The sequence below is a fragment of the Callorhinchus milii genome, unplaced genomic scaffold (assembly GCF_018977255.1).
Source record: "Callorhinchus milii isolate IMCB2004 unplaced genomic scaffold, IMCB_Cmil_1.0 Scaffold21, whole genome shotgun sequence".
Classification (NCBI taxonomy): Eukaryota; Metazoa; Chordata; class Chondrichthyes; order Chimaeriformes; family Callorhinchidae; genus Callorhinchus; species Callorhinchus milii.
In genome coordinates, this window is record NW_024704762.1 from 8,593,761 (window position 1) to 8,695,991 (window position 102,231).

Below are 102,231 nucleotides of genomic sequence, written 5' to 3' on the forward strand. Positions count from 1 at the left end.
TATACAGTCAATTCACTTTACAATGTATTCTGTGAAGCGCTTTGAGACGTCTCGGAAGACGTGATAAGGCGCTGTTATCAAACGCAAGGATTATTATATATGGATATATACACATATATATAGAGAGAGAGAAACATTTCTTATCAGTGTCTTAAAAGATCCCCCAACCAAACTCTTAATGATCCTGTTGGACGTGTGTCTGATCAACGCAGTCCTGCAGATTGCATCTGTTTTAATTCTACTTCAGTAATGTTGCAATCAACCCAAAGCGAATTTCGCGAATATTGTACAATAATTGAGTGTGGCCACATTTCGCTGCAAGTGCCACTGTGTCATTCATTGAGGGGTGATACACACTAATGCAGGTTCTATTCTGCACCTCTGTGTGCGTGTGTGTGTGTGTGTGATTGCTACCTGAAAGCATATTGAAGTCCAAAGACAAGTTCTGCAAAAAAAAAACCGCTTGGGAGTGTGTGAGATTAGCTAACGTTTATTTAAATGGTTATGCTATGCGCTAATAGAGAGAGAGAGACCGCTATTAGCAGCTTTATATATTAGCTGTCTGCCCCCCACTGTACTCGAACGCGTATTTTTGCATCCTGTATTTATAGTTAAACAAGTCTACAGGACTTGTGTGATATATGACACCGAGTTCGACGGTTTTTCAGATTGAATTTATAGCCTAGAGCTCCACCGAGTATAGAGTTAAACCAAATCCAAATTGCAGTCGAAATTCCCCCATGTTAATATGTAGAGTTACGGTGTATAACAGCCAAGTTCTCTCACATAGCGCTATATTTGAAATATTTTAGCGTCCTGGAAGGCTTTTGTGGGGATAAATAGGGAAACATTACGCCCCCCACTGATTGGTAAGTCGGTAAGTAGAGGGTATAAAATTCGAAATTTTCCCAAGATGAATTAATAATAATAATCCTTACATTGCATACAGAGCCTTATCATGTCTTCAAGACGCCTCAAAGCGCTTCGCAGAGACACTGGAAAGTGAATTGATTGTATTTTGTGGGCAAATTAAAAGGGAGATTAGGCATTTCTTTCAAATGGAGGCGGGTGATTCGTGTGGGGCGGTGGTGGGGGGGGAGGCTATTACAGAATGGAATGATTTATCCTCAATGGCTATTAGAGTATGATATTTCCAAGGTAATCGGATAAATATTTGAAGAGGAAGAGTTATAAAAAGCTACGGTGAAGGAATAGGAATAGATAGCTTCAGTAGAGGTGCGAGCACCAGCAAGGGCTCGATGGGCTGAATGGCCTCTTTCTGCGTTGGAATTTATAGTGCACAATGAAACTCCATACAATGTATTGCTGTTTATATTGCACTTATCCTCGTCCACGTTGGGCACCTCAAACTGTACGTTGTGTTCGTTCGTCGTATGGATTCTACCATCTTGTTTCAGCAATGACCGTTTTTCAGTCAGTTTCACTGCTCACAAGCCATTTTGCTTGATATTATGTATGGTCGTCTTACAGAACGGAAGAAGCCAATTGTCATTATCGCGCATATTAAAAATTAAATATTAAAAATGCGGGCCACTCAATCCACGGCTGTTTCTGGGGCACTGCTGTGCGCAATGGGCTGCTGCGTATCGCCGACAAAATACACAGTCGATTCACTTTACAGTATATCCTGTGAAGCGCTTTAAGACGTCTCAAGGACACGATGAGGTGCTATATCAAATGCAAGGATTGTCACAACAACACTAGCAACAGCAACTTGCATTTATATAGCATCCTTCACCCGGGGCAGCGTCTCGGAGCGCTTATGTTATTATTGTTAATAATAGGATTATTATTATATTTCGGTTTCAAGTCCTTATTCAAGCTAATCACACAATTTGTCACATCATAGAATCATGGAAATTACAGCACAGAAGGAGGTCAGTCAGCCCATTGAGCCTGTGGTTGTGTTAAGTCCTTCAGTGCAGATTGGAATACACAATCTGTGCTACATGACAATCCATCATCCATATAACCATTTACACAACACAATTCCCAGACTATATTGCCCACGGTACAATCTATATTTCATTATAAACGCTGTCTGTAATTCATCTAAAACACTGTCTGTATTTCATAGAATATAGTTTATATCCCATCACAGTCTGCATTGCGTGACACCCATTAGACTTTGCATTTAGAAGTAACTTTATTTTAAGCTCATTTGCAATTATTAGCGCACAGGCACTCTGGAACGTTAACCTTCGTGAGGGGCGCTCTATAAAAGCAAGTTGTTGTAAACAAGAAATTTATATTGTACATTGAGAAAATGATCACGCAGATTCAAATAACTGTTTCATGCATTTTATCCAATTGGAAGGCGCAGGTTCCATCGGTCAAATGATCTCTTGCCCTCTGCTATTGTATGATACCAACTGGAGGAATATCTAGTCTATGGCAGGAGTTGTAGGTTAAACAGTTAAGCTTAACTTCTGTGCGCAATTGACTGCTGCGTTTCACCCCCAAAATACACAATCAATCCACTTTACAATATATTCTGTGAAGCGCTGTGAGACATCTCAACGACGTGATAAGGCTGTGTATCAGATGCAAGGATTATTATTGTTATTATAAAGTGATCACTTTATTGTTCAAGTGATTTATTGCGGGTATCACGTGGGGACTGGCTGGTGTTGTATGATGTGGGTTAGAATATGCCCTGAGATTGTGGCAGAAATGTATTTGGGAAGAAGACTCGTGGAGTTTTTCCTCGTTCTGGCCATTTTACCTGTAATTTTTCAGTCATGAGTTCTATCCAATCCAATCCATCACCAAATAGAAAGTTAGGAACATAACAGCAACGACAACTTGTATTTATTACAGCGTCCTTCAAGCGGGGCAGTGTCTCAGAGCCCTGAGAAGAGAGGAGAGAGCAAGCAGGCCATCTCCACTGTTTAACCCTAGCCTTGTCGTCAGCCAAACATAACCATCCTTCTCTCCTCTCCTCCCAACTCCAGTTTTAAAGGAGCTTTTGTGTCAATCAGAATCTTTTGATTATTCTTGCCCAAACTGTACGGTACTTTGTTATATACTCTTACACATGCAGCATGACTTAATGTAAGTGAATGTAATATGTGTAACAGAATGGAATACAATTGAGTATTATGCTGGGCATTGCAATACACTTGATATATATGTGCGTGTGTGTGTTATACATGCAGAACTATATTATATTGTGCATTACAGACTTTTCAGTCAGAGAGCTGGGTAGTCACAGATAAAGGTGTGACTGATGGATATTGTAAGAATAAATAGACAAAAGAGAGTGAGGTCAGCTGGATACATATACAGATATACCAAGATGTCGGAAGGATGGGGTGTTGTAGGAATGAATGTATGGGATAGATGGGTTTGATATAATAGAGGAGAAAAGCCCAAATGATTTGTACGCTGCCTCTGTGGAAGCCGAAGCCAGGAGATGGACTCAAGTCATTTAATAACCGATCTGGTTCCTCATCAGTTTGTGAAATTCACTCGTCATCTTTTTTATATTGTGTATAATAGAGATCACGTGTAGTGGGCATTACAGTTTGTGTGCGTGAGAGTATGAGAGTCTGAGATGTTTACAGGAATGTGCAGCTGGGCATTTGACACCAGAGTCTCTATGCACGGCTTATGTATTGTGCAATTGGCTGCTGCGTTTCGCCCACAGAATAACACAGTCACTACACTTTACAGTATGTTCTGTGCAGCACTTTGAGACTTCCTAAAGACGTGATAAGGCGCTGAATCAAATGCAAGGATTATTATTATTATTATTACAGCCAATGCGTTGGTATATAACACATATTGTGTGTGTGTGTGCGCACAGGACAGTGAGTGTCAGAATATTTACCACTTGTGTGTGTGTGTGTGTGAATCTAACCACATTTACAGTTGTAGTAGGTTTTTGTGTCTGTATATAATATCCGTATCCCCCAGTTTATGTGTTGTTCAGCACCTACGACAGACAGAGGGCCCTGTGATGGTGCCGGATGCACTGCATTTCAGAACGTACTGACTGCCCAGAAAAAGGCCGTCCAGCTAACTCCTTCCATAGACAACACATAACCTTCTCCCTGTTGAACTTCCAACCCACCCTGAGGCGGACGAGCAAACACAGAGTCAAACTTAACAAGAAGATGCCACTGAATATTTCACTCTGACCCGTCTCAAAAGTTAATCGAGCAAAAAGCCATTAATGTGACATGATGTTATTTAACTCCGAACCGGTTTGATTTCGCAGAAGAACGTTTGAATAGGCCTGAGCGAGGCTCCAGGCACACCATGTGCCTCAGAGAGGCTTTGATGGTGCGTTCTAACCTTCAATTCAATCAAACACTTTCAATCCCGTTGTTGACCAGCCAGCTATTCCCTTAGCTCCTTTTAAAGGGGACGGTGCTTTAAGTGCTTTTGATGGAAGGGCCTTGGCTTGTTGATGTCACACTCAAGTCTCTCCATTCTGCGATCGCACTTCAAGTTAAATAAACTGCTGGTACCCACATTAGCCACGCCATTCAGCTCCAGCGAAGAAGTGAATTTTGTGCCCACTTCAACCATAATGCATTCAATTCCGCTCGCCTCTTGTGCTGACTTAAAGAGATCTAATTGGTGGTGTTTCTTTGTTAGCATTCCAATGGACACCCCATCTCTCTGCTTTGGAAGTAAATTGTGCGACTTTGCAGATTGATCTGACATACTTCTGGTTGCCAGCACATTACCCATTGTATCTGTGTTTTACTTGAGCTGAAAATGCTAGGTGGGAGAGTTCAGAAGGAACTTTACTCTATAATAATAATAATCCTTGCATTTGATATAGCGCCTTCTATCTCTAACCTCTGCCGAGCCTAACCTCGGAGTGCATAGAGGGAGCTATGCTCCTTTGTCTAATCCATGCTCAACCTGAGTTGGAGCTTTGAAACGTCTCAAAGACGTGATAAGGCGCTATATCAAATGCAAGCATTATTATTATTACTGTTGGACGGAACAGTGGAGAGGGAGTTTCACTCTGCCTCTTAACCCGTGCGGCGCCTGACTTGGTATTGCTGGGTACTGACATTGGTCGCAGTAAGAAAGGTTAAACCCTTGTTTTGATAAGTGCAACATCTTACAAAATCAGATCCTTATAAACTTGCAACCCCCACCCCCTCGCATTTGATATAGCGCCTTATCAGGTCATTGAGGCGTTTCGAAGCGCTTCACCAAATATATTGTAAAGTGGTTTGACTGTATATTTTGTGGGCGAAACGCGGCAGCCAATTGCATACAGCAGTTTCCCACAGTCATGTATTGAGTAACCCAAATTTTTCTTTGAAGGGATTATTGCCTCCAGAAAGCGATCCTCCAATCGACTAACGACCGGATTCCTACTTACTGTTAGGAAAATAGAGGCGTGTGGAGTAAGGAAACTTGCCTAAGGTTTCGCCCTGCCCGGGAAGCAAACCCGGGTCCTCTCGCTTGCTAATCACTACGCTATGGGACTCCACTAAACAAAAAACTTAGTGATGGCCCTGCCTGGTGCAGCGAGCTTGTGAGACATGGTATTAACCAGGCTAATATGTCTCTTGGTTCAGTGGAGTGTTGGATAGCAAGGTGAGTGTGTTGGCCATTGTAAGTCTTGTTGTCTCAGCAGCAGGAGTTGTCCAAGCTCCCCCTCCCTCTCCCCCTCTCTCTCTCTCTCCTTGTATTATTTTCTGCTCACTGCCAGATTGATTGCCAGCAGGCATTTCATTATTATCACTGGCATCTCAGCCGCGTCATTGTAGATTGCGGAGTCAACAGGATCGACTCTTGATACTATCACCTGCGTTCCACAGATGCCTCGGTACAATTTGCCTTCAAGGCAAATCTTTGAGGAACAATGGAGTTGAGCGTTGTATGGTATACAGCGCAGGAAAGTGCCGCATAGACTACAGTGCACAATGGCGTGTGTGTTATGCAGCCCAATATTCTGCTGGAGATTATATTTAATGGGACGATAGCGTAACGCAACACTTTAGTGAAATTTGCGGTGTTTCGTATTGCATTGCCTGCGATAACCATTTCTACTTCTTGTGATAACTCGCAAAAGGAATGCCTTAAGAAATGCTGCAAATTTCACCCCACTGCTTACATATGCTCTGATAGTGAAACAATCTGTCCTATTGTGATACTGTATTATTATTCTGGACTGAACAAACCCATTACCTAACTCTATGCAGGTCTGATATGGTTCAGCGTTGCACTATTAATAACAATGATAATCCTTGCATCTGATACAGTGCCTCGTCGCGCCTTCGAGACGTCTCAAAGCGCTGCGCAGAACATACTGTAAAGTGTAAAGTGGGATTGACTGTGCAGTTTGTGGGCGAATTCGTCTCTGGTACTAATATCAGGAGGTGTGGGACTGTATTGCTCGTGTGTGCAGTAGTCACAGGCTGTGCAGTGCTGTGGTGGGTGTTAGCCCACGTGGGTGGACTTCTGCCTTTTTTTTTCACAGACTCTCGTCTCTTAGCTGCCAGCGTGTGCCAGGAAACACGCCACCCCCCACCCCCCCCCCCCCCCCCGCCACCTCCCTCCCCTTTCTTATCCTCGCTGGAAGAATGCAGCTGTGAAGTGAGAGGCTGTGCTATTCAGTGTGTGACGGGTGCCTGCACTCTGGGAGTCTGTGTGTGTGTGTGTGTGAGTGTGTTTTTGCTGATCTCTCCACAAAGCTCCTGGCCAGCACTCACTATGCGGGAGTAGGTGCCATTTTAAAGATCTGCATGTCTATTTGCTCCGGTGGCTGGAGAAAGCGTCATTTCATAGTCTCTCCTTAATTTATCCGAGCCTCAGTAGCCGTCTCCCTGCCAGTACCACAGGACGCAGGTGCATAGGCAGAGACGGAGCTGACGTCTCCTACATTTCAGTGATGCTCTTTGCTGGGTAATGATGTGGAACATCTGGAAGCCACGTTATTCCCTGCATCTGCCTCTGAACTAATTCCTGCAATCGGTCTTTGTCAAGTCGCATGATTGGATCGTGCGAGACCCTGCACTGCTTTGCCAGCGGTGGTTGGGGAGGAAGGGGGGGGGGGGAGGGGGAGTGGGGTAAGGGGTGAAAGGATGAGGGGGGCGGATTGAGGGGAGGTAGAAATTATCAATATATGTAATATATATATAACAATGCGAATGTTAAGAAATCATTGCGTTAGTTTCGAGTGTGAAGAATGACGTCTGTTAGAAGGCAGCTTTGCTTTCGTGCCTTTGATATTATTGTGACTCCTGATTGTGTTAATGACTTAATGCGTTGGGGATTATGTGCTATCCTGTCTGTGTAAAGTGTGCTCCTGGCTGTGCGTTATTGTGTGTTGTTTGCGCAAGAGAGAGAGAGGGGGACACGTGCGCTCTTGGTTAGTAGATTTTAACTGCGTGTAGCGCACACGCATTGTCCTCTGTGTGTTAACTGTGAGGTTGTGTGTGACTGCGCTAATCAAGAGAGAGAGAGACACCCACACACACACACCCACACACACACCCACACACAGGCGTGTTCTAGTCTGTGCGTTATCCTCTGTTTGTACGGGTTGCTCTCTGTTTGCATGTTTTACGCGCTCGTGTGGTGTGTGTGTGAGACCGTTCGACGAAACGTTATCCATTGAGAGGTTGATATAATTAATGGCTCCATCAGGCAGACAGTTTGAGTATTAATTCACACCAACTCGAAAGGTCAGTTCAACGGTCCCAGTCCCTGTGCATAACCGGGATTTGAAAAGGCATTGTGTCACCATGAACTCAATAATAATAATCCTTGCCTTTGATACGTCGTTGAGACGTCTCAACGCGCTTCACAGGATATACTGTACAGTGTAGTGACTGCGTATTTTGTGGGCAACACACGGTAGCCAATTGCACACAGCGGGGTCCCACAAACAGTCGTGGATTCAGTGACCACTTTTTTTTTATATAAGGGATTTTTAGCCCCGGAAAGCGATCTGCCAATCGACTAACAACCGGGTTCCTACTTACCGCTAGGTAAACAGGGGCGTGTGGAGTAAGGAAACTTGCCTGGAGGTCTCGCCCCTCAGTGGGTGGGAGATGATACCAGTATGCAGCCCGACCCAGTGATGTGCGTTCCTGGTAAAGATTTCAGATGAGTCATATTGGGCCTCATGTACATCCCTTGAACAGAAATATTACTTATTCAGCAGAATGAGAGTTAAAGTACTCAATGCAGGCGGTACAGTAAATTGCCCGTATCCCGGCAACACATTTTTGGGGGCTTAATCGGGTTTCCGAGATGGGTTTCAGTTTGAGAACCAAGTGACTGGGATACCCAACTCACTCAGAACCCACAGCATCACACAGCATCGAGTCTTAAAGGGGCATTGTCTCCCTAATAAAGTGTCAGGTGGCCTTTTTTTCTATTCTATAATGATCACACAATACAGTGACACATAATAATAATAATAATAATAATACGACTCGTTGTATTTGTTATAGCGCCTTATCACATCTTCGAGACGTCTCAATGCTCTTCACAGAATATACCGTAAAGTGAATTAACTATATTTTGTGGGTCGAAATGCAATAGCCAATTGCGCACAGCGGTGTCCCACAAACAGTTGTGGAGTGAGGGACCAATTTCTTTTGGAGGAGGGATTATTACCCCCAGAAAGCGATCTGCCAGTCGACTAACAACCAGGTTCCTACTTATTTATTGCTTGGCAAACAGGCTTTGGCTAAATTTGTTTGCGGTTATGGCTAAATATTTGTATCTCCTTCAAGCTAAAGACGTGTGTGTGTGTGTGTGTCTGGTGGGGGGTGGGCAGCTTGCCTAAGGGAACACTGCAGCTCTGTTGGGCTCGCGGTTTCCAATCCGCATTGTGGCAGTCAGGTGTGTTGTCTAATAACTGTGCAAATTTCTCAGCGCTGGCTGAGAGCGCACGGTAATTAGCTGGTGCCGACTAGCCACCATCCGAAACTAGTACGTGATACAGATCTGGGGCACTGCCATCATGTCAGATCAATCTGCCATGCAGCCTCCCATCCGACACACAGCCACAAAGCCCATTTCCTCCTGTTATTGTCCATTTGCCGATGTTGTGACAATAGCTGCGGAAGTTTGAAGTGTGTGACTCCTCCGTTTTACCTGAGCTGAAACCCGCCAGGCAATTGTCTCAAATTGATTAAGGGGTTTTGAGCAATGAGTATTTTCTAGTGGGGGGTGGGGGGAGAGAGGGGCCCACTGTCCGATGATGAGGGAATTATTAATTCACGCATGGACACGCGCTCCTTACAGCTGTAGGAAATGCATAATCTAAAGATGCTCTTCAGAGATTAGATTGGAAGTACATTGTTGTACCAACTCTCCAGCTAACCTGGGAATGCGCTGGGTGGCCAGCATAGAGGGAGCTTGGCTCGGTTTCTGACTGGTGTTGTAGCTGACCTGGGTGCGACAGAATTGACTCTGGGTACCTAAGGTGGGGAAAGGTTCCCCAGACTGACCTCAGTCACTTTGATGAGCATAATTAACACAGTCATTGAAGTCAGTGAGTAGTCCAAAGTCACTTATTGCCTCTCTCATCCAACGCTATTGGGGCCTCATCTCTTTGTCTTGCGCTCGGAAGTCGCTGGCGTCGATTGGTCAGCGAGTTTGCCTATGTGACAACAGTCACTTACACTTCAAAGTAACTCGCTTTGTCGAGACGCTCTTTAGGGCACCGCTGTACACGGGAAGAGTCGTGAGTGGGGTGGGGTGGGGGGGGGAGGTCATCAATGGTCAGTGGCTGCGAATGGCAGAGATCCATCGCAATATCAGACGCCCATGCGAGTGAGACAGGTCTCCGCGCGATGGGCACTGTGTGTGACATGTTTACTGTGGCCTTTCTGCTCACCCTTCCCCCACCGACTTCGAAAAGCGTTCTCTGTATCATGTGGGATTTGCTGTTTGTGAATTTCAGTCCACGGGCTATAATTAGCTTGATGGCTCGTTGCGTTTTCAAATCCCCAACAATGATTTTTTGACGTGAGTCGCGGATGTTCAAACCGTCTTGAGTCAACCAGACATCTGTATTTGTGGCTTTCAGCTGGTGAACTGTAATTAAGCGCACAATACACCATGTCATTTCAGAGGCATCACTGAAGCATTACCTATAGATTAAATGCTGGGCCACGCTTCATCCTTTCATTGCTAAATGCCCTCTCCCGTCAAGATATCCGTGTGGGGGGCACGGGTTGGGGTGGGGAGTCGACCTTTGGGAAACTGCCCCTCACGGCGCCTGATGCAGGAAAACGCGACGTGAAGCGTTCGGGGGTGAGACGCGTTCGGACGTAAAGCGCTGAGGTCTTAAAAAAAAAACACACGCGCGCGCGCGCTTCCATTGCCTCGATCGCCGTGTGGCCGTCTGGAAAAGAGACCTGCGATGCTAATGCCGTCTTCTCCACTGAACGGGCACAGAGTTTGGGATGTTCTGTTCCGAAGTCGAAAGCAACAACAACAACTTGCGTTTATAAAACGCCCTTCACACAGGGTAGCGTCTCGGAGACAGTTTGATGAGTTCAAGTAAAAGCAGGGCTGATAGGCCATCTGAATCGGACATCTGTGTAACACAGTAGTGGCCGGATACTCATTGATTAGTCCATTTTCCGCAGTTGTTGTTGTTGTTATTGTCATTATTATATATTGTTCCTGGTTTTATTCCGTTTCCGGCAATCGTGCTCTCTCTTTTTATCTCAAATATCACTACTGAGCAACAGTCACTACTTGTCATTTTAACTTGTAACTCATTTTAATTTTAATTTAATTTTAATCTCATCCCATGTCAGTCAGCCCCCACCCCCCCCACAATGTTCTTTCAGATTTTATTGGGGCCTCATTTCATTGTTGTCGGGGAGCGGGGAAAAGAGAAGGAGGAGAGAGAAGGTGGTGGTGTGTTTTACTCCCAAAGCCGTCCACAATCAAAGCTTCGGGTCGCAATTTTCCGCCACTTAGAAAAATTCTCACCGTTGATAATTCCCACACTGAATACTGCAATTTTCAACTCAGTCAGTCAAGCGATGGCAACTCTGTACGTTTTATTATCAATAATAATCGTTGCATGTAATATAGTGCCTTACCACGTCTTCGAAGACGTCTCAAATCGCTTCACAGAGTACACCCTAAAGTGGAGTGACCGTGTATTTTTTTGGGCGAAACTTTGACTCTGACTTTCCTCCGCTTTGAACCACCGCAGGTGAGCACTGGTGACTTACATCGCTTACACCATGCTGGCTCCAAGCATAGCTTCAGCGAGAGCAACCCCTTCACTGAGATAGCCATGAGCAGCTGTAAGTACAACGGAGGGGTAGTGCGACCCTTGAGCAGCTTGGGGACCTCTCGACGGAACCTGCACGACTTTGACTCAGAGACCCAGCCTCTACAGACCATCAACAACTCGGGCCTGGAGGTGGTGGTCTCCAAACCCAACCAGAACAACATCTCCAACGAGAGTTTAGGGGAGCCAGGTTGCAAGTCCCCCAAAAAGAACCAGAACATTGGCCACAAACTCGGACACAGGAGAGCCCTGTTTGAGAAGAGGAAACGCCTCAGCGACTACGCGCTGATCTTTGGGATGTTCGGGATTGTCGTGATGGTGACCGAGACAGAATTGTCGTGGGGAGCTTACACGAAGGTCAGTCTCTTGTCATGTTTTAATCTGGATTACAGTCCAGCCTTCACCGATGAGATGATGACTATAATAATCCTTGTTTTGACAGAGCGCCTTATCACATCTTCAAGACGTCTCAAGTCCCTTCACGGGATACACTGTAAAGTGGATCAACTGTATATCTTGTGGGCGAAACACGGCAGCCCAATTGAATGCAGCAGTGTCCCCACAAACATTCTTGGATAGAGTGACCAAACTGTTAATTTTTTTATTAATGATGATCAAGGCCTAGGTGTGCTGTAAGGTTCCACATAAAAAAAAATTAATTACCAACAAAACTACTTGCAATCTGATGTTAATTTAGCATTAAATAGGGAGGTCACTGGATTGCCGGTGGGGGAATCGGAATTGCAAAGTGGGTGGGGGAGCCAAAGCAATGGTTGGTAATGAAGCTGTTGGGGTGGGGGGAGAGGTGGAAAAGCACATTGTTGAGACAGTACTCAGCTTCCAACCATTGCGGTACCTAGAAAAAACAGTCACTACACTTGACAATATTTCCTTGTAATTGGAGCAGTTTGGATAGTGTAAGCACTGTAATAAATATAAGTATTATTGTATTAATAACTGACCTGGGACTGCTGGCTGCTGGCGGAGTCACTGGTGGCTGGGAACAGAAAAACGTTCCATTTCCCAGTGCTAATGTGTTTTACAACATTAACATCATCCATTTGGATGGTAAATGTTGATTGTATGCCCACCTTTTTGGAGGCTCAACTAGTTACATGAGCCACGGCCACGAGCTGACAGCATAAGGAACAATAACCATTCGAAAGGGGAAAATATTGCTTTGGTCAATTGGTCCTCGGAGAAGGGGCTTCGCATAAATAAATGAAGGAACGCATTATTCACACTGCAGTGCTGCCGAGGGCTGGATTCCCTGTTTGAGAAACCTCCACGGGCCACATAAGCAATATTTTTGTGTTTCCTTTTCATAACATAACACTTATGGGTTATGGAGGGGGCGGGTGGGCTGGATTAAATCACTCCCTGGGCCAGATGTGGCCCGCGGGCCGCCAGCTGGACTAAACCTGCGTTATGTGATTTGTTGACACGTTTCCTTTAAAGGGTTTGATATTTCAGCCGGTGTCAGTGAGGTGCTTGTGGTTAGTGATACTCCGTGATCCGTGAAATTGTGGAGTCCTGTAGCTCAGTGGTTTGAGCACTCGCTTTGCAAGTGAGAGACCTGAGTTTAATTCCAGGCAGAGGGCGAAACCTTGGGCAAGTTTCCTTACTCCACACAGAGCCTAATAATAATCCCTCCAAAAACCAAAAACAATAATAAATTGGTCATTTTCAATCTACGACTGTTTGTGGGACATTGCTGTGCGCAATTGGCTGCCGCGTTCGCCCACAAATATACAGTCAATTCACTTTACAGTGTGTTCTGTGAAGCGCTTTGGGACGTCCTCCCGATGTGAAAAGCGCTATATCAAATGCAAGGATTATTATTATTATTATTATCCCCGTTCTCAGTTCAGGTGAAGAAGGGCTCTTCGATCCATTTGCTCTCATGCTTGCTGAATATTGGACTCACCCAACCATTTTCCCATTGAAGCATCAAGCTGTGGGCCCACAGTATCAGGACTTGAGACAGCCTTCCTGACAACCCGTTCCCTCTATATATGGAATGAAGTGGACACTTCCTGGTTTTCTTCCTGAACTTGCCTTTCACAACCCTGAACCTGCGTCCTCTTTTCCTGCTGCCTTGATATATCTGGAAATATTATCCTGGGGTTACTTCCTCAATCCCTTTTAACATCTTGTACACCTCAATCAAATCCCCTCTTTGCAATTATTCCTCGTTGCTTATCCCTCTAAATCTGCGTCTAACTAACCTGTACTCGATGAGTACTTAATGTAGGCACTGAAGCCTAGAGAGGGAAATTCTTCCATTCCTCAGCACTGGCACACCTCCCAGTAATGAGCACACAGAAACACTTTGGCCGTGATATTGTGAATGAGAAATGCCTCGCAACGCAGGGTGTTGGTGGCGCAACAACTTTCCAATGTTATAGTAGAGAAAGTTCCACATCACTGGAGAGAAATTCCATTCGGCTCTAGATTTACACCATTTGTGCAGCCTCATGTACTTCTGGTTCTTAAAATAACAAAAGAAAATCGGCTTCAGAATCAGTGCTGTATTGAAGAATTCGCCAAATTCTGTATGTTCTGAAATTAATAAATCTAGAGCCAGGGGGATTTCAATGACGCGATAAGGCGCTATATCAAATGCAAGAATTATTACGATTATTTATTATTTTCTCCCCCAAAATGCCCACTCGCAGGCAATGCCTACTTGCTCACTGATCTAATAATAATAATAATAATAATGATCCTTGCATTTGATATAGCGTCTTATCACGTTTTCGAAACGTTGGAAAGTGAATTGACATAACAGGCAAATCCATGCCCACACTGTGTGGGTTACCAAATACTCCAGGGCACTTGCGACTGTGGGTTATAATGAAAATGGGCAGCGTTTATTTTAACGTTTACTCTGGGCCTCAGCAGCACCACGACATCAGTTTCCACCGTTCGGGAACATTGCTTGAGGTTGAGATTAGGACAATCGCTGAGCAACCGGAGGGAGAGAGAGAGAGGGAGAGGGTAAGGCCAGGTCAGGAACTGTATACTTGTTAAAACAGATCCGATTTCCCAGTAGTTAGTTAATGGTTGTATGAGGTGTCAACAGTACCACTGAACTGACACTAAGCCTGTAACTGGATAAGCTGACATTCTGTAAAGAACACAAGGAGCCCTTTGTACTTTGGGTACGCGGAATGGAGGAAGGCTGACCTTTCGGAGGCAGGCCTGCCTGTCTGGCTTTCCATTTGTTCAGATGCTCAGGTGAAAGAGCCAGGACAACAACAACAACAACGTACATTTATATAGCGCCCCTCATGCAGGGTAGTGTCCTAGAGCGCTCCTGAAGGACCACAGTACAGGTCACCAACTCCCACTGGAGGGGAATTAAAATTTCTGTTCCCCTTACTATTTTTTGAATGGGTCGGGGGAGAAAGTTGGTAAGAGTCAGCATTCGATCACTGTCCCCCGTCCCCCCAACCCTCCACACACACCCCAGGAACATGCTCAATTCTGGGCCTTTCTGCTTCTGTTTGGTGGAACGCCAGCGAGCACAAGATTCAGATCGAGTCCGTTCTGGGGAACTGTTCTCAGTCGATGGCAGGAACTTGATATGAAATATATTTTGCTATCGGTTCTAGCATTCCACGCTGTTGTGAATCTCTGCTCTCCCCTCCTCCCACCTCCCCTTCCCACCCCCTGCATTCCTCTTGTTGTTTGTGCAGTTTACCAAGAGTGTTTATGAAAGCTCAATGATTGTGCCAAGCTACAAGCCAAATTATAGACCCGCGCACATACACTCACAACAACACACAGACACCTCACTACCGGCCCCAATGAGAGCTCAGCACAAATGGGACATATCCCCACGGACATGTGTGGCTCAGCTACTCACTCAAACAAACCTGCCGAGGTGTCACAGGGCAGAGCAAATGATGTATGGATTCCTCCAGAGCTCCTGCAATAGACACATTCTTCGTTGACCAAGGTTTGCAACTCTGAGTCTGACGCTTAAGAGCATTCGTGAGCTAAACCCAACAACGACAAATTAATTTGTAAAGCGGCATTCACTTCAGGAGGCCATCCCAAGGCAATCCATTGCAGAGCGCTCTGAGACGTTATCCTGTGTGAGGGGCGCTTTATAAATGTAAGTTGTTGTTGTTGTACATTGACTTAGAAATTTGGGGGGTGGGTTATGAGTTGGCTGTGTTGAATTCTTCTGTACGCATGTGTCATTCTGTCTAAAGTCCGGTCTCTTGTTTTCCAGGAGTCTCTATATTCTCTCGCACTCAAATGCCTTATCAGCCTCTCCACTGTAATCTTACTGGGTCTTATTGTCGTGTATCATGCCCGGGAGATCCAGGTAAGAGCCCAATTATTCATCATTATTATGACTGATAACAGTCCAGATAATATTCATTGCCCTGTAGCTGGAGGGAGATGTCCCACAACCAACACCAGAGCCGGTGTAACCTGTACAACAATAGCAACAGCAACAAATTGCATTTATGCAGCTGCCTTTCATGTTGGGAGGACGTCCCAAGGCACTGGGCAATGAAGGGTTTGCTGCGGGTTGGGATCAGAGAGGGATGGAGGGCGGGGTGGGTGGTGGGAGGATGGTTGAAGAGGAAGGCAAGGGAGGGGCGAGGCAGAGGGGCTCCTGTATGGCATTCCAGAAAGGCTGAAGGCCCGACTGCCAATAGTGGAACAGGCTGGGCGAGGGAGCGGACAGGTTGGTGAAGTGAATCCCAACACGGACCAACGAGAATAGGAAAATAAAATTGTCAGGGAGGAAGGATTCTAGTCGGGTCTCAGTAAAGACAATTGTTAATTCAGGTCGAGCTCAATGCTTATTTACACCTTGTGTTTGTTCCAATCATTTACTGTATGGCCGGCCTGGCAGCTTTTCAAAGTGGGGAGGGAGTGATGTTTCCCATTTTAATTGTGTAAGGAAAGCTTTTTTAGTTCAACAATATTGTGCAAGAGCATTTCAAAGCGAAAACCAGGCCAGAGATTGATGATACATTATCTCCGTGCTACCTCATGCCCCTGGCGTTCAGATGGAAACCGCGTAGCGTGGTTGGTAGGTTGGGGGTTGAGGAGGGGAAAGAGAAGGCTATAGTCCATGCGTTGCCAGGGGGTACAGCAAAGCATTCCCATTGTAAGTGGTCCATTGCTGTGTCAGAGAGTGTTAGAGTGAGGAGTTCCTCTATTCAGTGTGCTGAGCACTAGGTACAATAAATAATTGAGAGCATTACGTGTGGTTCAAGGTTATGCTTTTAAGCATTATGCATGGATCAGGGGTTTCGTATAATAGGAATGAAGGGGAAGTGATTTAAGACATTGGCACTTGGAGCCAGGGTCAGATTAGATCAGGTAACACATGTGATGCTGGAGCGAAGCTGGAATATCTTTTGGACGGACGGAAACAAATGGCCAATACTTGCGCCATTCATCTTCTTGGGTCAATCTCCTTAAGCAAGTTTGTGCAAGGACATGAAAGACTTCTCCATTTCCATTTCAGGTGCTCAAAGTCAGGCAAGGTAACATATATAGGGATGCCATGTTCTGCAATGGTGGTTGGCGGGGTGGGGGTGGGTGGGGGAGGGAATTCAGAGTGGGGGTAATATGCATTGGACAGAGGACAGCTGTTGACATTTCATATAATTCTCAAATGGAATCAAGTCTCTCCTGTTAATGTCTGTCTGTCATGTCGTTTACTGTATAGCTCCAGCAGATGTGCCAGTTTGCTGAACTTTTCTGTAACTATCTGGTGCTTTCAGTCTTTGTAGAGAGTTAAAACATTAGGTAAGGGGTTTGACTGGTTGGTTAGCCTCACAGCTTTGAGTAATAAGAAGGGCCCAATATCAGCCATTGCCTCGCACAAAGACATCAGACTTAGGCCCCGCACTGTGTACAGGTAGATACTGATACTTTATATAGGACATTCTACTGTTACAGAGATATCTGAGTTAGAAACAGGGACCTGTGTGCAGGGTCATAGCGAGTTGTTAATCTTAATGTTATTTTGAGTGTTTGCAACTTCTCTGGTTGGTCAACGTGGGTCCCACACAACCAGGTTGGTCCTGGCGTCCGAAAGAGTTATATTTGTACAGTACCTGACATTGCTCGCTATCCTCCGTGCCCACCTCGCTGCCCACAACCAACCTCGGTGTTCAGGCTGGCGTAGGTACTAGAGGAGAGCCGCATTGTCAGAGGTGACATACTTCGGATGAGACATCAAAGCAAGGACACATCTGTCCATTCTGGTGAACGTTGAAGATCCCGTGATGCGATTTGACAAGAGAAGGGAGATTCTCCCAGGTGTCCATTGATGATAATAATAATCCTTGCAATTGATACAGCGCCTTATGGCATCGTTGAGACATCTCAAAGTGCTTCACAGGATATATTGTAAACAACAACTTGCATTTATATAGCGCCCTTCGTGCAGGGTAGCGACCTGGAGTGCTTCGTTAATTGACTGTATTTTGCGAGTGAAATGCAGCAGCATTAGCTGTGATTATGATTATTATTATTATGTGATTATTGATTATCTGTGCACTTGCTTTGAGTGTAAATACCTCGAGTATTTGTTAGGTCAGGATATCAAGGGATATGGGGAAAGGGCAAGTAATTGCAGTTGAGTGACAGATCAGCCATGATCTTATAAAATGGCGGATCGGGCTTCAGGGGCTGAATGGCCTACTCCTGTTCCTATGTCCCTATGAACCTCCTTTCTCCTAACCTTTCTCCCGTCTCCTCGTTGTGTTCCAGCTCTTCATGGTGGACAATGGAGCAGATGACTGGAGAATAGCCATGACGTACGAAAGGATATTTTTCATTTGCTTGGAGCTGCTGGTATGCGCCATCCACCCCATCCCTGGACATTACATCTTCACATGGACGGCACGGCTGGCGTTCACCTACACCACCTCAGAGGCCGACGCTGACGTGGACATCATCCTCTCCATCCCCATGTTTCTAAGACTCTATCTCATCACCAGGGTTATGCTGCTCCACAGTAAACTCTTCACAGACGCTTCCTCCCGAAGCATCGGCGCCCTCAACAAAATCAACTTCAACACTCGTTTTGTAATGAAAACATTAATGACCATTTGCCCGGGGACTGTTCTCCTGGTCTTTAGTATCTCCTCGTGGATTATAGCCGCATGGACTGTCAGGGTGTGTGAAAGGTAAGGCCTGGGATTCTGTGAAGCTGTGATAGCAAGGCCGCAAGAGCAAGGCTACAAGAGTACAAATGTTCGTTCTGTCTTGAGTGGTGTGAATTACAGACGTGCCGGTGACTGGATGGCCATTTGAGTGGAGATTTGGTCAGTTTTGTCCTGCGATGCAGGTTTAAACCCCGGACACTCTGTGCACTCCGGAGATATGTTGGTCTGTTCATGCCCAATGGCAACTTGTGTCATGGTGGTGGGGGGGGGGGGCGGGGGAGAGGTTGAGAAAGCTTTGTTCACCACAACATTCACTGATGGTCAACCTTCTACTCCTAACCTCCCTTCCCTCCACCCCTCCTGGTACCAAACCCCAGCTCGGGTCCAAGTCCCTATTTGCCCAGTGCCTTGGGACGTGAAAGGCACTATACAAGAGTAATTTGGTGGTGGTGTTGTGGATTTCTGTGAGTCTGACATTGTCTCGTACCTGCATGATCTCCGTTAAGTGACTTTGACACCACCGTTACAAACTGGCCTTTCTTGCTTTAACCCAATGCTTCCCCCCATCTTCATGGTTGACTATAGAGTAGAGAGCAGGGGATGAACAGAGTGCAGTAGTTACTGCTGTGTTTGAAACAGGATTGTGGTGTAAGAGGAGCATGCGAGAATGTGATACAGATATCCAGCGAGGAAATGATGGGAGAAAAGTGCTGTGTTTGCACAAATCACAGAGAAATATATTTGACGGTTGCAAAGTGCCCAACCCAGAAAAACAGTGTAAAATCATTTCAGTATTATATTGTTCAACAACAGCCCCCAGGTACTCAGTCAATGTGAAAGGTGCGTTGTTCCAGAATTAACAGAACTTTGAAGTCTCGGGATGAAATCAGCGCCTTGGGACGTCCTCCTGATGTGGAAGACGCTGTACAAATCCAATTTGCTGTTGGTCTGATGTGATCAATGTCACGAATTATGAACATTAACAGGTTGACATCAAATCTGTTGAGAAACATCCCAATTTTCACTGACTTTGTTATCTGCATGATCCATTTAAACAATGAAAGCACTGCTTTGCCTGAGGTCCTAGACTCCTCCTGTAGGAATATTGCTGTTGTCTTCCAGGAGTTTGCTGGCATTTCACCTGGCTTGGCCCCTTTCCCTCCGACCCACCTTTGACGGGCCAGCTTTCAGCCACTTTGTTCCCGCTCTTTGGAATGCTCTCCCTAAATCTCTCTGCCTCACTCTCTCGACACCCTCTCCGCTTTTCAAACCCTGTCTTAAAATCCCATTATTTTCACTGTATCTTTAGCCACTTTCCGCCAACTCCCCCAGCCCCACATCCAGCGCTCACCTCCCACTCCGTCTCTGTAAAATGTCACCCACAAAATACACAGTCGATTCACTTTACAGTATGTTCTGTGAAGCGCTTTGTGACGTCTCGAAGACGTGATAAGGCGCTATATCAAACGCAAGTATTATTAAAATGCTTCAAGGCAATCTATCTCCTACGTAAAAGGCGCTGTGGAAGTGTGCAGATCGTTGCCGTTGTTCAATGTAAACTGAAGACTGTACAGGACCAGAGAATAGAAGTGCAACAGGATTCATCAATACTGGATCTTACTGGTACCCAGTCAGTCGTCACACTGACTTGCAGCATCTCTCCTCCCAATTTGTCTGGAAGGCGATCGGATCTGATCAGAGTTCCCGTGGGTTGGTGTAGCCACATCTGGTTACCTACAGGATTCGGGGTATACCCAGCTGCTTGTGAAATGTCCCAGTCCCATGATCTCGAGGCCGCAGTCTCTAGCGAACCAACTAGTGCAGTTGTCATTTGTTGTATCGGCCGCTACACTTTGTGTAAAGTTTTGCTTGAAGTTGAGGATATCCAGATTCCAGGAAACCCACCTACCGTCTGTCTGTCTGCCACAGCACAGATATCCCAAGATCTGAAACGTTCCACAAAACTCCCTGATACAGTGAAGCCGCTCTTAAACACGATGACGCAATAGTCGTGCAGTCTAAGAATAGGTGGAATTTCGGCTTTCAGCAGGTGGGATCCTGGCTGATTTCCCCAACCCCAGCCTAAACTAGATGGAGGTTCAGATCACTGAACTGTTCTTGTATTCTGAAGTAATCCATTGCATATCCAGGTATTTATTGGCTATTTATTGTTCTTCCATTCTGAACCCACAACAGGTACCATGACAAGCAGGAAGTCACAAGTAACTTCCTGGGAGCGATGTGGCTGATTTCCATCACCTTCCTGTCCATCGGGTACGGGGATATGGTGCCTCATACGTACTGTGGGAAAGGGGTCTGCCTGCTGACAGGGATTATGGTAAGATTGAGTCATTCCTGGAGGTTACAGAGATGAAAACTTTTAGTTGTTCCACTGACTTTACTGAACAAAGTAATCAGTGAATCCTGTTAACCGGTGCTGCAATGCTGAGACCCACGAGGCAGTGGGTAGCCAGCTACTCACATTATTATTTATTATTATTATAATACCACTTTGAGAAGATGGACCCAGCCATAACATATCCAGGCACCAGTCAATATGTTAATTATCTTAGGATCACTGGGTGGGGCAGGGGTTTGTCCCACTCAGCTCCCGTTAAGCCTTAATGGCGAGGCTGGTCCTAGCTGGACAAGCAGCAGGAACGCTTGCCAGACAGCAATATCAATGGCAAGCTACGCGGTTTTAGCTGTTTAGACTCCAGCAGTTACCCCACCACACACTCTGGGGTCCCCCAAGCCTTGACGTTTTCCAACCTGCACCTAATTGTTGGAGGAATTAGGGTAAGCGGGATGCGTCCCACCAGGGAGAGAGTGCACATTCCATTCCAACAATTTATCTCTGGAATCTCCATGTGTAGGTGGGATGCGTGGAATTCTCTGTTTGGTTAGGATATTCATAAGCGCAGCAATTGGTTTCCGCATGTGTCAGACACCCAGCTGTCCAAAGGTCATCAAAGTGATCATCAGTGTTAATGAACACATCACAGCATCGCAAAATGTACAAAATGCTTATTTTGTACCATATTTCTGCTTGAAAGCCATAGAACGCGAAAAAAACAAAACAACCCAAAGGTCAAACTAGAAATTACAATTAGCACTTCCCACCTCTAAAGCAAATATCGTTTGTCAGGCTTCCTAGTCTAAGCAGCAAAGGACGAAAGGTGATGTGCACTGGTGTTTTAGTGCATTACTCTATTGCTGAATTGTCTTTCTCTCTCTCTCTCTCTCTCTCTCTTGAAGGGAGCTGGATGTACGGCTCTTGTGGTTGCTGTGGTTGCGAGGAAGCTCGAACTTACCAAAGCTGAAAAACATGTGCACAACTTTATGATGGATACACAACTATCGAAGCGGGTAAGAAGCCTCCTCCAGAGAGTGTTAACTTAGTCCCCAGTGAATACCGAACGGTCTCTTCATTAATAGAACATTGGCTTCCTTATCGCTGAGGCAGCAAAGCCCTGACATTGAAGCTCTCTCACCACCTTTCAGCTTCTTGTTGTTGTTGTTCCCCAAATACTATATAATAGAACTCAGAGCTGACCAATTGCTGTCCAAATAATGGTGTTCGCCAGCTAAATGATTACCACCATCCACTCAACTGGATACTAGGCGGCACCAAGCTAGGAGGATATAAAGGGATCTCTCACCATTTGCAACACTGAGACCCATCTCTGATTTTCAGTTGGTTTCTTTCAGGTAAAAAATGCCGCTGCCAATGTACTCAGGGAAACATGGCTGATTTACAAATACACCAAGCTGGTAAAGAAGATCGACCATGCCAAAGTCCGAAAACACCAACGCAAATTTCTACAAGCCATTCATCAGTGAGTAGACAGCCCTGATCTTTTCTGCTCATTTTTATCACGTCTTATTGCGAGTTCCACGTATCCAGAGGAATTATAAATGTGTCGGGTCCCTGCTTGGTATTGTACTTCCACATGCCATTCCATTGAATTGCATTTCAACTGCAGTCCCATACTTCCCACTTGCGCTTCCTGTTCGTTTGTAGCGCTTCCTGTTCGTTGCTACCATTCTTTTACGAAATCTCTGAATTTCGTTTTCGCCAGTTTCAAGCGATGCAGTTAAAAAGGATTATGATCTGGAAATAAATCAATCTATCTACATTAATAGCATTTATTAGCACTGCCCATCTAGGCAATCCCCCATCTTATTACCCTGCCCATTAAATCATTGGAATAATATGAACTACATTTCGAACCGTTTACTTTTTTTGTCTATCATTTATCTAAGCTATGACGATAGATGCCAATCTGAAATATTGTCGCTGAATGAGGTACCACTGGAGACTGTAAAAAAATGTAATCGCTGGCCTGAGCTATCTATACCCAGAGTGGAATGTTTTTTTGATTAACATTTATGAATGAGCGCACAGCACACTAGCATAAAGAGATCAGCTCCTGTTCTGGACTTAATCTGTCAATGCGTTTGCTCATCGTTCCCGACTTTTCTCGTGTCCTCTCTCCCTGCTTGATCTCATCCCTTGACGTTGCACCAAATCTCTCCTCACCATTTCTCAGTGGAGTCCTGTAGCTCAGTGGTTAGCGCACTCACCTCGCAAGCGAGAGGACCCGGGTTCGATTCCCAGACAGGACGAAACGTTAGGCAAGTTTCCTTACTCCACATGCCTCTGTTTACCAAGCAGTTAAGTAGGAACCTGGTTGTTAGTGAATTGGCGGATCGCTTTTCCCGGGGTAATAATCCCTTTTTTTAAAAAAAAATAATAATTTGGTCACGGGAAACTGCTGTGCGCAATTGACTGTTGCATTTCACCCACAAAATATACAGTCAATTCGCATTTCTCACTTTCTTCTCGGTAACACCCTCTCTGGGGTCTTCGTATTCCTCTACAATGTCACAGATCTATTTGAGAGGTTTGCCAGAGCAAAGAGGTCTCGGAACATAGCCAGGAATATTGAACCACCTTCAGCCGCCCACCTGCTCAAAGCAACATTGCGATCTTTCACACTGAGTTTGAATTTGGTGCCGTTTGTGCTCCAAGAGTTGACAATGGGTTAAATCCTATCATCTCTGAATTTAGTCCACTTCGCTCAGTGGTATTCTCACTCCTTATAGACTTGGAGTGAACCCAACAGGACAGCCTGACTCCCAGCGGGAACTGTAGCCCATTCAGCGCAATGCGTCAGGGAAACCTACTCAAGACGCCAACCCTTACAGTCCTTGAGAATGTTGAGCAAAAAACACCACCTACTCCACAGCGGGATTTCCAACCCAGAAATACCAGCCGAGCAGTCAAGTCAGCGCATTGGATAATTATCGCAATGAATGCACCAAAAGTGATGGGATCTCATTAACCATCAAGTCAACTGAAGCGATCGATGTGTGAATTTCTGCGTGCCTGGCTTTATGGGAATATTCATTAAGATTGATCCAATTGTCACTCTCACAGTGTTTGATCACACAAATCCCTGCCTTACAATTCCCTTTTTATACATAATGTCTTTGTTATTGTAGAGATGTTTAATGTCACAAGTTTGAAAGAGAGCACAAGAGAGCTGGTGACCTTTACCTGCAAGACTGAGGTTTCTGCCATCTTCCCTCCCCCACTCAGGCTTTGTTCCGCAGACTGGAGATAATTACATTTTTACCTAAAGGGGAGAGTCCCTGTCTACAAGGTTATCGAACAGTCAGTGTGGTCCCACTAGCAACATGTAGTCAGTGAGTCACTTACCTCTTTCCCCCTCTCTCTCTCTCTCTTTCTCTCTCTCTCCCCCCCCAGCCTCCTACCAGCAGAACTCATATTGTCATCGGTGTAGTGTATAGGGACTCCCTTTTCAAGCCTCTGTCATCTGTCATCCACTTACCATTATAAATCAATAGCGGTGAAACTTGCCCACAGGAGGTGAACCATATCAGTTTGAGAGTAACTAAAGTAATGTGAGTAAAACTGCAAAGAAGATATATTTTCTCCAGTGATGATGCACAAAGGCTAAAACCTCATTCGTTCCAACACCGTCTTATCATTATCCATTTTCTGTTCAATACGTGTCAGCCATTCACTCACTCGCTCACTCACTCACTCGCTCACTCATTCACTCACCTACTCATTCACTCACTCACTCACTCCATTGCTATCTACTCACTCTCTCTGTGTTAATCACTCACATTACAAGAGCTTTAAGTGTGTCGTTCATACTCCAGCTTGTAACGATCATTAGACATGGGTTGTCTAGGGGCTGGAACCTGTTGGCTTTGGCTGGAACCGTCACTGTGCCTCAGGGCGTACTCCTGACCTGAAAGACGCTATAAAAATGTAAATTTCTATCGTATTTTGAGTAAAAACCTTTGGATTGTGCCGGTCAAGTTTATTCCCGCTCAATTGTTGCTTTTTTTAGGACAATTTATTGGAAATCAATTGTACATCAATAAGATGTTAACACGTTTGCTAAAACGGTGCTAAATCATTGCGAGCATCCATCATCCTGGGAGGCACTTTACTACTCGGTAGACATTAATAAAGGGATTGCACTTGAACTGCAAAGAGTTCAATATCAAACCTGAGACATGATACCGAGTGAGTGAGAGAGACTAGAGTTATAGAGTCTCTCGTTGCCGCCTGTACTTGTGACGACAGTGTGGAGTTTGGGTGGGGAATAAAGAGCAAAAAACTGTCAGGTTCCATTCACACCTGAGCATAACTAACTAATTATTCCACCGGCAAGCCTGTGAGTCCATCTTGGCCTTCAATTTAAGATGGCGTAAAATTGTGGACAATTCTCAAATTTAGAACTAATTTGGAATCTGGTCTTCCGCAGTTCTTAAAAGAATCGGCTTCCAAATTAAGACTGATGTTGAGGCGTTTCCACAATTCTGCGCCATCTTAAGCTTTATAGACCCTACGATCTTGCAGGCTAAGACTAGCTGGAATTTCGGCCTCCTAAACTACTTCTATCCCCTGATCAATTGGGATTTCCGGAAAAATCTGAACCAATCCGTAAATTTTCCGGGAATAATTTGAGGGAATAACTTTTAGATCCTGGCACCTGTAATTCCGGCCCGTAAGGGTTTCCTGGAAGCTCATTCGTTCTATAGGTGACTTTGTGACCTGCGGCGACCGGTATCAATGCTGGTATTGAAATGCACCCTGTCCAGGTCTGGCACTGGTACAAGTTCCCCTCTGTAATAGCGAGACATGTGATGCCCATGATGGTTACAGTTCACACTCTGGACTCGCGCTGGTTCTGCCGTTGTTTAAGGTCAGAGGTGTCCGTTTGAAAGATCCGTGTGGTAGGGGTTGGTTGTACTGTGTTGCTCATTGTGTCTTCCTCTATCCCTGTGTTTTGTCTTATTAAACCTGTGATGTGTTTCTGTCTTTTTGTTTTGCCAAATCAATGCAGAGCCCAGAAGTAAGTTATGTTTGATTTACAATATTCTGTTCTCTTTTTACAATTTGTTTTCCTTTTGCATGTCGCGATGATGGGGGTACAACGGTTAGAAGTATGTAACAGGTCCCTCCGTCAGTAACTTTCCCACCCCCACCCTCTGCGTGGGTAGGGGGGGCGGGTGCGGGGGAAGGATTTACATGGAGGAATGCCTCTCCATCTGAAGGACAAAACTCGCAAATTGGACTAATCGCGAGCAAGCAGTCCCATCTCTCTCTGCCATAGCGCCCGTCCACATTCATTCAATGAAGCCAGACATCAAGTTCTCAGTGGACCACACTTGTTTTTATAAACGTGTGAATTATCAAAAGCCACAAGGTCAGTAGCAGTGCAGTTGAGTTATGGATGCTCTTCTGCTTCTAGCAGAATATATTGTCAGATTTCTCTTTGACCTTGACATTGAGCAATATTATTCTATCAGGCCCTTAACCACGTACTGTAACTGTCCAGTAGGGTTGAGTTATTTATGGCACAATACAAAATAAAATCCCTACAAAACTGCCAAACTCCGTGCTTTGCTCAATGCAGGAGGGGAATAGAACCGTTCAATTTCTATTGGTGAGTTTTATTTCCTCCTCCATTTCTCTTTTCTCCTCTCCTGAAGGTACAGACTTATCAAGCACTGCTCTAGCTCTGGCTACCTTACCAAAGCGACCAATTATTGAGGTGTGCAGTGCAACGAGAGACCCAACATGAAGTAATTTGGGCACCTAACAGGAAGTAATTCTCCCGCCAACAGGAAACCGGGTTACGTTACCAATTTTACAATTTAATCTTTTCTCAGAGAGGGAATACAATTTCGGGAGTCTTAATTTGCAGGGTTGCTTGAGAGATTTCTCCTTAAGAAGTGTGCAATTGTCTCATTTCTAAACACCGAGTGGGCCGGATGATGCATTCGATAATGGTTCATAAAAGCAATAATGCTCTCTTCGTCACATTCAATAACCGCTCGCCTTTCCTGTTGAGAAATCTGTTAAGAAATGCCAAAAGATGCATCTTGATGAGAAAGAAAAAGGTTAGAAATCTTTAAAAACCTAATCATAAATAAGGTGGATGGCAAATGGGCCTTTTTGATTCACTCTGGTACTGTGTAATGCTGCTTTTTGGCCTTCCCTTGACCTGGTCCACATGGGTTTGGGCTCACTTCTTCCCAAGTACCGAGACGAGTGCTTTGGCAATTCTCCCTGGGGTGTTTTACAAGCAGAGACGAGGACTTTCCCCGTAACGGAGGAAAGAGAATTGGAGAGAAATTGTTTGGAACGCTGGGTGTCTGACAGAGGAAACCCATCACCGTTGGTTAAGAGTCTCCAACCCAAACTCAAAATTCCATGCATCCCACCTACACATGGAAATTCCAGAGATAAGATTGTTGGGATGAAATACGCACCCCCTCTCTGGAGGGACACATCCTGCTTCCCTGATTCTGGAGAATATTAGGCGCAGGTTGGCAAGAGTCAAGACTTGGGGGAGCCCAGAGTGAGCATTGGAGTAACTGCTGGAGTCTAACCAGCTATAACTGCATAGCTTGCCATTGAGAGCACTGGTCTCAACGGCAAGCTACTCTGCTGCTTGTCCAGTTAGGACCACCTATTGGAGAGCCACTCCCGACTGTAAAGGAGCGGGAGTGAGTTGGCAAAGTCCTGGAGCAGGTTTTACGTCAGCCTGATGGCTCGTTTTACGCAGAAGATTCTAATGAAAGAATAAGGCGGGGGAGCTGGTGGTGGTGGGGTGGTGGGACATCTGCTATTTCCAAATCTGCTCAGCCATTTGCACGTATGCTGTGATCACGGGGAGCTGATGGAATTCTCTTAATTGGAGATGTGGCGATAGAATGTGGCCAGGAATTTCAGCCCAGACGCCAGCTCAGCTCCCTCTCTGGGCCAAGGTGAAACCTGAGCCACTGAGGAACACTGGACATCGCTTCCTTATGTTCAACACAAAAAAAAGTCCATTACCTCTGTGGAGATTTCCGTCATTAATTAACAGCTGAAACGTCACACGATACTCCTCTCCCCCCATTCACCTGGCACACTGAGGTTTCTATATCTGCGAGAAGAGTCAATACTATGTTGTTTTTTTGGTCAACTGGGAGTCCGACACATGCAGAAACCCATCACCCGTGCTTAAGAGTGTCCAAACCAGACTGAGAATTCCATGCGTCCCATGGCAATTCCAGAGATAGACTGTTGGAATGGAATGCGCACTCTCTCCCTCGCTGGAGGGAGGCATCCTGATCACCCAATACTGCGTCAACAGCACTGCAACAATACAGAGCCCAGTGCGGCAAAGAGAAAGAGCACTTGAGACCATTGAGAGGGATAGGGCTGGCACTGTATTCTACATGTTATTACGAGGAGTGCAGAGTAGAACAAGCGGACTGAGCTCTCATTAACTACAATAGACACAGAATCTCAGTCACCTGTAAATAATTAACCAAATCCTGACCAGAGGGTTACCTCGGGCTGCTTTTTTCGACCAGACCGCCGTTATAGACTTCAAAAACAAACCTGTTTATTTGTTGGCTCTTTCTGTTTTCAGTTGGTTACCAGCATGCGATGGTAAATGTAGGAACATGTGTGAGATGGGGTGTTTGAGGGTGGAAGGTTGTGGAGTGGGTGGGTGGGGTGGGGGAAGAGACTGCAGTACCACCGATCTCCTCAAGGAGCAGTATTGACTCTGTTTTGTGGACAACTTGCTCCATCATCGGAAGAGCCTGCCAATGTGTCACTCCTCGTTTCAATACATAGGACAACCGAGGGCAGAAGAGTACACTAGTTTGATTCACTAAGGAAATGACTAGGTCTCAGTGGGCAAACTCTTTGATCTGAGTTGTGGTTGCACGATAATCGTTGTACCCCAATTGGAGTGGAATGAAAATGCATCATCAATCACTTCCATGTCAGTCTGTTACCAGGGGTCCCAAGTTTTCAGATATCCATCTTCAAGGGTCTCCATCTCCTAAAGGGAGTGTCAATTGCTCAATCAATGTGAGAAGCAAGCACCAGGGTCTAAATGACGGCAAATGTTTCGGTCTCCCTGTTGCGTATCAAAGTTTTCCACCTTTTGCCAAATCCGAAGCTGACCAAGGTTAGGATTAGAGATAATGGCAAAAGTGCGGAGAGGGAAACTGGGGTGAGATCAAGGCCTCAATTCTGATGTTTTCTTTGCTTGTGTTAAAAAATTCGCTGAAACTGTTAATATTTAATGCCTCCCACATCAGAAGTGTGAGGAAAAAATAGACTTCTATTTTAAGGAACGGTAGATTGGTGTCCAATTTGCATTTTAGAGATTTTCATAGCAGCCGGCCCGAAACCGGGAGAGAAACCTCAAAGCACAACGCCAAAGGGAAGCCATAGAACAGGGTAATCCATCTTGAGCAGACGAGACATTTGGGTTAACAACAACAACTACAAATTACATTTTTACAACGCCTTTCACGTTGGGAGGACGTCCCAAGGCGCTGGACAGTCAGGGATTTGGACCCGAGTAGGGGCTTGGGGTTAGGAGGGATGGAAGGCTAGGAGGGTAAGGGTAGGGGTAAGGAGAGTGACCAAAGGCGTGGTCGAAGAAGAGGGTCTTGAGGTTAACTCAGAATGGGGTTGATGACCAAACCTAAAAGCCCTAGCCTGTGAGGCCATTTTGCCTTGAAATTTAAGATTGAGTGAAACTGTGCAAAATTCTCAAACTCCGTCTTAACTTTGGAAGCTGGTTCTTTTTAAGAACTGCGGAAAACCAACGTTCCAGAGTTAAGACTGAATTAGGAATCTTCCATGTTTCCGCTGCGATCCTAAACGCCCAAGATGAACGGTCTTGCGGTCTGAGACAAGGTGATATTTCAGGCCTGGAGTATTTTCTGGGATTCCATCAATGCGATTGCTGGTTGACCTATTAAACTATATTAGTTATTGAAATAAAATTAGTTGATATTAGTTATTGAGTTTGTTTCAGAATTTGACGGGGGGCGGGTGGGGTGGGGGGATCTAAATTCACCCAGACGATTGGAATTTCACTGAAGAGGATCCACCTTCACTGTTTTTCTCTCCCACCCCCATCCCTTCCCCCGCCCTCGCCCACCCTCCATTTTGCAAAGAACACTTGTGACCCCTGGCATTACATTGCTCGCCGCTGTTCTCTCTCCGTTCTGCTGTTGTGTGGAGATCGTCGGGAAAGTGACGGTTAGCAACAGCCAGCCGCGTGCATAGAAAAGGTTAATCCATCTTAATCCAGGAAACGAGACATTTGTGATCATTTCTAGAATGGGATTGAAGATGGTTGATTACCAAAAACGCATGGTGAGCACTGTCCTCCACTGGACGCCACAGATTGCCTGCTGTCGTGTTAGTCCTTATCTTACCTTACAGCATGGGTGAGTCAGGAGTGACTTGACGGAAAACTGACTCTGTGTTTCCCATGTAGATTGAGAAGCGTGAAAATGGAACAGAGGAAGTTAAATGATCAAGCGAACACACTGGTGGATCTAGCCAAGGTTGGTACGCGTTTAAATACCGTAGCGGTTGGTGGGGGGTGGGGGGGGTGGTGGTGATTGTGATAGCAAACCGAGACAACGGGGGCTCTAACCTGTGAGATTGGCGAACGATAAATCAGCGGTACGCACTCGCTGTGTCTTTCCCCTTCTCGCCCGCAGACGCAGAACGTGATGTACGACATCCTGTCGGAGCTGCAAGAGAAGAACGAAGATTTGGAAAAACGGATTGTAACTCTGGAGAATAAACTGGACACTTTAACGGTCAGCCTGCAGACTTTACCCGGCCTGATCGCTCACGCCATCGGCCAGCAGCAGAGGGACCTCTTTGAGAACCATATGCACAGATTTAAACAGGTCACGTACAGTTCCGAACGGTCATGGACCCCCACCCGAAGGCGGAGATCCCCGTCGACGGCACCCCACACATCTTCTGACAGCAGCTAGGACCTGCAGGAGATTATGGACCTAAGCTCCCTTTAGCCATTGTGTGGCTGATACTGTTAGCTTTTTTTGTAAAGCCATCTATCTCTATTTACAAAGTTTTTGGTTTAAGACACCAGAGTAAAACTGCAGTGCTGTTAATATTTAAAAAAGGTAAGCAGCCCGACCCTCTCTCTCTCCCCCCCCCCCCCCACTCCCCCAACCCCACCACCACACCCCGAAAAAAAAACCATCCCCCAACTCCCCCCGACTATCGTCAAGGGGAAAATCAGGCCAGTACACGAAGGGTCAAGCCATCTTCCACTCCCAAAGCACTCCCAACCCATCCCATCTCATCCCGACATGTCCTGTCCCCCACCACCACCACATACCCCTCCTCCGCTAACTCATCCCCTTTCTCTGCCCACGACCAAACACTGGATCATAGCGGATAAGGTAACTCCTCACTGTTCATCTCCAACTGTGGGAATCGTCCTCGCAAATGTCAACAGATAAACCGGGACCTGACGTAATCTGGTAAGAATTCTTCATAGCAAATTGGCGAATGCATTCCAGTGTTGGGTGGTGTTTGCCACACAATCAGCGTGGGCAATGGCCGCTTGTAGGGAAATGTTTCCTAAGCCGTGGGCACTTAATACTCTGAACGCAACGCCCTACAGAGGACAGACAATCTTGCTGGAAGTGACCGCCACACTCAACCCTGGACTTAATCAGCCACGAGAAACCCTGGTCTGTTGGTGGTTTGATAAATCTAGACATCTCGCTGAGAGGAAGAAACGAGAAGCAAGTCATACACCCAAGGAGCATCAAAGCATTTCTCCACTGAGACATCGATTGGGTCTAATTTGCGGTTTTCCTTAAGAGATTTCTTAACCAGAAACGTGTCTTTCGCTAATCTCTCGATAACGTCGAAACCAGGACATTCGATGTTTTGGAAATTGAAGACGTTTCTTGTTTGGAACTCTTGTTAAGAAATATCGCAAGTTGGTAGATTTTGAACAATCACAACATTTCCAAATTGAGAAGTTTTGAAATTGGACCCTTTCTTGTTAATGTGTCCCAAGTCCATGGTTTGATGATTTTCTGCATGGAACCTGCCGTTTAAAGGATATGGGGCAAAGGGCGGGTAATTGGAGTTGAGGTACAGATCAGCTATGATCTTATGGAATGGCAGAACAGGCTCGAGGGGCTGAATGGCCTCCTGTTGCTATGTTCCTAACTGATCCTTCTTCTAAATGTTTGGAAGAGTCGACTCCCCTGCCTCATTCTGTGTTTTTACACAATCTGAACGTGTAAAAGTGTTTTTCGTATTCTGAGAAGAGAAGAAACAAAAATAAGTCACTTTTTAACAGCCCGTGGGTATTGTTTCTAAGAAGAAATAAGGTTTTAGCAATATCTAATATTAGAATAGGTGACCAGGGTCAATAGAAAAACACTCTAACGTGCTTTTCTTTCTCATTAATCTAATGGAAATTGTTTGGGTTTCATCCTCACCGTGGAAACTGCTTAATAACAACCTTTAATTTTTTTATATTAAAAAAATATTATTCCTTGCATTTGATATAGCGCCTTATCACGTCGTTGAGATGCCTCAAAGCGCTTCGCTGAATATACTGTCAAGAAGAAGTGACTGTATAATTTGTGGGCGAAACCTGGCAGCCAATTGTGCACAGCAGTGTCCCACAAACAGCCGTGGATTGGGTGATTAAATTGTTATATTTATTTATTTGAAGGATTATCCCAAAACCAAATCCTAGCATGAGTCAGTGCGCTGGTCGTCTGCATTCTGTATGTAACCACAATTATAAAGGAAGCACGCACAGACTTGGGTTGATGAGGGGCAGTTCCAACCTCTTTCCCTATCCCCCCCAACTATTATGGCTATCATGGCTGCCAGGCATGTCCGCCCTAATCAAAGTGAAATTCTGACGCATTTGGCAATCGTAACGCCCACCACCACCACCCCCCAATTAGATCAGCCATGATCTAATAGAATGGTGGAACAGGCTCGAGGGGCTGAATGGCCTATTCCTGTTCCTATGTTCCATCCCCCGTCCAGCTCACTCCCAATGGGCAAAGTGGCTTCCATCAATGTTGCCGTGCCACCGGTCAATCAATCCAATGCGCGTCCAGTGAAAACTTTAATTGGAACGCTGCCCGGTCAGGGGGTAGACCAATCGAATGTGGGTTCATTTGATGCCTCCGCAAATCGATGCTCAATAAATATCCCGAATGTCTGAATCGTTGCGTCCGTGTGTGTAATTTTTCTTCCTAGTAGAAAGGTGTCTCTCGTAGGGTTCTTGTTTCACTAGATTTGAGCATCATTGCAGTGCGTCCCTGGGTGTCAGTAACATTTCCATCTAGAATTTTCTTGAAATTGTCCTGTGTGTTTCTATTGACCCTGTGCACAAACCAACAACACGTACCCAGGTGCAATAGAGGGGTGTGAAAGCTGGGGTGTTACTCTCTGTGTGTGTTAGCCACAAGCTGTCACCACTGCATGGCAGGAAGGATGGAGGTGGGGTTTTTTTACCAACGTGATATCTCTCAACCTCTTATCTATTGAATTCAGTTTGATGGTCAATGATGGGCTAACATGGGGTTCTTAAAACCAATTGTATTCATCCACATTCTATGCTTCTCCCCGTTTATAAACTCCCACACAAAGAGATGCTCCCCACTTGATGTGTGCTGGTGACCTGCACCCTGGGTCTTCAAGCTATGAAACTTCCTATTAGTGAGGGAGGAAGAAATGTACAACAGGAAATGGCCTATCTCTCCCTTCTCTCCCACCCTTTCCAGTTCACCTACCCCCCCTTCCCCTTCCTTTCAGTTCTCCCTTTAAAAAAATGTTCCATATTTTGTTAGAAACTCTCCTGGAATGTCCAATTAAGACATGGCACATCTCAATGCAAAGTGCTGGGACATCAATGCTAGTCTTCCAGTGTTTTCCACAAGTCCCCTCCTCTCCCTTCTTCCAATTCCATCAATTGTTCATTCACTAACACAAGAATCCTGCCTCTGCCCTCACTCGATGAGAGTCAGCTGAGCCTGTAGAAGGAGTTGGATTAATGGCGATTTCAACAATGGCTGTGGAGTAAGAGGGGAGGACGGGCTGAGGGCTTTGACCAGTGGGCAATGACTGAATATTCCAGGTTTTTTTTTCCCCTGAATACCGTTGGGAATCTGAGAGGATCTGTCCATAACTTTCCCCTGGAAGATCGAACTGGTCGGAGCTGAGTCCAACATGGGGTAAGCGGGGTTATCAACAGTGGCAGGGATTGCCCATGTGGTCCTTTCTTGTGCCGTGCTTTTCCTAAGTTTTTCTAGCAAGCAATAGGTTCCCCCTATGCAAGTAGAGCACTTCCGTTGGCAGTGATACGGGGAAGCGATCAGACTGTTGTGGAGACAGGACGTGCTCTGGATCTCTTCACTCTGGTATCCGGGTTCTGATGGCAGAATCCGAGAACTGTGAATGTTTCCTTTAGCCAAAATAATAAATGAACGTTATATCAAATGTATGAGAAGCGTATTAATGTACAGCAGCTTGGTATTCTATGATTTCTTTGTCGTGTGGTTGAATTTATGATCCAGTTATTACTTTTTTACCTAAATAGAAGATTGTCAGTCATGTGGCTGAGTGAAACTAACAATGTTCAACGTGTCAGACAGACTCACGGGACTGGTTCTGACTTACTTCCACCCTGTGGATGAGTGTACAATTGGTTATTACTGAAACCAGTGTAAACATCCAATCATGTGATAGTGAGACGTGTGTAATGGAAGTTCCCTGCTCATATTTAAGCCTATACAGGGAGAAATAAGATATGAGTCTTGGTACCTCTCCTAAGACTGTGTGGTTCAGCTTCACTCTAAGATGACATGGTTAAAGTTAAAGGGTATTTTTTGTTGTTGGTAACTAAAAAGAAAAAAATGGTAATCCTTGCATTTGATATCGCATTTATAATGTCAACGTGTCACAGTGCTTCACAGGGAATTGCTCTAAAGTGTAGCTTAGGCATTATTTGCTTCACAGGGAATTGCTCTAAAGTATAGCTCGGGCACTGTATTTTAGGCAAATGCGGCAGCCAATTTGCGCAGTGGAAGGTCCCACATACAGCAGGAAAGTGAATGACCAATTTATCTGGAGGACTGTTGGTCAGAACAACCCCTTCTGTTTTGAGTGGTGACATGGAATATTTAACGTGCACCTAAATGGGTAGATGCAATCTTGTCTTAACGGCTTTTCAGACTCCCTCCCCAACACCGCCCTGAGTGTCAGCCTAGACGATGAGCTCAAAATCCTGATGTGGGAGCTTGAACTTACAACGTCTGACTCAGTGACAAGAATGCGTAACAAAGCAAATACTTACGGAGTGGAAAGATCCTTAACTCTTATTTTGCTTGAGAAAAAAATTGCTTCAAATAGACCTTCCACTCAATAACTTATCTAAATAGCTTATGCACAAGCTTATCTTTGACGTCCCCAAAGTAAATACTTTTAAGCAGGAAAGCAGAATAATGAAATTGACCGATTTTTAATGTATTAGGATATATTATTGGTGCATTTGAGAATGTTATTCATATATAAGTACACTCAAGGATATCCATTAATCCAAGTACGTTGGCTATATTTACCGTGATGAATGGTAAATGGATTTTACAAGGGTTGGAGATATTCCAAGTGTGCGCGCTCTCTCTCTCTATCTTTCTCTCTCGCTTCCTGCAGGATAGAGAGTGAGGATTAGTTTAATAAAAGACGCTGGAGTTTCTAATCCTCTGCCCCCGAGGAAAAGGACAAAGCAATTGCTCAGCACCTTTTGCCTGACGTTGCAGCATCTCTCTAATCGGAACCTCGCCAACACCTGACTAGCGCTATCTCACAGAGACACAGTGTGTTCCCTGGAACGCAAGCCGGTGAGGGAAATTGGAGGCCACTGGATCCTAGCAGGGGAGAGGGGACACCTGCCAGGAAGTGAGCATCTAAACCTGCTGCGGTAATCCTTCAGGGGAACGAAATAAAGCGTCTTCCAGAGTGAAAACACAGGGATGATTCCTGTTTAATTTGCTCGCAATCGAATCGTAGAACAGACTGTATTTGATGGCTCTAACAGGTATTCCAGAGTTTCCCCCCCTTGCAATACATGCATTCAATTTGTGAGGGAGACGCAGCAATCTTTTAACACAAGATGGACTGTTATAGGAAACCTACACCGAATGGTTCATTCACACCTGGTTGTGCACAAGACCTCAGTGATGTCAGCTTAGCTGAGGTGCACTGCATTGCTGGAGTGCCGACCTTCAGATGAGACATTAATCCGAAGGGGGTTTTGTCTGCCTGTTCAGGTGGATGTTAATGATCCTGCGGTAATATTCGAAAAAGACAAGGGAGTTTCTCCCAGTGTCCTGGATGATAATCCTCCATATGAAAAAAAATTGCTCATTCATGGCTGTTTGTGGGACATCACTCTTCAAGTGCATAGTGTTTGCCCACAAATACACAGTCACTACTTTGCAGAAAACGCTTGAGTGTTTTTTTTTTTGAGACGTTTCGAAGTGCTAAAGGCTCAAAATCAATTTCAAGGATTATGATTATTTATTATGAAATTGATTGAATCCTCGGTGTGAGGTGAATGTGAGCACGACATTAAAAAGATTTAGTTTTAGTTCTGGTTCTGTATTGCCAAAGTGTAGAGGAGGTGACAATAACACTTACTGTGACAAAGACAATAATAATAAAAGTAAGAATGATAATAATCCTTGCATTTGATACAGCGCCTGCTTGAGACATCTCAAAGCGTTTCACAGGATATACTGTAAAGTGTAGTGACTGTGTATTTTGCGGACAAATGGCATTTTTAACAAAGCACTGCCAAATGTGGCGAGATATTCCGGCTCCAATTTATTCGTTTGTTATTCCGACAGATAATTCCCAAGGTAATTATCCCATTTGTTCCTGTACTCGTTATCCCTCTGGGCGTTAAAGTGAACCATCCCATCTGCAATTATTTTTATTTTCGCGAAATGTCTTGCATTGTTTCACTCAATAGCCTTCAAGTGCTCATAACTGGCTCCACTGGTAATGGTTTGACTGCGACCGAAATGGTTTGCTCCCAATCTGTCGGGTAAAGTGTTCTGTGATTCAGAGGGATTGCCGCAGCTACAGGAGCACTGGACTTCCATTCAGACTCCCTAATAAGGTGGCAATGTCGAAGGATTTTTTTATAGTTCACACCACTATTCACTTTAATTGACCGTAAGATATTTTTTTGATCAGCCAGGTGTCTGTCACATGCGGAAACCCATCACCACGCTTAAGAGTATCAAAACCCAACTGAAAATTCCATGCATCCCACCTACACGTGGAAATTCCAGAGATATCCAACGTAAGGATTATTATTATAACATACACTCAGTTCTGGCTTAAGATTGGCCTCATTCCATACGGAATACATGAGCTCTCTTTTGTCTCCTCTTAAATTCCTCCTCCAACACCAGCCCCCCAACCCCCAACAAAAAAAAATTAGAGGATAATTTGCACCCTTTCATTTTTTTTCTCTCTTCCCATAAATTATGGCCGGTTCAGTGTAATAGCTGCATCAATTTTTATAGGCAATCTGTGCTAAAAGTGGATTGTGAAATAACGCGGAAAGTTCCTTAATGAGCACATTAACTCTCACAGACACATATACACACAGGAGAGACACTGAGACCAAAGCTGGTGCAGAGCCAAACAAGCAAATCTTAGTGTTATCAACAGTTAGGCATAAATTTATTATAATGATAATCCTTGCATTTGATATAGCGCCTTATCACTTTGTCGGGTTGTCTCAAAGCGCTTCACGGACTTTATTGTCACGTGAATTGACTGTGCATTTTGTGGGCGAAATGCGGCAGACAACTGTGCACAGCAGTGTCCCACAAACACTCGTGGATTGAGTGACCCTTTTTTTGGAGGAATTATTACCCCCTAAAAGCGATCCGTCAATCGACTAACAACCGGGCTCCTACTTACTGTAAGTTAAACAGAGGCGTGTGGAGTAAGGAAACTTGCCTAAGGTTTCGCCCTGCCCGGGAATCGAATCCTGGTCCTCTCCTTGGGAGGCGAGTGCTCTAACCTTAAGAACAGAAGGTTGTGAGTTTAAGCCCTTTGACTGGAGCTCAGAATCTGGACCGATATTAAAGAGGGAGCTTTCTATTAACAAAGGTGCCATCCAATGGATGGGATGGTAAACCGAGGTCCCATCTGTCTGTCGAAGTGGCCATTAAAAATCCCATGGCACTATTCGAAAAGAGAAGGGAGTTTCTCCCAGTATCCAGGCCAACAATCCTTCAGATTTGATTGATCATTTATCTCATAGCTGGTTGTGGGACGATGCTGGACCATAAGGTTGCTGTGTTGGCCTACATAAAGAGTCACTAAGCTTGACTGTAGTTACCTATGACTCTCTTTGAGACGCTGTCGATGTTATGAGGAGATTCGTCAAAATTCATAGATTTAGATTACTTTGTCGGATTGTCTCAAAGCTCTATACGGAATTTATTGTCACGTGAATTGACTGTGCATTTTGTGGACGTCTTACAATTTTCCTTATCCACGACTGTCTGTGGGACACTGCTGCGTGCAATTGGCTGCCACAAAATATACAGTATATTCTGAGAAGTGCTTTGAGACGTCTCAAAGATGAGATAAGGTGCTGTATTAAATGCAAGTATTATTATTATTATTCCAATGGTGCAAGCACAAATACCCCCAATTACCCCGGAAACAGGCAGAGGTATCAATGCAGAATCTGACCCGTGGCCATGATAATTCTCTTGTAAATTAGCAGTGACTGAGGGAGGTGCTTTGTCCAGACACCCAAAGTGCTCAGAAGGTTACTGGGAGTATAACGGACACTGTGATGTGAAAGCCTCCCTGGGAAGGAAACCTCACAATGGTTTAAGATCGTGCCCTTCACATAGTGGTAAAGATAGGACAATAATTCCCTTCGCTACATGTTGTGTTTATCAAACAAAAATGAGTGGGAGCTGGGAGTGTCCCTGACAGCTGCTTGTTGTACATTCTCGATGAAGATTCCGTATACATTTGTCATTCGAAAGCACTTTAAGTAGAGCAACAGCCATCGCAACACAGGCTGAGTGTTATCGTCAGCCGGAGCCATCTGCTAATGCCATGCCATTGCTGCAGTCACAGCTGACTCAGGTCCCAGCACGAACCCTATCCACCAGGTCCTTATGGAGAGTGGTCCCCCCACCATCATTGTTGTGTGGTCAATGGTGGGGGGTGAGACAGTTGGGTGATGGAGATAGGCTCACGGCACAAAGTAAAATGCATAGTGACAGGCTATCATCACAGAATCGAGACAGAGAGAGTATCGTAACTCACAATCTGATACTAAGGGTGGGTAGAGCATAGGTTGATTATATTTGGAGTGAGGTCTAACAAGTTCACAACTCTCGAGCAGTTTCAGAACTGGCCATAATCATTCTGTGTAACGCCTCTGTTTACCCAGCAGTAAGTAGGAACCCGGCTGTTAGTCGGTTGGCGGATCAATTTTCCAGGGGTAATAATCCCTTCAAAGAAATAATAAATAATTATTTTTAAACATTGGTGACTCAATCCACGACTGTTTGTGGGAAGCTGCAGTCAATTCACTTTCGAGTATACTCTGTGAAGCGCTTTGAGACGTCTCGAAGACGTGATAAGTCACCGTATCAAATCCAAGTATTATTATTATTATTACCCTTGTCTCTTTGCCTCTCTGTTCTCTCACTTCCTGGCTCCTCTCCTTTTTTCACCCCTGACGAATTAACCGGGCGAGGGGGAGATGTGATGAGCATTACCATTTTCTATTGAGCCAGTCAGGGTGTGATGGACTATTTCGATGGCTGAGTTGAAGAGAAAGGAAAATGAATACGAGGAAATCAATAGAACATAGCACTCGGCTCAGCTAGTACTCCAGAATGGAAAGCAAAAGAATCAATTTCATGCCAATTTACCCCTATCATCTTCCTCATCAGCACAGTGAACTCCACTCAATTCTCCCACATCTGCAGACTGGAGCAGGGGTTAACTCTGTCAGCGCAGTGCAATGCCAACCACATTGCACATCACTGCGTCCTCCATTACCTGTCGGCCAATGCGTTGACGATCCCAGCCTGGCAACCAGAAGCTCGCGATTTCCATGCCCGTAAAGCCATTGCCTTAACATGTAATCAACCAGAACCTGGAGAATGTCAGACAGAGAGCATTGGGAACTCTTGTGCCCTCTCCCTGCCATTGTGACCCCACTGAGCGGAGAGTGATGGGGCATTACCCCCTAACCCCCCCACCTCCAACCCGCACCCGCCCACCTCCCATCAGTTCACAGCCCATGGCTTCCACCTTAATTGGAATTGAGGTACAGATCAGCCACAATCTAATAGAATAGAGAAACAGACTTGAGGGGCTGAATGGCCTAATCCTATACCTATGTACCTCCCTCTCTTTTGCTGATATGTTGCTTTGTTTCTCATTTTTATTTTTAAAAATTCTAGTTTTTCTTTCAGCCTTTTTTTCCCTCTTTTAACTAAACACTTGAAGTCTTTTCGCCTCGTTTCTTCCTATACCCTCTCTCCTCTCATCTCTCTGTCCCTGGTTTTTTTCCCCCCTCTCTCTGTTGTCTCGTGTCCCTTTCTCACTATATTCCCTTCTCTCCTTTTTTCTCTTGCTCGATTCCCATTCCGCCCTCTTCTCTCCTCTCTATGTAACCTTTCTTCCTCTCTCCTGTAGCTCAGTGGTTAGAGCACTCGCTTTGCAAGCGAGAGACCTGAGTTCAATTCCAGGCAGGGCGAAACCTTGGGCAAGTTTCCTTACTCCACACGCCTAATAATAATCCCTCCAAAACCCAAAACAATAATAAATTGGTCATTTTCAATCTACGACTGTTTGTGGGACATTGCTGTGCGCAATTGGCTGCCGCGTTCGCCCACAAATATACAGTCAATTCACTTTACAGTGTGTTCTGTGAAGCGCTTTGGGACGTCCTCCTGACGTGAAAAGCGCTATATCAAATGCAAGGATTATTATTATTATTATTATTATTACTATCCATCCATCCCCGCACTCTCTTTCCCGTGAAATGTTCTCTTTTCTCCACCTGAACAAAATGGTTATCCTTGTTTTAATTCTCTTTCGAATACCTTCCTGTCTCAATCTTTGTTCTTTATCCTTCTGTTTCATCTCCCTTTCTTTCTCCGTCACACACATAGACAATTTCCTGCTCTCCATCACTTTGGCCTTGCTATCTGCCCTCTTATCTCTGCAGCTTGACTGTGCGATTGATTAGCTTCACTGCTCCGGTCCCTCCTCAGAGCCTGCAGAGCTGACACCTCAGCACATTCAATCATTACAGTATTTTGTCAAGGTGACTCCTGGAGCTTGTAACCAGGGATAAAAATATCCAGCTCATTTCTGCGTCTCTCTCTCGCTCTCTTTGCTGGCAGGTGCTCGCAGACATTAGCTGGTACGTGCTGTCCCCTGGTGGTAACTCTATCACTGGTTATTCTGAGAAAACCCATCCGCCCACACGCCACTGGACACACACCCAAATGCTTTCAATGCAAAAAGAACTACAGTGGATAAATTAAGCATAACAGGGTCCCTTTTGTGCTATTTCCTAACCGATTTCTTAACAATATTCTTAAAAGATTTCTCAAGTAGGAACCCGGTTGTTAGGAGGATCGGAGGATCGCATTCCGGGGATAATATTCCCCTACAAAAAATAAATAGATAAATAATATGGTCACTTAATCCACGGCTTGGCAAATTGGCTGCTGCGTTTCACCCACAAAATACACAGTCCATACATATACACAAATGCACTTATTCTGTGAAGCGCTTTGAGACCTCTCAATGATGCTATATCAAATGCAAGAATTATTATTATTATTAATAGGAAAATGCTTAATTATTGAATTTCTACAGCATTGAATGGACTGAAGAATGCATTACATGGCACATTGCAACACATTGAATTTCCCAGGAAGAGTTGACAAACTTCCAGTTCCTTAAAAGGAAACCCCACTCGGATTTCTTAAGAAATGTTGGCCTCTTTCATTTTATCCCTTAAAAAAAAGGAACACGGATTTGTGGTTATAGACAAATTTGAAGGTGACAAGAAATAGGATATTATGATCAACTGGAACGAGGGAAAGCTCATTAGTAAAACTGGTCATGGTTGGGTTAGTCCATGGTTGTGTCACATTAATATCCTGGAGTTTTCACTCAAATACCTCAAGGTCAGGGGAAATGAATAATAATAATAATCCTTTCATTTGATGTAGCGCCTTATCATGTCATTGAGACATATACAGTGTGATGTTTTTTCTGGCCTTCCTAGTCCTGCCAATAAGCCAGGCCGGGCTGTGCCGTCATCAGCAGTGCCCTGGAATACTGCGAACCCGTCTGGCTCAGGAACCGGACTAGAGATTGTCACAGAGGGTTGGCTCGATTCCTACATTCTGTTGCCAAGCATGTCACCTTGGAGCCAGTTGAGCTCCAAGGAGACCCTGCTTAACTCCCCCCCCACCCACCAAGAAGGATATAGCAATGATGGACCCCACCACCTCCACATCTGATCCCACAAATGGAAGCAATTGTCCCAGAAAGATTCCTGCTTCTTTAATAGATCTGAAGAGATTGGAGATAATAGGGCCGGACTGGTGATAAATTAGAGTCATAAAAAGGAAAATGTCAGGTTCCCCAAATCTACTTAAGATTGATTCACAAAGTGCTCCCAATGCATTAACCTGCAGCCTATTCCTGAACTGAGCAGAGGAGAGTGTTTAAAGAGCCATTAAACAGGAATCTAATCATCACTGATATTAATCCTCGCTCACATCCTGACGTACACAATGTGAGCTGTCGCAAACACTCTCTCTCGCTTCCAGAGATGTCACACCACAAAGCAACAACTCATTGTAATGTAATGCTGACAAATGGTTACCTCAACAAAGAGAAACATTGGCAGCCTCAATGATTGATTGATTGATTGATTGATTGATTGATTGACTGATTGACTGATTGACTGATTGACTGATTGACTGATTGACTGATTGACTGATTGATTGACTGATTGACAGACAGACAGACAGACAGACAGACAGACAGACAGACAGACAGACAGACAGACAGATAGATAGATAGATAGATAGATAGATAGATAGATAGATAGATAGATAGATAGATAGATAGATAGATAGATAGATAGATAGATAGATAGATAGATAGATAGATAGATAGATAGATAGATAGATAGATAGTTAGGGTATCAAGGGATATGGAGCAAGGGCAGGTAATTGGAGTTGAGGTACAGATCAGCCATGATCTTATAGAAAGGTGAAACAGGCTTGAGGGGCTGAATGGCCCACTCCTGTTCCTATAATGGTCCTTCAGTTACCACAAGGCTTAGGCAGTCTAGGGTGAATGTTCTGAGAGAGAGAAATATTGGAAAGTGATAGAGGGTATCAAAGAGAGACCGGGCGAAACACTGAATGAAGATTGTTTGACCTATCATTACAAATGAGGAAACCATTTTGCCCACTAAAGTTCCGCAAAGTGAATGACCAAATAACCTGGGGGATTGTTGGCCAAGACACCAGGAGAAACGTACTTCTTTTTTCGGATAGTGTCATGAGACCTTAAACGTCCACCTGAATAGGCAGATGAGAGTTTACTTTACTGGGGGCAGGGGTGGGGTGGGGGGGGTGGTTGGGTGGGTGGGAGTGGAGTCGACCATGAGAGACAGTGGTTACAATGGACCAAATTAGTTTTGGCACTCCATCCTTCCTTATGTTAGCCTGTGGGCCATGGAACCTTTGGTGTTGGTTGGGAAACACTGTGGTGTTGGTCAGGGAGGCTATTTGTCAGCAGCACTGTCCACAAAGGGGTGGTGGAATTATATTGCTGGTGGACTTTGGTTCTGACAATACTCACCAAACAATGAAACCAACTGGGCAGATCAAGCAAAGGGAAATAATAGGGAATGTGAGTCAGGTTTTGGAGCATAATGACCCTGAGCAAGAGTTACTTCCATCCCCATAGGAGGTCATCTTTTATTGACCACATTGTCGCAGGGAGCGGGAAAGTTGTGAACTGTATCTAAACCCGGATTTCACTGCACTTCACATTAGAGTTGTCAGGCTCTGTTCCTGCAAAATAGCGAATTCAATCTCGTTTAGATAATGGAATTTTAACCCGGATAAGTGCAATAGATCACTGGGAGTTGGATGTTTCACTCACAAAATGCACAATCACTCCACTTTACAGTGTACCCCGTGAGGCTCTTTGAGATGTCTCAAATGATGTGATGTGGCGCTATACAAAAAAAAATCAAATGCAGCGATTATTATTAATTTAGTTTTCCATTTGACACGAGGACTCCGCGAAAGAGGATGTGGGAGCTTCTGAAGTTTGCCTCATTCCTATCAGATTGCGCCCTAGTAATTTAGATTAATTACTTACAAGACGATAACCTCTGGCAACACTGATGTTGATTAAAAACTGATAATTTCCCCTAAAGTGATTTACAACCTCTTTGCTCTCATCTGCTCCCCACCCCCCAAAAAAATATATATTTCCATAGCTTTAAACTCCCTTTCTCTAACTTGAGGTCTGATTGATTTATTGTATGTGTGTGTGTGTGTGTCTGTCCCTCTCTAGTTAATATCTAAACCCAACCTCTTCATTGCAGTTTCACCCTCATGTGACTATGACTTTCAGTCCAATTTCTAACCCCTTTTACGCCATGTTAGTGCGACAGAGAAGGACGGGGAAAGTGGGGAAAAAACGGTGCAAATCGGGAGAGAAATGTGGGGAAAAAAACTCCACCAGGAACAACCTGCTACACTCTGGGAATCAAAGCCTCCTTCAACCCAGGCTCAGCCCCAACCAGTAAGTTGCTAAAGTTTGTTGAATGAAAAGGTTTTTTAAACTTGCGTGGCTATTGCGTCTTTTCTTATTCTCTCTCTTAATATTTTTTTTAAAAAAAAAGGGTTCTGCACTGGGTTGGTGTGAGGGTTGTCCTTGACAAGTGCCACAACCTATTCGTTTGTGTTTTGGAGTTCAGAATCTGACTGTTTCGAACCCTTTAATTCCTCCTAATTCGCCTTAAAACCTCGATTCTGACAGATCTGCGCTCCTCCGTTATAAAACTCGTAGGGAGGTCTATTTGGCCGATTTCATCGCCCACCCCCACCCCCACACCACCCCATCCCCCCTACTCCCACCCAGAAAAATAATAATAATAATTTGGTCACTCAATCCGCGACTGTTTGTGGGGACGCTGCTGTGCGCAATTGGCTGCCGTGTTTTACCCGTGATAGGGCGCTCTATCAAATGCAAGGATTATTATCATTATTATTAATAATGATAATTAAAGCAACATTTAAACTGATGCCAACCCTGCCCAGTGCCAGCCCTGCCCTGGGACATGTCCATCCACTCTTTGCTATTAACCTTGTGTAATCGGTTGCTAGCGACAACTTGGCCTCTTTTCCAATCCCTTCTGGGATGCCCTGGCATCCATCGGGGGCTTGCGCTATGTGCTGAGTTTTCAGGAATGAGGCCAGTCACTACCAGTCTGATTAAACTGCAGTGACCCTTGACGCCAGGGTTCTGGAAGCGACAGCGGTAATACTGAATGCACACTCTTTCTTGGCAAACAGGACATCGCAACAGATCTGGGCTTAGAGACTGAACCGAGGGTCTGTTCCTCTGAAGAATCATCTCATTGTTCTTGCCTTGACACTTAAACCTTCCCCCAAAAATACTAATAATAGCTAAAACATTGTGGATAAACAAGAAACTGTTATATTACTAACCTGACGGGAGCCAAGGAAATCTCAGTCCCTTTAGACCAAGCGTCAGCACCCCTTGCTGGCTGGCTGCAGAACAGCATAAGCACAGGCCGTGGCCAAGGTAAGGAAACTTTCTTAAAACGGAGTAAAAACTGTCAAATACTGCCTGTTTTCACTCCATACCGGTTTGCGGGACCCTGCTGCGTGCAACTGGGTGCCGAGATTTGCCCACAAAATACGCAGTCAGTTAGAGTATATCCTGTGAAGTGCTTTGAGACTTCCTCAGGATATGAAAGGGGCTGTATGAAATGCAAGGATTATTATTATTATTAATTTTTGCTGACACAAAAGGACTTCTTGCCAACAGACCTAAGTCAACTGTCTCATCACCAATGGAACTGTACCACTCCCATTGAATTTTGAAGTTACTTCCGGGCACTACATAAACCTGAAATAAGGAGGAATCACAAGTGAGCCACACACAGACCCCACGAAGCAGAGAACGCCAACTTCATGGCTTGACACTGAGACATCAGGACAACTCCAACTCTTGTGCCAAACCCGGGCGATGAAGGAAGGAGAATTCACTGACATGAGATGTTGAGTTACCGATTCCTCGGGCCAATGTCGATACAATGAAACATCGTGAAAGGTAATTTCTTTGCTGAATAGGACTGTGCCTACTTCAGTGGATCGTTTTTACGTGTCATCCAATTTCAGAGAGATTGGTCGCTTCCTATCGTTCCTTTGGCTTCAATAACTGAGGTGAGGTACTGACTAAAGATGCCGTCGGTTGCATTTACCGTGAGCTCGAGGTATGTGACAGAGAACCAAACGGTGGATCATTCACATGTTCAAAGGCAGATCCTGCCCATGCAACTAATGTCAAACACAGCCAGCACCAGCAGCGAGGAGGGTGAAACGTTCAGCTCAACTTCGATCCCACCTCCTTTGCCTCTCCAGTCCCCGGTAGGAAGTGGGTTGATCAACATTGAGGATGAGAAGGAGCTGACCATTCCCCACATAAAACCTCAGAGACGTTTCATCCCAGACTCCTGGAAAAACTTCTTTCACCGGCAAGTGAGAGACCGTGAGCCTTTGTTTGACTTTGACTTTACCTTGGGGGCAGGGGAATGCTCCCCGCCAGTGTCTCCCCTCTTGAGTCGTCTCAAGCCGAAAAGCCTAGACCTCCAGAAGTCTGAGGATGAGTCAAAGTCGGCGACCAAAGAGAAGGACTCCAATCTTTTCATTTCAGGGAAATTTAATTCCCCAAAAGAGAATGAAGCATCGACATCTAGCGGAACCGTGGAGAAGGAGCCTCTGTCAAGGCAGAGCTATCAGGAGATGATCCATGTTTATAATCTGAAACATTCCTATATGAAGTCTTGGGCAGGTTTGCTCCGGGTACTCGGAGTCATTCAGATTCTCTTTGGTGCAATGGTGTTTGCTTGTATTTTGGCATATATACAGAAAGACAGTCAATGGCGCAATCTACATGGTGGTGGTTTTATAAGCTATGGGTTTGGAAACAGTTATGGCAATTACTACGATGGACCAAAGACCACATTTGTGCTGGTGATGGTCGGCCTAGCCTGGATGGTAACTGTGGGTCTCCTGGTCATTGGTCTGACTTTGTATTACAGGACCATTCTCCTGGACTCCAATTGGTGGTCTATCACCGAGTTCGCCATAAACCTCTGCCTCTTTGTTCTCTATCTGGCGGCCGGCATCGTCTACATCAACGACCTCAATCTAGGAGGCATCTGCTATACCATCATGGCCAATAACCCGCTGTACAGCCAGCTGTGCCGTGTGGAGGGCGGGCAGAGTGGGGCTATCGCCTTCCTCTTTGTCAACATGGTCCTGCACCTGGTCAGCGCACTCGTGTCCCTGAAGGTGTGGCGTCACGAGCAAACCAGGAGGGAGAGGGAAGCGCTCAAGAACAAGGTAATAATATTAATCCTGTAATAATCCTTGCATTTGATGTCGGGCCTTATCACGTCGCGTCGCTGAAACCTTTCAAAGCGCTTCACCGAATAGACAGCACAGCGGTTTCGCCCACAAAATACAGTCAATTAGTCCACATTTACAGTCTATTGCAAAGGTAAAGTGCTTTGAGACGTCTCAACGACGTGATAAGGCGCTGTATAAAATGCAAGGATTATTACTGTTATTATTTTAGAGTTCTCCACTGGACGTGTTGTCTCATTTCATTTTAAAAACATCTTAATCTACTGCGGCTCCTGTTTACACCACGGTGATTGGAAGGGTATTTTGTGTCCCGATTATCCTCTGGGCAACATTCAATTCTAACCTCTGCCTTTGCTGTGTTCGGTTATTCCTTTTAAGAGCGCGTCCGCTGCAGGAGGTCGGAAGACGCTATTTTCCCCAGGACCCTTCGCTTCCCGGGATTGTGTTTCCCGCACACGGCCCCTGAGAGGGCGAGTGGGCAAGTTCAGGGAAGACGCAGCTGGCACTCTGAACTCAGCCATTCCTGCCGGGCACATCCCGAGGCCACACATCGTACCAGACTACGTCACGTAAGGAGAATTTTTTTTCCCCAATAATAACTGCACAACGTATTATTTCACTGCCCCCCTCCCCATAACCCTTGAGCGCTCTGGGATGCCACCCCGCGTGAAGGGCACTATATAAATGCAAGTTGTTGTCGTTGTTTTTCCTATCCTTACTGCTCTTTCTTCGCAAGAACTTAATCCCTCTGTCACTTGAATATCTCGATTGGTTCTGCATTTGTGGACTTCAGAGGTGCCCAGAGCATTTCACACACTCACAGGCCTTTCTATGACGAGCGTAGAAGCCGGTGTGATGGCGATGCCTTGTGCAGAGTAAGGTTTAATGGGCCACAGAGAGTAAAATGTGGTTCTTCCAGAACCTTTTCATGAAGGTGTTTCATTGTGCAGTGAAAGACCTTCCATTAGAAATCCAGGTTGAGAATGGAACGAAGACCCTGGCAGTAATACAGAGTGCTCTGATGGTCGCCAAGCCTCTGAAGGGCGTTTTTCTGTTGGTGTCTTTGTTATTCAATAACTGAGGTCACGCTGTGCCAAGTGGTGTCATACCCGAGGTTAGTGAGTTGAAAAACAATCAGTATTGGTCACGTGCATCTCTAAATTTCCATGAGATAACAGTGAGGTGACAACAGGTGTTTTACAATGGGTCTCTTTATGATGGGGAGTAATGTGGAGCTGGCAGGAGAATAGCTCATAAAACTTGTTGCTCAACCCTACATCACCAACAAAACACACCACCACTCCTTAGAAACACTTAAGTGGGACAAGATTGGTGTCCTGGCCAACAATCCCAATCGCTCCATGGCCGTTTATGGGACATCACTGAGCACAATTGGCTGCTGCGTTTCACCCACAAAATACACAGTCAATCCACTTTACAGTATATTCTGTCAAGCGTTTTGAAACGTCTCAACGATGTGAGAGACGCTATATAAAATGCAAAGATTTTTATTAATATAAGATCTTTCTGTGGCAGATTTACCAAGCTGAGTGTTAAATAACAATAGTAATCTTTGCTTTGATAAAGTATCTTTAATATCAAAAGGTCTATAAAAAAANGACTTCCCACAAGTGCTTCAGGGGCAGTGACTACATTAATGACAAGAATCCTCACATTTGTTATTGTGCCTTTCATGACAGGAGGACTTCACAAGACTAACTCTGAAGAGCACCGCCATAATAATCTCTCTTTCTCTCATCTTGCAGCAAGTATCCGAAGATTGAGAGCATGGATGAGAGGGAGCAGTACAAGGCTGTGTTTAATGATCAATATGCGGAGTACAAGGAGCTTCACATTGAGATCCACCTGACACTGAGAAAGTTCCAAAAGTTGGAGCAAATGATCGAAGCTCTTCCCCGTTACACAGAAAGTCAACAGGTCGGTTGGTCGGTCAGTCAGTCAGTATGAGACTGTACAGAGTGTTATCCCTTCACCTTTAGGACTTGGGTACAATCACACATCACTCACTCTTTCTTCATTTTCTGCTCGCTCTCCCTTTCTCTCTTTCTCTCTCTCTCTGTTTATGCAGGTGTCTGTGTGTACTTTGCACCTCTATATATTGCACACATGAGTGACCATGGAATTAGAGGGTTTTGAGAGGTGATTAGGAGGGATGGAGGCTCATGTGGATTAGAAACCGATTCATTTGGGCAAACGGCCTGTTTTGATGCTGCACGGTCTGCGTAATTCTGTATAACCTGCATGTGTTTGTGTGCACATCGCTCTCTCTCTCTTCTCCGTGTATATCCCGACACTAATAATTCAGAGAAAAATCATAAAGTCAGTCATAAAAATTTTTCCTGAAGTTGGGTGAACGTATCCCTCAATGACTCAGTTGATAAAGCCCTGCCCAGTAACGAAGCCAAACAAACAACTTGTGTTGTTTTCATCAAACAGTATTGAGTCATATAGACCAGGCAGCTCCTGAGCTGTTACCTCTGAGCTGATCTCAGCCCTGAGCTGATGTTAGCTCTGAGTTGATGTTGGTGGCACTGCAGTCAGCCTTCCGAGCAAATTAATAGGTTTGATTTCCTGTATCTGGTTGCTGGCCAGTGATTATCTGATGGGAAACTGCACGTGTGGAGATTTGGACGCAGATGTTATTTATTTTCTTTGGTCAACCGGGTGTCTGACACGTGCGGAAACCCATCACCGTTGCTTAAGTGTATCCAAACCAAGCTGAGAATTCCAGGCTTGGGGACCCCAGAGTGTGGGTTAGGGTAACCGCTGGAGTCTAACCAGCTGAAACCACATGGCTTGCCATTGATAGAGCTGTCTGGGAAGCTTTCCCGCTGCTATTGCAACTAGGACCACCCTACCCATTAAGCCAGTTCAGTCCCAAGGAGATCCCACTGACCTCCCCTCGAGGAGGCGTTGGAGTGATTCAGTCCAGCACTATTACATGGAGTGACTCCGCAAAGCAAACAAACGTCTCCTTTCTCTCCTTCCCAGGAACACAGAAGAATCACAAATGTGCTGGAACAGTACAAGAGGAAAAAAAATGTAAGTTTGGTTCCTTACAACTTAAATGCACCATTTCTTAATGTGATTCCTGAATAAGAAATTCACGTCAGGCAAAAGGCGATTTATTTCCGATCCCAGAATATGTCACACCGACTCCTTTGTCATTCCTAGGAACACAGAATGGCAAAGGGAACTCTACTCTGCTGCAATCGTATTAAAGAAAACTGATCAGAAATGCCCCATATTAGACTCTCCGCTGTGTAAAAATGGTTCTTTCAAATCTCCCTCTTTTTGTAGTAACAGCAGATTTTGTTAAACAGGACCCATCGTTCCTGGAGAAGAAGGAGAGGTGCACCTATCTGAAGAACAAGCTCTCGTACATTAAACAACGAATCCAGGAGTACGATTTAGCTTCCAGCTCACAGGACAATTACTGAGAGAGTGACTCTGGTGATCGTGTCCAGCTCCTCCGATGGCCCACGGAACTGTGGAAGGCAAAGGGAGGAATTGGCGGAAGAGGAAGTGTTAAGAAAATAATCAAATCAGGTCATGTGTTTACTGACATACAAAGGGTTCGACGAAGTTCAGTCTATTGGGCATTGTGTGTAATCACAAATAAAGCTGTTTTTTGGAGATAAAATAACATGTCTAATATTCTTTTGTTAAGTGGAGACATCCACTTAACTCTATCCCTTGCCAACCTTACCCAATACTTTTCAGAATTAGGTAAGCAGGATTTGGAATGTGAATGCGTCCCTCCAGGGAGAGAGAGAGAGCGAGAGAGAGAGCGGATTCCATCCCAATAATCTATCTCTGGAATTTCCACGCGTGTGGGGGATGCATGGAATTCTCAGTTTGGTTTGGATACTCTTAAGCAACGGTGATGGGTTTCTGCAGGTGTCAGACCCCCGGCCGACCCACAATAAATGAATCCTATCTCCATTATAACCCTAACGCTAACTCTAACCCTAACTCTAAACACAACCTGCTTTAAACCTAATCAATGGCAGATATTGATCAGTGATTGGATCGTGGGTGTTCCAATGATGGTCCTGACACATAGTCCTGCTCCACCTCTTGTATCTTATGCTCTGTACTTTGGTTTATTGTCACAGTAAAAAATGGAAGAGCTTCACTATTGCAACAGGACCCGACACACCTCTATCCTTGATGAATGCTTGCTTGCCGCACGTGGCCCTGAAATATTCTCGCAAGTTTGACCGCGGGCATTAATTATCCCCATTTCATAAGAAGTCCCGTAGTGTATTGGTTAGAGCACTCGCATTGTAAGCGAGAGGACATGGGCAGGATTCCCGGGCAAGATTCCTTACTCCGCACCCCTCTGTTTACCCAGCAGTAAGTAGGAATCCGGTTGTGAGTCGATTGGCAGATCGCTTTCCTTTCCGGGGGTAATAATTGTGGAGTCCTGTAGTTCAGTGGTTAGAGCACTCGCTTTGCAAGTGAGAGACCTGAGTTCAATTCCAGGCAGAGGGCCAAACCTTGGGCAAGTTTCCTTACTCCACACAGAGCCTAATAATAATCCCTCCAAAACCAAAAACAATAATAAATTGGTCATTTTCAATCCACGACTGTTTGTGGGACATTGCTGTGCGCAATTGGCTGCCGTGTTCGCCCACAAATATACAGTCAATTCACTTTACAGTGTGTTCTGTGAAGCGCTTTGGGACGTCGAGAAGACGTGAAAAGCGCTGTATCGAATGCAAAGACTATTGTTATAACTCCTTTCCAAAAAAAACGACGCGATAAGGCGCCATATCAAATGGCAAAGATTATTATAAAAACACGAGAGATACAGCGCACAGACGTAGAAGGTCCTTCAGACCCTTTGCAACTCCTCCTTCACACAAACCCACTCCCCCTCACTTCCCATTTGCAGCGTTTCTACATCAAAAAAAAACCTGGTTTATATGGCAACACATTCCAAGCCACTAATTGCACTCAAACCCTCGGCCCCTCCGGGTCCCCAACAGATGAGCAAATGCGAGTGAGTGTCCGTCACCTGTTTTGACAGTTCCACAAAGCAGAGACATCACTGTGTGCGCTGTTCAGCAAAAACTGACCCGAATCCTGAACCCCCAACAGAAAAAGGCTCATAAAAAGCGGAGATTTCTATTATAAATATAAATATATGTATATATATATATAGAGAGAGAGAGATATATATATATAACACCGCTCCTGGATGGGTCCCCGGAATTCTGTGCGTTTATTTATTGGTGATATTTACGATCAGTCAATGATTAAACCCAGAGCTCGTGTGAGGATTAAAGTGATGAGTTGCTCCGAAGTCTCACACTCAGTGCGTGGACCAGTGGGTCACACTCCGCAAAAAACACGTCGTCCGAGTCGGTTTCACTCTTCTTTATCTCCATTTGAGCCATTTGATTGTTTTGTGAGTGTTTTTTTTTCTTTTTTTAAAAAAAAGACAAACGTCTACAGTTTGCATTTGGGGAAGTTTTTTTTTGCTGAGAGGCTGAACATTCTCACTCCTCTCCCCCCTTCCTCTCTCCAGGAGAGTTTCACCTATTATTTGGGGGTGAATGATTAATTCTCAAGCTGCCATTTTCGTTTGCATCTGTTTCTCTTTCTTTCTTTCTTTCTTTCTCTCTGAACCGAAACGAGAACTCTCGACTTGGAAGACAATTATTTTTCAAAGAAAAAAACATTTCCCTGTGAAACCCTTTTGAAAGTTGCAGAAAGAACGAGAGAGAGAGAGAGAGAGAGAGGAGAGAGAGAGAGAGAGAGAGAGGGAAAGAGAGAGAGAAAGAGAAAAAATAGAAGAGTTATAAATTAATTGAAAAGATTCAACGAAAGATCCGACAGAGACAGAGAGAGAGAGAGGAAAAAAAACACAGGTAAACTGTGCTGATCACTCAACTGAGAGAAAGAAGGTAAGAACTTTTATTGTGTATTATTATTATTTATTTATTTATTTATTACTTATTTATTATTGCTTCAGAAATAATTATTGCTTCAGAAATGTTTTCTTTTAATTAAACAAAAAAACCCGAAGGTAAATCTGAAAAGTTACATGTTTGGCAGTGACAGAGGTTTGTTTGGAACTCGAGAGATTCCTATCTTTTTTTTTCCTCCTCCTGGTCTCAAATGATCATTTTTTTCCCAATTTTTTTTTTGGGAGGGGGGGAAAAGTTGCCATGGTAATTAAATGCAAATTGTGTTTTTTTTAAAAAAAACACACACCCGGTCTGGTGTCTGTGGATAATAATAATCTTTGGGTTTGAGATAGCGCCTCATCACGCCGTTGAGACGTCTCAAAGCGCTTCGCAGGGTACACTTCAAAGTGGGTTGACGCTGCATTTTTTTGATGCGGGCTTTTTAAGGGGAGACGGAGAGAGAAAGAGAGAGAGAGAGAGAGACAGAATGTGGGAAATAATTGGCGGAAGGGAAAGCGAGAGAGAGAGAGAGAGAGAGACAGAGAGCGTCGATTCTGTTTGAAATAATTGCGAGCAAAATCGATCTGTTTTTGGAGGAATGGCAGATGGCAGGCGGGGTTGAAAGGGGATCCGATTAAAATAACAGGGAAACACTGTCCATCTGGAAGAGGATTCGTCTCAAAACTTTGCTGCGATTCCATCTGAAGATTAACTCGGGTTGAAATGTGAAGAGATCTGTCTCTGTGTGTGTGTGTGTGTGTGTGTCTGTGTGTGTGTGTGTCCGTAGGGAGAGTACTTCAGGCATGTGTGTTGCAACGTGTGAATCTCTCGACAAGTTTAAAAAAATATATATTTTTGGGCCCCTCCACAAAGCCCTGCAACAACCTTGTGTCGTCCTCCTGACGCGAAAGGCGCTGTACAAATGTAATTTGTTGTTATTTGGTTGTTGTCGTTTTTCAAATTGTCGAACTTAAAAGTTCAGAACGACCGCAAACCTCTCTTTGAGGTGAACTCCATGTCCTTTCCAAGTTAACCTTTCCCGGCGAACGGTCAATCCAGACTGTCGGACCTTGCCTCTCAAAAGAAATCCTGTCCGTTGTCATCATTTCCGGACATAATGTCTTAAAGTCCACCTCGCGAGGGCTCAAACCCCCGGCACTTGGGTGTCAAGCAACCAACTGGTGACCATCCTCCTGGGGAGTGGGGGGGGGGGGGGAGTTAAGGGAATTTCAGGATGTTGACTAAAGGCGTGATCGAAGAGATAGTTTATCGAGTGGGATTTGAAGGCTGAGAGAGAAGGGATTGATGGAGGTGAGGAATGAGCAGTAGACCTCAGTGTGAAGAGCGGAGAGTATTGACTGAAGAAATAGCAATGTGTAAGAGGGAAGGTGTAAAGCTAAGCCAAGACCATGTCAAACAGAACTCGTAATGCAGTGGATATTGCAAATTGGGAATTTAGGAACGGGCATGTAGTGCTTGTGAAATCTTTATACTGAGTCACGTAACCTGTGGAAAGCGTCGATTCACTCTCCTCTATGAGGAGAGAGCATGCAAATAATCCTTGTATCATTAAGAGTGCTTCACAGGATATGCTGTAAAGTGCAGTGACTGTATTTTGTGGGTGAAACACAGCAGTCAATTGTATACAGCAGTGTCCCACAAACAGCCGTGGAGAGAGTGACCAATATTTTTTATTGGGGGGTTTGTTGGCCAGGACACCAGGAGAGAGAAACTCCATTCTCTTTTCAAATAGTGGGATCTTTCACGTCCACCTGAACAGGCAGATGGGACTACTATGGCGGAAGGCTTAGAGTCTCATCCAAACAAAATAATATTGTTTCTCTTGGTTTAAACGATCTGAAGTTAACTTGAAAGTGGCATCAATTTCTTTCCTTGTCATTTCTTTAGCGATCTGATCCGTCTCTTTGAAGCTGCCTGAGATTGGGATTAGCTGGTACCATGTACGACAGGAGACCCTCGGAGAACCCCCCTGAATACAGCCCACCCAGTCATTTCAGCCAACCCGTAGGATATGGACACACTTCGGACAGGTATGAGTACGATGTACACTCGCCCCCACCAGGATCTTACTACATTGAAGATATCCCTACCCAGCACTTTTACAAATGGAGTTCCGCACCAGGGATCATCCGCATCTTAGAAACAATCATCATAGTCCTGTGCCTCGGCATCTTTGCCTGTGTAGCTTCCACCCTGGCTTGGGATATGAACTACTATGGAAGCGGTTTAGGAAGTGGAAGTGGTTTTGGGATGAATTACTATGGAGGAGGAGGCATTGGAGGAAATAGCTACTATAGTGGAGGCATTGGAGGAAGTGGCTACTATGGTGGAGGCATTTATTCTGGTTTGGGCACAGACCCCAGAGCAGCCAAAGGCTTCATGATCGCCATGGCGGCCATCATCTTCATCGCCGCCCTGGTCTTCCTTGTCATGAGCATCAACAAGTCCAGCACCTCGAGGAGCCGGAGGTTTTACTTGCTGATGATAATATTCAGTGGGGTCTTCGCTGGGCTGGAGCTGATCGCCTCCATTGTGTATATCATGGGAGTGAATCCCACGGCCAGTGCCGGCACCTCCTCCTACAGCCAAATCCGAATGCTCTGCGCACAGTTCAACACACCTGTTGGAGGTGGGCTTCTCATCAATCAGTATCTCTACCACTACTGCGTGGTGGAACCCCAAGAGGTAAGATTTATAATGCTGTGTATTCCATTATGTTATATGTTATTAAGTCCAGTTCGGCTCAGTTGGCTCATGTCTCTGGAATCATCCAGATAAATTGGTCATTTAAGCGCTCCGAGACGTGAAGGGCGCTATATAAATGCAAGTTGGTATTGTTGTCATTTATCTAATAATAATAATCCTTGCATTTGATATAGCGCCTTATCGCGCCGTCTCAAAGCATGTCACAGAATATATTGTGGAGTGGATGTGACTGTGTGTGCTGTGGCTGTTTGTGGGGCCTTACAGTGCCCGAAACTGGTTGCTGCATTTGCCAAAACAACCACCGGACTTGGCAGCAATTTCCATAGAGGGCATTGAGATGTTTCAACATGACGAAACGTAAAGTTTCATGGCTCGCGGTTAATGGCTTCCCTTCTCTTTCCTCGCAGGCAGTCGCAATAGTTTGCGGATTCCTGGTTTCCATGACCTTTGGCCTTATCTGCTTCTTCGCCCAAAGAGTTCGGCACAAGATATGGAAATACGGGAAACCCAACATCCTCTGGGATAAACCTTTTGCTGAAGAAGAGGTTGGTCCCAATGTGGAGGAGTGGGTAAGTGACTAATTTCCTCTCTCCCTTTCCCAAACACCCCTTGCACCATCCACACTCCCCTCCTGATCCCTGACGTCTGAGATACACAAAGGGAACTCACCACCTCAGCCACCTGTAGTCTGTTAGCACACTCTTGGAACACTCTTCCTCTATCCCTCCACCTCGCCTCCTCTTTCCCCATCTTCAGACCTTCCTCTTCAACTGTGCCTAAGGTCACCTCCCACCAGTTCGCCATCGTGCTCCGCCACTGTCAACTCTGTGGGACTCTACCCTGCGTGAGGGGTGCTATATAAATGCAAGTTGCCGTTGTTGTTGGCATGACAGAGCCAATGTGTTTAGAAGTTTAGCAGTTTTGTGGTGTGGACGTTAGGAACTCCATTGGATCAACCAATGTCTGAGGTCTACCAGGGCAGCATTGTGTTGTGAATTCCAGGATGTGGTTAGAAATTGGATCCAAGTGTACATTGATTGAACATTTCACCCTCCTGCCTGTACATCACAAGGTGTAGCTGACAAGCTACCTGGCAGTTGTACTTTCATTTGTATCAAGGTTCCCTCCTGCGAATTTTCGGTTGGCCTCAGTCCCCGATGACATTTGGCATTCACAAGAGTGAAGCGACCTTCAGACACTGCATTGTTTATGAGCCATTATTACCCTTAAGGGAAGGGCTGAGTTATTCTCTGCTTGAGATGGTCTATTGTCCACAGTAGTTTCCACACGCACTCACTGTGCCTGGTTCCCCCTGGTGGCATGCCTTGCCAAGCCCTCACTTTGACCTTGAGCGCTTTTCATGTTGAGAGGCGTATTCGACTGACCCGTTAATAGCTATGCCACAAAACCAAGCAAATCAGCCAACGGTGTATTTGTTTTGTGATAACTTTGGTTTCAGTCCAATTACTTATTAACTTTGATGCACATACTTTGGTTTCAATCGTTGCTTGCACTGGGAGGAGGGGGTGAAGATAGAGGTGGGGGTGTTGGCTGATGGTGTTGGCTGACTCATGTACCCCAGCACACGTCAGCACCTTCAGGAGAGGAAGGGAGAAAATTGGAGAACGGGGATTACTATAACAAATATTTTTTGTTAATGATAGGTTATCACATCATTACTATTGTGTCTGCCAGGTAGCAACTGGCAAGTCAATACAGCTTTGGTGGAATACAGGTTACCTGATTGTGGGGGTGAACGGGTTAACAACGCCTGACTGCAGGTTCACAGTACATGGTCAGACTTGCCCTTTAAGTTAATGTGTGCCAGAGAGTGGGAGAGAGAGAGAGAAAGACTGTTGACCGTGTCCACATTGGGCAGCCTGACTTCAAACAACCCCATTTTCACTCTGACGCACGAGCTTGTCACCCAAGACACCTCAGTCAGGTCAGGTCTGGTCAGGGTTCACTCCTCGAGTATTTGGGCTGCAGTGGGTAACTGAGTCTTTGATTCATTCTATGGAATTTGGTGTATTTCAGATCAAGACTGTTCCCGACGCAGATCAGGATGAAACAGAAACTCTCCCGTATTCCGATAAGCATCCCTACATGGTCCACCTACCCAGCGTAGATGGGTACAACTCTCAACAAGCCTACTACCACTCGGAAAACTACAAGGGCAACGAGTAAGTGGTTACCGAGGGGCACAACCAGCAGCTCGTAAGCAACAAGTGGTCTAAAGGGGCAATATTTCTCAACCAGATTCCTTAATAACAATTCCTATCAAAACCTCTAGAGATGGATTGCACCGGAGCAGAATTCCTGCATGATCAGACTGCCAGAAGGGCAATCTTTAGCTTTTGTGTGAATCAGAATCTTTCAAGGAATTCCATTAAGATATACTGCAAATTTAGATAAGTCTGTGAATCGTGATTGCAGGAAACATCTGGGGAGAAATTCCCAATTTGTTCTCTTTCGGTAGCGTTTCCGTGTGTCCAGAATTTGCTAATTGTTGAACTCAGCGTAAATTTTGAAGTCAGTTTTCTGCGGTTCTTAAAAGAGACTTTACAGAAAAACAGCTTCGTAATTAAGGTTGTGTTTACTAATTTGCCAGACTCAGGCAGGTGTTGGCCCAGAGAATTTTAGAAAAATACAAACATGAATATTTTATGTTTTCCACACCCTTCTTACATTGTGTAACCATTTCAATCTCAGAGTTATTTTCCACATCATGGAATATGCTTGTTGCCTCTTCAAATGTCGGCTTGTGGGGTCCATCACTGTCTCAAGTAAATTGATCAAGATCCTTTTGTACCCGGGGTCCTGATGGTCCCTCTCTTGTCATGGGAAAGGAGGTGGGGTTTATTCAAACTTTGCCCTTTCAATGAAGTTCATTGTGTTGCTCAGGTATTCTGCTGGTTGTAATTTTGTACCCTCGTGTCCGTCCAGGGTCTTTAGCTCCACCGCATCGGTGGACACTGGGAAAGAAACACAGAACAGGCCCCTGGCTAAAGGCAGAAGGAGGAGCCAACATGGAAAGGAAGAGGAGTTTCTGTCCGAGACCGATTACACTACAGGGGCCGAATCCAGCAATGATATCAATGAGGAATGGGACAGGTACCAACCGTCAGAATCTCTGCCTCTGTCATTCTGGCTCAGTCTATAGCGCTCTCACCTCTGCCTCAGATTCAAGTACCAAATGAGAACTCAAGTCGCAGTCCAGCTGACACTGAAGTGCAGTGCTGGGGAAGTGCTGCGTTGTTTTCAGGTGCTGTCCTATGGATGAAAATAAAGCTCCGTCTGCCTGTTCATCAATGGACGTTAACGTTCTCGCAATGTTATTGGAAAAGAGAAGGGGTCAAGACATCTCAAAGTGCTCGATAGGATTTTATTGAAAACTCTAGTATTTTGTGGACAAATACGTCAGCCAATTTGCGGAAGTCCGACAAATATCCTTCAAGTTAATGATTAATTTTATCTGGAGGATTGTTGGCTAGGGCCTCAGGCGAAACTCCCTTCCCTTTTAAAATTGGACCATGGGATGATTAACATCCGCCTGATCTATAATTCTCCAGATTAGCTGGTCATTCATCTCTTGACTGTTGGTAATTTGCTGTTGCAAATGCTGTGTTTGCCAACAGCCACTCTACCTAAGAATAATCCCTACTTTGAGACATTTCGGACCTGTTAAGGTGAAAAGTTGGAAGAGGCTGTAAAAATGCATAGTTCTTTCATTCACAGAGTTGTGTTAGTGTCTTTAGCAGAGGTTCTTACTCAGAAAGCAAGCTCTTGCTATGGCCATTCAGATGGTATTTTCTCATCCAGGAGTTTTAGTCTCAGACCCTTCCTGGTTATCCTGCTTCTACAGGATAAAGGCATATCATCATTCTAAACATTTCTCTTCTTCCTGTCTTCTCAGCTTATACCCTCCCATAACCTCCGACCCCATCCGCCAGGAATACAAGCGGGAGTTTGACCTGGACCATCGCGAGTACAAGCAGATCTGCAGCGAAATGGACGAAATCAATGACCAGATCAACTTCCTGAGCAAGAGGCTGGACGTCATGTCTGAGGACGGCTCCGAGTATCAGGTTCAGTAATGGTGGCATCCCAGAAGGAGGATTGGGGTTAGGGATTCATGTTGGGCAAGTGAGCGGAAACTAGGCCTTTGTGTTTGAGGCCCACAGTCACGTGAGAATAGCCACTTGGGCAACACAACACGGCTGTACAAGTCTTTCAGAAGAAGAAAGAGAAGATAATTCAATATACACTTAACTAGCAGTCTATCTCAGATCAGTTTCTTTAGAAAGCTGGGTCAATCCAGTATAGTGTTCAGTTTTGCAACTGAACACTTTTTGGGTTTTGGGTTTGTTCAGTTCATTTTAACTTTGCTGTGCTGGGAAGGCAAAAATGACAAAAGTCAAGACTAATTGCCTTATAAAGCTGCTTATTGCTTTTTTTTTTAACCCCCAATTTTTCATTCAGGGAGCTGCTGAGGAATATAACAGACTAAAGAACCTGAAAAAGGTGAGTGTTTCACAGAGAACCCAGGTCCTTGACCGTAATCCTTGCCCTTTCCTCATTTGGAAAATGGTTTCTTCATACGAAATGTAGAAGAGGAGCTTTCGAATCAAATGGAAAGAGAGGAAAATAATTTAACAATTGCAGTCAGGGTGTTTTTCTTTGCTAATTTCTATTTTGCCTCCTCTTCCCTCTCCCTTCCCCCCCCCCAACCCCTTTAGACCTCGGAGTATCAGACCAAGCGTCTGAAGAGCAGGCAACTGAAGAACAAGCTCTCACACATCAAACAGATGGTGAGCGAGTACGACCAGCAGAGAGGATAGGATCCAGACTCTTCCCCTTCCCCCTCCCTCCCCCAGGCCCCCTCTCCATCCCTTACTCCAGCAGGAAAGAAAATATTCCCTCCATTTTATGGCAGCGATTCCCAAAAAAAAGAGATCAAAATAACTCTGCGTGCGTCCTGGCTGCAAGAAATTGACCAAAGGAGCTGAGAATGAGAGATTGTCCGAATTTAACACCAAGAGCTGAGCAGAGGTCCCTCCTGGACGATCTCTCACTTCTGTTGGCTCCACCAGAGAATATGCTCTGGAGTGGATCAGGATTGCACCAACAATGGTTCCTCTTCACTTGGCGTGGGTCCCTTGGACTGTAAGTACCGACAATGAACAGGAGAGACATCCCTTCCCACCCACCTCAAGCCTGGATGACCGAAGAGTCAGTCCATCAACCACAACAAATTGCATCTATGTAGTGCCTTTCACATCGGAAGGAAGACCCGAAGAGTACTATACCTCCAGTGCTCCATCCCCGCATTCGCAGAAAAGCTTTGAACTCAGACTATCCTGACCATTGATCGAGTCCGCCAACGTTTGTGCTGCCGGAGATTTTTTTGTGAATCGTTTTTTTTTTTTTTAAAATTGTTTTACCGCTTTCTAACGCTGAAATCTGAAGGGTTTAGAAATGATTGTGCATTTGATTGATTTTCAGGTCATAGTTGAGAGAGCCTGGTTGAATTGGCCAGGTGGGTGATAAGGAGGCAACTCGTGCAGAATTGGTCCTAAACAGTTTAATTGTGGAGCTTGCACAAGGTGCAGCAGGTTAACCAGGGGGTAAATGCGTGACAACCTGTGACTATCAGTTAAGCAGTTGTCATGGGACTGACTCTGTCAGGTTCTCTCTGTTATATAATGTGCATTATATTAATACTATCTACAAGATCCCTAACAACTAAGCCAAAGTTAGACAATATAATGTAATGAAATACTGTATGTCGTGTTAATTGCACAGATATCCATTGGGAGGAGTAGAAGTAGCTTTACTCTGTATCCAACCCGTGGTGGAACTTGTCAGTGCAAGGTGAGATATAGCGCCCGCACTCAATCAGATAAAAATACTGCCAGTGTCTTGTATCAAACACCTTTACGGCCTTGCACGCTTTACAAAGAGGGTAGACTGCACTAAGGTACCTTACAGTTACACTTAGTTCCAACACCCGAATGCAGTCTTTGTACAGAACTCCTCTGTAATGACTTGTAATATTGTGATTCAGAATCGCTACCGTCTATCCGACAATCATGTTTATTTTTGAGAAAGACTTTTGTACTACTTTGTAACGGTTTGCATTTATTTTCAATACATTTGTGATTGAGAGTACCAAATAACGTTGACTGGGTTCACTATCGTGTTCGCGTTCGGAATTGAAACCACAAAAAAGAGGGTCTGATTTGCCCAAAATATTCCAAAATAAAGTTTCCCTCCTCCCGCTTCCCAACACAGCATCAAGCTGTTTTGCACACTCATGCAAGGATTATTATTAATATTATTGTTATAAATCAAGCCCGTTCAGATGGACTTTAAAGAGATCCTATGGCACTATTCAGAAAGAGAAATGTGTTTCTCCTGGTGTCCAGGCTGACAAAAAATATATACATTTGTGGTTGATTTCAAAATCGTGAAAAGGACGAGTGATTTTGTACGAAAAGAGAATTTTTATTACAGTGTGAGATGCCGCATTGCCAAATATCCGCTCAAAGTCACTCTCTCGCCCTCATCCCAAGCTTTGGTTTCTAACGTACAGTAACGTAAAATAGATTTCAGGTAAAAAAAAAGACATTTTGCAATTCTCGTCAGCAAGATTAAAACACAGACACAATATACAGTCAATCTGCTTTACGGTATATTCTGTGAAGCGCTTTGGGACATGTGGAAGACACAATAAGACGTTATATCAAATGCTTAGCATTTTTTTTATTGGTGCTTTTTGTCACTCTCTTTCCCTGTCAAAAAGAAGCTGGAGTGTTTGTTGCAGTGATAGGCCAGGAGCTGAGCACCTGCGGCGTAGAGGATGTTGACCAGGAGGAAGGTCAGTGTGTTGTCCACAGGGATGCGGTAGGTGAATGGAGTCCGTGAGTGCATAGAGGCTCCAATATGAGAGAACTGAGCCTAAGGAGGAACAAAGCAACGGAAAAATGTGTCAGAATGAAAACCAGCCAGGGTTCCTGCTCCAGGTCCCTCTACAGCACCGTCTACTGGTTGATTTTGTGTGCGTGTATGTGTGCGTGGCAGCCGGGTGAGGGCAGGTCAGGCTCACCTGGGCTAGAGCTCCTGCAAACACCAGCGTCGCGTCCATCATCCATGTGCAGCCGGGTCTGATCAGCCCGTACAGAGCCAGGCAGAAGAACGGCAGGAGGTAGAACATGTTCATCAGCATCTGAAATACAGGCCAGCAGAGAGACATCAACATTTCCAGACATTTACCAGTCAAAACAGGACGGGCCCATCTCCCCAGACACCCCAGGGCAATGTCTAGGCTGAGCCAGTAGGTGTGAGTGAGAGAGGTCCCTGGTTAAACATTCTGTTCAGCACAGTGCAGCGCCTTTGATGATGTACGACTGTAATGGTTAAATCCCATGAGGGAATGTCATTGCTGAAGGCGGTAACATTGGATAGAACTTTTACCCCACGTGTCCAAGTGTGCAAGTGAGTGTGTCCGAGTCGGTGGGTTAATCTATTTAATCACACATCTATCATCACTACTGAGGCATATCTGAGAGGCATGTGAGCTTGCACACGCAAGAGTAAGTGTGTTTGCGCTCAGGAGCCGGTGTGAAGGGGTGGTGGGGGGGGGTTAGTTTTCTGCACTATCAGGAGGAAGTTAAAACGCAGGCGTTGTACAATTCTGGTTAACTTACGACCAACCAGCAAGAGTTCAGCTCAGTCGTTGAGCCTGTGGTGGAGATTAGCTTACCTGAATCTTGGGGTATCCCACTGGGTCCTTCAAATAGGGCTCGTCGTGGTAAATGTAGTTGAAGCAGGATTCAAATGAGCAGTCAAGCACCACCTGGACCAGACCACCGCAAAGCAGAATTATCACAATCACTGTTTACAAAAGAACTACAGCCAGTTGGGGCTGAAATTTCATTACCAAAATAAAGATATTAGGAGAATTTTACATCCAACAGTTTCGAGACAAATTCCCGACAGGAAAGGTTGGAGGTTAGGACTAAATGGACAGCTCTTTCAACAGTGCCAACATAGAGAAGATGGGCTGAACGGCCTCCTTCTGTGATTTTTAGTGTCAAGTAGAGAGACCTGACTGCCTGGAGAGTGAAGCCAGGTACTGAATCTTTTAGGAATTTACTGTTTTGATCTGCAATTCTCATTATTATTGACCGTTCAATACTCACAATGCCTCTGAACAAGGTGTAGGCGACAGCAGCCATGAGGTAGAGCGCCAATAACAGGTCCACCGGCCGCTGATATATCAACTTCTTGTGTTCCTCAGCCACCTGGGGAGCCATAAATCCACTCACATCAATAAACAAGCGCTCACTCTGAACAACCAATTGATTGCAACCAAACTGAACTCAGCAATGCAATAGAACACAACTACAGGTCCCTTGACAGTCAATTCACTTTACGTTATATTCTGTGAGACGTCTCAAAGATGTGATAAGGTGCTAGGTCGAATGCAAGGATAATTAATTAATTAGCCACACAGCAGATAACTGCACGTCTCCTTATCCACGTGAGCCCTTATCTACACTGGGGTTGAGAAACGGAATGAGGTCAGGCTGCGATGGTGGAGATAAGGTTTAGTTATGAGATGTAACAGGTCCAGGACAACGTAACCTTTTTACTTCATCGATGTGAGGTGGAGAAATCTGAGGCAGGCAAGTACACGCGCACATACACACCAACAGACCTGAACAGATCTGCACAGCTTTCATACCCACAATGGGGCTAATTCCTGCAAATATTGGACACTACTGTAACTGGCATCAAATAAACACTCGGTAATCAAGCTGCATACTCACGTCTGTTTGTGCGACGCTGCTTTGTGCAATTGGCTGCTGCGTTTCACCCACAAAATACACAGTATTTTATAGTATACTCTGTGAAGCTCTTTGAGATGTGATAAGGCACTATATCAAATGCAAGGATTATTATTATTACCTCCTCAGGTGTTGTGCGGGACACTGTTCTGGGCTTCTCATAGATCTTCTTCCCAGCCCAAAGTGGGATAATCAGGTATGGAATATTTAGGAGGTAGGAAGGGCGGATCTCAGATCCATATTTACCTGGCGGGAGAAGCATTTGGGACAGATTGAGAGAAAGCAAGAGAGAGAGAGAGATTCACTTATTTGTGGACATTATTGCAATATGGGATGTCATTTGACAACAAATTGCTCACTTCATACGCTCAGTGTCTGCACAGAGCCTATAAGAAGCACTATCAGGAAAAGGTGCAAATCCATGTTGCAATAAACAGAAGAACAGTTCAGGAGAAGATGTCCCATCAGTTTATTTGATCTCATCCGTCCAGAAAACCCACCTACCGTCTTCCCACTATAGCGTTGAGCTGTTTCCTGAATGAATCCCACATCCTGTCCTTAACCACACTTCCTAATAACTCATTCAAGCTGTTAACTAACTGTTATCTCTGCGTAAAGAAATCAGCATGAAGTTGACACCTGTCACTCACCTATGACAGTCCCAATTAACAAAACAGGTAAGCTCATCAGAACAGATCCCACCCAGTAAAGTCCAAATTTCCTGTAGCTCTGCCTGTGGGAACACAACAGAATGACTTTGTGAGTAACAACAACAGCAGCAACAACAAGCATGCAGCTGCCTTTCATGTCGGAAGAACATCCCAAGGCCCTGGACAATAAGGAGTTTGCATCCAAGCTACGGGTTGGGACCAGAGAGGGATGGGGGGCATGATGGTGGGGGTGGGGGAGGGAAGATGAATGAAGGCACGGTCAAAACAGAAGGTCTTGAGATGGGCCTTGAAGGAGGCAAGGAATGGGACGAGGCAGAGGGGCTCTGGGATGGAGTTCCAGAGGGTGGTAAATAGCATTACGTTGGATATTTCAGTCCTGTCCCACTTGAAAAGTTCCTTTATTTTATTTTTTTTACTCCAACTTACTTTACAAATTACATCCCCACCACCACACACCGCACCCACCGCAAATTCTCCCCCTCAAGCGATGCCCTGTTTTGTGGGTTTTGGAACCCACTAACAGAAGAGAAACCTGAGGCCTCAGTCACTTACCCCCGTGTTATGGAAGCTGCCATCACCAGGTAGAGCAGGTAATGGACTGTCCCATCCCAGTAGCAGATCATTATCCCATAGGCACTGCGGAGGTAAGGCTCGCCCTGTTAAAACAAAACCAGCCCAAACTCATCACCAGCCTCCCTCTGCCGCCAGAACAGTCAGTGACATTACTGAGAAGACTCGCAGACTGGTCACTGCTGTTCAACACCGACAGCACATTGCATTTATTTAGCCCCTTTCATGTTGGGAGGACATCCCAAGGTCCTGGACAGTCAAGGGTTTGCACCTGAGCTGGGGGTTGGAATCAAGAGGGGTGGAGGGCAAGAGGCACAGTCAAAGAAGAAGGTCTTGAGACAGGACTTGAAGGAGGCAAGAGAGGGGGTGAGGCGGAGGGATTCTTGGATGGAGTTCCAAGAACAAGGGCAGAAATACTGAAGGCCTGACAGCTGATGGTGGGGGGATATGAAGCAGGCCAGTGCCCACCGAGCAGAGGGAGCGGACAGGTTAGCATGGTGTGAATACGTCACAGAGGTAGAGAAGAGCACGACCATGGAGGGCTTTAAAAGCGAGGGCAAAGATGCCTATGTAAGTACACAGTCAGTGTAAGTCTGTGCTTATACCAGGAACCAGTAATGTGCATGAACAGTGTGTAAGTTTATATTAACATTAAGTGAGAGGAGTTACTGAGGTGTGAGGGAGCTTGAGTCACATCAGTAAGAGATACAGACAGCAACACAGACTGTTGGCTTGGGTGACTTACTGAGCCTGACAGTGTGAGGTAGTTGGAGGAACATCAATAGAGACAGTTTAATAACAGAACATTTATAATCTACCTCCTTCAAGTAAAAGGCCATGAATCCTGTGATGTACCCGTCTTGTTCCAGAGAGATAATCAAATCTATGACACTTGTAAAGCTGAAGACAGCAAACACTGAAACAGCAATAACAAGGAGATATTAATTCATATTATTCTAGTATATATTATATATAAGTATATATAAGATATATAAGTATATATAAGACAGTGTGAAGCCCTTTGAAGCGTCTCAACAAGGTGATAAGGTGCTATATCATATGTAAGGATTATTATTATTATTGCCCTGCTCTGCCAAACCGTTATTATTTTTCCGCTGCTTTCACCGAGAGGTTGGGAGCCCCGAAACTCTGACCGGGTCGGACGTCGATCGCGAGTTACTGCGCCCGATATCGCCCAAATGCTTACCGTAAAACAGCGAGTCCCCTGGAGGGTTAGCCTTCAGCAACACACGGACACCCAACACCAGAACCAGGAGCACAGCCGCACCTCCAGCAAACACCAGGACGGAACTTTGAGAGGAGAAAGGCACAGAAATCTGTGGGAGTCCCTGTAGCGTATTGGTTAGCGCACTTGTCTCGTGAGCGAGAGGTCCCGGGTTCGATACCCGGACAGGCGGGCAGGGCGAAACCTTAGGCATGTTTCCTTGCTCTACCCACACGCCTCTGTTTACCTAGCAGGAAGTAGGAACCCTGTCAGTAGTCGATTGGGAGATGGCTTGCTTGGGGGGTGCGGAATAACCCCTCTCCCCCGCAAACCCCCCCAAAAAGGTGTGGTCCACGACAGTTCGTGGGACACTGCTGTGCGCAATTGCCTGCCGCGTTTCGCCCACAAAATATCAATCCCATTGAAAATGTTGTACGTACAGACAGACAGACAGACACACACACACCACTCTATAAGGTCCCACAGGTGCTTACACTTTCACACAGTTTAAACACAGACACACACACAGATGCACACTCAATCAGGGCTCAATTGAACTGTTTTGCACCCACCCACCCTAATCCAATATCATGTGTGTGTGAGTGAGTGAATGAGAGAGAGAGAGCGAGAAAGAAAGAAAGAAAGAAAGAAAGAGTAGGTGAGTGTTACTCACTGACCTGCCCATTGCAGAGAAGCTGTTGAAAAGGTAAGAGACTGGAATCGCTGTTAGTGACAGGAGCAAAACCATGGTGTCGGCTGACAGCTGCATGTTTGCCCGGGGAGGGAGAGAGGAAGGGAGGGAGAGAGGAAGGGAGGGAATGGGGAGAGAGAAAGGGAAGGGCTCGTAGCAGAGGCTGATCCCGGAAATCAGCACTGATTTCAGACCAAGAGACACGTCCCCAGGGCTGCACTGAGCCTCTGCATTTCGCAACCAAGAGACTAGTTGTACCACGGGAGGCAAAGGTCGTGGGTTATTAATACACAGAGATAACTACAGGGGGTGTGTGTGTGGGGGGGAAGCATTGGGGCAATGACCCATTGGCACCCCACAGGGTCACAAAATACGCAGTCACTCCACTTTACAGTATATTCTGTGAAGCGCTCTGAGACGTCGCGAAGACGTGATGAAGCTCAATCTGAAATACAAGGTTTAATATTATTATTAATGCCTCTGTGAGGTGCTGGGGGTGGGGGGGTATTGCTCTGATAATATAACACATATATATATATATAATCCTTCCATTTAATATAGTGCCTAATCACGTCTTCGAGACGTCTCAAAGCGCTAAAAGATAAGAGAATCCCCGAAGCAGAACCCCCCCCCACTCCCGTCCGTCCGTCCTCCCCATTTAATAATTTTTTTTGAACCGTGAAGAGTAAAAACTAAAAAATGGTAATCGTTTATCCGGCATTTTTGTCCCAAGACACAGGGTATTACACGGCAGAAGCCATGGTAACAGATTACGGAAGCTTTGTCCTGCCCGCTGTTACAATCTGTGGGGCTGTGGTACAATCCTGCCCTTTAAGCTCTGAGCCTGGATGTGAAAGGAGCTTTAGATAGTTGAGATGAAAGTCCTTTGTGAGGAGAGTTTTTGGCATTCTCAGCTTTGTTCCGAGTGGGCTCCGTGCCCATCTGTGGGTCAGCTCAAAAGCTGCTGGTGCGTGAAATTGCGAGTCGTTGCAAAGTGAGTTTACTCTGCATTTTAACACGTGCTGCGGCTGACCTGGGAGTGTTGGATGGAACAGTTTAGCGAGAGCTTTACGCTGTGTGCAATCCATTGCTGTAACGAGCTCATCTATGCTGGAATACGGTATAGAAGTCTTTCAACGGTTTAAGGTGAAATCTGGTTTTAAAGCTAGGCGTTGCTGGGTGAGGTCGTGTAAGTGAAGGTTAACTATTAATGATAATAATAATCTTTGCATTTGATATAGCGCCTTATCAGGTCGTCGACGTTTCAAAGCACTTCACAGGAAGGGGAGTGATTTAGTGTATTTTTGTGGGCAAAACACGGCGGCCAATTGGGCACAGCAATGAGTGTCCCACAAACAGTCGTGGATTGAGTGACCAAATTATTATTTGGTAATAACATTATTATTATTATTAGTTTTATAATCCATCTTGCACTGACCTGGAACTTTGACTTTGGAGTGATGTGCATTACTGTGGCCCGCAACTGTGGGATGGGACAGTGCAAAGAGAACACCGATACTTCCTCCAGCTCAGTACATTTAACGCAGTCGTTGCCCCGAGTAAGATTTAGCAAGTGAGCAGAGGAATAGGACCTGGGAGTGCTCCTGGTTCAATACCACACAGGGCCATCGACATACTGGGGAGCCAAGCCCTTAAAACATCTGATTTAATTCATGAACCTGCGCGGGCGGTTACTGATTTCACAAACTTCCATTATAACAGTGGAGGAATTCTGTCGGGAGATGGGTCTTAAAGGTCAAGCAATAAATGTTCATTTTCTTGTTGAATCTTTTATATGTGTTCATTCTGCAGTATCTTATTTATAGTAAAACTCCTAATTAAATGAGCTGTTTTTTGCACAAATCAGCCACTCTCTGTAACTCCTTGAAGCAGCTTTAGTTTATGACTAAAATGTTATCTGAACTGTTTCGACTTTGCTTCCAAGAGTCTACACAACACCCGTGGCTTTTAGATAAGCCTTTAGGATCTGATTAATATGCACGTGACCCTTAATGTTATGAGATGCAATGCTCCAGAAAAATGGTATTCATTCCTTCATAGATTTTTTAAAATAAAAAGCATAAAAAGTATTAATTCAGCTTCTAAATAGATAAACTCAACCTTCATATCTGACCTGAAACACAAGGTTAGAGCTCACATGTATATGGAACCATTATTTTGTTAACTAAACTGCTTTAGGTGGGGATTTGTTCTACACAATCACCAGCAACAAAGAAGAGTTTGTAGAGTGGTGAATACCAGGAACTGGGGCCCCAACTTTATTCCATTGAGGTTGTATCAAAGACAATATAATAATAATCCTTACATTTAACCCACAACCCGCTGCCTTCGCTCGAATGGCTCCCTCATTCCACCGTTGGTGGCTGCTATGCTCCAAAACTCTGGAACACTCTTCCTCTATCCCTTCGCCTTGCCCCTTCCTTGCCCATCTTCAGGTCGCGTCTGAAGACCTTCCAATCTGACCGTGCCTACGGTCACCTCCCCTCTGCCCCCAGCTTGGCATCGTGCTCTGTCAAGTGTTCTACGTGAGAGGCTATATAAATGCAAGTTGTTGATGCAGCGCCTCATCACGTCGAGATGTCTCAATGCACTTCACAGGATAAACACTAAAATGGATTGACTGTGTATTTTGTTGGCGAAGATATGTAGTTAAAGCTTCTTCTTCCGATCGTGGTTATGACCTCCACAAAACAAGCCAAAGCACGGTGGCAGAGTGTATAATCAAATTTAATTAAGCACAAACATACAAACATGCAACAGTTCTACAATTTGCATGAGACTTTTTTTAAAGACTGTCTAAATAGTGATTACGTGTTTGACCAGTTACTGAGCGATTACTTAGGGATGTCCAAAATGGTTTTGGATTTCTGATGCTGGTCACACCCAGCTCAGCGACAACTCTTCCAGTGTAAAGCTCCTTGACATTCATCACAGGACAGCAATTAGTGGCGGAGAGGGGGGGGGGGAGGAAAAGGAGTGAAGCCATGGTCACTTCAGCTGGATTGGGTCAGGAAGTACCAGACCAGGACGAGATGTACTGCAGAATTTCCTCTTGTAACAGCAATCCACACCCCCTCTCTCGTATCACCCTCACTACTGTTCCAGTACTTCTGCCCAATGCCCGATCTCACTGCCTATACAAAATAAAATGGTTCTAACCAATGTGTGGCATTTTACTACAGGATTTGGCATTCCACGTTCTGGGGAAATGGGCTGAGTTCATTGGAACAGGTTCAACTCAAGAACCTAGGGTGACTGAAAGGTCCTGATCGTGACCTGATGTTTGAAGATGATGGACAAATTCCCTTTGCACCTAGATACTAAATTGGAGGAAAATATCCAACTGTATAGCGACATGTTAAAAGTTCTGGCACGAACCCACAATGTGTAACAGAGGATTCCATGTTGGTTCTTCAGTGTCTATTAACAGGGAAATCCAATCGTTTCATTCATCCCTCCCAAGCAAGGCCCGACAGGTCACTGTGCTCTGAAAGAACCAAACTAAAAGTCACAGCGACGCCCAACAATCTCTTCGATGCTCCGTGGAATGAGCTTCAGTAGTAAGGCCTCCTGGGATTGTTCTGAAACGAGTGGAAAGAACATTACTCACATGGCAAAGCAACCAAACTAACTCTGAATGCGAAATGCCTCTGGTGGCTTGCAAGATATTGTCACTGTGCAGTGCGGTGCTCTCTTGATGTGCAGTGACATGTTGTGGCCATTGCTGGGCATTGCTATGCTGTGGCTGTGCACCTACCAGTGGGTTAGGCCTGAACCTATATGCCAGCATCATCCTTTTCCGAAATGCCTCATACTCGTCATCATCTTTACTTAACTCCGCTGGGCGATCAATACCAAACCCGGCTCCGTCCACTGCTGTGATACCTCTGCAAAAAGCAATGTAAAACTAAGGTTTATATGTTAATGAAAATGGTCAGAACCTGGGATACTCAGCCAGACACACAAGAGTTGTCTGATAATTACTGCCACTGATACGTTGCTCCAGACGAGAGCGTTAATGGCCAGGACACCAGGAGAAACTCTCATCTCTTTTGCAATGAAATATCAGCCTGGACTGTGAGCTGAAACCTCGATGTGAGACTTGAACGCACAACTCTCTGACGAGAGGAGAGAGCTACCAGTAAACCAGTTGAGTCTCAAAGTTGAGGATATTTTATTAACGTAATAACCGTGAGATGAACATGCCCAGCTGTGCTCGCCCATGGCTCAGGCAGTACTGGCATTCAGCCTCATAATCGGTCAGTGTCTCAGCCCCTTACCTGGGGACAGGGGCTTTGATGCCTTGTCCATCCGAACCCAGCCCATCGCCCTCTTTCCAGCCCATCTTCATCAGCATCTGGTAACCTATGTTCTCCACGGTTATTTTGAAATCCTTGTAGTCCGAATAATCCGGCTCTCTGCCTTCCTGTGAGAAACAAGCAGAAACCATTGGAAGTGCTGAACTATCCTGTCCCACCTTCCTGACTGCCAACAGCAGGAGCCACAGGGGGAACCGGCAAAATACAAGCACTGAAGTACAACTGAAAGTTCGAGGAAAACAAAATAAAAAGTTCGGATGATGGGAGTTTGACATTCGTCTGACAAAGATCGCTTACTTTTAAAGCTTTGAACGTCTCCATGAACTTGTCCAGCTCATCTGGAGGAAGGAAGTCACCGATGAAGTGTTTTCCCCGTCCCATTTCAGTCAGTTGTTCTGCCCATTCTGTGAAAGAACAGCAATAAAAACACACGACTTGTGACAGATAACCATGTTCAACACAGCCTCGAGCACAGCCAACCGGAGCGAGAGAGAGAAAGAGAGAGCGGGGACTCAGCCTGAGTAAGATGGAAACTATCCCATTGGAAGCCAGAAAAATTGATCCTGATAAAAGTCGAGACTCTTTAAGGAAGACGTTTCTTCACTATTGAACTACAAACTTCGACAGCAGGCCTAGGACTATTAAGGGTTCCTGATGTTACTACTTGCTTGACTTTCAGATTTCTGCGGTCAAATTACCCCGGGAGCACTCGTTCTATTGGGTACCAGATGAAGTTTAAGTTCAGCTGCATGGCACATTAAATTGTTCTCATCCCAGAAAGCTCCCATGTATTTTGCCGCAGCTTTACAGTACTCTAATTAAGCTACAGTGTGTACAATTCTCGTCTCTACGACATGTGGAAGCTGTCCAGAACCTAGCGCAGCTCAAGGAGAAACTTAGCTGTGATAGGAAACCTAAAGTTCAGGAAAAGGGACTTGGCTGCAATACCCTAACATTGAATATCCTGCCAATGTTTATTGTTCCAAGATCTAGACAAAGAATGGCCTCTACTTAAGTAAGAGGAGGCAAGAGTAAACCAAACACGTGGCTTCAGGAGAAGAGAGGAGAAAAGAAGGGAGGAGAGAAATTAAGTTGAATAGCAGATAATGTGTGTCCTTAAAGGCATAGAATGAAAGCGATACCGACACAAACCAGAGACGCAGATTTGGGTGATGTCTACTGTACTTACCTCTGGTTTTCTCCATCTCCATGTGTCGTAGGCGATGCTCCCACGTTCCCCCGTCGCCGTCAATCTCCTCGTCGCTGTCGTACTCGTGCTTGTGGTCCTGGATGGCTTTCTCCCACATCTGCTGCATCTCCTGCATGGCTCGCTTGTGCTTCATGATCATATCGTACATTTTCTGCATCTGCACCCAACATAGGAGTCCTTTCAGCTCTTCCTCAGAGAATGCTTCAGTCCTTATCTTCCCGCCCCCCTCCCCTCCCCCTGAGAGGGAAAGCCCCTCTCGATCTTCTGTTCTGTTCCATGCTTCCAAACCAGCTGGATTACAAGCCAATGCTCCCATCCCTATTAACCAACTCTTGCTCCGGGAATTACCTCCTGCTGTTCCTTTAACTGTTTCTTCTGCGCGTCACTGAGCTCCGTGACTCCCACCAGGCCGACTGGCTTCCCTTTCTGATAACCGAGACCCTTCAGTTCCTGAGCTGCAATCACACAACGTGCAGAAGAGCCACTTCAGTGCTTGGTCAGCTTAGCACAATCCCACGTCCCACCATGAATAAGCACTTATTGAATTACATACCATTCAGTTGAACCATAATACACCCAGGCACGGCTTAAACAAAAAAAAGGTCTGTTTATTCAGAAATGGACAGGAAGCCTTACAAGAATTTGCTTTGCTGGAATCGGAACAAGCAACACAATGCGTTTTTGTAATCCAAAGGAAAAAAAAAAGACAAGCAAGGACCTGAATCGGAAAGTGGCCCGTAACTGTTTCATCTTCAAAGACGAAATTAACCGCTTAAAACCAAGTATAGAGAGAGAGAGAGAGCTGGGATGAAAACATCTTCCCTGGACTTCATTGACCCCTTGAGCTTATAACAACAACTTGCAGTTATATAGCACCCCTCATGCAGGGCAGCAACCCAGAGCGCATTTACAATGCTTTAGCTCTGTATATTTGTAATAATATTAATATATTTCTTATCTCTGAAGCTTTAAATCCCATGCACAAACAACCTTACTTGTTAAGCCAGGGACTGGCATTGGGTAAGCCATTTCGGGAGGAGGCAACTCAATCTTGTCGTCCTCCGGGCCCCATCTGCTCTTCTTTTTCTTTTTGAGCGTGGAGGGGAACGAGGGCTGTGAGGCTGTTGTGCCGGAGTGGTCTGGAGACGGCTCGGGGGAAATTCTCCGTTTCTGCGGTGTGGGCGAGGGTATTGCCATCAGGCCAGCGTTGACTGCCTTCTGGGCAATGCTCTTCACTCGGCAGAAGACGTCTACCGTGTCTTGGTAATACCGATATGCTTCGCTGTTCTGGTTGTACAGAAACCTAGAGCGAGGAAGGGAAATGTAAGCATTTCAGTCGAGGAGGGGGGAAAAAAAAAAGTCTTGTTCCATCCCTATGAAGACTGTGATGAGAATAATCCTTGCCTACAACATCAAAACATCTCAAAGCATTTCTCTGTTGCTGTCAAATGTGGTGAGAGCTGAATATAAACCAGCTAGATTTTACACCAAATATCAAATGCCGTGTCAATACTAAGACTATAATTGGCCACAGTGGGAGTATGGATTCCAACTCCTGTGTCCAATCTGGATTTTTGATGGGTCTTAGCCTTAAAATCGTTGTCTTAAAACTTTCCACTGTGCAGGATTTTTGGAAAATTTTGGCCTCCTTCTACGATTCTATAGCAGTGGGATGGGACTAGTTGGTAACACTTTCAAAGAACCAGCACAGGCACCACGGGCCGAATGGCCTCCTTCTGTGCTCTAAGATTCTATGATTCAATGAAATGGTTTGAATTTGGAAACTGGTTGAGAATGAAGTTTTCCAAATGAACACTGAATTCAAGAACTGTCCAAAATTCTTGAATCACAATAATATAATAATAATCCTTGGATTTGATACAGCGCCTTATCGCGTCTTCAAGACGTCTCAAAGCGCTTTGTACAATATATTGTAAAGTGAATCCTTTTTAGGCATAAGAAGATGAGGAAGTCTAGGTTTTCCTCACTGCTTAAACGTTCTTAAGTCACGAGTGTATTCCACGTGCTCTTGCACTGACCAGAACGCTGGGTTGTCTCTGTTATTTTGGATCGCCATCTCTTCCATCTCAGGACCCCCGTCGGCCACATACTTTGCCAGCTTCTCAATCACACTGCGGGTCTCCGTGTCCTCTGGGGGTGAAACTTTAAGCAGCCTATCAGTACTTGAGTTCAATTCACACACCCAACAGTCTACAGCCAAACAAGCTCTACAAATGTGGGTGGGTAAGAGCGGGATACAGGGAGACCATTGGTTAAATCACCACAGTTACAAGTGGCCTTATGGAGACAGTATCCCACACCTTGACGGGCCCATCATACCTCTGCATTAACTTCTAAATTTCTTTTGTCTTTTTTTTCCACCCTGCCGTCTCGTAACCCTTATTACCGCTGTATTTCGAAACTCAGAGTAGGTAACCTCAAATCCTGAACCCCAGCCCCCACTCCACCCCCTTTCCTCCCAAAATACACCCAACAAAAGTATACCACTGAATAAATCTTAATTTAGATATAGCTCTGACTTATTTTGGTCAGGATGTCTGAAAGCACTTTACAAGGAATTGCTATCAAGTGTAGTGACTGTACAGATAATAATAATAATCCTTGCATTTGATCTAGTGCTTTTCATGTCTTCTAGACGTCTCAAAGCGCTTCATAGAATATGCTGTAAAGTGAATTGACTGTATATTTGTGGGCGAAACGCGGCAGCCAATTGCGTACAAACAGTCGTGGATTGAAAATGACCAATTTATTATTATTTTTTTTGGAGGGATTATTCTTAGACCTGTGGAATAAGGAAACTTGCCCAAGCTTTCGTACTGCCTGAAATTGAACCCAGGTGTTTCGCTTGCAAGGCGAGTGCTCTAACCACTGAGCTACAGGACTCCAAAGATCTAATGGAATGGCAGAACAAGCTCGAAGTTCCTATGGTAGAGGTCAGTGAATGCTCCCACCACAAATCATTACAATGTCTGGTTGCATCAGACCTTCTTAATGGAATACATCTGGGTTCAAGATCATGGTCTTCCTGTTCTAAGTTCCGTTCTAAACAACTCAACCCAACCTGACTCTTAATACCTTTGATGCAGACCCCCCCACTGGGTATATTCAACAATCAATTAGATTTTTTTTAAAAAAAATCACAATTGTTATATTGCAAACTCATCTGATCAGGAAGCTGAGAATCGTCATGTTTTGATGGGCGATTTTAAAAATACCTTTTTGTTTTTCAGCATTATGAATGAACGGAAATACCCTAGGAACAAGATCAATAGGGAGTACTTTTCCTGAATGATTCCTTTCATGTGGATGTTGTAAGCAACGGCAACACCTCATCACTTCTGCAGGTGGGGCTGTGGCATTGTGAGGAAAATGATCTCGCAGTACTCAGGGTGAGAGTGTGCCCTGAATGGCATAATGAAGAATTTTCACAACTTTAATTTTGCAGATACAAGGAAAAGTTAGCAAATCAACTGGAAATCTTAAATCAAGATGGCAGTCAATGTGTTCCAAATTCCTTGTCCAGGTTCTAGTGAATGAATGACCAATTTATCTGGAGGTTGTTGGCAAGGACATCGGGAGAAACAGCCTTCTGCCCCAGAGGTGAGAGGGCTACCAACTGAGCCAAGCTGACTCCACAGTCATGTTCAGGGAGTGATGTTGACCCATCTTGCAATTGAAGGGCTGTGACATTGGAACATGAGTTGGCCATTCAGCCCCTCGAGCCTATTCCGTCATTCTATTAGATCATGGCTGATCTGCGCCTCAACTACAATTACCCACCTTTGCACCATTATCCTTTGATACCCTGTCCTAACAAAAATCTATCCACCTCAGTCTTGAAGATTTGAACGGATCCAGCATCCACGGGCTTTTGGGGGAAGAGAGTTCCAGCTTTCCACTACCCTAACTACACTAACCTTTGGTCACCTCTCATCAGTTACAGGTCAATCATGACTCCTGAATTAACCCTCAGAAGCAAAATCGGCCTCTCCTTTTCCCCTACCTTTTTCGACCGAAGAGGATGAGGCGGTTTTGGAGATTTTGGGCACCACCGTAGACATTTGCTTGTCTTTTTTGATTTCTGCCAATTTTTTCTTGTAATAAAGGTAAGCTCGACTGTTACGATCATATAAGAACCTGACGGAGGAAAGAAAAATAATTAATTTCATCTTTCTAAGGGCTGACTGAGCACGTTTCAGCTTTAAACCTGGGATTGGAGTAGAACATCCATAGGACAACTATCAGACCAGGATGGACCTTTCTCGCTACAAGAGAGCATCTTCCTATCTGCTCATTTATGTTTCTCACATCATCTCCTCTTGGTTTCAGAGAATTCGCACCAAGTGACGAGACAAACTCATCTCACTTCATGACCCAAACAAAAAGTCAATAATGTAGCACTTTGTGCACCAATAGAAAAAGAGAGACCAGACATGTTTATCTCGCTGCTCAGACTAGCTCTGAATGCAGATCCTAGAGATGAAAGGTCAATTATCTAGCTTACTGGACCATCCAGCCCTCCTGATCCCAACCGCCAGCTTGCATACACATTCCTGACTGTTAATTGCTTTGGGACGTCCTCCCGACGTGAAAGGTGCTAGACAAATGCCATTTGTTGTTATTGTTGCTGCCCTCCGATCAAGAGGAAACACTGGCCTGTGATACACGACTGAACGGGTTTTGATATAGAGCGCGTCTCTGGTTACTAAGGGGAAGAGATGAATGGGATGAGAAGACGGACAGCACTCACGAGAAAGCAGGGTTTTCCCGGTTGTTCTGAATGGCCAGCTTCTCCACCTCAGGACCCCCATCCGCCACGTACTTTGCCAGCTTCTCCGTGACACTCCGGGTCTCAGGGTCCTCTGGGGGTGAAACTTTAAGCAGCCTATCAGTACTTGAGTTCAATTCACACACCCAACAGTCAACAGCCAAACAAGCTCTACAAGCGTGGGTGGGTAAGAGCAGGATACAGGAAAAGGGTGGATTAAACCAAGGAGATAAGACAACAGAAACAATTACAATGAAACACACTCTGGCTGGGTCAGGTTTCTTTATTTAAAGGAACAAAGTATGGAGGGAACACAAATTACTTTCCTCTCCTTCCTAATGTACATTAACTGTTTAAAATACTACCTAAACAAGATACTCCTGCCCTGGAGATCCACCATTTTTGGCTCTCCTCTCACCAGGAAATGACCGTTTCTGTGCCGTCCGTTCGCCTTTGGTTGGAGGAAACAATCCTTGCCGGATGGGTACATGGCAGTGAATTATATTATACCCAGCTCTTGGACGCTACCGGAGCCTGAATGGGTAGCAATCCCCAAGTTTTCTGCTCAGTTCATGCTCCCATTGACTCGCCTTAGCAACACAGCTCCTTGACGGGAGGAGTCCCAAAATGGTGCGTCTCCATAAACATTAAAACTCAAGAGAGCTTCTCTCGCAAGTTACAATGTGACATTTTTCTGCCGGGGGGAGTATTTGATCCTCTCTACATTCATTTTCCTTTAAAGACTACGGTGTAAAGATGGCTTGATCTGATTCACAGGGAGTTTATCTTCTACTGTCCCAACCAGAGACCTAACATTCCACTCGATCTTAGCTCTAAGAACACAATCTGAACGTTTTGAAGATTATGCAGAATTTGTGTAAAATTCTTAAATTCTACCTTAATTTCAACTGCACAGTGACATAGTTTAAAGTTACCTTTTACTTCAGCCCACTCTTCGAAATCTTCCTCTTCTTCCTCTTCGTCATCAGGGGATTGGAAGACGCTCGGGCGTGCTGCGATGGGGGTCTGCTTGGCATGGGTGTAGTTCTTCATCTGCCCCAGCACACTGTTGATGGAGCTCACTCCCAGGCCAGGCCGCTTTCCGATCACCAGTTGCTTCCTCTGGGAGTGGGCCCCGGAGTGACTGCTGCTATTACCACTGCCATTCCCAGTCGCAGGCCCTAACAAACGGGCAAGAATTGCAATCAAAGCCTCTGCCAACACAGCTATAATATCCCTCTACAGCAGACCCGCTTTTTATTGGGGGGGGATTCTCTGAACATTGATATATTTTGTGCACAGACACATAGAGTAAAGCTCGCAAAATCGTCTGATCTCCCTGACTCCTGAACATCCCTTGATGTAGTTGATTCTAAGGATGTGAAGTACTTTGAAAGGCTTCTTTCACATGAAAGGCTTTAAGATTTATGCTTCTTTCACACGAAAGGCTTTGAGATGTGTCAATGAGTGATATCAAATGCAAGGATCACTATTATTAGTAGTAGTATTATATAAGGTGCTGCTCGAAATGAAAGTTGTTCTTCTTGATTAACCAAAGTGTTCTGGAACTGGGATTTCTAATTGGTTGGTTCCCCTTTCCTCCTCTCCTGAACAAAAACCTGCTTATGCCCTCCCAGTATTATTTCTAGCCCCGTACCTGGGCTCGCCTTTTCCTTCTGCATCTTCAGGAACTGCTGCAAGAAGCTCCCGTCATTGACAAACTTGTTGGAGGTGGAAGAGGTGCTCCTGCAGTTATTCCTGAAAAATTAATAAGTGAAGCAGCTGTCGTGAGTTGCGGAGCCACTGGAGACAGGACCTACTGCTTGAACGCGAGGGTGAGTTTCACACGGAATACACAGATCCAGCTCACCTGTGAACAATGGCACATATCATAGAATCTTACAGCACAGGAGGAGGGTCATTTGGTCCATCATGCTTGTGCCAGCTCTTTGAAAGAGCTACCGACTAGTCCCACTCCCCTCCCTCTCGCACCATAGCCTTGCAAACATTGAACTCAACATCTGCAGCTAAAAGGCCACTGATTGGAAGAGTGCAGTACATGTCACGGAGCAAAATATAAAATGGTAATAAACACATACGCGGCAGGTGAAGCCTGCAGTTTTGTGAGGCTGTCGCGTTTTGCTTGCTCCATTTTGGCTTCAATTTCTCTCTTCTTCTGCGCTATCAGCTCCTCTTGCTTCATCAGATTCACGTAGAGTTTGTTGGGTCTGTTGGAGGAGCCCAGCCGCTCCAGGCTGAAGGAGCGTTCACTGCTGGTCTTTCCTGACCCGCCAACCTTACCTGCAATCAAACAGCCACAACATTAGTAACCTGCACATCATTTAGTGAAAGGAGCAATGCTCAACTACACTAACCCCATCCCCATTCACTACACCCCAGCACTGCCTCCTACATATTTTCAAACTCAAATTCTTTAAGCACCTATTCATCCCATTTAGGGTCCCAGTCAGCTGTTTGGATTGCTTTGAAACATCCTACCAATGGGCTATCCTGTTGTTATTGTTTACATGAAGTGAATGTTCACTCCTAATCTGATATCAGATTTTGTGATCTTACCAATTGGTCAAAACAAACTGTTTTACAGGAAACTAAGTATTTTTTTTCTTTCCTGTTTTCCTTCCTTTTTCCCATTCTCCTGAAGAAGACCGGGCACGATTCTATATGTGATAGCAGCGACTCCAACAATTTGCAATTGTTTAGCACGTTTCACGTAAAAGAAATGGCTCTAGTTAAAATTACTTTACAAAATAATCTTAGTTAGAAATTAGGTGAATATTATGTAAGAGCCTCAAACAATCAGCTTCCTTGCATGTGCCTGCACAGTGAGCATCGGAAAGCTACTCCGCAATTGTCCTCACCAAATGTCAAGGCGTACCATACAATCTAGCAGCAATCATCAATATTCAGTACCAAACATCCTGGTTGATCTTTCTTGGATGTAGTACCTACTTACTCTTTCCCCCTCTCCACCCCACCACCCACCTTCCTGAATCGGCTCATTTAACACATGTTTCACCTCCATCTTCCAAAAGAGTTGATGATTCACTGACTGCCTCAGAAAACAGAAACTGGATTAGTGTTAGGAATAGCATCTTTGAGTTGTTTCCAGTTGTCAAAAATGGTACAGATTACAAACATGTTTGAGAAAGCAAGATGCATTTATGTTGCAGAGACAAAATAGGCAGCTTGAGGTACAATCACCACAGGATCGATGGCCTCCTCCTGCACCATGATCGTTATGATCCCTGCAATGCTTATTAATAAGGAAGCTGATGCCTTGGCAACCAGTGTCTCCCTACCAGTGATCCCCGGGGGACGCACACCCATAATAATCCTTAATAATAATAACCCTTGCATTTGATATAGCGCCTTATCACATGTTCGAGACGTCTCAAAGCCCTTCACCGTGAAGTGAATCGACTTCTGTGGGCGAAACGCAGCAGCCAACAGCGTTCCCCCCAAACAGCCGTGGATTGAGCGGCCGAATTATTATTCTTTCCCTTAGGTATTACGATCAGGCGGTGGGGGGGGGGGGGAGCAAGGAAACTCGCCCACGGTTTTGCCCTGCCGGGAATCGAACCCAGGTCTCTCGCTCGCTCGGCGAGGGCTCTGACCGCTGAGCTCCGGGGCTCCCGAGGAAAGGGCGCCTGGACCCTCGAATAACGGCGCCTTTCGTCCCGTCGCGCGCGCGCGGGTTGGGAGGGGGCGTCTCAAAAGCGCTCGGCGGGACGGGACGCGCCGCGAGGCGGGTCGGTGGGTGGTGGGGAGGGGAGTGGGGGGTCGCGGGTCAGGCGGGCGGCAGTCGCGGATCGACCGAGAGGGTGGGAAGGGGGGGGGGAGAAGATGCAAACAAAAAAGAAACAAGACGCTGAAGGAGGCCCTGGTGTGTTTGCTTTTGATGGCAGTGGGGAGGGGAGGGGAGGGGAGGGGGGCCCCAAACTGAGGCCAATCCCCTTTACCCCCCTTTACCCCTGAAATCCAGCCCGACATTTGGGATTACTTTTGCCTTCCAGCTGCCGAGGCACAGCGAACAGTGAGAGAGAGAGGGAGAGAGAGGATGTCCCTGTTTCTGGAGGGACGTCGGTCGCCCCCCACTCCTCCTCCTCTCCCCTCACAGCCTCAGCCTTCCCTTTCCCAGCACCAACCTGCGTCGCCCTCCATCGCCGCGGCTTCATAGCCCACTGACATCACTTCCGTCACGATCAAGGCTCAACTGTCACCCCGGGCGGAAGTCCGGGGCGACCCCGCCTCCAGCCCGCCGGCGCGCCAGCGAGGCACGCCGGGAGTTGTAGTCTCTTTTTGGGCGGCAAAACGGCCAGGGAGGGGCGGGGCCCGAACCGGGGGGAAGAACTACAAACCCTGTCAGTCGAAAGGAGGAGGTTGTAAGGGGGGGGGGGGGAGGAGATAAAACACAGGGCAGCTATTAGGGAATATGCACGAGTTTGATTTGCGGAGGGGGTTAGGGGGGGGTTTAATTAAAAAAAAACGCTCCAGCGACGGGACGTTCGCCGAAGGATTCCTTCGACGCGGACGAGACGGGCCGCCATGACCGGGGCAGGGTACTTCCGGCAAGAGGGCGGAAGTGACGGAGGGAGCGGCGGCGGCGGCGGCAGCAGCAATGGAGGACAGGTTTTGTCCAGGTTTGTGGGGCTGAGGGGGAGGAATGAGGGGCGCCTTTTGTGGGGGGAGAGAGAGAGAGAAAGAAGGAGGCGGCGGCGGCGATGGCGGCAGCACTCGGACAGGCCCCGGGACAGCGCCGCCGGAGCGGCTGCTCAACCTGCCCCCGCACTGTGCCAGGCCCGGGCTGTGAGAGCCACCCTCAGCTTCAGTGGATGAGGGTAGAGACTGGGGGGGGTCATGACTGGACTGAAGTGGGGGTTGTGGGGAAGGGGGGGGGGGGTTCAGACTGAGAGCAAGGGGTTTGAGCCTCTTCTCCTCCCCCCCCCCCCCCGGGGCGCTGGCAGCAGCCAGAGCTTTGCTGGTCCCTCAGGGGAATGCCCTGGACCTGTGTGGGTGGTAACCAATGGCAACGAGAGCTTATGTGCATGTGAAGGGGGACCGACCCCCTAAGGGGGAGACTTGATGCCCAGTCTCTCTCTAAAACCCCCCCCCCCCCCCCCCCGGGACACCCTCCCTCCTGTCCCCTCTGAACAGTAACCAATGTGGCCTGGGTGTAAAGGGGGTAATGTCATTCCAATTTCAGCAGCCCCCCCCTCTCCTCCCCCCCCCCCCACTGCACACTGCCTGCTTCAACAAACAAAGATGCCCTTAAATCGAAGTTTCTTCGATTACAGTAGGTTCTTCGTGAATCGATCCGTGGTTAACAGGTGCTGCTCTCGCTGCTACTTGTTGTGCTTCTCATAACTGAGCGCAAATCCTTGTGTTTATGTTTTCGTCTCTTCCTAATTACCGAGATATTGCCTCTGTGTCCTGGTTGATGCCTGTGTTCTTATTCAGTATAAAGTTTTATTCCCCAAATCTACCCTGCTCTGCAGAACGGACTTCAATTACAGCACCGAAGATTTTACACCCGGTCATCTTTTACCTGGTATTATATTTAGCCGTTCCTAGATGTTTTGATGATCCACAGAATGGAATGGCATCAAGATTATGTTTGGATCTACTCTCGGACAGCCTTCGTAGCCATGGTTTAAAAGGTTAAGGTCACTTTGTCCTTTACCCAAGTGGTTCTTATGTTCCTCTGCTTTTAAATCCTTTACACTAAATATGCCTTTGGAATGTTTGCCTGGTAAAATAGGTTAGAGTGCACCTGTTGTTTCCTCAACTTGCACATGTTTAAAATGGCATCTTATGCAGAGTAGAGAGAACCCTGTACTTAAGAACTTTTGCTTATGAGAATAGGGATTTTAAAATCTATTTTAGCTTGACACATTGTTACCGATAGAATTGTCATTATAAACTCCTCCATTGGAAACCATTTTCCAGCTGCATGGTGCTCTTCTGCTTAAAGACTATCAATTATTGCTTTGACTTCACTATGCTAAAGCATACTTTCAAAATCATAATGTGAATCGTTGGGAGAGCATATGGGACAAAACCGGCAAGAGATCTCAGAGTGGAAATGTAGTCTCTTGCCCTTCTGCTGAGCAAACAAGCCATTACGAAGGTATTCTCTGCAGCTGTCTTCACTGGTATGCCAGGCAGCTAAGGAAATATTTTTCTGTTCCAGATTCAGAAATACTTTAATCTGTCTCAAATGTTAGATAAAACCCAGTGTAACCGGCAGGGTTTACTTTGGCTTGGAATAGGACATGCTCTTGCTGCAAGACTGAAACAGAGTTTTTTCAGAAGGATGTTTGACCCACTATGTCTGTGCCACCACTACTTGTTTTTCCAAGTTGCCGTTTTTATCAAACACACTCCCAAGGAGACCTTTGTGGACACAGGAGAGGTGCTCTGATAATTTCCTGCCTGCCAAGCCATTTGTAGAGATATGATTTGTTCTTTCTGACCTTCACCACTGCGAGAAGAGGAAAGGAAACCTGATGGCATTTTTCTGGACATTTAGGAATTATATAGCATGGAGCTCCTTACCCTTATTCCACTTTGGGTACAGGTGAAACCGAAGTCATCTCTGCCTCTTCTCTTCTTCCATCCCTCCCATCACCCGATCTCTCCTACAGGTATTTACAGATTCCTTCTATTTATTGTACAATGGAAGATTTATACTGATCCTGAATATGGTGGATGTAGGTTGCTATCAACTACTTAGGATACCAGCCCAGCACAATTCAGTGCCTTCAGCAGTGTAAGGGAATGGAGAGGGAATTGTTTTAAGAAGGAATTCAAGCCAATTTCTGGCACTTTTGTAGATACACAGTGATTGCTTATGTAAATCTCAAAGCAGGAGCCATTCATGGTACCTGACATTGTCTACTAAACAAGCTCTTCAGATAAGAAAAATTAAAACTCGGCCCAAAGCTATTCTGCATCTCACTCTTCAGTTGGCTTTCCCCAAACAATCTGCACCTTGTGTCAGCAGTGACGCGCCATCTCTTTAATTCTTCTTCGCCACTTGATGTAAAGGTTCCAGTGCCAAAGGACAGAATGGCTTCTGCGTTGATGATTCATCATTTAAGGCCTTCCTGAAGACAGACACTTCCTGCTTTTCATCGCTTATGTCTCTGGTTGGGCAGATTTTACAAAAGCAGTTGGGTACATACTGTGCTTCTAAATCACTCACATTTTTCTAATCATAGTGACAAAGTCATCAGCATGTCCCAGCAATGTTCTGCTATCTTCCCTGTAGTAGGTGTTGAAATATGCTGTGTTTTAAACATAACTTATTTGAATTCTAATAAGAGAAAAGCTAAACCTTCTTTTTCTTCCTTCTCCCCCCCTCTTCCATTGAAGAATTACTCAACTATCCATCCAGGCAATATCCCAGGGATTCATATGAGGAATATAAACCATATGAAGATCTGCCCTTTGATGACTATGAATCTTCTCACAGAGAAGAGAGGTGGGGGAATTTCGGGGCTCGGACACAGACATCTCATGAAGATAATAGAAGATTTTATGATGATCACGATGATTACTACTCTACAGAAGAAAACTTTTTGGATCAGGATGAGAGAGATGGTTCTTTTTTACACTACAATGAGTCAAGACGCCCTGATGGATTCAGTGGGGGCCGTGGACAATATGAAAGATCAATGAGCTCTAACAATGGCAGGAGGGGACCTAGGAGCTACAGAAGATCAGTCAGCCCTGGTGGTCCTCCGGAATTGTATAGAAGACAAGCAGACCCTCCTGATTGGCGATCTCAAAGTCCGGTTGACGACACAAGAGACCATCAATTCTATGGGAGATCCCAAAGTCCCGGCGAGCGAGGCAATCAAAGATCATACATGAGATCCCCAAATCCCGATGATAAACTAAGACACCCAGAAGAATACAGGCAACCCTGGAGCCCTGGTAGTGAGAACAGGGATCTGGGATTAAACCCCAGATCTGAGAGCCCCATTGACAAAAGTGATGATGATTTGTTCAAAATATTAAGTAACGTCATTAATGCTCGACGTTTGAAAAATGATCCCCCTCCCCCATCCTGGAGAGATCCTCCCAGAGACTCCTCTCCAGTGGATTCTTCCGTTTATCGGACAGAATTACCAATGGAAGGGTTCCACGAGGCCGAGAATTTTCACCCTGGCACGAACCAGCGGCAGTTTCCTTGTCAAAACCGGGGGGGGTCAAACCGGCGAGGCCGTTCTTTCCTCGGACGTCCCAAGGGTGCAAGAAGGCAGAGGCCTGAGCACCCAAAGGTTTCAGGCCAGCGTGGCTTTCAGGGCAGAGGCAATGCTGATTCAGTGGCAACGACCACATCCAGCACGCCCACAGCCCCCCAGAAAAACCTTCCAGTTTCACAGTCGGTAGGAAATGCATCTGCTGCCCCAGCCACTCAAACAGAACTGGGACAACAGATGATAAAATGGGCCGGTTTCCAAAGCGTTGCTTTTGAGCATTCTGGTAAATCTAAATGTAACCCCAACACAGATGCTTGTTCTAAGCTAGCTAGGTCATTTCAGTGCTTAATGACAAAGCAGCACCTAGATTCCTGTCGGTTAGCAACAACGGCACGCCTAGGCCTCAAGTGCCCCAGGATAGATAACTCTTTTGTGAACCTGCTCCGAGAGAAGAGCGTTATCACAAGTAGGAAAGATTTGGATAAAGTTCTAGGTCATGAAGAACCACTCTTGCAGGAGATCCAGAGGCAACTCTTGGAATCCCTCGGCCCACTGCTGGGAGCGTGCAACAGCTATGAGTCCAGCTCCAACCAACAAAGCCCTCAGAACTCAGCAACGCACTCGAGAGCACCGTCATGGCTTGTCGGCAAGCCATGGTGCTTATTGGCCAAACCTTTGCCTTCCTCAGCCAGGAAAGGAGAGTGAATGTGCTAAGGAAGACTGGGCTGATCTCCGTGGCTCCAGAATACGAGCATGTCCCAAATCTCGAAGCTGGTCATCTTTTTGGGAAGAAGTATGAGAATGAGCTGAGAAATAAAGTGGAGAAAGTTGCTCTCCTTCCGGTAGACATCTGTGAATCTAGTCCTAGTAAAGCAGTGGTCAAAGAAGAGAAATATTCAAAGACAGAATCTGAAGCCAACCCATCAAAAAGTAAGTACTGCTCCAGTTTATGTCATGTCCTAAAGGTTTGTTTGTGGTCTGGAAACATGTGCACATCTTGGATTTGGGTACTGTGACCAGTGCCAAAACTCTGCCTCTATCTCTTTCAATGTTCTAAAGTAAATCACTGTTGGAATCCATTAAGGCCTGTGAAAGAACGGGCCCCCTTTTCATTTAAAAAAAAACAGTTCCGACAACATGATGAAGGCTGGAGCATCAACACCCAATGCCGCAGATGGTGATAAAGGTAGGTTCGATTTCTAATCTGCTCAGTTCCGACTTGACCCACGCCAAGAATAGTCTGGCATTTACCTCCCTCACATTCAGGATGTGATGAATATATATTGCTAAATTGATCCCCCCCCTCCCCCCTCCATGTTGACAAATTATGTGAGGACAGTTTGAATTAATGGACCCATGTTAGTGAAGATTCTCATTCAGTATTTTCAGCGATTTAAAGTATGTAAGGAGGCAGATGGGGCTAAGGGTAAAGGAATTGATTTGCCAGGTAATTCTCAGCATTAGTTGGGTACCGAAGCTAGTTAAGATGGATAAACTGTTCATCCCATCTGTGTGTAATTTACATATTAATTATTTAATTCATTTGAGTGGGATTATCGAGTTCAGAGTCAACTGGGAAAAATTACTTTACTACCTCCAAAATTCTTCTATTGTGTGAGTATTTTTACCACCTTGTGGTAGCTGTGTTTTCCTTGGAGATGCCTTGAACTGTTTTGGTTTGTTTAAGTCCAATCTCCAGCAGATGTTAAGCCCAGCAAGCAGGCAGAAGAGGGAACTCCAGCAACAGACACCAGTAATGGGAAGGAGGCAGAGGAACAACTTCCACTGGAAGAACCCGGCTCCCAGATCAGGGAAGAGGATGGTTCAATGCCAGGAGATGCCAGCCCTCAGGGCAAAGCTGAGAATGATAAGCCGGACCCTGAGGCTAAGAGTGAGGCTGACAAAGATCCTCCACAAGTAGACATTGCCGCCAAACCTGAGGCAGAGGAAAGCTCTTTTCCCCCTATTGACCTGACCAAAGAAACTGAGAACATGCCTCCGCCAGAGGATGAGCAGATTAAGATCATTGCTGAAAAATTGGCCAAGTTTGTGGCAGAAAAGGGGGAGGCAGCAGAAAAGGTTGTTGTTCAGTTCAAAAAAGACGACCCCAATTATGGGTAAGCACATGTACATTGAAACTATATGTCCAACTCCCTTTTGAAAGTTATTATTGAATCTGCTTCCACCACCCTTTCAGGCTGTGCATTCCAGATGGTAACAACTCGCTGCATAAAAAACCTCTGGTTTTGTGAGCTTATTTGTGCTCACAATCATCACCTGTGCGTGAGTAGGCAGAGAACTGGCAACTAACAACAAGTTACCCTTGTATAGCGCCCTTCATGTCGGAAAGACGTCCCTCATCACTTATCCTCCATCTTCCAGGTAATATAGAGCCTGGGATTGTTGAGGCAAACCAAGCGAGCTCTGAAGTGTGTGTTTTTTTTCCCTCTCACATTTTAATTGCCAGGTTTTTATTTGAAACGGATAGCAGCGAGCACAAGTATTACAAGCAGAAAGTGGCGGAGTTCTGCAAAGAGAAGGAGACCCCTGAGCCAAGCCAGACTGATGTGAGCCCGGAATCTCCAGAGCCCACCAAACAGGAAGAGGAGCCATCAATGGAAGAGGCATCTCCAGAAAGTGTCGAGAAAAACACACAAGACTTGCTGCAGAATGAAGATGACACTCCTGCCAGATTGCAAGCACAGTTGCTGGTGAAGATTGAAGCCTCTCCTACCTGCCCCACACAGACAGGTAATTGTTATTCAGGAGGGTACAAAAACAACACCTATTTTCACCACCATCCTTTCCACTCATTGTAACTAACCACTTGGCTGCTGTAGGCTTGTTCCTGCTAATCTAGAAGTGCGTTGCAAATAGTAAGTACATTCTGAGTACCCGGCGATGAAAAGGAGCTGCAATTTCAGTGCAAAATAAAGAGCGAGGAAGGAGGTGGTGTTCCCCCCCTCCAATCTTTTAGGGGCCGTGTCTGTTGACATTTGCTCTTGCATTAATGTGCGTTGTAATCAGCAGCTGGTTTGCCTGTGGGCTGGAATTGACTGAGTTGCTTTATTGCAGATGAAGCCAACGAAGATGTTAAAACAAGAATCACTGCTGAGAAACTGGCCAAGTTTGTGGCTGAATGTGGTCCTGGGCTGGAGGAAATTGCTATCGAAAATAACCGGGATAACCCCACTTTCCGGTAAGAATATTTTCACTGGGCTCCTTCCATGAGTTCACCATAAATCGCATCAAACTCCCAAGCAGATGGGTGATCTTAAACAAGCAGTGATGAAATGTAACTGAGATGATAGCACTGCCCTTTTCGTGCCCACAGGTTCCTCTACGATGAGAACAGCATCTACTACAAATACTACAAAGAGAAGGTGAGAGAGTTCAGCATTGGATCTGAAATGCCGGAATCCTCCTTGGATCCTGCTTTAGAAACTGCATCCGCGTCCGCCGTCCGGTCCATCCTGCAGCCAAAGAAGCGAAAGGGGCTGACGCTGAAAGTGGGTATGCTGCCACCCAAGAAAGCCCGTCCGGTGGGACCCCCGTCTCCTGGTGAGCAGCAACCAAATGTTTATATGTGCATGATGCTGTCAAGTTCTGAGATAAATATAAGCTTATACTTGTGGCGGAATATTGTGGGACTGCAAGGTACAGCGGCAGAGTTTCAGGCCACTGTTCCACTGTCCCCAATCTATTGCTGTGATTCTAATACAGTGCAAAGTCACTGTTGACTCCTAACTTAAAATAAAAGGCTGATCAAATAGTTCACTCTCTGTTTACAGTTCAGGTACTCGTGGAGTCCTGTAGCTCAGTGGTTAGAGCACTCGCTTTGCAAGCGAGAGACCTGAGTTCAATTCCAGGCAGAGGGCGAAACCTCGGGCAAGTTTCCTTACTCCACACAGAGCCTAATAATAATCCTCCAAAACAAAAAACAATAATAAAATTGGCGTTTTCAATCTATGACTGTTTGTGGGACATTGCTGTGCGCAATTGGCTGCCGCATTCGCCCACAAATTTACAGTCAATTCACTTTACAGTGTGTTCTGTGAAGCGCTTTGGGACGTCCTTCCGACGTGAAAAGCGCTATATCAAATGCAAGGATTATTATTTGCCCACAAATTATACAGTCAATTCACTTTGAAGTATATTCTGTGAAGCGCTTTGAAACTTCTCGAAGACGTAATAAGGTGGTGTATCAACTGCAAGGATTATTAATATTATTATTTGCCAGCATTAACATAACCTCTGCTATGGTTTCAGTTCGAGAGCTGAAGAGAATTGGATATGACAAATTGGCACACAATAAACAGAAGAAAAAATTGGTAAGTTTACTTTATTTAAAAAAAGATTGTAGACATTAAGTGGTTTTGGGGTGATGTCTCTGTTTTGGGGCTTTCTTCTGGACTTCAGTGTCTAGACCGAGAGGGCTTGGTTTAGGCTGCGAATACAGTGATGCACATTGTCATGGAGAATGGGCTGTTTATTGGGGAGACGGTAATGAGTAGCTGGGCTACTGCTCCTGATTCCTAACCACTGTCCCTCTCCCCACCTCCGCGTGTACACATGAAGCAGGTGTGGACTTGGTTGAGGTACTGATAGATACTTGGCATCTATGCAACTACACCAACACAAATTTATACTCCTCAGAGAAGACACTACTAAACGCAAGGGGGATACTCACTGACACTTGCACAGTTAAATTGATTTGGTGACCAGCTTGGTGGGTGAAAAGTTTATTCTGAGTGTTTCTCTTCAAGAAAAACGAAGACATAAATTACACTCGAAACAAGCTGGCAACAGACAACCTCGGTTACCAGATGCTACAGAAGATGGGCTGGAAGGATGGAGAGGGGCTTGGCTCAGACAAGCAGGGCATCAGAGACCCCGTCAACAGGTATGGAGTGGAACGAGGAAAGACTGGGCTATGTTAGGTTAGCATATAGGTTAGGTTTAGCCCACAAAATATACAGTCAATTCACTTTACAGTATATTCTGTGAAGTGTTTTGAGACATCGGAGACGTGATAAGGCACTATATCAAATGCAACTATTATTTTTATTATTATTATAGCAATTCAGTCTGGTCCAAGTTCAAGTTGCATTAATCTGATTTGGTGGTGGGGGGAGGGTGGTTGCTGAGCCCAACCCTGGGGCCACTCATGTAAAACTCACACCCATGGCTTCCATCTCTTCCAACAGAGGCGTCACGTCATCAGACCGGTCAGGCCTGGGAGTTTCTGGCACGCCAAAGCAGGAGGCACAGGACGAGGACAATGAGTTTGCAACTTTTCGCAAGCGAATGACGGCGGCTTACAGAAGCAAACTCTCTAAATCCTAGGTGCGTAAGACACTGTAGACAGTATGAGGCACATTTTGGAACCTGTTTCCAGCAATAGGCACTAAGTTGCCTTTGAAAAGTTGTTGTATTCTGAAGCGTATTCCTTTTTGCTCCTGGAGCACCTGCACAGTCTCAACTGAAACCGTAGGTATTGATTTGTTAGGAGAAAGACTTAATAATTATTAATTTCGTGAAGATATTCCTGTTTCCATATTCATATATAGCTCTATTCTTGGCTATAATTCTAAAAAGAATTAATTCAGTGATTCAACCTTTGCCTTGTAAGAGGAGTTCATGTTCAGCAAGCACGCCCTCCTACTCCAACTCATTCTTTCTCAGGACTTCAAGGCTGCAGAATTATTTTCCTCTCTGCCCCCCCCCCCCCCCCAACCACCTTTGTCATGCACTCTACAGGCTCTTTAAGGGGAAGATTGGCATTGTCTAATGACACTTTCTTGATTCATCTTGTTGGCTTATCTCTCTTTTAGTTGTTTCGACAACAGTGGTCAATTGTGCTGTATTGGTCAAAATGGGAGCCAAATAAGCCAAGTCTCTTCTGATTTTTTTCCCCCTTTGTTTCAGGTTAACAATGGGCTCTTGCTACCAGCAATTCCGGAAACCAGAGAGAAGTGGAGAGTGGTCTTTATCGCACTGACCGCACAGCATGGTGGATGCCTCTTGGAAGTGAAATTGCCTGTAAATCTTAAATGCTTATAGTAGAACGTTCACGAAAAGCAAGTCTGTTCCACCTGGTGACCTGGTAAGCTGACTGTGTGACATTGAAATCCAGCACTCTGGTTGGAGAGGTGGAATCAAAATGTTGTTTGGAATTGAATGAATATCCAAGGTTTAAATATTTTGGTTGTTTTGATGTCAGAGGATGACCTATTATAGGATAGAGATGCTACACTTTTAATATCTGTCCACATATTCCACTATTTTAGATGTCAATTTTCTTTTGAGGATTCACCAAGCCGACTCCACTTCAACACCACATGTTCTTTCATTCCCTCACTGCCAGGCAGTTCTAGGTAACCTTGAGTGTTGCAAATCCAAGGTAGGTAAGTATCTGAACACTCAACCGTGGCAGTTCATATCTGTCAGAGTGAGACAGTGGAAGTTGCAGATAAAGTACCCAGAGACTGAGCCGGTAGTCTCATTAACGACCAATGTCAACTTTCTCCTCCATCATCACTATCCAGTATTTAATAGCCACTGGAAATGAACCAAATATTTTTGGTGGTTTCAACAGATGGAACCTCATAGAGTGACCATTAATGGGAGGGGCTTTTACCACATTCTGCCAACAGGAGGAAAGGGCAGGGTGGGAGGGGGTACTCTGCCTGACCAATCGACCTCTGCGGTTCTTAATGGGTTATTTACACTACTAGATCTCAGTCCAAATCGACAGAAGGTCACACCTCACACAGACGTAGGAAGCACTGAAGACGACACTTTGTGGGAAGAAAAGCTCAGTGTATCAGGTGTGTTCCACTGGAGGTGCGAGTTATGAGGATTCTAGTAAAATACTGTTTGTATTTTTTTTCTAAATTTGTGCTCTCGCTTTGCTTGCACTTCTGTTTTGTGTAAGTGGTGTCATTAGTAAAACGTATGTGTGCCTACTATTTTTGTATTACTCCTTTTAACTGAATCACTGTACAGCTTGCAACCATCATATCCTTGGCTGCAGCCGTTATGTACTTCTGCACAGTTGTAGTAAAAGTGCCACCTGAGATCTTCCTGGAACTGTATTAGGAACGATACCAGATATTTTTGGGTGGGGAAGTAAGGGGGTCTTTGCTAGTGAACGAGTTAAAGAATGTGACCATTTCCTTACAGATGTGAAACTATCTGGATAAGCTATACTGGAAAATAAAGCAAACCTTTAAATATGTGATTCCCACTTGTTATATCCTTTGTTTATTCCTTTCTGTCTTCTGGAGTCCTGCAGCTTACAGTACAATCCAAAATTACATTTGTATAGTGCCTTTCACGTCGGGAGGACGTCCCAAGGCGTGTTAGTGGTTAGAGCACTAAGCTGGTAATCGTCAATGTCTAATTAATCTTAGATTTTAGTGAATTTGGACGGGGAGCAAAATATGGTCAGGACTCTGGGGGAGAAACAAGTACTCTTGGAAGTAGTCACATGAGATCTTTACATTCACCTGAGCTAAAGGACCGAACCTTAGTTTAACATCTCGTCTATACTTGGTTAACCGTAATTCTTTTCCGTAATTTAACATCTCTGATAATACAGCGCACTCTCTCTCAGTACTGCATTGGTCAGTCTAAATTAGGAGCACAAAGCTTGGTGGTAAGGGTGGACTCAATCCCAACAATCCTTTCCAATGAATGGTGCGGACAGTCCAATACCATTGAGCGGATCTGGCATTCCGGATAATGTGAAATATGACTGACTGACAGCAATATGGGGGGGAAGAGATTATAGATCGAGTGGAGAGTCCCCAAAAAGACTGTAAATCTCAAATTAAAAAAAACAGAAAACAGTGGAGGTGCTCCACCCAAACCCATTCACGTGCAACAATGATTAGGAATAATGTAAGTTGTTAAAGAGTCTGTGGGGTATCAGTGGAGGGAGGGGACTGGGTGATGCAGGGGCGCGCTGCATGCCGGGATTTGTAGTTCCACGGGACCGGGTTTAAAGCGGGCTGCGCGGCGCGCGCAACTACACATCCCAGGGGCCACCGCGGGCGCAGCTCCCACGTGGTTAGGCACAGCTGATCCTGGCTTCTCTCCAGCCACTCATCCCATTGAGTCTTTTCAACCCCAACTGCTGGGACCAGAGCATTCTTACCTTCCACAGTGTTCCTGGTCCCCACTGCAGCATTGATGGCAGAGCTCTGTGACGACAGACTGTAGTATTTTTTTCTCTCCCCCCCCCCCCCCCCCCTCCTCCAGGAAAGCTCTGAGAAGGTAACAGGCACATTAACTTGCTGCAAAGTGTAGGCAATTGGTCTTGAGTTTCAATGTGCCAGGCAGTGCTTCGAGGTGAGGGTTCATTGCATTTATGTTGATACAGAATTGTATTTTTACCTTCACAAACATCCCCCCCCCCCCCCCCCCCCACCCCAGTCTCAACGGGTGAGGCATGCATGAGCTGCAATTGGGTGGGAGCCCTGAATGTGTGTGAGTGCAACACTTTTGGGTTGGATTCAGTCTCGATGTTTGTCTTCCCAATCCGGCTACATCCATTTTCCAATGTATCGTACATTATTCTGCAAAATGATGAGATGAGAGGTGCAGAGTGTTGTACTATACGAGTTGTGCGTCTGTATGTGTGTGCATCTTGCTTGCCAGAAGTTTATAATTGAGCGTGTATAGGATTTGGTTGGATGTCTGGCAGATAACTTTCGGTGCATTCGAAGCTTTGGAACTCTCTTTCCCCCAATCTCCCGCCTTGCATCCTCTTTCCCCTCTTTTTAGGTTTTGACTAAAGACCTTCATGTTCGTCCCCGCTCCTCCCTCCTCCCAGCTCGGTGTCAGGCTCTGCCACTGTTAAGCAGTCTGAGATATTGCCCTTTATCAAAGGTACTATACAAATGGCAAGATGAGTTTAGCGACCGTGTATTAGACCATAAGTCGCAGGAGTTGGCCATTTGGCCCTCGAGCCTGCCCCGCCATTTAATAAGATCATGGCTTTTAACCTAATTCCAATTACCCGCCCTATCCCCATATCCCTTAATCCCTCTATCCTTTAGAAATCTATCAAACCCAGTCTTGTATTCTTTTTAGGGTGGCTGGTGGAACGATGGAACTGAATAATGGTGAACTATTGCCTGTGCAGGCAGAAGATGAGGGAACTGCATCAGAGCTCCACAATGGAGGACTGATGGAACCGGATGCTGAAGGGGCAGAGGTTGGGCAGGGTGATGAGGAGGCGGGGTTGGATAACGAGGAAGCGGAGCTGGTCAATGGGGATGTGGAGGTGGAGCTGGCTGATGAAGGGCTGGAGGTGGTGTCGGACAGTGAAGTGGTGGAGGTAGAAGTGGGGTTAGGCGATGAGGATGCAGGACCCAGTGATGAGGAGGTGATGGCAGAGCTAGGCAATGAGGTTGGTGATGCAGCTGAGCTGGGCGACGAGAGGTTGGAGGTGGGGCCAGATGGTGAAGAGGCAGAGCCGGGGCCAGATGGTGAAGGGGCAGAGCCGGGGGCAGATGGTGAAGGGGCAGAGCCGGGACCAGATGATGAAGGGGCAGAGCCAGTGCTGGAGGATGAAGTGGCAGACGTGGGGCCAGATGAGGAGGAGGTGGAGCCAGTGCCAGATGGTGAGCGGGCGGAGCCAGTGCCAGACGATGAAGGGACGGTGGCAAAGGTGAAGCCAGATGTTTCGGGGGAGGAGCCAGTGATGGATGATGAGGGGGCTCTGATGGAGGTGGGGACAGATGCTGAGGGGGTGGAGCCAGTGCCAGAGGAAGAGGGCATGATGATTGATGATGAGGGGGCGTTGGTGGAGTCGGGGACAAGTGGGGAGGAGGTAGGGCTAATTCCAAAGGATGAGGGGATGGCAGAGGAGGTGGGGCCGGAGGATGAAGGGTTAGTGACAGAGGCGGGGCCGGAGGGTGAGGGGGCAGTGACAGAGGTGGGGCAGGAGGATGAAGGGGCAGGGCCAGAGGGTGAGGGGGTAGTGACAAAGGCGGGGCCCAAGAATGAGGGGGCGGGGCCGGAGGAGGAAGTAATTGCAGAAACTATTCTTCGATCAACCCGTGCGGACAGCCTGAATGTCAACTCTGTCGCCCAGCCACAGGTATGTCAATCGACGTCAATCTCACAGCGAGTGAGTCCTCTGAGCCAGGACTCGCTTATGCGTTTTGTCCGTCTTCAGATCGCAACCTCAGTGTTGCAGAATCTCTAAAGACCCGAGATTTCAAATGAAGTCCACAGCCACCGCATGTGAGCAAGGGATTCCCTGAGCCGAGACCATAAGAAACTGTAATATTCAACCAAATTAAATGGAGGTTAAATTTCTCTGCCCAAAGGGAGCGCTTGTTTATCTCGGCTGCCTCAATACCCAATGTGTTTCCTTTCCTCCGTCCAGTGGGCATGTTGGGAAGTGGGTGATCGCTGCCGGGCCAGGTGGACCGAAGACGGCATAATCTACGCAGCCACCATCCAGTCCATAAACATCGGCAAACAGACCTGTACCGTCCTCTACACCGATTACGGCAACAGGGAGGAGCAGACCCTGTCGGAGCTGCTGCCCGAGGAGAGCGAGAGCTTCGGAGAACGGGTGAGAGACGTAACTTCAGTCCCTGGTCCCTGACGTCAGTGTGTGACCACAAGAGGTTTCTGTGTATAGAGCGCCCTTCACAAAGGGGTAGCATCTCGGACCATGTTTATAATAATCCTTGCATTTGATAAAGCGCCTTATTACGTCATTGAGACTGTAAAGAGGATTGACTGTATTTTGACTGTGATGTCAGTGGGTGACTGACTACAAGACGTGGACATAAGTAACTGCGACTGTGCCGTTGGGAGAATTTGCAGTGGGCAGTGACCATTGAATAAAACTCAGTGTTTTTGTTGTCCTTCAGCAGCAAAATACAGAGTCAAGCCAATTTACAGTTAATTCTGTGAAGCACTTGGAGACGTCTCAATGACTTGATAAGGCGCTGAGGAACATTGGCAACAAATCAGCTTGCTTCACTCTTGACACCCGGATGCATTGTTTTTGAGAATAATATGAGGGGGAAGTGATATGTGTAGCACTTTGCTAGTCACTTTGGCGTAATGTTTACTGTTCCGCCCCCCCCCCCAGAGCGATTTGTCCCTCTTTTGTTTAGTTCCTGTGTTCCTCATGCAAATTCATTTCCTTTCCTCCATCCAGTGGGAATGTTGGGAAGTGGGCGATCGCTGCCGGGCCAGGTGGTCTGAAGACGGCATCATCTACAGTGCCACCATCCAGTCCATAAACATCGGCAAACAGACCTGCACCGTCCTCTATACCGGATATGGCAACAGGGAGGAGCAGAGGCTCTCGGAGCTGCTGCCCGAGGAGATCGAGAACTTCGGAGAACAGGTGAGAGGCGTAACTCGGTTAAAAAATTGGGCGAATGAGAACGCCTGCGGTTGATGTGGTGTCACAGACCAAGAGTGACCTGGTGAGCCAGAGATCCAGGTAGTTAATAATAATAATAATAATAAAGGTCCTCTGTGAGGTGCTGACTGACCTGTTGTGGGTTCCAGAATTTTGGAAGAGTTTGGGAATGAAGCCAATGCAACTCATCAGCCAGAGCTCGGTAGGGAACTCGGATGAGGATGGAGAAGAAAATGATCATTAATGGCTTGAATTGGCTGCCGCGTTTTGCTCACAGAACACACAGTCAATCCACTTTACAATGTATTCTGTGAACTACTTAGAGACGTCACAACGACATGATATCAATTGCACTATATCAATTGAAATTATTATTACTATAATTGACTCTTATGACTCAATGGAACTGAGACCTTTTTCCTTCCTCCATTCAGTGGGAATGTTGGGAAGTTGGTGATCGCTGCCGGGCCAGGTGGTCCGAAGACGGCATCATCTACGCCGCCACCATCCAGTCTATAAACATCGGCAAACAGACCTGCACCGTCCTGTACCATGGGTACGGCAACCGTGAGGAGCAGAGCCTGTCAGAGCTGCTGCCCGAGGAGAGTGAGAGTCTCGAGGAACAGGTGAGAGACGTAACTCGGTCCCTGACGTCAGAGGGTGACTTGTCCACTGGAGGTAAAAGTAACTGCCTTTGCAATCCAAAGCTCCACCCGGGTTGGGTGGCCCTGGCTGGACAAGCAGTGGGAAAGCTTGCCAGACAACCATATCAATGGCAAACTATGTGGTTTTAGTGTTTAGACTTCAGCAGTTACCCCAACGCACACTCTGAGCTCCCCAAGTGTTGCCTCTTGCCAACCTGCACCTAATACTTTCTGGAGTTAGGTCCGCAGGATGCATCCCTCCTGGCAGAGAGAGAGAGAGCATATTCCATTCCAACAATCTATCTCTGGAAGGGGTGGGAGGGAGAGATCACAACTGCTCTATTTCAAGGAGTGAGTTTGTCTGGCTGGAGTTGTGTGGAAGGGTCAGGGAGGGCTCTCATTCTGCCCATATAGTCTATGATCCCTTGCTTCTATCTGCAGGTGGTGGAGAGAGGCTCATTGACAGGAGACTGGGAGAATACCTCCCCTATGTGCAGAGCAGACATCTTCAAAGAGAAACGCTGGCACCATCACTTGCAAGAGTCTCGCTACCATGGACATCAGCCACTCACACCCCCCGAGACCCCCACCCACAATCACACCTACACCCACAACCAAACCATCACACAGCCACCCACACCCCCCCTGATGCCTCGATACAGCAATGTCCAGGTTTGTGCCAAAATGGGGTTTAAATTTGTTGTAGTGTAAATGGGAAGTGAAATAAGTTGCAATGAGACAATTGGGAGTGACGTGAGGTTTAATCCAATCCAACTATAAACTCGAGTGGAATGTCAATTGCATTAATTGGTGGGATTCTGTCCCTGCCTTGTTTTATTTTTCTTGTTGTTTTGAGTTTTCACTGGGATGAATTAACGACAACAACAACAGATTACAGTTGCATAGCACCTTTCATGTCAGAAAAAATGTCCCAAGGTAGTGGACAGTTAGGGATTTGGACCCGAGCTGGGGGGTGGGATCAGGAGGGTGGTGGGCAGGGAGAGTAGGTAATTATCTAATTTAATAGATCTCAATCTCTTTTGCCCCTCCCTCCCCCACAGACCTCTCCTCTTCCTCCTCCAGCTCACCTATTCAGCCCAGACCTCAGTGAAGATGGTGCCCTGATGAGCCTGCTGATAGCTTGGTACATAAGTGGCTATCACACTGGATACTATCTGGTATGTGACCGTTTAGTTTATATTCTGACCTTCCCAGGCTTTAACCCAATGATGCAAATTCTGGACTGTCATCTTATTTTAGCTCCTCAAGGTATCGGATAACTCGCTTCTTGCGGGAAGAGGGATATCCTTGCTGTAACTATTAGGTTTTCCACTAACTTTGATTCTCCTCAATTTCCCTCTTGCTTTACAAAACTACATCTGAAGCAATGTGTGACTCAATCCATTACAATCCATTTGGGATTACAAGTTCCATTACATATTTGGGACATGATTTGTCATGCAACTGCTAGGATTTCGCTTAGAAATTCTTATGCATCTACGCTACTCACTGTAATAATTTACATCTTTCACAAATGGAAATGTTCGCTCCTTTGTGAAACTTTCCGTTTTTCTCCTCTGAAGTTATTGTTGTTTAGTGATGTTTCAGAATGTTTAGCCGAGACCTCCACCCGACAAAGAATGTTGATTTATATCTGAAATCAATCTTCTTGTCTTTAAGGGTTTGAAACAAGGCCGGACTGAAGCAGCCATGAACCCAGAGATGCGGAGACCCAGATGGCCTATTCAGTGATGGCCTGTGTCATCTCCCCGCGTGGGTCTGTTGGGTTCCATTCCTTTTGGTGAAACCAATGTAAATAATGCATCAAGAAAGAGAGGAGGAGGAAAAAAAAAAATCCCAGCGATTTTTGAAAATATCATTAAAAAAAATTACGCAGCGGAACTCTTTCAAAAAAGATAACTTTGGCAAATCGTAACTAATTTAAACCAGAGCAAAAAACTGAGCTTGCACTCATTTTGGCTGGGCCAGGGGTGGATTAGGCTTAGATGTTATTTGCATTATCGCAGAAACTCGTGTTTTCGTCGGGCGTCTGATCTCTTCAGTGGAGTAAATGAAGATTTTCTCTGGGTGACACATTGCTGGGTAGGTATCTGCTTGAGCGGCTCACCTTGTGTGAAAGTTGAAGCAGAGATGCATTGTTGTTCTCTTGGTACCATTTCAGTTACTGGACCGTATCGTTTTATGGAGCTCTGGTTCCATCGGGGTATCTCTGAGTGGCAAATAGTGTGAGGCGGCACCGCTCATAATTTAGTAAGCACTATATAATGCGCTGTGATGTATCAACGAGATAAAGGTGGGTTAGAATCCGCAATGAAGTGGGCAAACGAGATGCGGAAAACTTTTTTTTTTTAAAAAAAAGTATTAATGTTAAATGATCGGCGTTTAATGCACTTTACGAGCGTCTGTGCGCTTAACCAGACTCCAGCAAAGCTCAAAGAATGTCCGTGGCCCATAACAGTAAAAAAAAATGACAGCCAATGATAAATATTAACTGAGGCCAAGAAAATTATGGAATGAGGGGACCTGCAGTGCCCCCCTGTACCGGCCAGCGGCGCTCTGATCAATCCACAGCAGGTGGGTGCATTGCCACCAGGAGGCGCTGGCGTACAGGAGAGCTGTTGTACCTCTGGGAGCTGCGGGTGATTAAATGCTCGGCGGCGCTCCCAGCGGGAAGGTCGTGCTACTGCAGCTGTGTAACGACTGCTTTCAATATGCTTTCATGTTTAAATACAAGCGGCTTCTACTGAGCTGTACAGGTGTAAATAGATTTGTCGGAAGCATCCTGTGCACCACTGAGCCAGAGGCTGAGAGCCATCACAATGCGACTCCTTGATTGTTCGGAAATCTGTACACAATTGTAAATATTGGTATTTACAGACACTTTTCTTAAACTCCAATAAAGAATAGAGAATTTGCAACTTGGATGTTGGATTAAAATGGATGGCAATGGCACGGACATGTCGTGCAATCATAATGAATGGGAAGGAACTGGTTAGAATCGACAAAATGGAAGGGGTTGGGACAATCTGAAATGGATGAGAAGGGGTTGGATGGGAAGAGAGTCGGTCATCTGCATTGTTCCTCAGCAAGGAGGCCGTGTGTTATGAACCGCCTTCCAACTTTGTTAATGGTTTCCTTTCTGTGCCTTGTTAAGAGGTAAGTGAATGAATGACTGAACCCCCCCCCGATCCCAATCCCCAGCTCGGGTCCGAAACACTGACTGTCCAGTGCCTTGGGACGTCCTCCTGACGTGAAATGCGCTCTACAAAGCTGTTGTTGTTTAAATGTGGCTAACGGATGGGAACAGATACAAAGTAGAGAGTAGGTA

At 45.6% G+C, this 102,231-nt stretch overlaps 6 protein-coding genes and 1 long non-coding RNA gene across 8 annotated transcripts; 4 read left to right on the top strand and 3 right to left on the bottom strand.

The window, feature by feature from the left end:
- The first annotated feature begins 11,257 nt into the window (after positions 1-11,257).
- On the top strand, positions 11,258-30,786 carry LOC103182019 (small conductance calcium-activated potassium channel protein 2). Of its 2 annotated transcripts, XM_007898862.2 has the most exons (9): positions 11,258-11,626; positions 15,513-15,608; positions 18,023-18,441; positions 20,617-20,758; positions 21,679-21,789; positions 22,132-22,259; positions 25,812-25,820; positions 30,273-30,342; positions 30,502-30,786. In XM_007898862.2, exons 1-9 carry the CDS (start codon positions 11,273-11,275, stop codon positions 30,784-30,786), a joined length of 1,614 nt encoding a protein of 537 aa, XP_007897053.1. In that variant the 5' UTR covers positions 11,258-11,272. The 2 variants fall into 2 exon arrangements, with proteins under 2 accessions (XP_007897053.1, XP_007897052.1); XM_007898861.2 differs by lacking the exon at positions 25,812-25,820.
- LOC103182018 lies at positions 26,630-30,569 on the bottom strand. Its single transcript, XR_488270.2, has 3 exons — positions 30,435-30,569; positions 27,812-27,902; positions 26,630-26,826 (listed from the first exon to the last, which is right to left on the bottom strand). It is a non-coding gene; the product is annotated as an uncharacterized LOC103182018 (long non-coding RNA).
- Positions 30,787-44,551: 13,765 nt separating the features above from the next.
- si:ch73-61d6.3 lies at positions 44,552-61,847 on the top strand. The gene is made up of 13 exons (XM_042342868.1): positions 44,552-44,719; positions 45,992-47,571; positions 47,974-48,164; positions 49,362-49,533; positions 50,608-50,658; positions 50,940-51,052; positions 55,466-56,240; positions 56,669-56,830; positions 58,299-58,444; positions 59,208-59,375; positions 60,178-60,349; positions 60,744-60,785; positions 61,001-61,847. The coding sequence occupies exons 2-13, from the start codon at positions 46,408-46,410 to the stop codon at positions 61,100-61,102; spliced, it is 3,258 nt and encodes a 1,085-aa protein (XP_042198802.1). The 5' UTR covers positions 44,552-44,719; positions 45,992-46,407; the 3' UTR covers positions 61,103-61,847.
- A 906-nt stretch (positions 61,848-62,753) lies between these two features.
- On the bottom strand, positions 62,754-68,524 carry LOC103182022 (transmembrane 6 superfamily member 2-like). The gene is given in 10 exon segments (NM_001292836.1): positions 62,754-63,221; positions 63,370-63,489; positions 64,027-64,119; positions 64,466-64,567; positions 65,235-65,359; positions 65,764-65,846; positions 66,337-66,440; positions 67,173-67,270; positions 67,562-67,665; positions 68,257-68,524. Coding segments are annotated over 10 exon segments (1,116 nt in total). The 5' UTR covers positions 68,349-68,524; the 3' UTR covers positions 62,754-63,026.
- Positions 68,525-71,000: 2,476 nt separating this feature from the next.
- On the bottom strand, positions 71,001-82,883 carry LOC103182023 (SURP and G patch domain containing 1). Its single transcript, XM_007898868.2, is given in 15 exon segments — positions 71,001-71,872; positions 72,049-72,178; positions 72,572-72,717; positions 72,908-73,014; positions 73,800-73,977; positions 74,169-74,275; positions 74,816-75,123; positions 75,860-75,983; positions 77,845-77,978; positions 78,592-78,715; positions 79,545-79,790; positions 80,267-80,367; positions 80,709-80,839; positions 80,842-80,910; positions 82,776-82,883. Coding segments are annotated over 15 exon segments (1,962 nt in total). The 5' UTR covers positions 82,806-82,883; the 3' UTR covers positions 71,001-71,845.
- A 300-nt stretch (positions 82,884-83,183) lies between these two features.
- Positions 83,184-94,080, top strand: LOC103182024 (SURP and G-patch domain-containing protein 2). Its single transcript, XM_042342705.1, is given in 11 exon segments — positions 83,184-83,270; positions 86,005-87,426; positions 87,429-87,767; positions 88,525-88,954; positions 89,305-89,588; positions 89,913-90,036; positions 90,172-90,398; positions 91,107-91,168; positions 91,604-91,740; positions 92,045-92,183; positions 92,766-94,080. Coding segments are annotated over 10 exon segments (3,186 nt in total). The 5' UTR covers positions 83,184-83,248; the 3' UTR covers positions 92,766-94,080.
- Positions 94,081-95,952: 1,872 nt separating this feature from the next.
- Positions 95,953-100,724, top strand: LOC103182025. The gene is made up of 7 exons (XM_007898870.2): positions 95,953-96,948; positions 97,240-97,431; positions 98,029-98,220; positions 98,673-98,864; positions 99,324-99,554; positions 99,944-100,060; positions 100,563-100,724. Exons 1-7 carry the CDS (start codon positions 95,953-95,955, stop codon positions 100,632-100,634), a joined length of 1,992 nt encoding a protein of 663 aa, XP_007897061.1. The 3' UTR covers positions 100,635-100,724.
- Positions 100,725-102,231: the final 1,507 nt, after the last annotated feature.

Bases quoted from the DNA above. Each gene is read 5' to 3' on its own strand.
- LOC103182019 (XM_007898862.2), top strand. From the start codon at position 11,273: ATGAGCAGCTGTAAGTACAACGGAGGGGTAGTGCGACCCTTGAGCAGC. The intron at 11,627-15,512 runs GTCAGTCTCTTG...CTTGTTTTCCAG, and splicing joins CGTGGGGAGCTTACACGAAG to GAGTCTCTATATTCTCTCGC. The intron at 20,759-21,678 runs GTAAGATTGAGT...TCTCTCTTGAAG, and splicing joins GCCTGCTGACAGGGATTATG to GGAGCTGGATGTACGGCTCT.
- LOC103182025 (XM_007898870.2), top strand. From the start codon at position 95,953: ATGGAACTGAATAATGGTGAACTATTGCCTGTGCAGGCAGAAGATGAG. The intron at 96,949-97,239 runs GTATGTCAATCG...TCCTCCGTCCAG, and splicing joins ACTCTGTCGCCCAGCCACAG to TGGGCATGTTGGGAAGTGGG. The intron at 97,432-98,028 runs GTGAGAGACGTA...TCCTCCATCCAG, and splicing joins GCGAGAGCTTCGGAGAACGG to TGGGAATGTTGGGAAGTGGG.
- si:ch73-61d6.3 (XM_042342868.1), top strand. From the start codon at position 46,408: ATGCCGTCGGTTGCATTTACCGTGAGCTCGAGGTATGTGACAGAGAAC. The intron at 48,165-49,361 runs GTAAGGAGAATT...CTCATCTTGCAG, and splicing joins ATCGTACCAGACTACGTCAC to CAAGTATCCGAAGATTGAGA. The intron at 58,445-59,207 runs GTAAGTGGTTAC...GTGTCCGTCCAG, and splicing joins GAAAACTACAAGGGCAACGA to GGTCTTTAGCTCCACCGCAT.